General features: G+C 39.8%; 5 protein-coding genes and 3 long non-coding RNA genes across 17 annotated transcripts; 6 read left to right on the forward strand and 2 right to left on the reverse strand.

Moving 5' to 3' along the window:
• Positions 1–6929: 6929 nt before the first annotated feature.
• LOC120551482 (60S ribosomal protein L19-like) lies at positions 6930–10767 on the reverse strand. Of its 2 annotated transcripts, none has more exons than XM_039788947.1 (6): positions 10665–10767; positions 8958–9064; positions 8737–8859; positions 7574–7694; positions 7352–7462; positions 6930–7121 (listed from the first exon to the last, which is right to left on the reverse strand). In XM_039788947.1, the coding sequence occupies exons 1-6, from the start codon at positions 10667–10669 to the stop codon at positions 6995–6997; spliced, it is 594 nt and encodes a 197-aa protein (XP_039644881.1). In that variant the 5' UTR covers positions 10670–10767; the 3' UTR covers positions 6930–6994. The 2 variants fall into 2 exon arrangements, with proteins under 2 accessions (XP_039644881.1, XP_039644882.1); XM_039788948.1 differs by having other exon boundaries at positions 8958–9055; positions 10665–10750.
• A 788-nt stretch (positions 10768–11555) lies between these two features.
• On the forward strand, positions 11556–32728 carry gpam (glycerol-3-phosphate acyltransferase, mitochondrial). 2 transcript variants are annotated; one of them, XM_039788945.1, is made up of 21 exons: positions 11556–12136; positions 15066–15199; positions 15350–15484; positions 16333–16406; positions 17347–17460; positions 17940–18089; positions 18332–18431; positions 18707–18843; positions 19576–19675; positions 22379–22591; positions 22816–22929; positions 23169–23254; positions 24154–24275; positions 25463–25533; positions 25970–26237; positions 26421–26578; positions 28258–28335; positions 28738–28875; positions 29007–29196; positions 29458–29516; positions 29670–32728. In XM_039788945.1, exons 2-21 carry the CDS (start codon positions 15119–15121, stop codon positions 29784–29786), a joined length of 2505 nt encoding a protein of 834 aa, XP_039644879.1. In that variant the 5' UTR covers positions 11556–12136; positions 15066–15118; the 3' UTR covers positions 29787–32728. The 2 variants fall into 2 exon arrangements, with proteins under 2 accessions (XP_039644879.1, XP_039644880.1); XM_039788946.1 differs by having other exon boundaries at positions 11558–12136; positions 15066–15202; positions 15365–15484.
• A 411-nt stretch (positions 32729–33139) lies between these two features.
• Positions 33140–37768, forward strand: LOC120551554 (FERM domain-containing protein 6-like). 5 transcript variants are annotated; one of them, XM_039789043.1, is made up of 12 exons: positions 33140–33455; positions 34228–34318; positions 34516–34595; positions 34868–34926; positions 35074–35314; positions 35397–35552; positions 35714–35779; positions 35912–36275; positions 36562–36720; positions 36949–37068; positions 37171–37193; positions 37275–37768. In XM_039789043.1, exons 1-12 carry the CDS (start codon positions 33384–33386, stop codon positions 37317–37319), a joined length of 1476 nt encoding a protein of 491 aa, XP_039644977.1. In that variant the 5' UTR covers positions 33140–33383; the 3' UTR covers positions 37320–37768. The 5 variants fall into 5 exon arrangements, with proteins under 5 accessions (XP_039644977.1, XP_039644981.1, XP_039644975.1 ...); XM_039789047.1 differs by having other exon boundaries at positions 35915–35980; positions 36101–36275; positions 37171–37768; XM_039789044.1 differs by having other exon boundaries at positions 33141–33455; positions 35912–35980; positions 36101–36275; positions 37171–37768.
• On the reverse strand, positions 36170–39297 carry LOC120551555. Its single transcript, XR_005637893.1, has 3 exons — positions 39194–39297; positions 36638–36725; positions 36170–36259 (listed from the first exon to the last, which is right to left on the reverse strand). It is a non-coding gene; the product is annotated as an uncharacterized LOC120551555 (long non-coding RNA).
• On the forward strand, positions 38811–46059 carry ghdc (GH3 domain containing). Of its 3 annotated transcripts, XM_039789037.1 has the most exons (11): positions 38811–39059; positions 39222–39512; positions 41910–42106; positions 42209–42403; positions 42536–42655; positions 43061–43358; positions 43502–43691; positions 44154–44225; positions 44357–44490; positions 44613–44701; positions 44788–46059. In XM_039789037.1, exons 1-11 carry the CDS (start codon positions 38975–38977, stop codon positions 45007–45009), a joined length of 1893 nt encoding a protein of 630 aa, XP_039644971.1. In that variant the 5' UTR covers positions 38811–38974; the 3' UTR covers positions 45010–46059. The 3 variants fall into 3 exon arrangements, with proteins under 3 accessions (XP_039644971.1, XP_039644974.1, XP_039644972.1); XM_039789040.1 differs by lacking the exon at positions 38811–39059 and having other exon boundaries at positions 39386–39512; positions 41914–42106; XM_039789038.1 differs by lacking the exons at positions 38811–39059; positions 39222–39512 and adding an exon at positions 40161–40213.
• A 2610-nt stretch (positions 46060–48669) lies between these two features.
• Positions 48670–97180, forward strand: kcnh4b (potassium voltage-gated channel, subfamily H (eag-related), member 4b). Of its 2 annotated transcripts, XM_039789277.1 has the most exons (17): positions 48670–48978; positions 49082–49412; positions 63541–63774; positions 65700–65831; positions 66246–66379; positions 78429–78669; positions 80085–80242; positions 80591–80792; positions 81787–81981; positions 82521–82720; positions 83017–83266; positions 83348–83562; positions 89806–89844; positions 91072–91448; positions 92720–92811; positions 93746–93822; positions 94797–97180. In XM_039789277.1, exons 2-17 carry the CDS (start codon positions 49337–49339, stop codon positions 95823–95825), a joined length of 3651 nt encoding a protein of 1216 aa, XP_039645211.1. In that variant the 5' UTR covers positions 48670–48978; positions 49082–49336; the 3' UTR covers positions 95826–97180. The 2 variants fall into 2 exon arrangements, with proteins under 2 accessions (XP_039645211.1, XP_039645213.1); XM_039789279.1 differs by lacking the exons at positions 48670–48978; positions 49082–49412; positions 63541–63774; positions 65700–65831; positions 66246–66379 and adding an exon at positions 70285–70504 and having other exon boundaries at positions 94797–97179.
• Positions 97181–101476: 4296 nt separating this feature from the next.
• Positions 101477–102402, forward strand: LOC120551106. The gene is made up of 4 exons (XR_005637826.1): positions 101477–101617; positions 101722–101796; positions 101933–102040; positions 102191–102402. It is a non-coding gene; the product is annotated as an uncharacterized LOC120551106 (long non-coding RNA).
• A 4707-nt stretch (positions 102403–107109) lies between these two features.
• On the forward strand, positions 107110–108045 carry LOC120551108. The gene is made up of 4 exons (XR_005637828.1): positions 107110–107262; positions 107367–107441; positions 107576–107683; positions 107834–108045. It is a non-coding gene; the product is annotated as an uncharacterized LOC120551108 (long non-coding RNA).
• Positions 108046–109335: the final 1290 nt, after the last annotated feature.

The following is a 109335-nucleotide window of genomic DNA, read 5'->3' on the forward strand; positions in this document are numbered from 1 at the left end:
TGCTAAGAAAAGGATTTGAAATCCACCGAATAGGTTTTCTTTGCGCTCTCTCCCCCCTCGGCTCATATTACGGTGCATTTGTGGATCTGAAGATATAAATTTTTCAGCTAACGTTACTCCGCCTCAGCTCTTTTCTCTGCCAATATATAAATATATGCAGACACACTATACACTACACTATACCAGCGGTCTATTGTTTTCCTTATGATGGGCTCAATTCAGTCGAGCCCTCAATTTAGTCATATTCCCACAAAGGACCCTCTAAAATGTCCTTCCCTGGTATGAAGACGAAAGGCTAAACTAATCTATTCAATTTGAAGTGTGTCACAGACTTTGGGGTTTCTGCCTTCAAGGCGCAGGGATTAGAGGATAATGGCTGTTCTGTTTTGCTAAAGGAGCTTTGCTTGCTATCAGCTGAAGCTACTTTTTTTCTACTCAAGTCAACAACTCTGATATGACAAATGGAAAGATGAAAAAGGCAAGAATATTCAGCATACTGAAGAATCAGCAAGACAGGGAAAGAGTTGGTTATAAGTCTCGCCTTGCTTGGTATGTTTTTAGGAAAGTGCAAGCTTTTGAGAAACAGGGTAGAGGACAGGAAGCAGAAGAGCAGAAAGATGAAAACAATTTTCTTTTCCCTTTTGTTGTGATATTTATATGGAACACAGTGGTGAAACTGTCTGCACTGCATAGTGCAAGTGGAAATACAAAATGTGACCAGATTTCAAGGACACATGCATGTAAATGTAATAGAATCAAACTCTAAAAATGGTTTAATTCCTTCTGCATTGTTCAACCAAACACTATGTATAGTAGTTTTGCACGCTTCTTGCTAAAAGTGAGATAATTAATCATCATCTCATCATGCAGCAGAAAGCAGATTTATTTAGCATTTTAATCTGTTATTGATGAATAAGCATAGATGACTCATTTAATATTAAATGAAGCATTAGTTTCCTGCTGTATCTGCCACTGACTATAGCTGTATTTATTAATTTTGCTTGGTTTGTTGTTAAGGTCTGTCTCCTCTTACTGTAATCTGTGGCAGTACATTTCCAAATCATAACTGACAACTGTATTTGTACCACTTTAACAGTCTTTTAGGAGTGAAATTCCCATGTTAAATGAGACCCCTGAGCAGAGGCAGAGGGTGGAGGGCTACACAGCAAAGCAACAACATGTCATTGTGAATGGGACAGCCAGGTCACATCCAAACTAATATATCGTGCGTTGAAGAAAATCAAAGAATATTGATCCCTCAATCAAATGTGGTTACTAGTGATCTGCTCCTGATTGGATTTTACTTGACTTGGCTTGTAACCATGCAGGAATTCAGAATATTTTACCCATGCATGACCATCATAGCAATTATGTAGTTGTGTTAACATCTATCTTGATTTCCTTCGTTTTAGATGTATTTTCGCACTGAGCAGTGTTTGGGTGTAATAAATGTAAAAGTGTGAGACCTGGTTTGATCTGACAACACTCTCTGTCCGATGTGATCCATATCATTGAGCATTATTAAAGGTCCCATGGCAGGAAAATTTCACTTTGAGGTTTTTTAACATTAACATGCGTTCCCCCAGCCTGCCTATGGTCCCCCAGTGACTAGAAATGGCAATAGGTGTAAACCGAGCTCGGGGTATCTTGCTCTGCCTTTGAGAAAATGAAAGCTCAGATGGGCCGACAGGGGCGTCGGACTGGGGGTAAAACCAATACTGATTACCAGGGCCCAAGGGTAGAGAGGGCCCTTGAAAAGTCTGGAATATATTTTATTTTACCTGCATATTTTCATTTCCTATTTCAATTAAAAATTTAAATAAAAGTTGTATTATTATTATTGGCTGAATAACTTAGTTGATTGACCGACTACATTTTGTATACAAAAAAGACTATCTTAGGTCTCACCCACCCCTTGCTAATGCGCCAAATGGTTTAGTCCATCTGCATGCATTTTGTTTATGTTATAGTGTTCAGTTGAGCCTCTGGTGGAGCGCAAACTTCTGCTGTAGAAATGTCTTTCTCAAAGAAAGCCAAATCAGGCTACCAAAACAGAAAGGAAAGACAGGAGAAGGAGAGAAAACAAAAATGAGGGGAAACAATTGTTAACTGACTTCTTTTCAAAGAGAGGTGAGCACAAACTAAAAAATGAAATCCATGGTGCTAAACTGCTTGAATATCTCCACGACTGTTAGTGCTAAAAACGGACTGAGACAACCCATTGAAAGGGCAGAACATACACTTTAAAATGATAATTTGGTTATACATGTAATCTGAGCTAAAGGCTAAATAAATAAACTACAATAATACTGTTTGCATTCAACACACCATTGTAATAGCCTAATTTAAAACATGTTTAATTTTAAATTAATATGCTATAATGTCTATAATTAGTAATACAAGGCTAATCATTGTCAGGCTTGGTAGCTCATCGGTAGATACATATCATGTCAACATTATAGTTATGTCAGATTTAGTAGAAACATTGTGAAACACGTGGCCCTCAGTTTCAGAAAGTGTCACACCAGGGAGTGGAGTAGCAACAGACCCCTCATCCTCCTCTTTGGATTTGAGACAAGGTGAGCAAATATCAAAATTAAAGCAAACCATGTTTAGCCATTTTGACTGAAAGGTGTTAAGTAACACTAACATATTAGTGTGTTTTATTATATTATGTTACAATTAGGATAAGAGGTTAATATCAAATGTATCCTTCATAGAGAAAGAAGATAGAGAAGATGTGATTGAGGATGATGGGAGCGGGGGGGCCCATCAGGACTGCCTATGCATAGGGCCCAGGGTCTGGTGCTACTTCCCTGTGGGCCAATCTGGAATCTGCTCCTTATGAGGTCATAAGGAGCAAGGTTATCTCCCCTTACTCTGCTTTGCCCACCCAGAGAATTTGGCCTACCCATGAGAGAGACTACTTCCTCCCAACATTCAAACCATGTTTAGAGAAAGAGAAGGGGGTTACGCCCTCAGAGGCGACCTTAATTGGAAACAACCTACCTGTAACACAGTAATGAAAAGCAGGTGCATTTCTGTCTGTGGCGTGAAGTTATGGAACGCATTGCCAAGGGAATTAAAACATATTGGTAATGTTTTTAAATTTAAAAAAGGGTTCAAAGACATGATACTAGATAAGTATAGAAATTGAGTAATATTATTGTGTGCAAAGGTGGATAATCATGTTGATGATGATAAACATCATTACCATTATGGTTGTCATCATTAATAATAGTATTTACCTTAAGGTGGCAATTATATTGTAATGTATATAAGCACTGACCCTTAATAGGTATATGTAGGTGTGTATTTATGTCTGTATGTCTGTGGGTATGTATGTAGGTATGTATGTATGTAGGTAGATGTAGGCATGTTTTGATTTGTTTTAAAAATGTGACAAGGGGGGGCCTTATATAAGCTGAAGCTTCTGATCCTACCCTTTGGTTACGACCAATAAAATTCATTAATTAATTCATTCATTCAGACATCATGGCTTTCAAACGAGCAAAGTGGCAGTTGGTCAAGGCCCCCCCCCTCCCCCTCCCTCTCTCCTCCTCAATAGCTACAGACACAGAAATGGGACATCCTAAGGAAAGCTCACTGTGGGCTCTAGTGGCTGTAATTCTGCACCAAGGCTGAATTTTGGGAAAGAGACTTCAGATACAGTATTAGGGGACCACTAAGGTCTATATAAAAGCATTCAAAGAGCACCATGTCATGGGACCTTTAATCCCTCTTTCAATCATCTCTTGGAAGAGATGAAAATGAGAACGATAAATAAACCTCCTGAATTGTTCCTGTGATTTTATGGTGGTATTAAATATCTCCATATATAAAGCAAAGCAATTAAGTAATAGAGGTGAGAAAAGAGAAAATAAATATTGGCAAATGTGTGGTAGGGATGAGGTTAATGACATTTTATAGGCAGGTGACTGTGTTGACAGGTTAAGATTACGTCTCCCATGCACATTAAACTTGACATTTATCAATCTGTCCTCCAAGATCCCTGTGATTCCACAAAGGTCTCTTAATACTTAATGATGGCCAACGGTTCATTAAACCACCAAGTAGAGAGACAGCCCAACACTCAATGCAAAGGTGGTCATCTAAGTGCCAAGTGCAGGGCAATGCTTTCAGATGATAACTGTTTTAATATTTTAAACATAATCTCCACATCTCGATTGTTATTGAAGATCTCCTGAACTCTTGAGTGTTCTCCATTGGTTTTGCCTGGGTTGAAGGCCAACTGTAATAAAGAGCGCTGCTTCATTTCATCTCATATCCCTCTCCTTATCTAATCCCATTAAGACTCACGCTTCAGGAAATAGGAGCGCCTCCTGGTAATGAAGAAAAACATTAACCAAGCTACAAAATGGCCTCGCTGCACAAAACCTGCTTTCTCCTTCAGCAATCCTCATGACATCTCTCTCAAGATTTCACATTTATTTAAATGGGTGGTTTTGTCTTTCTTTATATAGCAGATTCATTTAGAATTGATGACATACATTTAAATGGCATTTTAGTAAAAGCATGTTAAGCCACTGTGTATCAAAATTAAATCAGGATGTCAAGGTTAGCCCATGCATTATGCTGTGTAAATTCCAGCTCCTCACGGCCTTTGAAACACAGATTTTAAATACGAGGGTTCTTCACTGCCAGCCTCTAAAGCTTGGGTGTCCTATTGTTTATGCATAATGGTGCATGATCCGCAAACAGAAGCTACTACAACCCAGACTTAAACTGGAAAAACACCTGCCAGTGAACCGGAAGTGAACTCTCCAGGGCAAGTTGTGGGAGAAAATTAAGGAGGTTCTGAAACGTCATGTGAGACGTCATCCTGACTATAGTATGGCATTAGTATATGCCTTCACAGCAAACGGTAATTTAAATCCATGCCATTAAAACACCACTGCCACTCACATCAGATCTGAATTGCTGAATATCATCTGCTTTTAATCGCCCTGAGAATCCCCCTAATTGTCTTTCTTATATCCACAGACAGACACACACACACACACACACACACACACACACACACAGCAGCCTGTCTGTCCTGGTTAGCGACGGCTGCATCTGCAGACACTTCAGTCACACCTTCTCTAGGAAGCACGCAAGAAGGATCCTTCGAGGCCTAAGCAAGAAGTGAAAACGACTTGATGACTGGAGCGTCAGCAGCTGAGGTTTAATGTGGCTGACAGTGGTTGTAAGCTGGAGCATGGCCAATGTTTGTATCAAGGTATGAAAGAGTTGTCTGTGGCTTTGTGACTCGCCTCCAGGAAAAGCGAAGCAGAGAAAATAATTCATGAAGAAAATCATTTATTAATTAATAGCTACATCATTTATTAATACAACTTAGGCACATGATTTGGGTGCATCTGTATGTCAGCAATAGACAAGAAGTCAATTGTCCACACTGAGGAATCAAAGTTTGCTGTGTTCTTCACCTCTCTCTGAGGTTTTGCACTAATGTCAACTGCAATTACCACAAGCTGAATTCAAAGTGACCGATACCAAATGAGTGCTCACACAGTTGGTTAGAAATTGATCAGTCATGGATGAAATGCAACACAGACACATACATTAAGACTGGCAACCGAACACACACAGGCAGAGGAAGACCTAGAATGTGTGTTGAGGCATTTGAAGAAAACATTCGGACAATTCCTGTTTGACACACACAATTGTGTAAGACAAAATGCCTAAACAGTGATGGGCAGATGCTGCAGTAGTCTATGTTCAATCAGCTGTATAAATACTGTAAACCAACTAAGAGTATGTAGTGCAAATAGAGAACACATCCAATAAGCAGTACTTTAAGTTTGTACAAAAATAATAGGGGGTGCATCAGTGGCTTTACTGACAATTAAGGTTTTGTTATGGAATTGCACCCCATAATTTAGTGGATCTTTTGTGCAGTGACATTGTCCTAACACTGCTTACACCCATCTACAACACCACCCCTCCCTATTGGCAGAGTGGGCACACCCAGGGCCCCACTACCAGCATTCATAGGCCCCCAACTTGGCTTGACCCTGTCTTTGAAGGGTCCATGCTTAATTAAAATAGTGGTCGATAGGTAGAAAGTGCAGCTCCAAAATAAAATGAGTATAAATAAACCATATTTATAAACTCAAAAGTCCTTGCCTCAGCAAGGCAGTAACCATTATATATATATATATATATATATATATATAGATAAATAGATAGATAGATAGATATAGAGAGAGAGAGAGAGAGAGAAGATAAACACCAAATTAGGTTTTTCTGTGGCTGGACAATGGTCAGAATCATCTTTGGAAATCAATACAACAAATGAGAAATCGCTTTTTGTATTCTATCGTTTCTGTTGCCCAGAAACTGCCTGCCGTGTGGTTATAGAACTAAAATGTGAGCGAATACTGTTCCTAAAACAGATGAAGCCTCTGAAATGAGTGTCAGAATAGATTAGAGCCAATATTAATTTTCAGCTATCTTTTAAGTGTTTTAAACATCTGGATGACTGAAATTAATGTACAGTAGACATCTGATGTTGGAGTACAGTAGTAACTTGATACTGGTGCTCTGCTGTCACCTGCTGGACTGTTAAGAAGAAGGAAATATAGTCTTTTCATAGCCATATGAACGCAATTACTGTACAAACTTTTTTTTCTAAAATAGAAGTGCTGAAATATCCAACAAGAATAGAATATTTTTAAAGACTCGCCATTTCATTCAGGTATAAATTATGACCGATTGCTCCCAAAATAACTGACATTCTGGAATGTTTTATAACAAAAGCCATCTCGCAGAAGTTGCTGCTTCTGAGGTGAGATCACTACATTACAGGATTGACAGCCACAGCAGTGCTCCTGTATTGTACCTTTTGTCCCCTCATGAATCGTTTTTAACACCAAGACAGACAAACAATAATCACCAAACAAGGACTCCTTTATCCAAATTTATTAGCAAGAAAAATGGGAATCTGACAAGAGAAACTTTCAGTTTAGATTCACTTCTTTGTAGTTTCCTCCTCCTTTGACAATGTCTTGATCATCTCTTCTTTCTTGGCCAAGAGACGCTCTTCTCTGCGTTTGCGGGCCTCCTTTGTCTTGGAGCGGCGAGCCTCAGCCTGGTCACTGGGTGGGTAAAGGGAGGTGGAGACAGAAGAAAAATTATTTTGACAGGAACACAGTGAGCTAATGGGAAAACAACGTGTCCTTATAAATGGACACTTCCAGAAAGAACAAAAGCTAAAAAAAAAAAATAAAAATAAAAAGTTATTTAGCCATGGCAGGAAAATCATTCACATCCTCCTCACACATCTCAAACAAGAACAAAATAAAAACGATAAAAAAGAGCAACTTACGATAGAAGCTTCTTGCGAGCCTTATCTGCCTTCAGCTTGTGGATGTGCTCCATCAGGATGCGTTTGTTTTTGAAGACGTTTCCCTTGGCCCTCAGATAGAGACTGTGGTACCTGGAGGACACAGAAACAATACCTTAGTGTCTCAGATGCCTCTTCCTGAAATTGGAATTAAAAACGGCAATGGTTTATTCACCAGCAATGAGCGCTGAAATTCACACTTACATGTGCCTGTCAATTTTCTTGGACTCCCTGTAGCGACGAAGAAGTCGACGCAGGATTCTCATGCGCCGCATCCATGACAACTTCTCTGGCATACGAGCATTGGCTGTACCCTTTCTCTTACCTAAATAATAAAAATGGCAGTGTGTCACATCATGTTCGTATCAAAACTTCTGCCGTTTGCAGGATTCAACACACAGTTGCCAAATGTATGCATTTTTCTGAAAAATTAACAATGACATGCAAAAGTGATTACTTTCAATTTGTCCATTAAGCAACTACTAGGACTCGTAACTAAATAATGCTAGCACAGGATTCAATGTAGAATCTGAAAAGTAGGGATGCACCAAATATTTGGCCAGCCAAAATTTTATCACCGAAACAATACGGCCGAAATGTTGTGATGACGCAAACAGAAACCGCGACCTGCACGTGTGTCAGTACCCGATCCGTTCCACCTGCAAAGCGTCTCCTAAGCAAAGAGGTTGAGACGGACCACGGAGTGAAAACAATGAAAAGTACGCTCTTGGAGTCTGTCAGCACACGTTTCAGTGAGATCTATTCGGATCCTCTGCACTTCATCGCGACTGTACTTGATCCGCGTTATAAAGACCATTACTTGGAGGAGGAAATAAAGCAGGGCGCACGAGAAATGATCCAGGCCGCGACGGATGCGGAGAACCCGCGTGGAGACGGAGATGGAGCAGCGCCCAGCGCAGGAGGAGATCAGAGCGCAGAAAAAAAGACTTGTCTCTCTGCACCAGATGAGGGGCATGCACCCTCGTTGTCTGATATGTTTAGTGAAATCCTGCAAGAAAGTGCCTCAAATAATAACAATAGGTAAGCTATTCTGTTCTTAGGCTACTATATACTGTATGTGACTATCAGATTGTAGCCATATTTCTGCTAAATATTTTTTTAATTAAACTTTAATATTAATTTATACAATTACAATGCCTTGATTTTGGTAAAATAAGTACACAGTCATAGGCATAAATGCAATGGTACTAATAATTGGCATAATTTCTTTCGGTGTTTCGGTTTTCGGTCTTGGTTTCCTCTTTTTCGGTTTCGGACAAGAATTTTCATTTTGGTGCATCCCTACTTAAAAGCAAATTAAAGTGATGTTTCAACAAGACGAGGAAAGGAAAAGGGACATTACTCACCGTAACCCATGTGACGTCCCTTGCGGCGTGCCAATGTGTTCTTGCGGCAGCGAGCACGGGAATGAACCGTCACAGGCTTTCTGATGATCAGTCCATCCTTCACCAGTTTTCGGATCTGCTGGCCTGTGGCACAGACACAATGCAATAAAGATTCTGGCCTTTGGGGCCCACACAACACAGATGTACAGAGAGAGCTCTTCAATGGAAAGTAAACAACTCACGAGAATTTGCGTTGGCAATCTCATTGGTCTCGTTTGGGTCCAGCCACACCTTCTTCTTGCCACAGCGCAACACGCTGGACGCCAAGCGCTTCTGGAGCCTGAGCATGCTGGTATATTAGTTTTGCAAGACATGAGATACATACAGTGCTATGGGGCCTTTAAGATTACCTATGAATTTAAAATTTAAGAAAGGGGGACGTGTATTGTAGTAGTAGTGACATTTTGAACTTCTTGCACAAAAGAACTCTCAGCAATGACATTTCCTTGTCTTGACTGAAATGATAATCCACAGAGAAAGAATACCTTAGTTCAGGTTTCTATTTCAGCTTAAAAGCATGTTCATTTTATAGCTAAATACACTTTGTTACTGCAAGCCAAAGTTAATGGAACGTGAGCTTCTTTAAAAAGGGGCACTATGCAGTTTTGGCAATTTCTTCGCCATTTTCTCGCAGGTTTCTCTATAGAGCTCCTCCTACAGCTTCAGAATAGATAGATCCTCTTTGTCTGTTCCTCCGACACTGCTTTCCTAGCTTTCTGCTTCTTTTTTGGCGGCTCAGCTATGACGATAGTGTGAAAAACTCCATCGCTACCAGCCGGTTCCTCGATGGGGGTGTGTATGTGTGCAGTGCCTAAAGCAATTCGTTACATCGCGACACCTGATATCACGCGATACTTCCTGACGCTGAGGCCGCCGGACAAAAGTTGCAAGGGTGGTTTTTCCACTCACAGGTGCTAGGGGGAAGCGAGACGACCACCATTCAACCCAAAAAAACTCATAACCATTCCAATGACTCCGAAGCTGTTCAGAAATAAATTTAAAAAAAAACAAAAAAAAAACTGCATAGTTCCCCTTTAATTGGCACTTTTCAAGACATGGATTACAAATAACCGCACATACAGAAAAATAATCAAATAAGAAACACAAAAAAGTATTCTCATAATTCACAATTCAAGGTATACTATTCCTGTAAATCTTTGTTGTTGAATGGCCAAGTGCATTAATTAATCACACCCGACTGTCTAAGTCAAATATGTCATTAATGTCCAAGTACTGTTTTTAGGTACCCGTGTATATACATACAGGAACACATACCTGAGCTTATTTTCTAAACCAGTGAGTTTGTTTTTTGTAAGTAACGTTACACATTTGCCAGTCACAACACCGAAATAACGGGCTCACTGGTTTAATAAAAAAGCTGCAAGAACTGATCAGCTGCCAGTTAGTCGCTCATTAGGTTTGATAGGAGGTGGCAGAGACTGATAAGTGTGATTCCCAGTGTGCAGTATTTTTATTTGTGAGAGTCCCCTGGTGCTGAAAGCGCATGACATTAAGAAAAATAACCCAAAAATAGTATAGCTAGCCATTGTATTTTATTTAACGGACATTATTGATCAGCTGGTTCGACAAACATAAAAAAAAAACACGCTAAATAACTATATTATTGCCAGCTGATTCGCCACTAAGGACCTGTGGTGTTTCATGACATGTTATGACATGTCTTGGTTAATTTAGCTCACTTAACGTTAGGTTAGCTCACCAACATAGGCCCCATGCTACATGCATTCTGGTAGAAATAAGCGACTTTACTTAAAGTCGAACAGAGCTCAAGTCGTCCCTCTTGTCTTAAATAGCAAAGCTACAACCCTATAAATTGTTTGCTTAGAATAAAAATACACATTTAAATGTCAAACGTCTAGCTAACTTACCTCATGGCTGCTGCTAGCTTGGTAGAAAGAAACGTAATAGAACGCCTCAGTCCCTACCATTATAAATATCGCCATGGGTTACTCAACTGTGGCAGTATCAAGAAATCGTAAATATAGCTACCGATTGGGTAGTGACAAAGCGTATTCAAATGTAGTTTTAAATGGAAATATTTGATGTTGCATCTATAGTTTACTATTATGCCTTAAACGTAACTCTGAGTATATTGATCTGTTCCCCCCATCATAACACAGTGGTACGCTCCAATAATTTATATAATCGACCACTGGGGGACGCACCACGTCCATGTTTCAAGAACTTTGTTCTTTGTGTAATTTGCTGTTTTATTGTTTTGTTTGAGTAATACAATTTGAAACATTTTAGTTCGTTTTTTTAATCAAACGGGGCCATATATTTTGAGCTTGTGAAATGATGTTCAGCTGTAGAATTATTCTGTGCATGTGTGAAACACTTTTGTGCACACAGATAATTCGCACAGGTAAAATGTTTGTAGCTGCAGAATCATTTTGTGCATGAATAAAATAAGTTAAATGTTGTGGAGGTGTGACGTTTCACAAAATCTGAGCGACGGACACACACATTACCTACGAATTTTGACCCTGTTTTTGAGTCTCTTATCTAGCGCTGGAGTATGATTGAAACCTTTGTTTTTTTTACAGTTCATGATTGAAACACATACTAACATAGCTATATGCCTAATGTCACAAAGGAAAAACAGACAAGCACTATTCAAGCAGTGTCGCAGCTGAAAAACCTATGCATAGTGGTCATATTGGTGCAGTGCTGCTGCCCTCTCCTGGCTACTGGCAGTTAGCCGCTGTATCAAAATAACAGGTCTATCTATAGGTCTATATCGTCCATATAAGAAGAAGGTCTATATATCCTTGACGTTCCACTTCCGGGATTGCTCCGGGCAGGAAATTTCGCCGGATGCATGGCTGTCCGTCTCCTTCTGCTTTCTTTGTGTTGGAATTTTAAACTCCGGTGGATTTATGAGGACAATGGTTGACTGCTCCTCAGATCGCTGCATGCATGGTAAATTGAGACAGCTAGCTAGACTATCTGCTCAATCTGAGTTTTCTCTCGCATGACTATCTTCACAGCGGCTCCGTGCAGAGTTTAGCGCCGCCCATGACCATTGTGATTGGTTTAAAGAAATAAACCAGAGCACGTTTTTCTCCCATCCCGGAATGCTATGTGGAGTAGCCGGGAGTAGCCAGACCCTCCTCCACTCTGCAGTGTGTGTGGATGGCCTGGCTAAGCGAGACTGAAATAGCAGTGCTCCTGTCTCCTGTGACACATTTCTGTCTGTCAGAGCTGTGCCGTCCATTCTTTGGAGGAGAGTGGAGCTCTTGTGGGGAGACACAAGGGCACTAAAGACCCCAACGGCTGGATGCAGTTTTGTCGACGAGTTCATTTTTGAGATATGAGTCAGCGTCACAAAATATTCAAGGTAAGTAGCGAGCTAATGCTAGCTATGTCGCCAACGAGTAACTGTACTAATGGCGCGCGTGTATTGTCATGGAAACAATAACTGCATGCTAAACAAATATAAAATGATAGTAACATTAGCTAGCTAGCTCACGCACGACGTCGTTGAGACATTTGTGAGTGGTGGAGGCTTAATCACATTCGGGCCAATATTTTAGTGGTATAACCTGAAGTCCAGTTAACTTTACATTGACATTGAGTTTAAGAGGACACTTGTGATTACATTTTACATCTAACCTTGGCTTGCTTCAGCGACATAAACGAATGTGATGTTAACTGCTTGCTCATGAACGCATCAGACATTAGGCTAAATGGATTCCATTCTAGATATCGCGAGCCCCTTAAGCCATAACGTCAGGTTAGCCATATGAGACTCGACAGCGTGCCACACAATGTGCCGAGACAAAACCTGCACGGTGTCATAAACTGCACAGGTCATGGTTTCATTTTAAGACGAACCTTCAAATAGCCCAACTAAAGCCATTTACGAGGTATTATGAAGAGATTGCTGTGTAAGCCAAACAAATAGGCGTTACTTTGTAGCCAAACCAGACACCCGGCTGCCTGGTTTGTGCCATTGTTGTCTGCACTATCTTCACACCCCATCTGTGTCACACTGAGACTTCTCCTGTTTGACCTGCATATTGCAGACAGCTTGGAGCGTGTGAAGCGGATTAACCTAGTTGTGTACTGTGTATCTAAACAGGGATTTTTTTTTGTCATCTAAAACCGTGGTTCATAAACCTTTTCACGTCAAGGACCCTTAAACTGACACAAATTAGACCATGGACCTCCATTTGATTAGATTTGGTTCCAGGCCAGGGTCCCCCATCTGATAGTGTTTTTGCTTTTACATGTTTTATTACAAAAAGTGTATGAAACCCATGACCAAAATAGTCATACATTATGTCATTTTGTTACTTATGGATGGAATTATAGTGAAAATAAATGATTCCCCTTTAGCTGGGGAACCCCGGGAATCCTCATCAAGGACCCCTGGGGGTTCCTGGACTCCACAGTTCTATAGAAGAATGTGATCAGGTGGGAGATGGGCTGTCCCTACTGATAACAGATTTTAAAATAAATACTATATATGTATGTATGTATGTGTATGTATGTATGTTTTTGTTGTGTGTTTCATCATTGTAAAATTGGTAATAAAAAGAGACAGTGACACAAGTGACAATATAGCCTTAGTACTCTACATTAGCCAATATATTTACTTGCATCGAAGTGCTAATAATTCATTATGGCTACCTTCACCTGTTACCTAATCCCCGAAGGTCCTCATTATTTAACTTCTTTGTTTTGCTTCCAACAAAGTCACCCTATCAAGTACAGTACTCTCGGTCATTGACCCCTTTGTAAACCCAATTTCGCTCATCAGTGTGCGTATCACCTACTACCACCCCAACAGGACAATGGCTTACAGGGCATTCATTTGCTGCTGGACTGGATAGGCAGGAACATTTCAGCCAAGTGGCCTGCATGTCTGCCGTCCCCCTTAGACTTAATATTCACAGGAAAATGTAGCTAAACTGCCCCTTAACTTACACACATACTATATACTGTTTGGTGTGAAATCATTCATTCATTAAGTGACTAACTCATTAACCTATTTTCATACAAATCAGAGGCACTGGCCATGGTGTTTTCTGTTAATTACCTTTTGTACTCACTCTCTTTGTACTTCGTCCTTGTTTCTCCAGGCTTTTGTACTTTTACATGTACTGTTTTTCAGTTGTTCAAATGTAAAATTGCAGAAACAACAGCAGACTGTGACAATGTCAAAGTTTTTCATTGTCCTTGTAGGTATTTGGGGCCAGACACTGCACACCTCCATTGTACTAAAAGGTTAACCAGACAGTAACCAATATAGTGCGGGACCAGTATGTGTTATGTGGTCATAAAAAGTATTGTAGGGTTTTAATCTTCAACACATCCTCACAAAATATCAATCTATTATACCACATCTGAAACACAAAAGTATAAGAAAACATCTGCAGATAGAATTCAACAAAGCAAAGAAGAATATCAACCCATATTAGAAAAATGTATTCCCGTTTGCTTGAGAAATAGCCTCGACATATGTTATTCCTGATTTTAACATTTCATTTAAGTAGCTGAAGCTGTAGAGTTCAATACTTGATAACTACTTTTATTTGGCAATTGCTATACTCCATATTTTTGCCATGTCTGTATTGCCCAAAACTGTAAAGGTGGCCTCTTACAAATATACAAAAAGTTTCTTTGAACGGGTGAAAGAATCTGTAACCCTCCTTGACATAACTCAGAAAATGTGTCCTAACTGAATCAAACAGGTGTTAAGTTGAGGCAACTCATACTAGCAGGGTGATGCATAATTTGTGTGAGTGGCCCACATTGTTTTAGCTAGATACACCTATGTTCTCTGGCTTTCCTGTTGAAGTGAGGCTGCTAACACCTGGTTTATGCTCAGTGCCCATGCAGAGCAGAGGCAGATGTTGCAGCCTGTGGAGAGATGCATTACAGCGCCATATCTTTGTATTAAATAAATCTGAAGCAATCATGTGGTTTATAATAGATTTTGCATTGAAGGGGTAGGAGGTGTAGTTCATCTTCAAGATAAATATGTAGATTTTAAATAAAAATTTGTAATTCAGTTAATCTGCAATAATCTGCCTTTTGTGTGTCAGTAGTTTGTTGTTTAGATGCTCATGTGGTCCATTTGAAGTGTGATCTTATTGACTTGTGGTGCCACACAAAAAGTAAATTAGGATATTGTTTTATGGAAGGTAAATTTAATAGACAGTACTTTTGCTTATAAAATGAAAAAATACATATTGCCAGGAGTGATTGCTGCATTAAAATCATTTAAAATGTAACCTTATGATATCCCCATGTCTTGACAGCTTGCCAGCTAGTGGTGTGTGATCTGGAGGGAGAGGAAAGGACAGCAGAGAACATGGAGCTGTCAGATGGCTTCTTGCTGCAGGTCAACAACGGAGAGCAGTGGTGTAACCGCTGGAAACATCCCAATGATGACTCGGTAAGCCACAGACACAGACCAACAATCTTCATTATGCCATTGTACAGTAGGATCAGCATTACACATCTTGTCAGATCATAGAATGTTTAATCTTGTCTCAGCATTAGTTGTGTTAGTTTTTCCTTTACCTTCAATGTGTTTTATGTGTCGATGTGTTTCAAGGACCGCAGCACCAGCCCCTCGGTGCTGCGCTGTGTTGCCAGCACGTGGAAGGAGGGCCTGCTGAACAGAAAGAGGCCCTTTGTGGGCCGTTGCTGTCACTCCTGTACACCGCAGAGCTGGGTAATGTTGCACCACAGCTAATTAACTCTAACATGAGTTCATTTGCTAGACTCAAGTCCGGTCCAGGGTATTTTTTTTATCTAATGTAATTGTTTATAACTAAGGAGAAAATGATCAGTATGTAGCGTACATTAGGGCTGGGCGATATGGCCAAAATATTCCATCCTGATAGAGATCATTTCATATCTCAATAACGATGTATATCACAATATAGCAAGTTTTCTTGTAATTCAATAAATAGTCTATATGAAATAACCACATGGTAAAGCCTATTTTTGTATACTTGTGTGAATTAAATACTTGACAAATGGGAAGTACTGAGTGTTTTAATCCTTTTATTAAGAACTTCAGTGCAAAATTAACTTAACGTGCAAGGGCCAGAATGTAAAGCATTGTCCAAATGACATAAATGTTGCCGTAATGCTGTGAGGTCACTGGATTTTTGACATTGCGATAGAAACAAAAAAAAAAGTACATATCGTCATATTACCCAGCCCTAGCGTACATAACCTGCCAAAATCAATTCATTGTGGCTGTTTGACTACACAGCAGTGTTAACAAGAAAATGAGTTTTGCATTAGCAAATTATTAATTATTTTGCATGTAACTGTTAGGCCGGTATGGCACAGTATCTCTAGTTGAGACCTTGATAACTCCAGCTTGGTTAGCTCTGTAAGGATTGCTCATCTGGATTCCAGTCAAAGACAACAAAATAAAATACAATGTACCTTTTTATGTGTTTATTCCTCAAATGTACAAAGTCATCGCTGTCTCTAAAGCTCTTAGTTGAAGTTATGTTGATGCTGTCGTCTTCCTCATAATAATAATCATTTTTGTTTCGGTCCCAGGACAAACTGTTCAACTCCAGTATTCCATCTCTGGGACTGCGCAACGTCATCTACATTAATGAGACACATACCAGGTAAAGAAAGCGAAATCTACTCCATTAAAGTATCACTTTATTCCACAGTATTTTGCTCTGAGCAGTCCTATTAGCCTGGCAAGAGGAACATATTCAACTTTGAAAACTACATGTTGAGCTTTCATTTGCTGATTTGTCCTCTGATTATGCTTTAAATGCCCTTTGCACCTTGCAACAAGAGCAAAAGCTTTATCTCCCTCTGTAGAGTACAATCAATACAGTGCAGGCTGGCGCTGGCCCTCCTAACAACCTGTGTATAATAAATGGCAAGGAAACAGCGGAAAGGGAGACAGATGAATAATTTAAAGTCAGTGAACACCTGACACATGCATCCAGTGACTGACCTGAGCAGGCAAAACTCAGTAAGACACCTTAATACCTCAACCCCAACCAGTATGAACATCAGCTTGGTGTGAATCTTTGCTTTTTCGAAGTCCAAGGCAATCCTTTGGAATAAGGCCACCTTTTATGAAGGCTGTTTGCCATCATGCTCCAAATGCACACAAATAACTGCATTGTATTGGCATGTAGACAGAGACATCTCAGAGCCAAAATGGGCTGAACTCAATATGGACAAGATGGCACTGTGTAGTTTTGACACAATTGGTATTGTGTCATGTATAAGCTCAGCAAAGTGGGGGAAAAATGAATTCAAAACAGCCATTGTTGTAAGAAAACTGTGTGTAAAGGATAAAGTCAGCCAGAGCTGATCTCTCGTTCCAAAAAAATAAATAAAAGATGAACCTTGTATAATGTGAGAGTATGCATGCAGTTTTTGATCACATTTTTTCACAGATATTTATTATCACATATTCTATACAAAATATGTCAATGCATTTGTTAGTTTAGCCATGTATACAGTATATACGAGAATGTGTTCACTTCTTTACATGTTTCTGTGTATAAATTGGTGCACATTTGTGTCTGTGTGCTCATGCAGACAGCGGGGCTGGCTGGCGCGCAGGCTAAGTTATGTGCTGTTTGTCATGGAGAGAGATGTCAACAAGGACATGTTCACCAGGAATGTAGTGGACAACGTGCTCAACAACAGCAGGTAACGCTCGGTGTAACGTGACACATTTGTTGGAACGTATCATCAAAGTGCAACTGAGCATCATGAGAGTATGTAGTAATGGAGTCATAGGAGTGCCATTTAAAAAAAAAAAAAATAAATAAAAAAAAAAATACATCTGTAAAAGAATACTATAAAGAGGAATAAATAAGTAAACAAAACATTTGGAAACACAGAGAAAAAAATCTAAGAATAAATAAGAAAATAAAAATGTGGAAATATAAAGACAAATAACAAATATATAAAAGAATAATTACAAGCATTTTCATTTAATTTTCTCTTGTATTTGTTGATTTATTTATTAGTATATTTTTTAAATGTATTATTTTTCCCTTTTTATTTTGTTCTTATTCTTTTCCCTATTGCGGTTGCTATTCCTTAAAGGGCCAAGATGGAATAAAACTTCATTTAGGTTTGTGTCCACTTACAGTGCGTTTGTGCTGTGCTTTGGTCTATGGCAGAGTGGAGAGTGCTATTGTGACGGTAGCCACAGATTTGGACGCTGCAGCCAGCCAGCCAGGCCAAGAGCACAAAGCCATCAGTAAAGTCAAGCAGAAAGCCAGGGCCTTCCTTCAGGAGATGGTGGCCAACATTTCCCCATCCTTTATCAGGTACAAGGTGTATACTGGAAATCTCACCTAATTTGCTTTTCAGTCAATGATTGATATTGCTGGGCTTACAGTATGAGAATATTAGAACACATTACTAGAATAAGTACACATTATGTGTGTGGCTTTACTGTACGCCTTACATTATGTTCTTTTACACTAAAATTGATTAGATTCTGCCACAGCTAAAGTTTTGGACTCTTTGTTTCTATTGCACATCTTCTCACACTTTTCTTTATGTTTAGGCTGACAGGGTGGGTCCTCCTAAGGCTCTTTAATGGTTTCTTCTGGAGCATCCAGATCCACAAGGGCCAGCTGGAAATGGTCAAGAAAGCTGCTACGGAGGTCTGCAGAAACCACACACAAAGAAAATGAATTCTACTGTCACAACATGATTTCCACAACTTGTGCAAAGGTGTTTTCAGAACATATCATACTCATATTTGTGACAGCTAAACACAGTATCTAACAGGAACCACTCAAATATTTATCATCACAATACTTTTCTGATGGATGCATATACATGACATATCCACTTTCACTGTTTAAACTGGAAGTTCCATCTGCACTGAGAAATTATCTGTGTTTATTTAAAAATCATCTATGTCTCGTCTTTACAGCAAAATGTGCCCATGGTCTTCCTTCCTGTTCACAAATCCCACATTGACTACTTGCTCATCACCTTGATCCTGTTCTGTCACAACATCAAAGCTCCACACATCGCTGCTGGAAACAACCTAAGCATCCCTATCCTCAGGTAAAATCCTACAAAGCCTCATGTCAGGTTTGATCTGGCAATAAGGAGCATTTCTGCTCTCTGTAAGTGAAAACGCAGAGATCAGTTTGATGTCAGAAGAAAGGGAATTCCTTGGAAATAAATCAGAGAGGAATTAAAACTGAACTAAAGAGTGAGACTAAAGATTGAGACTGATTTTACATTTGGAGAATATTAATAGCAGGGAAACCAGCCAGAAAACAGGTGGTGAACCTGTTTTTATCCTGCTTCAAATATTATTTTGAGGTTCTAAAACGGATCTTCTATAGTACATGGGTGCTTGTGATATAGGTCCCAGAAGTACCAACCTGAGCTATGGTTACCGAGAACAGGAACACACCTAGTGACAGGGTACAGAAGAGGAAATATTAAGAAAATGAAGAAGTGAAAGGAAAGCAAAAAGTGTGTTATTGAGATATACACAACTGACGGGTGTAGCACCAAAATGTGTAGAAATCTATGAGTAAAAGCAGGACTTGGATGCAAACTGGCTTATTCTACATTATAGGGAACCACTGATGTTCAGCTGTCCGCAGCATTTTTTTACAGTACAGTGATACGTAATCACAGTACCAACCACATAATCCAAATTATTGGCATGTTGTTTTTACTGACTACCAACCAGCCAACTGAAAATGATGAGGACACAGGTGCTGCCAGTGTATAAAGCTTTGTGCAGAAACCACTTGAAACTTTCTATTTTTCTCATCTCAGCACCCTTATCCGTAAACTTGGAGGATTCTTCATACGACGGAGAATGGAGGAGACCGGGGATGGAAAGAAAGATGTTTTGTACAGATCTCTCTTACATGCAGTAAGTCCCGGGGAGTGTGTGTGTGTGTGTGTGTGTGTGTGTGTGTGTGTGTGTGTGTGTGTGTGTGTGTGTGTGTGTGTGTGTGTGTGTGTGTGTGTGTGTGTGTGTGTGTGTGTGTGTGTGTGTGTGTGTGTGTGTGTGTGTGTGTGTGTGTGTGTGTGTGTAAGTCCCAAGAGTCTATTTATCTTCTGTGTGTGTCCATGCTTTATTATGTAACTGCAGGCTCTCTTGCTTTTCTGCTCTGTTTGCTCTTTTCATTCCTAAGTGATCGACAGGGAGAGTTAAAAGCCTTTGTTACCTGATGTTAGTGCTTTCTTTTTCTTTCATTTTCAGATTTTCAATCAGCCTTTTATCTTTTTTAAATAAGTTACTTAGACACTACTACTATTCTGTAGCAGTGTCTAAACGCCTTCTGTAGCACTTATGCTGCAAAATTAAGATGGTGTTTGGCTCATGCTTTTCTCCTCTTCACTGACCTAGATACAATTAATGTGCTGTCAATTTGTCTCTGTTGGGGACTGTAGGTAGGTTTCTATTAGTTGCTAACTACTTTACAGATGGTCAAAGCTTTGCCTCCTGTGGTTGTTAGAGTTTAGGTCAGGCCTCGGTTAAAGCATAATCATTTTAGTGATCTATTGTTTGGCCTATCAAATGTCCCAAAAATGTCGGTTAAGTGATTGACATATTGTTTTTGAGGACCATTGTCGATGTATTCTAAATCTTTCAAACTATGACGCTAAATGTATTTCCACCCTTGTGTGCATATTTCATCTCAAGAAAGTCACCAGTGCAAACCCCTTTTTTCAATTAGTTTGAATTAGAAATTACAGGCTAATTAAATCTGGAATCTAAACCTTTTGTTAGTATTTGGATAATGTGGCTTAACAAACTTTTGCTAATTTGAAAACCTGAAGTAGAACGAATGTTAATGACTACTAATGTTAATATTAATGCTTTGTCCTCATACGCTACTTGTAGCACAAAGTCTCTAAAAGTGCTTTCTACAAAAAAGCTAGGCCTCTTAGTGGATTTACTTAATTGTACCAGTCTGTCACAGTTAAGAATTGCTGTTAATTTGTGTTTTTGGGTTGAGACAGGGCTCGACCAAGGGGGTAAGCCTCTGTCCATAACCCATACCTCCTATGGCGCCATTTTGATGCTAACAAGCACTCACCCGCCGTTAGCCATCGACTGCCATTCATTTTGACGTCACTTTGACAGCGAATAACTTTACATCTGATGCGTTTAAATACTTTATTTGTCCGTTGTTTATTTCTAAAGAAACACGACAATGTATAAAAGGCTCCATTACCTTGAATCTCACGTTATGGCTCCGTAGCAGACGTTTTTGTAAAAATAGGCTAACGATTGTGTCATAACCACGCGACTTAGTTAGCAATAATTAGCCTGTGCCTATGTTATCTCCTAACATATACCTACGCTCTCCGGCTCTGCAAGATTTGGAATAATTGAGATTTCTCTTGGCACAGCTACCAGAAGACTTACAACTTTCAGACAGGTTGCTCACGTCACATCTACGTCTTCGAGCTCAGTTGGAGATTGTGCAGTAACGCTCAGCAATCACCGGAAAAGTGCTTCTAATAGCCTTCACTGGTCTCCGTCCAGAGCAACGGGCTCTGTTGGTCCGTTTCTTTAACGGTCTATGAGTGACTAAGTGTTGTGTTTACTTAAAACTGGTAAACCTTGTGGTGTGTTCAAAGTTATTGTAAAATACCCTTTTCTCATCTGTTTTTGTCTTTTTAACAGCAATTTACTGGTGAAAGAAGTAATTATTGTTAAAAATGATTGCATTTTTAATAATCATTTCAATTCCCCCCTATTTGAGAGGGATGGGAAATTTATATTGCAAGCCATTATCTCATTGTTTCATAATTAAAATGTGTGGTATAGTTACATAAGAAATCATATGCTACAAATTAAGGCAATTGAAACCTGGTAAACGTATTGTCAATTTCGGCAACCAAAAGCTGATGCCTGGTTGCCAAGCCGGCAACCACTTTAAAAAAATTAGGGTTGAGCCCTGTGAGAGTAATGAAAGCAACAAACTGGCAGGCATTGTGCATAAGATAAGAGGTATCCCTTTTGTATTTCCAATATTCCACCAAACAGACTATTCAAGTGAACCACATAGTACTTAAATTTGGCAGCAGATGTAATTTTAATCTGGCATGCCTGTGTCACTCACAGAAATTTAATCAACCAAACTCCCTCACAGGCATAAAAAAAGCCATGTGCTGCTAATTTTGGTCGCTCCGGTGAAGGCCGACCCTCTCGCTCTCAATGCAACAGCCCAGATTCCATTTCAGGACAAAGCTTCTCTTCTCAGAAGTGTCTACATAGCAAGAGGCAGCTGTACTCATCCATGGCTGGATACTGTTACACAACATGGCTGCCTTGGCACGTACCCAGTCCCCTGCGGTGTGTTTGGCGGTCAAACTGTCTGTGACCACCACCCACTTTGAACTTGTATTCGGGCTGCATACGCAGCAGCTGCTCAGGGTTTACTTTACTTGACCTCTACCTTGTAACGGAGTCAATGTTGTTGTTTTTTAAATGTCAAAGACTTTGCAGCAAATTGCATTTCATCAAAAGTAATTTGCACATTTCTCTAACTTTTGCCATCCTGTGCCACCTTTTATCATTCATCTTCAACATTATTCTGTTTCATCAATCTTCCTTCAGTATACAGAGGAGTTGTTGCGTCAGCAGCAGTTTTTGGAGGTCTACCTAGAGGGTACCCGCTCCCGCAGCGGTAAGCCGTCTACAGCGCGTGCAGGCATGCTGTCCATCGTGGTGGACACAATGTGCACTGGGTCGATTGCAGACGTACTGGTGGTGCCAGTTGGCATCTCTTATGACCGTATTCTTGAGGGCAACTACAATAGCGAGCAGCTGGTAAGTGCTTGGGTGACGTCTGTTTTTTGTTTTGGCAGCAAAGGTGTTTTCTTTCATTCAAAGAAATAGAATAGATATTATACAGTAGCTCTGGCTTTTGAAATTGTAGCTGTAGAAATTAGGTGACAAAATGTTGTTTGTGGTGGGTAGGTTAGATAACTTAAATATGTTGTTATGATTATCAAGTCTACATTGTAACCATCTGAATTTCTCAATCCCACCAGGGCAAACCTAAGAAGAATGAGAGTTTGTGGGGAATAGCATGTGGAGTGTTTAGGATGCTGAGGAAGAACTACGGTTGCGTCCGAGTTGACTTCAACCAGCCCTTCTCCCTAAAGGTGACTGATCACAGGTTTATATCAGCTTTCATACAAATGGAACTGCAGCTGTTGTGACCACATGCAGAGCTTTAGCAGATTTCAGCTATCGCTCTTGATTTTAAAGCACTAAAAAGCGTTTTAGGAATCTTACAATGAAAGATCATGCTTTCTTTTGGTTTCTCAACCTTTTCAGAAAAAAAAAAAAAATCTATGTCTGAGTTTGTATTTGTAATGAAACTTTTGTGTGTCAAATGTAGGAGTACATGGACTCCCAGAGAAGCCGCCATATTCCACCACAAGTGTCCCTAGAGCACACCTTGATGCCCATCATTATTTCTGCACAGTAAGAGCAAATACACACACAACCCACTCTAACAATCAGTTATATCCTCCTCTGTTCACAAACCAGCAGTTCCACATCCCCACCTGTAATATTATGAACTCTCCCGTCCAAAGTTGACTTCTTCCTCCTGCTGCTTGACAGCAGGGTCTGTTATCTGACAACCGAGCACAGCGCTTGAGCAAGCATTGACAGGGGTCATTTCAGTTCAGCGCTTTCCTTTCAGAGATAACTGATACAGTCATATAGTACAACAACAAGGACAGCGGGGCTCCATCCCAGCTGGTCTCGTGTCACAGGTTCAAAGCTCACGCCAGCAGAGCCGACTGAAAAGACAAATTGCAAATACTGTTTCATAAAAAGTGCCCTACATCATGTATAGTAACACTCACATGCTAAATAGTAGCCTGTCTTGAAAATATATATTATGGCTGGCTGAGACATGTAACGACTGTGCCACAAGCCTAGAAATAAAAGGAAATGTTAAGTGAGCTGAAAGAGCCACAGCTTCAGGAGGGCAGTAATTTAATGATCACATTTGGAAACCTATTAAGCTTACTTCAGTTCAGATTAGTGTTTATTTAAAAACACAAGAGGCAGTTTGTTTGCAGCATAAAGCCATCATGCAGAAAAGTAGTGCATAGGGCAGGCTCAAGCCTTTCTGGTGCGCTTCTATTTGCAGTTATGTCATGTTTTTCTAAACGGTTTAAACTATTATCCAATATTATATAAAAACTTATATTGGTGGTTTAAATCATTTTACTCATATAAACACCTGTTAAACAAGAGAGAAGGAAACTAATTTGTAAAATGAACTGGTGTATTATTCATACTGTATCAAGCTGACATAACAAGACAATTATCAATATTTATGTTTACATGTTGAGTTGTTGTTATTCCAGACCTGATGCTCAGCTGTTTGAGGGGCAGGAGGAGGAGGAGGAGCAGCAGCTGAACAGAGAGTTGCCCGATGACATCTCAAGGCGACAACTTATCAACAACCTGGCCAAGCACGTCCTCTTCAGTAAGAAATTCACAAAGCACACAGCCATTGGATTAACTACACCCTATATATAGCCCTGTTGTATATGACATTAAAGGATAATTATCAGCTTCACCAAGAAACTCCAGTTTGTTAACTTAAGCTGTCTGTAGTATAGAAAGACATCAAGTAAGACTGACATGTGACCGAGGTCATGAATCATCACAATGCCATCCTATTCAGAGTCTTCCAAACAGGATGCCACATAAATTTGTTATGTCCCTATCACATCTCATTTATTTTAAATACAACGGCAGGTTTGCTGCTTAATTAGGCATTCCTCTTTTATCTCCTTCTTCTGCACATGGTTCTCCTGTTCATCCTGTTTTAAAAGTGCACCTGCAGCATACATGAAATACTATCCATCATACTGCCTCCATTAATTGAAATTCCACACAGCACAGCATCAGTCCATCCGCTTCACATCCCTCTGGGGTCTCTTTTTATTTTTTTTATTTTTTTTGCCGTGAGGGTAGCACTACAGAAACCGGTTCTTCCCAGCTCATGCAGCTGCATTCTACTAGCTAGGCCCATTTGTTTTTTGCTCTCAGCCAATCACAAAGCCTCCTGCTGGATGGCATGTTGTTTTCAGCCAATAGGATAAGGGGGTGGGGGGATAAAGAAGCACAAGTAGGGAGGAATGCAGTACCACTGCTCAAAGGCTTTACTCCCCTGATCTTGAGCTGTGCTTAAAATGACCACTAGTAACCTCTGTCCTAAGCCATGCGCACACACAAGCGCACACGACAGTATTTTCTCTGTTTGCCTGATCTTATGTAATCAACTCTTTTAGATTTTCTTAATCCTGTCTTATCATACCTAATTGCCAAAGACAAACTTGGTACATTGCACACTTTTATATGATTGGGAACTTTATTTGATGGACAATAAGATGCCAAGTGAATAAATATATAATATAATATAATATAAAATTTAAAATACGTAACATATGGTTAGTCATAGCTTGTCAACTAGTCCCATCTGTACATACACTTTTAGTTGTTGCCATAATCCTCACCAATGACGGACATTCGAGACTTCGGGGCAAGTGCTTAACAGCATAGCACTTTTTTTTTCTGTCTTGTAAATTAAAATAAATATTATTTATGGATGATATTGATAATGTTTTCAGTGTGTTGCTCATTATATTGTCTTTGTTTCTATCACAGCGGCTAATAAGTCATCAGCGATCATGTCTACCCACATCGTAGCCTGTCTGCTGCTGTACAGACACAGACCGGTAAGTCTGGCTGTCCTTCATGTCCTCCTTTTTTCTTCACCCCTGTTCCTCACATTTTATTCCTCTTTTTGTCTGTTGCTCTTTTTTTCGCTGTTCTTGTCCATCATGCTCCCTCCCTTACACCAAGGTGATCCAAATGTCACATACCTCTGCATTATAGTAATGAATGTCCCTCTCTGTTTGAGATCTCGCTCTTCCTGCATCATCTGTACATTAGTGGTGAGCCGCTGCCCTCTGCAGGCACACTGATCTAAGTGGCTGACAGTGAAAAACAATTACTGAAATTGTCTTCCTGGCTCCAGGAATTGGCCGATGCTGCATATAACCAACTCAAGACCTGTCTAGCATTTTGTTGCACTGAATCCTGGCTTTGGTTAGCTTATGGAGTCACACACATTTTTTTGAGCTTTATGTTTTTACCTCCACTTTGCTCCAGGGGGTGGTGCTGTCCAAGCTGGTGGAAGACTTCTTCAACATGAAGGAGGAGATCCTGTCTCGGGACTTTGATCTGGGCTTTTCGGGGAACTCGGAGGATGTGGTCATGCGTGCCCTCCACCTGCTGGGAAACTGCGTCAATGTGACCAGCAGTTCAAATCGCAACGGAGAGTTCACCATCGCACCCAGCCAAACTGTACCAGCTCTTTTCGAGCTCAACTTCTACAGCAATTGCCTTTTCCATGTCTTCATTTCTGATGCAATCATTGGTACGTTGAGCCAAGTTGTTGTTGTGTTCTGTGCTCACTCTGGTGTATCACTGATCTTTGACTTGTTTAGCGGTGTGTTGTGGATGAACTTTGCTGTTGACATTTTAAATTCCATCAGTCAGATGCTAGTTTTCCCAAGCCTAGATTTTTCTTCACAAATTTATTTTGATGCTTTGTCTCCAGCCTGCAGCATCCTGTCACTGCAGCGAGAGCTGGTAGCAGAATCCGAGTCTGACCACCCACCCGATGGTCCGAGTAGCCTCCCTCTCAGTCAGGAGAGACTCATCCGCAAGGCCGCCGGGCTCTCGCACTTCCTTGTGAATGAGGTGACAGTGGCACCAGTAAGTCTTGCACATTGTCACCATCTAAATACTTAATTTTTGAATTTTCTCAACGGTCACAATTAACTGGACAATACAGCAATCAAATAGAGCAGAAACGGACAGAAAAAACAAAAACACACAGGTGGAGAGCTGCCAGAATATCCGAGTGCAAGTTCATACTTTCTCAGATTAGGGTTAGTGTATTTAGGTCTCATCAAGTAATGTCAAAAATGGTTTCCACACCTTCAAGAAGTAACTTTGTGAATTCCTTCTGTCAAAAGGAATCTGTTCCATTCTAGCCACAGAAAGCATTTCATTGAGCCACCTCCTGAAACATGGGGGCAGTAGAGACGTCCAATTAAGTAATATTTTTTTAGCTGCAACCATGCCTGCTCTAATAATTGGCTTCTGATGGGGAGGAAGGGCCTCCGTCCTGTCAGAGCAACCAGAAATAGCCAGATTGAAATCTGGCTTGATATTTATCTGACATTGTTTGGAAAGAAAGTTAAATATGTCACTCCAAAATTGACTTAATACTGGACACTGCCAGAATAAATGTGACAGTGATCCCTCTGAGATACCACATCTGTCACACAGTGGGGAATCTGATTCAAAAATCTTGTTAAGTTTGGTTTTAGAGTAATGCTTTATATGGAATTCATCTGTATCTCAAGCTAATGGACCAGCTCTGCATAGCGGACAAACCTTCCTCCCACAGTTGATCTGACACCGGAGCACCCAAGGCTTCTACTGGTGTCGTAAAAGTGACAAAACAGGAGATCAAATGCTTTGAGTCAGGCTGAGAGAGAAGTAAATCACAGAAAGTGTGACTTTATAGTTTGATTGTGAATTTTGGGGTACGCTCCAGTACAAAATGCCTGACTTGAAGGTAGCGATAAAACTGTTGTTGGTGATACTTAGTTTGGAGCTAAAGAAAGAAGCAAATTTATTATCTATGTAATGGTCACCAATACAACATAGCCCTCTTTCCCTCCAGTCCAGAAACCCTCTATCCATCAGTGCCAGGTTGAACAAGTGATTGTATGTTATAGGGGTGTATACTGAGCTATTCACCAATCCAAGGGATTTTTTTTTATTTGATTCAAAATCCTCAGTGAATTTCTGAGAATGAAGTAGCAGAAGCAGCACTGGGAGAGAAGTTTCTGAAACTAGCAGGGACTCAATTTTTAACCAAAGCGGGGAGACATCAGACCAGTCTTCATAGGGACAGTCCTACTGCCAGAAAGTGAGAGCCCAGTAATAATGCTTAAATATTGGAAGGGGTCACCATCCTACTAAACTTTATACAGAACAATGAGTCCAGTGGCAAAAGGACATTTTTCAAGTGCATCTCTGTATTGTAAGACCAACCCCTTTTTATTTCCCTTTTTTCTTGTTTGCCGTGTCTGAAGTGAAATGTGAAGACAATAACCTATGATCAACCCATATCAACATTTGATCTTCATCAGACCTCATGCCATCATACTTTGCACATAAAAGGCATCCTGTCACTGTGTGATCAATCAATTAATAATGGCTCTAACTGATCACATAGTAGTACTGATCAGTTGTCTAAACTTTGGTTGTTTGTTCCTGATGATGCTGTTGGTGATTGAAACTGATTTTGAATATGACAATCCACATGGTTCGTTTCATGTTTCACAGTGCCTCTCCCTCTCTTCCTGTCTGTCTCACAGCCCTGTCAGACTATTTACCAGGTTTTTCATGATGCAGTGACCCGGCTGATCCAGTATGGCGTTCTCTACGTAGCAGAGGTCAGTTTACAGATACAACCCTCTCTAGTGACGGACAAGAATAAAAGAAACCACTGCGACTAATGCTGGAAGTTGACTCGCGGGGAACATCTCAGGAAGCGCTGTTAACTATAATTGTTGTGCATTTTGGGCTACTATAGGATCCGTAGTTAAAATACACCTGATGGATTGTGGGTAGCTTTGGCTTCCGTTATTGTTGTTGGCCATGCTGCTGTGAACACATGCTGTTGTGCTAATAAATGGTTAATATTCCGTTTTATCCGCCATCCTATCATTTTTATATCTAGTAATGGGAAACAGTGAAGAATATAAGAATAATCGCCTACTGTATGTGTAATATGTGGTAGGTCTTTTCCATAGCCCCGATGGTCTAATTAGTGTGTTTTTGTTTGTGTGTGACAGGAGGACCAAGAGGAACTGAGTCCCAGCCCCACAGAGGAACCTTGGCCCAAAAAGTTCCCTGAGCCCCTTTCCTGGAGAAGCGATGAGGAGGATGAGGACAGTGACTTTGGAGAGGAGCAGAGAGATCGCTACCTAAAGGTCTACTTTTAGTAATAAATATCTAAAAAGACAACAGAACCTCCAGCACAATGGCATCAACTTCTAGGACTGTTTTCAAGTTGTTTGAATGAGCAACATCCAGTCACTGACTTTTCCTCTCCCTGTTTCAGGTGAGCGTTTCCACAGAGCACCAGGAGTTCTTCGTCTTCCTACAGCGACTTGTCAGCCCGGTGCTGGAGGCCTACAGCGGCGCTGCCATCTTTGTCCACAGTCTGAGTCAGCCCATGGCTGAGTCCGACTACACCCAGAGGCTCTTCAGATACCTGCTCACCCGCACAGAGAGAGGAGTGGCTGCTTATGGTAGTACTGCAATATTTCCCCACATACACTTTTGGAAAATTGCAGAATTATAAAATCATCATCCAGGCTTAGTTTCAACTTGGAATAAACAGTCACTGCGTAATTATAACATGTTTTATCCTTCTGTAATACAAAATTCATTATTAAACCTTTTAACAGTTACTCGAACAAATGTGCTAGAACTAGATTTATGCTCTATCTCACAGCAAAAGTGACTTCTGAAGACTATGAATTAACTAGTAAAAACAAATGTTTTTCCAGGTGAAAGTGCAACTCATTACCTGGTTAAGAACACCGTGAGGACATTCAAAGAGCTCGGGGTAAGAGTGTGTTTATATCAAATTTATGAACACATGATGTGTTGCTTACAGTTATTAAAAGAGACTTTAGTGTTAAGAAAGTAGGGTTTGGGTTGTGTTCAGGTTCCTCCAGCTTGAGTTGAGATTTGCTTTCGGTGTTGTAATCTTCTGTAGGTCCTGAAGCAGAGAAGAGAGAATGAGGTGACAACTCTGGAGCTGAGCAGCACCTTTCTACCTCAGGCCAATCGGAACAAACTCCTGCAGTACATCTTAGGTTTCACCCTGCTGTGACCGACAAACCCTTCAGCCCAGCTCAGACCCCAGGCTCCTTCCAATAAAGGGCTTCTACTGGTTACTTCTAAACAATCCCAGGTGCTACTCTGTGGAAAGCTTTACCAGGAAGTGCCTTCATGTAACAGCCGCTAACTGTTAGCTGTTAGCCGGAAGAGACTTGAAGCCAGTCTTCCCTTTTTGTTCCAGTCTATGACTCCCGGTCTTAGAACTGTGCAGCTGATAAAACACGTGTATCATTCTTTGAAGAGGTACCTCTAGGGATCATCTGATCTTTGTGAACTTTGCCAGTGAAGTCATGAGGTTTTAATATGAACAACATTTTAAACTATCAGAAAATGTACTCAAGCAGGTTAGTAAATAAGAATCACTTTTACAGCAATCCGAACAAAGCAAGCTGCCTTTCGTCTATACAAGTTAACAAGCAAAATATGCATTGAAAATAATGGTAAACCTAATCCACAACAAAAGCATTTTTATGTTATAAACTCCACAATCATACAGTAGAAAACATGTCAAAATGTAGTTTGAAATGCTAATTTTGAAAACAAATCCCTGTTCATAGGCCAAAAGACTCTCATTTGTAGTGCATTTAAATACATGCACTCTAGTGTCATGGAATTTAAAAATGTAATACCTTTTCTATCTAATGAACAGTAGATCAAAGAAGATTTGTCACTGCAAAATGCGTACATATCCAAATTTTCATTTGCAAAACTAAATGTCAAAATCTAATCCTTATAAACAGCTTTGATCAGTTATACTTCACACTTATTGGTTTAAGATATCAAAAAATAGAAGCAGCAAATCAGTTCGGCTGTGCAAAAATATCTACGTGGCAAACACAAAATGTACCTGTTGAAAGTCCAGTGCAGTCGAAGCCTAAAATCACAAGCATCTATAGTTAAGTGCATTCAAACCACTAATATCTAAGTGCATTCAGTTACACTTTCGTCATGGGTTTTGATGAAAAGTGACTTTGATCTCTGTGTTTGCGTAACACCTTTTTCACTTCTCAATGAATGTTACACAGCACTTAAAATAGTGAAATACCAGGCATTACATCCACGTATGTTCAAATGCAACAAGCTCAGAAACTCTTTGGTCATGCCTTTCAGGGAAAGCAGAGATTTGGGAACGCCACCATTTTGTCCTGTATTATAAACACACTGTATAATGAAAACCGTTCTCAGCATCACTGCTCTAATGGTTGGGCATACTTAAAACAGGAACTGCATAGTGTGGTAAAAAATAAATGGTACATATCCACTGTGTAGCTGATTTAATGAAAGGTCATGTGTTTACTTTTAAATGTATGATGACTGAAAATGAAATAATATTCCTTAACTGTCAGGTTTAGCTATTCTTTATTGTTGTTGGTTCAATGCTTCATTTCAAAGTTTCAGCACCACTGTCTTAATTCACAAAACACAGTCTGGGAACTTTCCGTAAACACACTTAGACTACTACTAGTAGATCCTGATAATTCCACAATGCATGTCAAAAAAAAAAAAGGTGTCAGGCAGGTTGGGAATAAAAGTTCTGGTAACGGAATGAGTTGATCATGAAAATCAAAAACCGACCAAAACTACCAAAATAATGAAACGAGTGAAATTAAAAGCTGATAGTTGAACCTCACTGCACAGTTCATGTGCATTTATCTGCAGAACATTTTCCAGTTTTTCTTTTTACTGTAAAATAACATGAAGGTCTTGTCGTATGTGTGTAATTCTGAATCTGAATACATTTTGCATTGAACATAAATGTACATCTAAGTTAATGTTTGTGTATGAGTGCACACCAACTGAAAAAGTGTGTGTTTGGAAGGGCAGAGTAAGTTTGATGAATTTTTGGGATTATTAGAAGGAATGCTAACAATATTTTTCTCAGATTGATAATGTGAAGACATTTTGAATGTTAGGAATCAACATTCTTGATCTGTCAGGGCAATAAAATTAAATACAAATCGGGTTACTGGTGGTATACATTTAAATTAATATTTATACTGAAAGACTTGTTGACAGTGATCAACAACACTGCTTGTTACAGTTAATATAAATGCTATGTTTGCTTTATTTAATATTAGAAACCTGCATATTGTCATGCAATTTTTCAAACCTGTATAAGAAATATCCCTGAAATGAAAACTGAACGACAACCACAGCATGTTGAAGAACAGAAAAGTATGTCTTTTAAATGGGAATGTGATCCGTGTGATTTGATTTACATTCAAAGCATTTCTGAGCCCACAAATAAGTCCCCAAGCTGAGGAACCCCTCCGCCAAGATAAAAACCACTCTACATACTGTACTGCATGTTTCCTCTGGTCGCCTTTAATCATCGACATTTTAATGTGAACTCTACTTAACCTGAGAATTGTATTTTACAGTATAGTGTGTGAATTTTGTTGCAGAGAAAGAGTTTGTATAGGAGCTAAAGTTAAACTTGTTACCTCTTGAATGTATCTCATCTGTCCCCAAAAAGGTCAATGTGATATTGTAGAGTACTCGATGGAGTCGGTACGGACATGATACAGTTTTTATGAAATGTGATTTTTTTTTTTTTTTTTTTTTTTTTTTTTGAGACTCATTGCTACTGAAGCTGCATTAACAACATCCCTCTACAACTATGTAACTTTGTAGGATAAAAAAAAAAAAGAAAAAGCCTGTATCTGGGGAGCAGGTGCCTTTTTAATGCACTGTAGTTGTGTTTTTTTGTTCTGTTTTTGTGCATGTTAACAAAAATGATTTTGTGTGGGAATCCAAAAGAACACTGTAGATTGTAACTTCGAAAAAACAACACGAGCAGAGAACTTGTGGTTACTGTAAGAAGAATCACCAGCTACTAAAAACAAGTGTCACCTTTTTTGTTGCTTTCTCAGAGCAAAGCACAATTAGCATTATTAGATTTTGTTTTTAAATAAATTAATGATAGATTAACAATGGTGTCTTATGGTTCTTTAATGATTTTTTTTTTTTTTTCCAGTGGGAGATGGGACATTAAATGTTTGGGTATCAATTATAAATACTCTTGATATTACACTTTTTTTCCCAGTTGATTTAATGTAGTTCACTTCTTTCATCCATTTTTATCATACATCTTAGTTTGTATGTTTCTTTACATATGTTAAATTTGCCCTACCATAATCTTTCAGTTTTGACAGATCATGTTTTTTGCAGGTCCTTCTTAGCATTACATTCCAATGCAGTTAACATTCTTAACAGATAATGTCTGTATCTTTAAAAGTTTTAAAGCAGTATCCAGCATGTCTGCCAACACCCCAACGCCTCAGCTTTTACTTCACACATTCTTGTTTTTGTCCTGTAGCTTCTTTAGAGTATTCTGGGCTTTTATTTTAAATGTGGAACTATACAAGAATGTTGTAGAAATGGATAAAACCCAAACACATCTCTGCATTAAGAATCTGTGATTGTGTGATACGATGTGAAGATTGGATGCTTTTCTCTGTTTTGTATAAACGAGTGAAGAGTCATTACGTGTCAGGTTAGGGAGGAAGGCTGGCTGGCTTTGTCTGGCCCATGGGAGGACTGTAGGAAGATATATGGAGACCTGAGACCAACTGAAGCTTTTGTTACCATGAGGACGAGGCAGAAACGACAAGTGTGCATCCTTCTTCCAAACAAGCAGCACCTGGACTGTACTGTCAGGGTGAGTGGCTTCAATGTCCTATTTTATGTAAAAAATGTCTGTATTTTTTAATTCATCTTTCATTTTAATGCATCTCTTGGAACTGGAGAAATATACAGACCCCAGGTTTAATTTGACATTAACAGCTGCCGTTGATGTGCCAGTATTACACAATATTACACTATGCTGAAATGAATGATTATTTTAACCCTCGGATTGTCCTTGAGTCGAATTTGACCAGTTTTTAAAGATTTTTGTTATATCAGAAAGGTTTTCTTAAAACCAAATTGCCCCAAAATAACTTGGATGCATGCATGTAAGTTGTGTGGAACCCAAACAACATTTTTTGCATGTAAAATGAATGATTACTTCCATTGAATTTTGTGTTTTATTCAATTTCGTAGCATTTGAAAAAAAAGAAAACATTAAGTGTACTTCTTCAAATAGGAAAAACTTCTGAAACGGCTTGTTTCCATTTGCACTATGGGACGTAAAACTCCAAAACAATAAACTCTGGATGAGGTCTACGTCCTTCAAATTTTGACCTCCACCAAAACCAAACTAATAAAATGCTGATACGACAAAGCCCAAATACTGTATAAGTATGAACCCAAAGCTTACATGCTTTGTATATGCACCTGATATGCGAGACTGGAAGATGTCTGTTAAATAGCGGTGTCTTGTAATCCCATGTGGGATGGGCCAAATGTTTGGCATGACACAGAAATTAAAATAAATTAAATGTACTCTTATGTACTAGTTTTGTTGTGTGTGTTATGCTTTTTTTTTTTAGGTGAGAGCCAGAGGCCACGAGGTGTTGAATAGTGTGTTGAAGCACCTTGGCGTCAGTGAACTCCAAGTCTTTGGTCTGGCTGTTCTCAGAGGTCAGTTAGTGTCTGTGTGGGAGTTCAAGAGAAAATGTTTTCAATTAATTAATTGTGGGATGCTGAAATTAAGGGAGGCTGCTGGGAAATGAATGAACAGGAGCCTGTGAAGTTAAAGATAATCATGAGCAAACACACTGTTGCGAACAACCCTGTTTTCTTTATGCTAATTAAATGTCTGCATTTCTTTTTCTCAGATAATGAATACCTCTTTCTTGAATCGGCGCAAAAGCTGAGCAAGTACTTTGGCAAAAGATGGAACCGAGCATCCTCAACGGTGAGTTCACACTCTTTTTAGAGCATTAGTGAACTCACAAACAGTAATAATGTATAGTGTATTGCCATGTATTGAGTCAGATGTTCTGTACAAACCAATCTTTGTCCCGTTATTGTTCAGGGAAATATTTAAGATCTTACAACTCATTGTGATTTTTGTTTTTTCTTCAATATTAACTAGACTGTATACACAGTAGAAGTATATGCAGAATTCAAAGTGAGCAATATTTTTCTTTTACTCTGTTGAAATATTCATTATACATTTATTTCCAGGCCCCATTCATCTTATTTCTGAGAGTGCAGTATTATGTAGAGAGTGGGCTGCTAATTCTGTAAGTTGGTCTCCCATCAGCATACTATTTCTAAAGAATATTCATATATCTTCACACATACAAACTATAATTGTTCTACCCACTGTTTTAACATCATGTGTGTTCTTCTTTTATATGTAAATTTGATGTCCTATTTGGCTGTTTAAGGAGCAGCAAAGTGCAGCAGCTTTACTACACTGAGCTGAGGCAAAAGGTGCTGCATTCACAGAGCTGCCATCAGGAAGCTTTGCTCTTCCAGCTGGCAGCTTCTGCACTTCAAGCTGAAGTCGGAGATCTGGAGCAGAGAGCAGAGCGGAATAATGAAGAGGAGGAAGAGAGGGGAGAAGAGAAAAGACAGGAGAGAAAACACAGACATTACTTTCTTCCGGAAGATTACTTCCCCTCTTGGGTAAAAAAAAAGTGTGACCATTTGGAGCTAACCTTACATTTTTATGTGTGTGTGTGTGTGTAACATGAGTTAATGTCCTCAGCTGATAAAGCGTCGTGGACGGGACTTCCTGCTCCAGCACTGCCCAGTGTTACACGTTGAGCTGAGAGGTGTGACACGTAGCCAAGCCGTCCTGCAGTTTATAAAAGAGGCCAGCAGCCTGCAGGATGGACCAGTCACCTTCTACAGGATGAGACAGGTCGGACTGCACAGAATTAACCAAAGAAAGCCACCAAAATACTACTGTAATGACGTAGACGTATTTAACTGAGGACACATACTCTTTCCTGCAACATCTGCTATATGAGCTCATGTTTTATATTTCAAACTCTGCTTCTTCGTCTGTTGTTTTATGTGCAGGAGAAAAAAGAGCTGAGAAGTTCAATTCTTCTTGGTGTGGCAATGAAAGGAGTCCATATTTATCAGGTGGGTCTGTTTTGGAATTTATTTTTGCATATACACATTCATGCTTGGGCTTGACTAAATACACTTTCTGGAACTTTCTTGATCAATTCACTCATGAGTTTGCATGTATTAAGATTTTAAACTTTTCTTAAGGAGGTGGGAGGGAAGCAGTGCCAGTTGTATGTCTTTTCCTGGACCGATATTGAACGCCTCACTTTCCAGGTTGGTTCCAAAGATTACATACACACCAGAGCATACATGTGTTCACATAAACCTGCATATTGCTGCCACTTCCTCTACCCCTGTTTTTGGATTGTATTGTACCTCTCGCTTGCTCTCCAGGGCAGCAGGTTTGAAATCGCTGCCGTGGGCTCGCTGTGCCTCCCTAAGCTGGTGTATTACACTCCTTCAGCCACCCACTCCAAACACATCCTGAGGCACCTCAGTGACAGTCACCGATTCCACATCATCACCAGAGATGCAGTTGGCTACATACAACAGCTGGAAGACATGCAGGGTCAGCAATCAAAAAAAAAAAAAAAAAGCCATTGTTTTGTCAAAGCTGTTTCATTTTAAACTTATCACTGTCTTGATTGGTTCCTGATTCTTAACAATGATTCAATAAATATATTTTTTATCCAAACTATATCATCAGTAAAACCTCATGAAGTCTATATTTCTCATCCTCTGCCAAAGCATTTTGAAAACAATATCATGAAAACAAATATTCTGGGTCTTTTAGACCAGTTTCTCACATAATCACAATTGAAAAGTGTATTTTTCTTTTCTTGGTCTTTCTGCAGCCAGTCATTTCTACAAAGAGGCCTACATTTGTGACACAACACGCTTGGCACACAGACTCCAGAGCAACAGACTCACATCCTCAATATCTGACTGCAGTGTTGCAGTCGAAACAACCACAGCCTGGTCCAAAGAGGAGGAGGAGGAGGAGGACATCACAGGTTAGCTGGAAGGAAAAAAACATGTTTCAAGACATTGCAGCTCTACGCAGGCAAATAAGTTTGTCAGCTGTCATTTGTTCTTTGTATAGGGAAATATTAGAAAAACTAAACTGGTCCCATAATTTTGTAAAATCCACCAAATGTACAAGCTAATAGGGCAAATAGGGCTTGTTGCTGGAAATCAGGAGGAGTCATTGAGCATCTCTGTGTTTATGTTTCCTGCGGCAGAGTTTGAGCTGTGTGTGGACGAACCAGAGGAGTTATTTGTCGACAGCCCAGCCGAATTGTCGTGGTTGGCTGAGCTGTCTGTCGATGGACCTTTGGTGTTACCCTCTTCTTATTGGGCAGGTTAGTCCAACAAAAAGCACAAAGACATATCTAGAATAAGCTTGATCATGTGTTTACCATTTCATATGCACCGCATCATTTTCTGTGCTCTTTCGTTATCAGCTGTCACCATGGAAATGAAACAGGTGAGCAGATCTCTGACTGAACATTTCCAGATAAGCCCGACATCAAAGGTTTCAGTGTTTTTTTCTCTGATCTTTGTGCAGGTTCTGAAGAGCAGAGCTGATGATGAAGGGGTTTCTATGGACTAATTTACAGGGATTCAATAAAAGCTCACGACAAGAGCCATTATGTTACTGCTCTGATGCTCACATCATAGTTCGGATTATGTACCTAATGTACACATTGTGCTGCTTACAAATATTTCATTTTGTTTATAAATGAAATTACCTTTTTTATCAAAGTTCATATTACAAAGCCCCTAAACTTCCATGATCCACCTCCACAGGTCTTCTCACGCATTGTATCTAATTGGACCTCCTCTCAAGACTGTGTGGGAGTGTACACTGGGCTTGATTGACATCTCCCATATGTCATTTCTAGAACAAATATTCCTTTTTTCCATTTCTTTACTGAACTGTACCAACAGACATGCCGATATTATTAAGCAGCTAGATAGAATGTGCGTTATTGTAAATTATATAAAATATATAAATAAGCAATAAAAAATACATATGGTTTCTTTTGTTTAAGCGTGAAAGTCCAGTGTGACTGTTTTTTTCTTCTTCACAGTAACAGTATATGTGTATATAACAACAACAAAAGAGTAAATATAGCGCCAGGGAATTAGATGATAACATTATAAATATTACCATTAGGTAATGGGGTAATTCAGGGAGATCTTTACATTCAGCAGAAATTAAATAGGAGAAAGAACTAGAGGAAAATGATGTAAATTCAAGTCATGTCAGTCTCTGCTGCTTTTGCAACTTTAAAGAGTTGCAGTTGCAGCTGAATATTATTAAGAAAGTTAGTAAAGTTGGGTATGCTATCTTTCCATTTCATTTTAGGTATCTGGGATAAGCCAAAGATTATAAACAGCTATATGTGAGCCAACTTTTTTTCTTTATCTTTTTAATCAAGCATTATTGAAAGACGTGAATATACAGCAGGAAACATCTTCTGTACATCTTAAGAGTCTACGTTCATAAGCGAGCCAAAGGGTTACTAAAAGAAGAAAAAATCAAAACAAAGCAAAACAAATCATATCAATATTTTGTAAAGCTTACAGAGGTCATATGATCTAACAGCTTTTTTGTTTATACAGTTAGATATGGAAAAAATGTATTACTTAATATTGGCAGCCAGCTCCAAAAAGCTTGGCTTCTTTTTTATTTTTTTTATTTGACTTATGTAAATTAAATTTAGTTAAAATAAAAATAATTAGTAAATGTATCACATAATACTCTGAATTAAACTTTTTGTCATATTGAGTGAATCTAAACAATACATTTTCCCAAAGTAATGTGACTTGAGAGTAAATATGAACAGCAAAATGTGACAATATGCTCCAAAGTTTCTTGGTATATTGGACCAAAATTAATGTACCAGTGTTTCGTTCAGTTCTCCACAAAAAGTACAGCTGATATCAATGTCTTTTTTCATTTTCTGCAGGTAATGGTTAGTTGTGTAAAATCTTTGAAGCATTTTGAAAGAGATCTCTTTAACTGCTAAATGTGAGCCAACTTTAATAGATAGATCAGACAGAAGTACGTCATCCTGTCGTCAGCCAATCAGCGCGACAGGCTGCGACCCAAACACGGAAGCAGCTCAAACTGCTGCGAAAACAAATGTTCAGGCTCATATGTCAATGCTCATCTGTCGTCACGTTATTTCAGCTTATCCGTTATTATTCATGTGAACAGTTTAAAACCACAGAAACGATAAGTCACATTGTTTGCTGGAGATGGCTTTCTCTTGGTTTCGCCTAGCTGTGCCGCTTTGTTTTGCGATTTTATCGGTTATTGTCGTTATCATTGGACAACATCAGGGTAAGTGGCTTCACTATGATGAAGGTAAACGTGTGAAATTATGTGAAGGCTCGCTTTAACTTTAGCCTGATGGTGCAGCAGTGTTAACTGTAGATGAAACAGGAAACTGTAATGTTGGCTAACATCGCCCCCACCTGGCTCACATGGCTCTTGTCCACACAGCGATGCCGCCTCCTCTGCCCGCCGCCCTCGGTGTGTGCACTCTGGCCGGGATGGCCCTCATTTTGAGGGACATTAGCTCGAAAATGAAAGGTGAAAACCGGACATGGAGCGGTCTACTCAGTCAGTATCTGGCGGTGAAGGGAATGGGCTGGCTGGGCAGGCGACAGAGAAAGAAACTTGAAGCCGATACTCTCAACGTGAAGCAAGTCCAGGAGGAGACTCTGCTGAAGCGCCTGCACAAAAACGCAAACACATGCTATGGAAGACAGTATGACTTCAACTCAATACAAGGTAAGGTAATAGTGTTAATAGTTTATAAGTGGTGTTTGCAGGACAACAAACTGCACGCGTTGTTATATCTCTGACACACCGATGTGTCCTCTGACTGGCTGTGATGTAACAAAGGACTTTACTGAGGTCGTCAAAGCACAACCCAACAGCATCAAAAAGTGTTTGACAAGGCACCAAACACAACCTCAGTTATTTTCTTCATATTATTTATATTCATTTAAAGGTCCAATATGTAATATTTGTACTGTAATAAATCCAAAAATGACACCAATGCCTCTTCAGATATTGAGGAAACACGTTAAACTGAAATACTATCTTTTTCTGACAACAATGCTAATTTCAGTATTTTTTCTTTTTGAAATTTAAATTCCGTGACGGAATTTATGTTTATGTTTTGATCTGTGTGTTGTTACCAACTGCCCAGTTTGACAGCCAGGCCGGGTTGCCAGATATACCTGGAAAAACGTAAACCCAGCGCGCTACAGCTGTAACGGTAGTACAGCCATGAAAGCAGCACACAAACAAACAGGATCAACGGAGATAGATTCTACCCGACCTAAAAAAAAGAAAACAACATGTTTCTAACAGTTGCGTGACCAGAGACGTAACAACCCCCTGGTAAATATTGGAGATTTATTTGAAAGATGGAGACAGCTTAGAGCCCAAAAGGACGCAGAGTTGGCTTATTTCCTCCTGAACAGGTAAGCATTAGCTTCACGCTAATTTATCACAGCTACTATGGATGGGCATTTTTTGTCATTTCAACATTTGTGTACTCACATTGAATTATATAACTAGAGTACCCGAGTTGGTTACTCGCAAAAACAATTGAGACACAGCCAGTAAAGTGATCCCGACTGGTCCTGGCTAACGCCGCCATGCTAACCCTGCTACCTGTTAACGTTAGGACCAGGCAAGCGGGCCACGGCTGTTTACAGCGTATAGCCTCTTCAGCGGCTGGAGCCGACAACGGTGAGTTATTTTAAACCACGAGAGGGGGGCTGTAAATCGGAAAGAGGGGACTGTGAGTTTGCAGTGTGTTTAGCGATTGTTGCCGTAATTCTAAGCCAATGAAGTGTGTTCCGTCGGCATGGTGGTGGTATTTTTAGCGGTTCGTATTGTAATTCTAAGCCGAGGAAGTGTGCCTGACTGGCGTGTGGAGAGGACAGTGAGGTTGTTGTGTTTTTAGCGGTTCATACTGTAATTTTAAGCCGAAAAGGTGTGTCTGTCAGTTGGTTACAGAGCTCCGTGTAAGCACGGGCTTTTATGCCAGCATCTACCGTTAGCTACTCCGCTGTGCTGTGGAGTAATGTCTGGCTATGTGAGACAAGAGTCTAGCAACATTGTTGTGAATGCTGCGGTCTCAGCCTGGCAACCCCCGTGAACTTCGAGTCTGAGCAGGAGGGGGCGGGGGAGACGACTCTCCAGTATTTTGAATTGGCAGTGCAGTAACTATTTTAACCGCTAGCTGCCAGTATTACACACAATATTACATATTGCACCTTTAAAGGTTACATTTCGCTATTTTCTGTAAAAAAAAAAAATGGTGAAAAATGTCCCATCAAAATATGCTGAAGCCAGAATTAATGCCTTCACATAACTTGTTTTGTTTGCCCAAATGTCCAAAACCCAAACAGATCAATTTACTGTCTTACAAGACAAAGAAATGCAGCAAATTATAACAACCGCAAAGCTGAAACTAGGAATGTTTAATACTTTTGCTTGAAAATATAATAATAAATACTTAGTTAAATTTTCCAGAGATCCAAGTGCCTCTCCACAATGCCAGGATATAATTCAGGTGGATATATATATAGTCTGTCTATTTTAATGTACTTTGTTGGCTAAAAATAGTGAAATTTAAGATTATTGACCCAACAATACCAGCTCTAAAACACTCACCATGTGTATTGTAAAATGTAAACTTTCAGGTTGTTAAAGCTCCCAGATTCCCTGAGACAAAACCAAGGCAATAACTCAGTGTCATTAATGTCGCTATGGTTATTAATGAAAGTATAACTGCAGAAAGGAAAGAATCATCACTAAAATACTTTTATTAAATAAAATGTTAAAATTGCCTAATACCCTGTATAGTATTGTTATGGTATCAGCTGGAAAAACACCTAAAATTACAGTATGTGCAGAAGAGGATGTATTAATGAACTGTAAATGGTCATATTCAAAACTGTGTGTTGCCTCTCAGATAACACAGATAACCAGTGGGAACAGCATGTGTGATGATAAATAATTTCAACTCAGAGCTCCACTTGCTGGCTCTTCTGAGCTACTAACCACATCTCATTGTCTTCATCAGTGAAATAATTAAAGGGAAATTGTTTATAAAGACCGTTTTCTAACATAAACATAAACATAAACCTTAAACCTGTTATTTTCAAGACAGTGATGGCTTCCGGGCGTGTCACCCCATCACCACATACGAGCACTATCGTGAGCTCATCAGACGCATCGCGGCAGGAGAGGAGAAGGTGATCATTGCTGAGAAGCCGCTGATCTTGGCCATGACCTCTGGGACGTCGGGAGCCAGCGCCATGCTGCTCAGCACCAAAGACACCAACTCTGAGTTTTTCCTGCAGGTGAATCTCGATGATGACGATGTGTTGGCCTGGCTGTGAGCTTATGCTGTGTTGTTGTGCATGTGAAACTGGTTGCAATATTCATGCATGTGTTTCCACCAGGGAGTGACTGTGTGTTTGGATGCTATGGGAGGAGCATTTCCTGCAACCGACAGTCTACAGCGCACCACCAAGTTCTTCTATTCACCTACTTTTCGCCAGTCTGAGGCCGGTATTCCCATCGGACCAAACTCCTCCACACCAGCCTCCTCACGTCACATGCTCAACCTCTACACCACCCCAGCACCTGCCTTTGAGGTACAATTCACAAGATAATCAGGATGACTTTTTACGTCTTTATCTTCTTCTTTTTTTGCAATTTCAATGCAGAATTTGTTGCCATTTGAAATGTTTGTAAGGAATTGTGCTGTCCTCTGTCCCCTCTTCCAGGTTCCCAGTGAGAAGGACACCCTCTACCTGCATCTCCTGTTTGGTCTCAAAGATCCTAGTGTGGGAACACTGGAGTCCAACTTTGCTTCCACAGTCTTCTATGCTTTCAGTGCTTTACAGGTACAGCATAGCTCATGTCATGATTTATTATACAGATTGTACATATCATGTAATAACACCTTCTGTGTTACTTTTACTCTTTTTTTTTTTTTTTTTTTTTGCATAATGTAATTCTCTATTTTATGAAAAGCTAGAAAAATGTTACTGAAAATAAAAAGGAATCAAGAGACAACATTCTCATCAAACAGCCACACTCTGTTTTTGATTTGGTGGAAAAGTCCTTGAGTGCTGTTTCCTTCATGCTTGCCGGGTTTGAGTCCCACCGGGACATTTTCTAGTTAAGTGGGATGAAATCTTGAGTCAGGTGTGAGGCTCCCACTGGCCGAAAGAAAAGCTCAGGTAATTTGTTTGATGGAGAAAGGATTAGAAAAGTCATTTCTATCCCATCTCCTCTCCGTCCCAAAGGATCGCTGGCAGGAGCTTGTTGAGGACATTGAACGAGGGAAGGTCAGCAGCGCTTTGGCTCTGGAGCCCAAAGTGAGGTCCAGGCTCGAGGCTCTGATTAAGCCAGACCCAGAGAGAGCCGCTCAGCTCCGGGCCCACTTCCAGGACGGCTTCCGTGGGATCGCCAGGCGGCTGTGGCCTCACCTCCACCTGGTGCTGGCAGTGGACTCAGGCTCCAATCAGATCTATGGGGAAATGCTGAGGGAGAACTACTGCCAGGGAGTGCCTTTCTATTCGCCTTTCTACGCTGCTACTGAAGGTGGGAACCTAATCCCAGACACCACTGTGAAAGCAACTGCTCTAAAAGTTCTGGTGTGGCCAAAAGTCCTGTAAAGTTTCCAAGTAAGAAACTCATCTATGGTTAGTAGTATTAGCTCTAATTGTATGTATGGGCCTCTGCAGGTCTAATAGGGGTGAACCTGTGGCCCCAGGATCCAAACAGACGCTACATGCTGTGTCCTCGTTCAATGTTCTGCGAGTTCCTGCCAGAGAGCAGCCTGGAGGAGGAGATGCCTCGCACTCTGCTGATGGAGGAGGTGAAGAAGGGACACAACTATGAGCTCATCATCACAAACGCTTCAGGACTGTTCAGGTCTGATTTCATTTATAACCAAGAAGAATCTAATGATTAATTAAATGATTAGGACAGTGAGTGCTCCTGCAGGATTTGGCGTTAGAATGTCAACAGTTTTATATTTTTTAGGGAGTAAATACCTACAATTTGGACAAATTTTAGGTACGCTTTTGGGGGTTCAATTAATTGCCCATTTGTAAAATTTAAAGGCTACAAAAAGTGAGAAATAACATTTCGGAATTGCTTTGTGTTATTGTTTGATTTCACTTGACTGCACTCTATCTCAAGATAGAATGAGGGGCTGATGCTTTATAATATCAAGCTCCGTGCCCAGGCTCCATAAGACAATTTTAATGCAATTAAAATGTAAAGATGCTCAGAAGAACTGCAATCTGCACAAGGCAATCGCAAGTATTTTTGCAAACATTAGTTGGCATTGGACAGTTGCATAAATTAAGCTGTGTTTTTGCTGTGTTACAGATATCGCATTGGAGACATTGTGAAAGTAGTTGGATTCCACAACAAGTGTCCCATAGTTGAGTTTCAGTACAGGTACATTTTGTTCCCATCCATATTTATTCATCATATCATCTCATGCTGCATGTATTTTCTGCCTGTTTTATCATATTCTCATGTAGACATAGCAAAACATTTTCTCCTTGCTTCCCTCCGTCTTCTGTCAGACGGGGTCAGATGTTGAGTGTTCGAGGGGAGAAAGTGTCTGAGGCATTGTTCCTTAACGCTTTGAAGAAAGCTGTTGCTCAGTGGCCGGGAGCTCAGCTGGTGGACTACTGTTGCGCTGAGAGCGGCATCATGGGTAAGAAGATATGCTTATACCCCTCACTCACAGCCGGATTTGGGATCTGACATCTGTGAATCCTTCTGAGTGGTTAGTCAGGTTTGCGTTATAATGAATCTGACTTTACTGTGGTGATGTAGGAGATTCGATAGGCGGCTCAGATCCTCATTACCAGGTCTTTATCGAGATGAAAGGTGTGAGAAACCTCACAGAGAAACAACGATACAAGGTGAGACACTTGGCAAACAGCATGCTTTTTCTTTATCATGAAATGGATCTTTATTCTGTTTGCCGTATTCTTTCCTTCCCTTTCAGTTGGACATCTGTCTCCAGGAGGACTCGGCGGTCTACAAGTCTTTCCGTACCAAAGGCAGCATTGGACCAATGAGGGTGCAGCTGGTGGCGGAGGGTGCCTTCAAGGAACTTCGCAAGCACATGATGGCCTTCTCAAACACCTCACCCAACACCTTCAAAATGCAACGAGTGCTGCGCAGGAAAGAGTTTGCTGACTTCCTCCTGGGAAAAACCGTCTCCTGAAACCTTGTGTTGTTGTGGAGAACAAGACAAAGCTTGTGGACTCTGACTGTGGTGAGCGCTTACTGAATGAAATGTTTTTTTTAATCATGAATGAGGTGAATAATTGTGCCTTTGGGAACTCCAAAACACAATTGTTTTTAATTTTTGACAATTAAAAATGATCATCTGACTGTTTTATTTTCTCTAACATATTTATAATTTTATTAAAGTGAACTACAACTCAACTGTTACTGTAATATTGTTTAATTCCATAAAAACTGCTATTTAAATTGATCTTTTTATCTTATTGTGTTGCCTTAATATTACTGGGGTGATAATGTTGAGGAAAAAGGGTTTTACTTATTTAATGGAGAAATGATTTTTAGGACAGCTGAAGAAAAACCAAAATAACAACTAGAAAATTCTCCTTAATAACAGTACTGATGCTTGTAAAATGTTTGCATTGAAACACATTTTTAACAATATGATCCTTTCAATTGATACCATCTGGTGTTATTGAATGTTGTGGCACAACCACATCCACATTGTCCCATAAGTGCAGTGACCTGTGAAGATTAAAGCAACATTTGCAGGAGTTGTATCTAAAAAAGAAATGCCTCTTGTATACCTAAATCATGGAGTGGGGCTGAAATGCAACAGACAAAAGCATACTAAACCCCTTTTCTGATGAACTGTACATTTGTTCTATTTGCACAGGTAAAAGTATGTGTAGGTTGTGATATGTAAGTGACAAATCAGATGAGCAGATTAATGGTAAGATTCATTATAGACTGAACCTAATGATTCCCATGACAGCAGGTAGCACAAGGTTAGCTTGCAGTGTCTTCCTTGAATTATTCGACTTTCTTCAGTCAGACGGTACCTACCAGTGCCAGGACTTTATAGCCACCACTAGGGGGGGATAGTCATATAGGAAAGACTTGTACTGTAGTATGAAATGTTTGATTTTACAAAAGCCTTCAAACACATGGCATTCTGCTTTTGTGATTTATTTTTATTGTATCTGTGGTTCCAGAGTACAACATAAAGACAGCATGCTAGGTAAATAAAGCACGGTTCCAGTTTTTTTAATCCATGCTTTCACCATATTTGTGTTTATTCGTGACAGATTGTCATCTTTTTCTGGTTGGTGTTTAGTGAAATGGTGTCTCTCATCCTCACGTGCATTGAGGATTTACACACAAAAACACACAGAGCTTCTGAGCACATTTGCTCAGTTATTCAACGTAAACCATTGAGATTTGACAATGACGGGCCTGATTTCTCAATGGGTTTGCCGAGGAAATGAGGATGTGTTTCATTGAGAAGGGATTTTGCATGTTGAGTAAATTAAGCTGTCTTATCTATTTTAAAGTTTGAGTCAGGAGTAAGGCTGTGGATTCTCATTGAAGTCTAAAATGGTGAATAAGAGTATTTTTTTGTAAATATTAGCAAAGATGTCATTAATTCGTTTTCAATCAAGTAAAATCCCTCACGCTTCACCTTCAACAACAAAATCTGGGTAAATGCCCACGGAGCTAAGAATTATGGGAAATGTAGTTGGAATAATATTTCACATGGCCGTCTGTGCGCCACTCATGTCGTATTAGACTAGTAGATAGTGAGCATGTTTAATGGATTAGCCTCTTTATTAACAACGAGAGATGGATGAACTACAAGAAGAAAGGGCAATGAGAAGCCATTAAAAATAGATAGCAGTGATGAGCTGCCAGGGCTTTAATAGGATCCGAGAGAGGGAACAATAGTTTCTTAGTTTAAGAGCCAGTCTTTTACTTTCACTGGTTGTGTTTCCCCCCCCCCTTTTTTTTTTTTTTTCCTTTTTCCCAAAAGCAGCTTACTTGTGCTCCCAACTGGATGGGTTAATTGTGCATTTTTATTCACATTTTCTCTTGAGCATTTTCTGATTGACAGTATATCAATGATGAGCTCAGAAAATGGTCTTCTCCCCCTCAGAGACAGAATTGATCAGAATTGACACATGTACCATGTTGTTCTTGCTGCATTTAACAATGGGCATTATCATTCAACCGCTCCCTTGACCTGGCCCTCTCAGAGATCTGCAGTTGCTGCCAGGGCTGTCAAATACAGATCAAAACCAAACTTATTTTCACCCCTAAAGATTACAAACTTCATTTCTGGCTTGTGGCAATGCCCACACAGCTGCTGAATCTGCTCAACTTTTCTCAGATTACCGACACCCCCTCAAGACACTTGTGTATATTTCTATTTCTTCTCTTCCATCTATGTTTACTTGACTCCCAATTTTCCTAAAGCTACACTTGTATGTGAAGATTTATTTTTTTTATTTTTTTTTGTTTGTTTAACAGGCATAGAAACACTTAAAAATATCCAAAATTCAAACCCATGATGTTATAGGTAGGTTACTTTATATCTTCCTAAAACCCCACTCAAACAGTTAGAGTTGACCGTCATGCTAATGTGGAGTTGAGGTAGCTGAAAGGTATAAGAAAAAAGGTTCAAAATGATATATTGTTGTTGGTAGCGATTCTAGCTTCTGGGTAAATCTATACAAGCTAAGTGCCATTTTTGGATCCATCCTAAAGCTCCACATAAATCAGTGACAAAAAATAAACTGTTCCACCTCATAATTCAGTAAAACTGAGATGCTTCCTCCTACTAAAAATTGTCCACTTTAAAATAACTAACAAAATCAACTCCATCTTCTGCTTGCTTGCAGACATTTTAAATTGGAAAAATGATGTTGATGCATTGCATCTAAACTTGTGCTAGCCTCTGTCAATCAACATATGGCCCATAGTTACTGATTCAAAGAAAAGGACATCTCAAAAATCACCCTCTAATTATCAGGTTTCTCTTACAATAATTAATATTTAATGACGGATACATTAATTAAATTAATAGTAGGATCATATTTCCCCTGATTACTGTACAATTTAATGAGATTACTGTTGACAGAACTCATTAAAAATGGACAAGATATGGTAAACAATTGCTCCTGTTACTTCACTATACAGAGGTATTTCCCTCGTTGGCTAAGCGCTGTTGTTTGCTTGGGTTAAAGTGACTTAAACAACTTCCCTTTGGTGTGTTTAGCATCAAGTCATCATGAAAAATATCTCCAGGCTTATTCTTTTAATCCGCTCTTAGCTTCTTTTATCCTAGAGCCTTAATTCTCTCATGAGGATACTGTAGGGGCTGGGAGCGCGACAGTGACTAGCTTCATCCAGAAGAGACAAATGTTAAACAACAATACTCTAGGAATGATATTTATAGGACTACAGTCCTTAAAGCTTCTGCTGCTCCTTCACTTTGCAAATAAATATGTAAGGGAAAAATGAATCTGACTATTCACACACACACTTTCACAAATGTCCCTTTAGCCAGACTCCCATGACAAAACAGCACAATAGCACACAGTGTAACTGAATACAATAGCCTGCATTGACCGACATGCAGGTAATCCATCTTTCTTTGATTTGCAGACATGCACACAAAAGCCATGTGCTGATAGTAGCACCATTGGGTGTAATGGTGCTGTCAGCTGCTCCAAAAGCATTCCCCTCCCTCCCTCATTCCGCCACCTTCTCTCTCTCTCTCTCTCTCTCTCTCTCTCTCTCTCTCTCTCTCTCTCATTCACATTCACTCTCTCTCACTCTCTCTACCCCCACCACAGATGAAAACAGGACCCCAAAGAGGATACTAGCATCTCATTGGCTGGAATATCACAAGAGTGGAAGGGAGCAGGAGCGAGAGACAAAGAGAGAGAGAGGAAGCTCAAGAAGATGCAACTAGTCTGCCACAGCATCCTGACAGAGCACTGAGCTGAGCGATGCAAGAGCTGTAGACACATGCACTCATATCATTTTTATCTTGCAGTTTCTTGGTCCTCCTGTAAATGGGAAGCACAGGGGACTTAAAGGATAACTTGCTCCATGTTGCTGCAGGAATGAGCTCTCTGGTGAAAGGTGCAGTCAAGCAACAGCTGGGGTGAGTGATCTGAAGCTCTTTGGATCTCAGAATCACCTGGACTTTATCTCTCCTTGCTGACCGAGCAGCTGCTGGTGATCACTACTCTTAATTTCTACTTTAGGCTACACACACCTGAACCTCTGCATTGTTGGAGTGAGCTATTTTAGTCTTCCCGGACTGCTCTATTGTCTTTGGGAGAGGCGTTGCTTGGAGAAGCGTGGCTGCTTTTACTGTAAATGTGTGTGCCCGCAACCGGCGCTGGACTGCCACCCTTAAAGTCTCCTGCACCCGCTGAGAGCCCCTGGAAGCCACCTGCCGTGCCTCTGGGATGGTGTGACGTCCAGCCAGCTGTTGGCCGTCCCACGTCTGGGTCAAGATGCCAGTGATGAAGGGCCTCCGTGCCCCTCAGAACACCTTTCTGGACACCATCGCTACACGGTTCGATGGCACCCGTGAGTACAATGGAAACACTCTGGGGCTGAGTTGTTTTGGTACATGTAGTTTTTAAGAAGACTTACTGTTCTTTCAAAATGAGTCAAAATTGGAGTGGCCTAGTAGTTTAATTTGCTCATTGCAATGTGGCTAGTTCAAGTCCAGCTATGGACGTTTGTTGTCTCCCCTAATTTCCTGTCAGCTCTTCACTATATCCTTTTTAATAAAGGCAAAACGAATACTATAAAAATAAGTAATAACAGAATAATCAAAGCTCTTTGTGCAGTTAAAGGATGGCTGTCATCACAGAAATAAAACTTGCTACTGCAGCACGCTTAGTGTTTTCTTAGCGAGAGAGCAACTGGCAAAAAAGAATGAATTTCCTGCTCAAGGCCTGAATATGAGCAAGATACACCTATTCTGAGGTCAGTCTCTGGTGCACTGTATCTGAACACCGAACACCACCACACTGCCTGGCAGCACCTGCGGGCGGTTGCAGTGGGATGTAGAGTAAAGTTTGTTTTCACTGGGCGCCTGGGTAGCTCACCTGGTAGAGCAGGTGCCCATAAATAGAGGTTTGCTCCTTGACCCAGTGGTCGCAGGTTTGACTCTGCCCTGCAGCCCTTTGCTGCATGTCTGTCTCTCTCTCCTTTCATGTCTTCAGCTGTCCTAAATGAATAAAGGCCTAAAATGCCCCAAAAATAATCTTTAAAAATAAAAAGTTTGTTTTCACTTTTACAGTAAGACACAAGCAGAAAATTGACCTTCAGTAATCATGTTGTCTTTTCACATTTGTTTTGCACAGTTAGCTCCAAACTAGCCAATACAGCCATTAGGCAGCACTGCCATTTCTGCTTGACTTGTCTCTTGTTTGTTACCTTGTGCCACCTCAGGGGAGGCTGTTGCTCGTTGTAAACAAATACCGTGGGGATGCCTGTGTTTTGTTGGCTTGTCGATTCAGCCGGCCCTCTTTCTGCAAGTCGTAGCTGCCTGAACAAACGGCTCATTCTCAGAGCTGGGTCTCGACCGATTTGGGGAAATAAACACAGTGAAATGGGTGACATTACTGTGTAATTGATGTGTTGGGTATGCAATTATAGCTTTGACTAGTGAGTCAGGCATTCTAATGAGGTGTTAGAGGATCTCTCAAGAGCTTAAAACACACATAGCTAATCAGGAACCCTGGCTGTAGTTTAAAATACAAATGAAGAGGCTTGTGAGATGAGAAGATACACACATTGAAAATAGAGATAGATGACAGTTCAGCTGGAGGATCAGGGGTCGTGCCCCCATGCCGACTCCACAGGGCTACCCCCTGGTTGAACCTCATCTCTGACCTCCCACTGACCTAACACTTCCCTTCAGGCATAAAGTCTTTTCCAATGTGTAACATTAACAAACAACAGAACTTATTTGCTCTTAGAATAATTAATAATATGAATTCATCAATGCCCATAAACACACAAGAAAAACCTTCCTGATCTGCCATTTTCTCTACTGTTGTTTTGTTTGTTCCTTATTGATAGTAATGTCTAGGAACGTGTAGATTGCTGAAGTGTCACAGGACTCTTCCTCTATCACATGTTGTGGTATTTCAGCCCACAACATCAACAGTCCTGCAGCACTATTGTAGCTCTGGACAGGACCGCTGAGCCCACATCCACCACTTTACCACAGCAAATTAACACTCCTACAAACTATTTCATATTTTTTTTAATTAACTTTTTTATTGATTCCATTCAGCATTGTTCCATTAGCATTTTACTTCATATTTTCATAACCTTAATGGCGGCCACTTTATATATCTGCTTTAGGGTTAGGGTCCAGAGTAGCAGAGTGTTTTATTCTTTCTCATGCATGCTTGTGGATGAATAACCAAAAAATGTCTGGGATGGGAATGTGTTGGTAGCAGCAGGATACACCTCCTTGCAGCTACTGTACATGCCAGTTTATGCCATTTCCAAGCCATTCTATCAGTAGGGCTGTGGCTACTAGAGGAGTGGCAGAGTGCCCAAGGCTCAAAATAGCTTCCGTCCTGTTGCCGGGGCGACAGGGTCCCGCGACTTGACATGGATGATGCTTGAACGCATTGGTCTTTGAGTAAAAGATGGTCCGCTAAAGAGAAAACACTTGAACTTGCTTTCCAATCAAGGGCCTTTAGAATCCAGCTGGTCTCTTGTTTCAAAAAGGCGCATCTTAAAACAAGTGGCATTGTGGGTTGTGCAGCTGCAGTCACTTTTCAGTATCACCTCAAGCTGCCTTTAACCTGCTGTAGCTAAAGGTGGTTTTCCACTTTGGCTATATATACAGTGCTAAAACCTTTCTAAGATATAGTATTTGTTAAAGTCCCTTAAGTTCTTCTGGTTACTTTGCTTGGATGTTTGAGCTTCACTGTGCAGAATGATGGATGTGACTGTTTTCACGTTTATCTGTTGGAGGGAAGTTTCTCTGTGAAGTTCAGGCATGCAAGCGTAATTTGTGACATCACAACTAGATTGGAAGCCAATCATGGTCCAGAGTATAACTTACACAAACCTAATTTACTTTTTTGTGTGGAAAAACGATATCATAATTTCTATGTCTTTAAACATGTCTGGAGGATATCTCTAAATGCTTAGTTAAATTTTCTTTTAAACAAAGAAAAACACATGTATTTAAAGTGCTACCAGTCAAATGACACACTGCAAAACCAAGAAGGTAAAGCACTATCAAGAATTAATTAAACCATATAAATATACTGACATGATTTACCTTGTTCATGGAAAAAAAATTGTTTCAGTACAATATTTAGGTATATTTACATACAAAAACCTTTTGTAGCCTTAAAGTATGCATGCATTGTCACCTATTTTGTGTAATTGTACAAATTCAATATGGAGTCTAGACTCCTATTACAATAAATACAATTTATAGCAGCAAATTATTCATGTAAGCACCATTAGATTGCTGTATAAAAGTACCATCATTCATTTTAAGAGGCTGATAAATACAAGTTTCTACAATATTCAATATAGTATTGTTTGTTTGTTTGTTTATTTAGGATCCTCATTAGCTCCTGCATTGCAGGTGCTATTCTTCCTGAGGTCCTTACAACTCACTTGTAACTGTGACAATGCAATAATACATACACATAACATCATAAACAAATTAAAAAAAAAAAAAAAACGAAAACTAAACATACACTATAATTTCTTGACAAAATACACAGACATAAGACAAGGACAGACACATAGCTCCAGCAGTGCGGTTATCGAACATTCCTTACTTTTAGTTTTTTATATATATATATATATATATATATATATATATATATAAACAGGTACATCCACATACTATCGCACTATAAGATGGCTTTCATCCTCTCTGGACACATCTCACAATTTCACAAACATATATATATATTTTATTAAACCTCAACCAATGTTTCTTTTTCTACTCAACTTCTTTAAACAATAAATAGGTTCTAACCAAACTTTTAAATCTCCTTTTACTGCTTTCCTGTGTTATTTGTTCAGGTAACAAATTCCATTCTTGCATCGCTCTATACATGACCATACGCTTAACAATATTAGTCTTTGCTTTTGGTAAAGTAAAGTTACCTCTTGTAGCATGTCTAGTCGCATAGTCATGTATATCTAAACTAAAAGGTAATTTATTATACAAAATAGATGGTTTCTTTGTAACAAGAATATTTCTAAAAAAAACACATAATGAATAAAATAATCTATTTCTTACAAATAACCAACCTAAACATTTGTGCATTGTAACAACATTTGTCCGATATCCACACCTAAGCGCTATACGCGCGACTCTATTTTGAACCATTTGCAATTTAGTTAGTTTTTCTTGAGTTGCATTAGACCATACCACAGAACAATAGTCAAGATTAGACAATATTAACGCTTTAGCTACTACTTTGATTGAGCTTTGTGACAAATATGGTGCACATCTTTTAACAACAGAAACACCACTTCCCATCTTAACAACCATGTTAGTTATATGTGTAGTCCATGATAATTTACTATCTAAAATAACTCCTAAAAGTTTGGTCTCATGGACCTGTTCAACAGATACCTCATTTATACAAAGCTTCAACTCAGGTTGATTATGAAGAGTATAATGTGAACCGAACATCATACTTTTTGTCTTTGAAATATTAAGAACTAGCTTATTTTTCTTTATCCATTCAACCACTGATTGCAACTCTTGTGATAGGATAGTATTTAACTCAAGAAATGTAGATGAAGACATATAAATAGTTGAATCATCTGCATACATTGATATACTGACCTTATTTAAAACAAGTGATAGATCATTTGTAAAGATAGTGTATAACAATGGCCCAAGACAACTCCCCTGGGGAACTCCACAGCTAACCGCTCCAACATCAGAGTAGGTACCATTAAAAAAGACGAGTTGTTGTCTATTTGTTAAATAACTCTCCATCCACAATATTGCTGACTGAGTGAAACCATAACATTCAAGTTTTTTCAATAATAAATTATGATCTAGGATATCAAATGCTGCTGTAAAATCAAGCATAATAGCACCTACTAATTTCTTTTGTTCAATATCTCTCAGCCAGTCATCAGTCATATGAGTTAGAGCAGTAGCTGTTGAGTGTCCCTTTCTATAAGCATGTTGACAATCAGTTGTTAAGTCATTCAAAGAAAAATATTCTATAATCTGCTCACATACTATACTCTCCATAATTTTACTCAACACAGGCAATATACTTATCGGACGACTATTTGACCCAGAGAATGGTAACCTTACATTTTTAGGCAATGGAATTATTTTAGCAATTTTCCATTCCTGAGGACATAGACATTCACTTAAACTTTGGTTTATAATATGACAGATAACAGGGGCAATTAAGTCTGCAACCAATTTAAGAAGTTTACCATCAAGACCGTCCACACCTGGTTTTTTTTCAACATTTTTTCTACTTTATTAATATTTACTCCAACAAATTTAAAATTACAATCTTTGCCGCTCATGATTTTCTCTTTTATTAATGAATAAGAGATCTCATTCTCTATTTCTGTCATATTATTTCTTAAATCATTTATTTTATATATAAAATAATTATTAAGGTGGTTTGCGATCTCCACTGGTTTTGTGAGGAAATTTCCATGATTCTCCAAAAAAGATGGAGTTTGTTTAGTGCTCTTTCCCATTAAGCTATTCAACGTATTCCATAATCTTTTACTATCATTTTTAATATCATTAATCCTAGCTTTATAATACATTTTCTTTTTCTTTCTATTTAAATTAGTTAAGAAGTTTCTTAGTTTATGGTAGATTTGCCAATCTGATTGATAACCAGATCTTATTGCTGTTAATTTTGCTAGATCGCGTTCCACCATATGTTCCTTTAACTCCTTATCTAACCATGGTGTACTGACGCTTCTGACCGTAAACTTCTTCACCGGAGCATGCTTTTCAACAATAGGCATGAAAATACCAACAAAGTTTTTCAATGCTTCCTCAGGATTTGTTTTTAGTAATACATCTGACCAACATACCTCTTTTACATCATTTCTAAATCTGTCCTGATCAAACCATTTATATGATCTCTTTTGTATTATTTTCGGTCCAGGCTTCGGCACTTTTGCTCTTCTAACAACAGCAACTAAATTATGATCACTACAGCCAATAGGTATAGATAATGCTTTTGAGCATAGCTCAACTGCATTAGTAAAAATATGATCAATACACGTTGAAGTAATTGTGCCATCACTCTTAGTAAATATTCTAGTTGGTTTATTAATTACTTGTGACAAGCCACATAAATCTGTAACATTTTGAAGACTTTTTTTCATTGAACAATCTAATGCATTCCAGTCTATATTCAGATCTCCCATAAAATAGATTTCATAACTGCCCTCACACCCATGTTCTAACATTTCACATATTTTCTTTAGATATTCACTATTTGCACTTGGTGGTCTATAACAACAACCAATCAACATGGGCTTCAAATGTGGCAGTTGTATTTGTAGCCATAGTGCCTCTACATCCATTGGCATTAAATAATTTCTAATTTTAATTGGTATGTGATCCTGAATAAAAAATGCAACTCCTCCACCAAATGCATTTCTATCCCTCCTTACAATACTATATCCCTGTATATTCAAAGAAGCATCATCAAATGTAGAATCCAAATGCGTTTCTGACACAGCTAAAATATGCAATTGATTAAACACTAATATTTCAGAAATTTCAGTTAATTTATTTCTGATGCTACAGATATTAATATGAGCTATCTTCAAACCTTTTCTTGGCATTTTAGAGTGCTTCATCATTGTTTCAAGCAGTAATTGTTATCTTCCCGTTTATCTAATACCAACTGCATCGGAGCTCTCCCTAACCTACACTTAAACATATACATAACTATTGGTGTAGGGTTAGGTTAATTACACTATATATATAGTTAATTACACTATATCACATGTGTGTATACTGACATCATTTAACTAAAAGAAAATAAGCTTTTCTCATACTAAGTCTCCTAACAAAACAAAATGTACGGATGCATAAATGCATTTACAGACAATACATGCAGCCTTAAAATATGTAAAACATGATGCCTGCCACATCAGATTAAATAATTTTTTATAATTTTTTTTTAAATCAGCAAAACCGAAAGCAGCACTGCTTAATGAGCAGCCAAACAGTTTATCTAATTTGTCATATCCATTACCCTTGCCTAGTCTGCTAGTACAATTTATATCAGAATATTATTTATGTAAACATCATTATCCTGTTGCAATTATTTTGCAGCATGTCCATATAATTACTCAGATTTCTTCCTTGTACAAAACAAGTCCACCCTCTGCCTTTATGCAAAGCTTTACTACTATCTCGGACAAATAATAGAGCATTTTGGTTTTAAAAGCCCTCCCAGCCATTATTTATTGTGCATCTTATATTCCACATGTTCATGCCATCAAGGGCTCTGAGTGAAAGTTGTTCATGCTCACAATTATTGATTGGACCATGCTCAAACTTAGGAATAACAATTATAAGGAACAGATCCTAGACTGGGAAAATGACTGGTGTATAGCATATACTAGACTCCCCCCCACTATCAAGTGTGAGTCAAATGTCAGAACAGGGTTAAGTCACTAACCTTTGGCACTACACAGCACAGTATTTGGTTCGAAGCAATGTCAGCCTTCCTGTTACCCAAGGAACTGTTGTGCATGTGTGTGTGTTTGAGTGCCTGGGCTCAGGGCTTTGTGTATGTAATATGGTGATTCTACATGATGTGTCCGTATGTTTTTGATTGTATATTGTTCCCTGTGGGAAAATTATCTGATGTCAAAAGTCAGGGCCACGTTACAGGGCAGCAACCTCTGCCTTCAGCAGGGCAGATGTTTGTTGTCACACAGACGAAAACCTTGATCTTCCAGTTTCCTACTTGCACATCTACTGTGCTGTGCATGTCGTTTGTGTGTGTGTGTTAACAGTATACACGTCTGTCCTTTACACCCATCCCCACCTCCCTCCAGCTCCTTTACACAACCTCCCCGGCGGCATTTTCACATTGACAGCAGCGCTCGCCCTGTGTGGCAGCGTAACCACAGGGCAGGTGCAGGCAGAGCTAAGAACCGGGGTTTATTTCCCCCCTAAACACTTTTCTGTTAAATGGCGACTGTAACACCAAAGAAGAGACGGGGAGGACTGTCGGAATGAACCTTATTGAGCTCATTGTTGCACTGCTGATGAACAGGTCTTATTAGGCGGCTGGAAAGGCCAGAACACTGCAGACAGAAGCCAGTGGATAGGTGATGCTATTGTGTGGCTTCATTCTTTGCTGCTTCTTTTGAAGATCCTCATATTTATAGTTTTACAGGTGCTAAACTTGATTTACGCATTGATTTGGCATTGGATAAAGATTATTGAGTAATCGCAGGACTGGTGGTTTGGTAACTACTGATTTGAATTTTTTGGTAAGACACTGAAATCCAAATCTGCTCTTGATGTGCAGGTCTGCACCTTATGTGAGAACTCTGCCTCTATCAGTTTGTGACTGTAGGTGTGAGTGGGTGTGAGGCTTTGTAAAGAACTTTGCACCATTCTCAGAATAAAGTCACCACATAAATGCAGTCCTTTTGGCTTTTTTAGGACTCAGAGAGCACAGATTCGGTTTGGTCCTGATCCTGTTGAAAAATAGTCTTAATCAAAATATACATCAAGTGATTGATGATTTCCTCATGGCTCTTTACCAGGCCAGTGACCTTTTCACCTGCAAATCCACCTTTTCTTGCACTCTCACTCATCTTTTTTTGTAGGCCTCCATTTATATAGGACAGCTGAAGACATGAATGGGGAGAGAGAGGGGGAACAACATGCAGCAAAGGGCCGCAGGGCGGAGTCGAACCTGCGGCCGCTGCGTCGAGGAGCAAACCTCCACACATGGGCGCCCTCTCCACCAGGCGAGCTACCCAGGCGCCCGCACTCTCACCCATCTGCTCCAATAAGTAATTACATGATGCTGGGTGGTAATTAGCTGGTGGGGCAGTGGCCACATCTCATGGGCTTCATCTGTCTTTTATACACCGAGGAACGTGTGCGACATGGACATGATTCAGGCAGCTCGCTGTCAGCAATAGCATGTAGCGTCGTCAAGTCAGATTACAGTTGTAGCGAGTCAGCACAGATGTGTAATTAAGGAAGCTGGCGCAGCGGAGCGGCCACTCAAAGCAATATCCCCAAGAGGATTACGGCCTAAGAATTGAGGCATTGTCACAAACACACACACACACACACACACACACACACACACACACACACACACACACACACACACACACACACACACACACACACACACACACACACACACAGAGAAACTGTTTATCAAATAGGGTTCATGTGGGCGTTGGATTGCTTGCTTATAAAGTTACCAGAGAAGAAATAAGTATGCGTTTTGTAAAAGCTAAAGTCGAAGCCTTGAGTGGGCCATTTTTTTCTTCCAAAGACCGCTGTCGAGTTAAGACTTCCAGGATATAAAATGATCCACTCAGCACCAGCATATGCGTCAATATCTTAAAGGAACAGTTCTACATTCTGGGAACGTTTGATACCATTGTTATATTTTTGCGGTAAATATGTAGCTGGAGCCAGCAGCTAGTTAGCTTAGCTTAGCATAAAGACTGAAAACCAGTTGAAACAGCTAGCCTGGCTCAAGGTTAAGGCTAAGGTAACAACATCTGTCTACCAGCACATCTAAAGCTCCTCACTGATTAACATGATATTTAATTTTTGTTTAATCCATCCTAAAAACCAAAGCATAAAAACATAGATTCACTGTTTTGTGCCAAACTGTTTCTTGGTGGTAAGCAGTGACTTCCTGGGTTCTGAGCTCGTTATCAGCAAGTAACGCTCCATAAAACTGCAACTGGTCGTTATGTACAGATAATCAAACAAGATATAACGTGTTATTTAGTGAGCTTTAGAGGTGCTGGTTTTTTGGTTTGGTTTTTTGGTTTGGTTTATTTATGGATATAGAAAGACAACAAGGGGATCCAAGGGACAACATGTAAAAGCGAGAAACACTTTTTTCCAACATGGTCCCTGATGTAAGAGAACAGGACATACAACACATGCCAACACAAAAAAAAATAAAACTACACATCAAAAAACCAGCTAAAACACCATGAACTACAAAACAATAAATTACCCTGTCCCCAGTCTAGATTTTATTTCCCCCTAATTACCTATTTTATTCCATAAGTAGGCCCTAACTTTATGTCTAAAATCCCTTTTCGTTACTGCCATTTTGATATGAAGTGGAAGACTATTCCATAAAATAATTCCTGTATAAAAAAAGGATTTTCTGGCTTCACTATTCACACATGGCACCTTACATGAACGGACACTAGCCCTAGTCTCATGGGCATGTTGAGTATGTACCATTAAAATCTGAAATCCCAAATACTTTGGGGCTACACCATTGATAATACTGTACATATGATTGAGTTTAAGTTGTTCAACCCTAAGCTTAACAGGCAGGAACTCAACCCTCTCAAACTCATTTCTTCCCACATGATACCTAGAAGGTTTAGACAGTATAAAACGGATCATATTATTTTGCATAATCTGCATCTTGTTTTTCATTTTCATCGTTAGGCCACTGTACCATGCTGAACATGCATAGTCAAAATGGCATTGAATGAGTGCTGAGACGAGGAGTTTTTTTATTTTGGAGTCAAACTGTCTTGTATTACGGTATTAAAAAAAAAAGGTGGTTACCTTCACCAGGCTAGCTGTTTTCCTCCCGTTTCCAGTCTGTATAAGCTAATCAGCTGCTTGCTTCAGCTTACCATGCAAACATGAGAGTGGTATCAATCTTCTTGTCTAACTCTTGGCAAGAAAGTGAATAAATGTTAAACTATTGCTTTAAATGTGTTCTACTCTAACTAAAAACTGACCCTACTTCATTTAAATAATTTGAACAAAACCTCGTTTCCCCAACTTGAATGAATGGGCTCTGAATAATGCAGATAACTTCAATAACTACTCCACAGTATAAAGCAGCACAGTTTGCATTCCTCCAAACGCAGCATAAAAGTCTTTTTCCCATTGTGGCTTGCTGGTTTTAATCCATCCTTACAAAGTGATTTACAACTACACCTGCCCTTGACCTATTTGAAGGACTGATTTAGGGATGCTGAGTAGAGATGTACCTATTCTTAGGCAAACATTACATAAACCAGAGATGAATGAGTTGCTCTCTGACACTTGCTGGCTCACCGAGCTGGGGTGGTAGAAATTTATAGAACATGAAAAGGAGGGCATGCTTTTCAGCCATTGTTTCTAGGGCAATCTTTAAGAGGCAGAGTTCCAGAGCAGTTAGTCTTCAGAGTTTGGCTGTATTTGCATAAAAGCTTATACGTGATAAAAAGCAAATTATCAGTCTCTCTACATGACATGAAGAAAGATCTGCAGCAGACATATAGAATAGAAATACAATGTTTAAGTCTAGGGGAACAGCAACAATAGCAAGGTATAGCATAGACATAAAATCTCCTGCCTGTTGATGGATCCGACTAATGCCTGTCTCGTTCTATAATTCCACAGTGACAGTTTAGTTGCTGCTCACTGCACCCACCCAAGAAAGGCTGTCACCGCTCAGAAAAGACATCCCCTATGGACTTCTTTCTACTCAGTCTGGCCAATTAAAATGCTAGATTGTGGAAAGTGCTGTAGCAGCTGCTTAATACTCCTCCTTTTTAGGCACGCTCCCTGTCGGGAGAATTCAGACTGTGTGTGCGCTGCGTCTCTGCTTGGCATTCAGAAAATCTGGAGTCTGATGTTTTTAGTTAAGCAGAAGAAAGAAGACAGTTGCTGTGGAGCAAAGTTTGATGCCTCAGTGCTGACCTTTGCAAAAAATTAGCAAAAAAATATACATGAATATTTCCTTAGTTACACCTAATCAGTAGATATGCAAGTGTGTTGGGGCTTTAATCCACCTTTTAAGCAGTGATTCCCAACCAGGGGTACTTGTACTCCGAGAGCAGAAGCCAGCAGGCAAGTGTTATTTACATAAACTTCTGGTGTACTTACAAACATTCCAATCCATCGTTTTATGAGTACATAACCTATATGTACTAGTGTAGATGTTTGGTATCATTTCGGGCATTATTAGTGGGGTCATTTACGAGATACAAACGTGGGTCCATTAGCCCCTGCGCTAAGCTATTCAGCTGATAACGCTACTCTACGCTAACACTCCCAATGTTAGACCCAGGTGAACAAAGCTTCTGGGGGGGTGTTTGGCTCGAGGTCATGGTGCAAAGGACCCTAGGGTGAAATTACTCTGAACCATCACTTTAAATAAATAAATGACATGCTGCTGGCTGGTAATTAGCTGGCTTAAGGTTTTTGTGTTTTTTATTATTATTAGTTTATTTATCAGGGACAATGCAGCGCATATTATTACATACATAGTTATCAAAGCCATAACAACATGTGTTGATGTGTTGCATAAAAGGTTTCTAGCCAATTGGCTAATTTGCAACCCCAGTTCCTGGTCAAGCCTTTCTAAAAACTAATACAAATATAATTTGTTTTTCTTTTTAAAAATAACTACATAGTGTGAGTTACACAATCATGCAGCAAATATATTGTATACTAATATATCTGTGTCTGCTCTGTTCATCAAATACTGCAAAATTATTTAAGTGGAAATCCTGTAGTTATTTGTATCTTGTTTTTAGCACCACAGAGTATGCTGCTGCTGTGTATTCTGTTTTGAAATGTGTTGTATTTAAAAGCTCCGTCCACTGGTAGCTCTGGCGTCTAGTCTAACAAAAAACATACCCACACTGCAGCAAGAACTTGCTTTAGCTTATCAAAGTCACATGTGTCCAGCAACCGGAAAGTGTGACATCAAACTATACCTATTACAGGGATTAATATACATGTAGGTAGACAGAACAAATGTACTGCAGCCTGACATTATTGGGACGAGATCCCAGAACAGAGCAAGAAAACAGGGAACAGGCCTGCTGCTGCTGCTTCTGCTGCTGCTGCTGCTGCTGCTGCTGCTGCTGCTGCTGCTGCTGCTGCTGCTGGGGAACTGTCCGTGGTGCTGAAAGCATGGCAAGAAAACAATGAAGAGGCAAAGCAAAGATGTGTTGGTGCTGAATGAACAGCACATGTGGAGTGCAATATCCATTAATATATATATATATATATTAATTAATTAATTAATTAAAAAGACATCTGTGTTGCACCGGCGATTTCTTGTCCTGCCCTGGTTGCACCGGATTGTTGTGGTTTGCAGAAGTGCATAGAATGACATTGATAAGGCATGGTCACAAGCATGATGGCTCAGTGGTTAGCACTCACAGCAAGAAGGTTCTGGGTTCCAACCCAGGTCATCTCAGTCCATTCTGTGTGGAGTTTGCATCTTCTCCGCGTGCTTGCGTGGGTTTCCTCTGGGTGCTCCGGTTTCTTCCACCATAAAGACATGCATGCTAGGCAACTAGGCAACCAGTCGGCTAACTGAAAATTAGCCGACTGGGTAACACTGGCGCATTTACAGAAATGTTCATTAATGTGCTTTGTCCTAATCAGATAAATAAAACAGGACATGATGTCATTCAGCTTGAAATAAACATTTTTTTGTAGTTATATAAAAGTCATTCATGGAAGCAATAGTGAATTCTGAAGGAAAATTATTGAAAGTTGAGTTTAGTTGCTTGCACATAATGTACTTTAATGTTGTAATCTATATATGCTTTCTTACATGGATCCAAAGATAATTCAAGCCATTTACTTTACAAACAATCAATTCAACATTACACACTTATATTTCCTATATGACAGTTGGAGTAATGAATAAGAAAATAAAATCCACCCATTTGTCCATACTAAGAGCTGCAAAGGACTCAAATGTTCTTACAAGAACGTGGTGGAATATTAAGTTTAGTGTTGGTTGTGTTTTGTGTTTGGTTAGTTCCTCTACAATATTAACATCCAAATACATGAATAATTAAAACAAAATGTATTTGAATACATCATGAAGTCACTTATTCACCTTTTTATGTGAAAGGTGAAGGGATGTAAAGTTAAGTCATTCTTAAATTCCCTCTCTTTTTATAATATATACTGTATTCACATTTCTATTTTTATTCCTCTGGTTCTTTTGTGCTTACATCTTTCCTCTAGTATGCAATATATTTTTTTTTATTCTACGGTCTGTTCCTTTCCTTTCAAGTTAGCTAATCACTAACCTTTGTGCTCTTTTTAAACTCCAGTCAGCTGTTTCTATATATTGCAGCCCAGGATGCCATTTCCTTCAACCATCCACATCAGTAGTCCTGAAATCACACGATGACGGCTCTGGGGAAATTAATTTAGCTAACACCAAAGTCTGACTCATGCTTGCTTTGAACTTGTTAACTAGTGTTGAACTACAGTAAGTAGACCTGCAAGGCTTTGACCTATGTTCAAAGAACTAAACCGATTTTGTGTCTGCTGCAAAGAGCAGATTTCCACCCAACTTCGGACTGAAACATGATGATGTCCCTTATTTGTTACAGATCTGAAAAGAAATCCAGTTACATACAGTTTTTTTCTGCCTCCATGATGCTTCACTTCTTCCAACACCTTTTCATGTCCTTCTCACAGACAGTAATTTCTTGTTGGGAAATGCCCAGGGCCACCGGGGCTACCCCATCGTCTACTGCTCTGACGGCTTTTGCGAACTAACGGGCTTCACAAGAAGTGAGGTGATGCAGAAGAACTGCAGCTGCCGCTTCCTGTACGGGGCTGACACCAGTGAGCATGTTGCCCAGCAGATGGAGAAGGCTCTGGAGAGCCGAGAGGAGTACCAGGCCGAGGTCCACTTCTGCAAGAAGAATGGTGGGTGCATGGCAAAGAGGATAGAGTATCTGGCAATTAGCATTTCTTTCATCTTGTGTTCAGTTGATTAAACTCTTCTATAAACTGGGGAAATAACAAGACTTTTTCCTGGATCCTGTTGTGGTTTGATCAGGCTGTGAATGTCTTTTCAATACATTGTGAGATTTCTTTTTTGTTCTCAACATCACGAAGAGCACATTTATTTTTAGATAAGAGCTGGACAGTTTGGTTGGATTGTGAATCTGCACACTAATCCCAAACTTGAAATACAACAGGTCAACAGTGCAATATGTGCTCTTTTGCAGAGTTAGTGCTCATTATTAGTAATACAAAACCATCAAATCGAGTGAAAATCTGTAGTCAGTTTATTTTAGTTATCTGTTCAACATGAGTGCAAATGGTGCTAGAAGGAGTGAACTTGTGTGCTGGAATAACAGTCGGTCTCAAATACGTATTTCCAATCATACTTTCTAATGTAGAAAATGCTGAACAGAGTAATGTACATACTGTCTATGTGTGTGTTTATTACTGTAGCTCAAATCCATTCCTTCTAGCTCATCCTTCTGACAAAGTATTGGGCTCAAAATAAGATGTCATGCATGAAAAGAGAACACTGTTCAAGCCTCTTTGATGGGCACACAGGATTATGTTCCCGAACCTGCAGCCTCAAAGTGTGTGAACTGTTAACTACGCTGATGGATTAACAAATCTGCTATGTAGTGTAGTATTTTTTACAGTAAGTAACAGTATATGACAGTGCCGATACAACTGAGTATAAAGACATGATCATTTGTAACATGCCCAAAAGTAAGATAATGCAGTCTCACACACATGAGCAATAGAAAAGAAAAAGAGAACAAAAACTGTGAAAATGAAAGAAAAGCAATTAAATTTAAAAGCTATAAAATGGCAGATATTCATGATAGTTACGGTATTAGCAGGCTTTTAATGATAAAGTCAGACACTATAGAAATTCAGGAGACACACACACACACACACACACACACAGTCTGAAAGAAAATAGTGAGAAATGCCTGTCACAATCAGCCAGAGCCCAAAGTGTCATTTTCACAATGCTTGTTTTTCCAAACAATAGTAGAACATTCAAAATTATAAAAAGAAAGAAATATTGTTGAAATTATTAAAAAGAAAAAGCATCAAATACTCACATTTGTGAAGCTGGTACCATGAAATGACTTAAACGATTATCAAAATGTTTCCAATTAATTTTCTGTCAATTAAGTTATTGTTTCAGCTGTTCTTGCACAGGTACATACTGTTGGGTAGTTTAATTTATAACACAGAATCATATTTTTCAAGCTCTTTGTAAGTTTTGTATGCAAAAATCTTAATTTGTAAAGTAACCTCAAATTTGTAAGTAAAGTACCTAGTGAGTAAATGCACTTAGTTACATTCCACCATTAGCTGTTTGCAAACACAAATAGCTTATCTCATGTTGAATATTAACACCCACAGCCTTGTGCTAAAACACCACCATCTACACTGTTTTCTTCCAATGCCTAACACACACACACACACACACACTGGGGACATATATAAAAGATGTGAAACATCTGTTTGGTGGCAGAGCACAGTATCTGCAGAGTTGCTAATGAGCATGCTGGGTTATGGTAAGGTCTTGGATCTTTGGTGCTTTTCCCCTGCCTGACTTGTTATAACCAATCCTCTGACTTCCTCTTTCTCTTTGTGCACAATCCACCCGAACATGATCCATATCTAATTGGAGGTATATTTTTAGAAAGGCTATGCCATACTTGTCAAGTATCAACAGCTCAGAAATGGTGAGAACTGATATGATGTGGAAAACCACAGGCCTTGGTATGAAGAACTGATGTCATTAAGGAGATGCATAATATTTACATTGTCTGTTGCCTTTATTCACTAAATGAAGATTTCTGTTCCAGGTGTGGCCTTCTGGTGTCTGCTCGACATTGTGCCCATAAAGAATGAGAAGGGCGAAATGGTTCTCTTCCTCTTCTCATTCAAGGACATCACCGACACCTATGGAAGGGCCCACCACAACAGCAAGAAGGATGGTAGGCTACAAGCCTTGATTACAAAAACACCCTTTATTTGCTTACTCTGAATGAGCATGAATTACGAAGGGTCATTGTCTGGCACCCAGCTGTCATTTTCTCCAAGCACTCTTCTTCATCACTGTCACTTTATGCCCCTCAGTTTTTGTTCTGGCTGGCATTCGTGCACTGAACTCAGAGAATGTTTTTCCAATGGGGAGTTTGATTTGGGCAGCAGAGTGGAACCTGGACTTCACAAATATCAAGCAATATGCCAGGGGAAATCATTTTGATATAATGAAATCAAATGAAAGTCAAGTCAGTTGTGTTTTTGTGTCACTTGTGTAACTATTACAGGAATGATTGTTTGGCATAAAAACCTGACAGAGTTTGGCCATTAAATGACACAATGTTCCTCACGGTTCTGTGTGACAGTTTCAGAGGACAAGAGGCACAGGAGGAAGAGCAGCTCTCACTTCAGCGAGGCCAGGAAGAGGGGACGCACCATGTTGTACCAGCTGACCAGCCAGTTCTCGAGGGGAGGCAAAAGAGAGGCCAACCTGGGTGGCGTGAGTAATTTTATACAACTCTGACATACTTCCTAAATTGGCTGTGATGGCATTTGTATGTGTGCCCTGAAATACCCTCTAAGAAAATAAACAGGAGTTACTCAGAAGTGAAGCGCCCTCAATCTTTATCTTGAATTATTAATGTTAATTTCTAAAAGATGAGTTTTTAAGAAGACAATATGAGGGACGTCTTGACCCAGATTCCCAAGAGTGTGGCTTATCTCTGGAAATTTCATCAAATTATGGGTTTACTATTTTAAGTCTCCTGAATGATTTTAATCTTGCTTCTCTTGCATTTATTTGCATGGAAGCTGTTGTTTGGTTACTTCAGATGGACACATAGCGAGGTCACTGTGGCAGCAGTGACTGCTGGGTGGCACAATGTAGTTGTCAGTGACAGTGAGGTTTTATGGGTCTTTTTTTGGGACTGTAAGGACATGGCAACATTTCGCCATAGGGGCTCCATGATGTAGGTCATTATATCACCAGCATCATCCATACAGGCCAAAATGCTGTGTCTAGTACTTTTATATATTATCATATATATGTACAACCTGTTGGATAATGTGAAGGATAAAATAGTCTCATTGCATATAGATTGCAACCCTTTTTTTTTTTGCAATCTATTGTATATTATTTCTTTTTTGTGTGTTTCAAGTACATTAAGAGGCCTTTTGTTATTGTGAAATAGACCTGAGCTATGGTCTGCTTCATCGCCTCTTGTTTTATTTCCACAGATCAAAGGCCTTCGTAGGCTTTGAATAATAAAGTCGTGCTACACTCCAAGCAAATGTTATTCATTAGATCAAGCTCCTGTTTTGCTCTCAGATACCAAAGAGGAGCAGTTTTTCTAGCAGAGCACCATTTTGAGATAATCCCGCTCCCTCCCTGCAGAGGCTCAGTTACCAACTGGGTATGTACTCAGACATGTCATTCACAATGTGGCGGTGCATCCCAGGGGGCTAAAAGCAATTCAGAAGGTTTCAGGGGCAATTTAAAATGTAAAAGAAATTGCTGGAAACATGTGAGAGATGTGTGATTCAAGTGGCTAATATTAGAGTTTGAAAATGAAAAATAATAAGAAAAAAAGTCTGTTGTGTATTTTTGGTTCCTGAAAGCACTTTAACTTTTACTGGTAATGGTACACCCCTTACTTATTACCGACATTTTGAGCTTCATTTCTTAATGCTAGTACACATATTGCTAGAACTTGCAATAACAGAATGAGAATCTGACATGAATTCTTTTCTTTTGCACACTTTTATCATTCAAACACACTATCATTTTCCAGTGACCAGTCAAACATGTTTGCCAACACCAGCTATTCATAACACAAAGAAAAAGAGGTGGAGGAATGAAAGAAAAGAAGGAATGGAAAAAAAAATTCTGTCGACTGACAGAAAATGTATTAATTATTTAAATAATTTATCAAGCAATGTCAAACATTGTCTTATCTTATTCTCAAATGTAAGAATATGTTTTATATCATTGTAACACAAGGAACCTTGTTTTTTTTTGTTAAATGTTGGTCAGACAAATCAAGCAATTTGAAAAGGTCACCTTGGCCTCTGGTAAACTGTGATTTCCATTTATAAAAAAAAAAAAAAGCACCTTAATTGCAGTTAGAACGTTTCTGAAAAGACAATAAAGTGATAAATACCCTCACATGAACCTGACCTGCATCCTGTTAACACCTCCAGTAACAAAAGCTCTGCTGCTGCTTTCAGACCCGACCTGCAAGTGTCTTCATGAGTTCATGTGCTACACCTCCCCTCTGTTTGCCAAACCTCCTGCTGCCCTGCTTCCAAACCCACCTACTTACAGATGGCACTGTTCAATGACACCATACCCTTCCTTATAGCACACACACACACACACACACACACACACACACACACACACTTCACACATACATACACAGACAGACAGTAAATGATTGCTTGAGACAAACATATGGTAAACCATCAACACATTGAGAATCATATGCACAACATTTATTCAAATTTTATTCCAGCACCCTCAGTGAGAATGAATGAATGAATGAATGAATTTATTTGGTCATTAGTTATAACCAAAGGGTAGGGTTAGAAGCTTCAGCTTATATAACGCCCCCCCCATTGTCACATTTTTAAAACAAGTTAAAAACATACCTACATCTACCTACATACATATATACATACATACCTACATACATACCCACAAACATACATACACACATACATACACCCATTAAGGGTCAGTGCTTTATATATATATATATTACAACTGCCATCTTAAGGTAAATAATATCATAATTAATGAGGACAACTATAATGGTAATGGTTTTTTTGTCATCATCAACATGATTATCCACCTTCACACACAATAATACTCAATGTCTATACTTATCTAGTATCATGTCTTTAAAACCTTTTTTAAATTTAAAAAAGGTTTTAAAGACATGATACTAGAGGGTGTACGAAGGTGTACGAGACTGTATTTTCACACCAACACAGTGTCTCTTTCTCTCTCACACATCAAGATAAATAAAATGGAATGTGCGCTGTGTTTACAGCCTGCTCCCTGTCTCTCATTCCCTCTCCTTTTCGTACGCACACGCCCACCACTGCTCCCCCATGCTACCTCTACCACCAGCCGAATTACCAATTTAAAGTGTTTTTTAATTCCCACTGAGATTTTATTTGTGCATCCTCACAAAAAGATTGCAGAAGAATAACCTATAACTCAAGATTTGACATAAAAATCAAAGTGTAGGTAAGAGAAAATTCAATGTAGCGTGGTAAACACAGCATAATAAAGATCTTATTTTAACTAACTTTTTCAACTTTTGAGACACTTTTCAGTAAGTTCCATGCAGATGTGCAGCTAATGTTGCATCAAACATATCAGTAATTAAAATTCCTCCAGTTGTTTCATGATTATATGTTTGCACATACATACACCAGTCAGCTATCCTCAAACAGCCATTTTCCAAAAGTGTAGGCATCAGTTTTTATTAGATCCAATTTCATTGGACTTTTTCTTCATGCACTCCTCGGCTGACACATTTCATAAAATTGCCTCCTCATAAAACATAATATCAATTCTAAATGAAGCTACTGCTAGGAGCGCATCTATGTTCCCTAGCCAATATATTTTTAATATGACACATTAAAGACACATTTTAAAGGGTTTTATGTTGTGTTTTTCCCGATATCAAATGTTCAATGTGTTTCCCTGGGTCAGTATGTTGAAATCACCCACATACAGCTTATAGTCTACTGATGTTATACTCCTTGAAGCCTGCGCCCTTAGATTTGCAGGCAAGACAATGTTCTTGATATCTGCATATTGGCTGAACAGATTTTTACCATCTCCCTTTGTTGCAATTTTAACTGCAAAGATAACCCTTATTTACCAATCTCTTATAATGATAGTTTAGATCAATAACCGCCCTGGGAACATAGGGATGACCCTCCTGCTGCTGATAGTAAAATTATAATAAAGAAGAAAATATTCTGTTTTATCCTTTTTTGTTTGGGACCAGTTACTTTATCTCCATATTAAAAACATCATCACACAGTTACACATAGTAGACAACATGTAGAAGCATATCTGGAAGAAAAAAAAAATAGTATATATCCAATGACAGCCATATGAAAAAGTAAATTACGTATACAAATAATGTAACGTTATCTAAACATAATAAACAATGCCATCAATAAGTCAATATTACGTTATTCAGGGGTTACAGAAAATTAAAATATAACTTAGCAGCATGCGTTTATTTTTTTGTTTGTCATATCATAAGAGTTAACGTATCATGTACAAATTGAATTCAACCAGAAAAATGTAAAGATTTGGGAAGGACTTAGAGAATCTTGCCTTTTATTAGCTAGCTATATTTTCAACCGCTTGAGCACATTCTAGATCAGTGCTGACGTTATTTTAAACTGCAGGTAACCATAGCATCAGCACTTGATCCCTTATGCCAGTTGGCTAGTTTAGCTAAGATTCGGATGTAACAAAAAACAAAAACAAACTAAAAACCTAGCTAGCTAGCTTAACAATAACGCTAACGTAAATTAAACTCACTACATAGAAAAAATGGGGGAAGAAAAGACACGTTTGACAATGTGGATTCAGGTAAGCAAAACGATGGACTGTAACTTTTAACTTTACTAACGTTAAATAAAATAATTGAGTGAGCCACTCAAGCCAGACACTTCCACCAGCCAGCTAGCTATCGCTATATCGTTCACTCCCAAGCCTATGGCGAGTGGATTGTGTCATTCAAAGGATAACCAGGAGAAGGAGAAGGAGCAGGCAAAAAAAAGAAAAAGAAAAGAGGAGCAGGCTACCCTCCCCGTCGTCGCCAAACCGTGTGGAATTTTGAATTGATTTAATAGGGATTGCAGACGAGCGACCAGCGGCGACTAGGCGGCGAGTGCATGAACAAACATTTTCCGGCGGCGATGTGGCGACGGCGTATGTTTAGAATTCCCATCAAATTTACACCTACTAAAGACGTCTAAACTAGCTAAGTACGTCGCCTTACAAACGTGTGAAACACACGCCTTCACTATCTAAAGACGTCTGAACTATGTACATCGTCAGGGTGACTTGTCCCCTAATATTGATAACTAGAGTACAGTACAGTATATTGTCATTGTTTAGATTCACATTTTGTTAGTGTTCTTTTGCTTACTTTCTGGTTCTTATGTGTTACTCATAATGTGTGGCTAATAATATCCTCATGCTTATAAAAAAAGTATTAAACTGCTGAATGAACACTTAAAATGTCTCCATGGCAACAAGAGACAGATGCCGTTTGAACAACAATCATAAATAAAATTAGCCTGACGTGGTCATACTCAGATTCTAGTCAGAATGTGAGTCTGAAACCGCTCCATTGGGCTGCGATTATGGGGCGTGTTCCAACCGAACCAGGAAAAAAAATGCCTCTGCATTCATTGGATAGACCTACAACCAATCAGAGCAACGGAACTCAACTCAGCTGTCAACAGAACTCAACACTGTGTATCGTCTCCATAGCAACCACTCTTTGCACAATGCATTCGTTCTAACTTCCGACTTTTAGACCTTTTTGAAGCTGGATATATCATTTGTTGCGTGTAAATATAAATGTGGATAACGTTAGTGATAGTGACATGCTCGCTACAGTCGCATTTCTAGAGATGAATCGGCGAAAACACGTTTTATTTCTCTGATTCACGGCTTTGTTCTAGCGCCGCTGGGCGCTCCCTCTCTTCAGTCTCTCTCTATGTCTCTCCACCATATAACGCTCTCTCTCTTCAGTCTCTCTCTATCTCTCTCCACCATATAACGCTCTCTCTCTTCAGTCTCTCTCTATCTCTCTCCACCATATAACGCTCTCTCTCTTCAGTCTCTCTCTATCTCGCTCCACCATATAACGCTAGCATGCTTTCGGGCAGTTGTTGAGGCTCCTCCGCTGAGGATTTTAAAATGAATGCGCTGTCGATATCTTCTGTAACAGACGCGATGGTGGAATCTACACATCTCAACAAATTCAACCCAAGCGTTCTTTGGTGACGTGGTTGATTCTGTTACTGTTGATCATCTGTCCGACAATCTGATTGGTCCGAACAGATCGTGTTCGGGCAATAATTTCTTCTCAACGGAGCGACTCCAGACCGAACTTCCTGACCTCGAATTTTGTGGGCGGGGCTAAGTTCGGCTGGCATCCAGGCTAAAATAAAATAGCAATTTGGCATTTAACAAAAATCAACAACAATCATCAACTGTCTTACACCTTAGGACCGTAACGAAGGTATAGTCACAAGATATATGATCAAAATCATAAAAATAACAGCTTATATAGCAGGGGAGCTTGCAGCCTTAGTGATAGTTGCGTCCACTTGTTACCCAAAATGAACGTCAATTCACTCAAAAAATACAAACAAATGAACTATTAAGGGTATTCAACGTTAAAACAAATATGAAGGTTCTTGATTGACATTTACCCATTACATAATAAATAAGTCAGTGATTTGGCTGGTCTTAGCTAGGCCAAATAGCTAGATAAAGAACACAAAGAACATAAAGAAGAGAGCCAGCCCACACAGCGAGACGTGGTGCCTTTGACTCAAATCGATTTTTTTTTTAATTGGGGGTCTCTGCAAAGATACTAAATAAAGAACTTACAGTATATTTCGGATTTTTATCAGAAACTGCTTTATTGGCCAAGTAAGTGTAAACACAAGGGAATTTGAGTCTGGCTAGGTGTTGCTTTCAACAAAGAAACAGACATAACGTTATGGCTAAAAACAAAGAAACAAGGTAACGTTAAACATGAACGTTTCACTACTGTGTAGGCTACAGATATAAGTTGTATATAATAAAGTGTATACATGCATACATATACACATACGTACATAAAGTTACATGTAAATAGATCTATGAAGCTTATAAACAGTAAGGCAATTAGTGCCGAATGATACAGTAGATGGAAGGTTATCCATGTTTAATATGGTTAGAATTCATCCATCAACATGTGCGCAGGTCACATAAGCTGATGAGATACTACAATTTAATTCATCGTATTATTTTTATACTGTCAGTAGGCTACTTTTAGAGCAACTTGTATAATGGCTAAAGGGCCTGGAACATGTATTGAATGAATTGAAATACATTTAAACTTATAGGCCATATAGTCTTACTGTATATTGAACTTGAATTCACTCAATACATTTTTTTTTGGGGGAACGTCTGGCGATGTACACTGGCGACGGTGTAGTCAATCCACACGTTAGAGTCACACGACAGTCTCCTTTGGTAGGTTATCCGTGGCACTATCCACTCGCCATACCAAGCCTATTTGTAACTCTTATAAGGTTACCGACAACGTTATCTTGACGTTGGATAACGTTAACGCACTCCACTGTCCTGTTACAGACGTGAACTAATTCCACAGACCGTTGCAGTGCGTCACTGAAGAATGAATGAAGCTAGGGGAAACTCAATGGTATTTTTGCTATTTAAAAAAAAGAAAAGAAAAAAGTTTCTGTTCTGGCGGGGTACTGTATAATTATAGGTGGAAACACTGTTATGATTGGAAATCTAGAGAGTTGGGCTCTGTCTTATTACCATCCTCTTCAGTGTACTCAGTACCCCTCTGTTATAGCTTCAACGCTATTCTCTTTCTCTAACTAGCTACTGCTTTCACACGTTTTCTCTCCCTCTCCATCTGTTACTCTAACCCAGGGGTCACCAACCTTTTCTAAACTGAGAGCTACTTCATGGGTATTGAGTCATACGAAGGGCTACCAGTTTGATACACTCTTCTGAAATAACAAATGTGCTCAGTTTGCCTTTAGTTCTAAATGATTATTAATGATTAATGATAGTTATATATGATTATTAATAGTTATATATGGTTATTAATGATTAATGCTACTCATCTACGTGAAGACACTGATCATGTTAATGATTTCTCGCAATAATTATCAACAATGACTTAACAAGGTGGGAAACAGATAATCTCAATATTCAATTTTCATTTTTAGAACAGGACTGAGGGCTACTCATGTGGTCCTTGGGGGCTACCTGGTGCCCGCGAGCACCGTGTTGGTGACCCCTCCTCTAACCTCTTCTCCTTTTGGCTCATCCCTCTGGATCCTGCTGTCTCTCCCCTTATTGTCTATCTGTCACTTGCTTTTGAATTCCTTCTACCGCTTCCTCTTTCTTTCCAGCTGAAAAATTAAAGCCCTACATCAACTCCAACCTCCAATAATTGTGCAATAAAAGTGCAATTAGTAACGTTAGGCCTACTTGTACTGAAATCGAGAACTTCTATTTCTAAAAGTTAATACATTGCCACAATCCAAAGGGAAATATTCTTCATTTTACATATAAAATATCCATGATTCGTTTTTTTAATATACTTAAATACAGAAGTTCAAATTAGCTCCAGCTACAACATTAAGATGCTAAACACAAGAATGCATCAGTAATATTAACACTGACAAGGGCCATTTTTCTGTATAATGAGTACTTTTGATACTTAGGTATGTTTTACTGATTATACTTTTGATATGGTAAATGCAGGACTTTAACTTGCAATACCATATTTTTACATTGTGGTTTTGCTGCTTTAATTTAGAAAAAAATACTTCTTCCACCATTGACGTCCTCTCACTCTGAATATGAATACATTTTCCCATTCTGTTTTCCATCTTTTCTGTCCGTCTGCCCCTCCATCTTTCTCATACTTCTCTCTCTCTCTCTCTCTCTCTCTCTCCCTCCCTCCCTCTCCCTCCTTGTCTCAATGTCTTCCTCTGCCTCCACACCTACCAGCCACATCTACTCTGACTACAGTAGATCGCTATTTGTAGCCCATCACCCTGCCAGGCAAGGAAGAAAAGGGGGGAGCTATACTCTTGCTGGAAAACACATTGATATGTATCTTTAGATGAGAGTACATCCCTATGGTGCAGTCATAAAACATAGATAGAGGTGGCAAGTAACTACTTTAAAGCAGTAATCTCAGATGTTCAATTAAATAAATGTCTGTTTAGTCACTATCGTTGAAGAAGGTAACAGAATGATGATTGGGCCTATAGCCCACTGATGAAAGTTTTGCAATATTTATATATTGTCAGTATTATTTTTGGTGGGACATTTTCCAGAAAACTGCAGAGAATTTTTTAAATCATGGTCCCATTGATTTATTTTTTTTTAAAGCAGGGGGTGCTTTAGGGGCACGGCAACACGCCGACCTGTCAATTAGGACAGAGGCTTAGCAATGTTAGTCAATGGCACTGTGTACACTAAAATAGCTGAACTGAACTTGTTTTTGGGCGTTGCCCATGTTTTCATCTTAAACATTTACCCTCTAACTGTGTATTTTCAGAACATTTTGGTCACCAAAAAATGTCTTGTTCAGCGTTCTGCCAACCAGAACGCTTTGTCAAAATATGGTCACTTCTGGCTCCAAAATACCAAAAAAACGCAAGGTAGGGCACGGAGCAGAGAGGCGCAGAGTAGCGAGGCGAACCGCAGCGCTGGTAAATGTCATCATTGCTTTGGGAATTGGTTGCGCCTTGAAAGGTCAGTGGCAACAAGGTCAAAGTTGAAATAATTAAAATTTGAATTCTCGGTGGCAATTCTGAGCTGTGTGCGACACCAAGGGTAGCGCTCCACCTAATTGGCCAGCACAGAGCAGTTTCACCGCAGATCATGTATAAGGTTTCCCACTTTAAGTATCAGTAATTTAAAGATATCTCATTCAAAAATGGAAATCTGTTAACTAATTTAAAAATAATTAATTTTTTATTTTAAGACCGCAGAGGTTTAAATGGTCTACCACACACTAAATTGCCTCCTCAAAAACATGTTCAGCTTGGGTTTTTCCTTTGCCTGAAGGCTTTGATTTGCTGTTTTGTCTGTTCTGGCAGTTTTGATGCTGACAACCCATGATTGTATCAGCTACTCCACAGCGCTGTAAGATAGGTCTGGCATTGCGAGACTACAGCTACTGTAACCACGCACACTGACAAGTAGCTCAGGCTTGATTTTAAGCACTTCCCAGGGGAGAGCCACAATTGCCTCTTTTCACTTGTCAAAGGGCTATGAATCTGGAGGCATTTTTTAAGTTATGATTTAAATACGTCTGACTGTGAAATACATGGCCTGTGCGCTCACATCTTTCCCTCAGTTATCTTTTTGTTTTTCTTATTATTTTTGCCTCTGCAAACTCGCGCACAAACACTTTCAGACAGCGAATTTTTTGTCTCTCGTAACACAATTTATTGAAGGAGAAAACTGGATTGTTGAAAATAAGTGGACTGATCCTACAATCACATAATAAGTACTAAGCAAAGCAGAGTCAATTGAGGCTTGCAGGCTTGTGGTCATATTGCAGTTTGTATTGTTTTGTACTCCCACTGCATTGTTGGAAAAGAAAATAGTATTTTGTGGTATACATTAGAGGCTGAGGATCCTCTAATCTAAATGTGTGAGCCTTCTGAGGGAAATTTTCTTTGATCATGCTGTAATGAAATCACACTTGACCATAAGTATGTAATTACCATAAGAAAGTAACTTATCTTGTATTTGATCATGCTGAATCATTTATCAATGTTACCTGAGTGAATCTTGACCTGATTGAACATACAAAGGCATTTCCCATCTGAATGTCATCAGAAGATTCTTACCTCTGGTTGGTTGGACCCTTTGTCTTGAGAACAATGTCATGCAATACACAAACTGAAAGAAACCACCCTGACCAGAGGGGGTGGACCAAGCCAAGGTATAAACAGAGAGAGCACCTTTCCATCGGTGTGCATATTACAAACTAACCTTTGTCTTGTGTACCATGCTCTGAGCATTAAAAGTTTGACAATACTGTAAGAGATTTTTGTCTCGTTCCTCATTGTCAGAGTGGGATTACAAAATTGCCACGACAGCCTCTTCCCCATCAAGGACAGGCTTTTATCAGTGCTGCAGCCCAAAGCATGTTGGGAGATGTAGTTGTAACAGTAAGCTCTCGGCTAAAGCGTGAGTTAATGAAGTGCGAAGACCAGCTGTAGCTGTGTAACATGCAGTCCCATGTGTCCCTGTAGTGCTGGGCTTTTCTTTTCTAATCATCGGGATGTGCTTGGATGACCGCCTCGAGTGCCAAAGGTCAGGTGGACGCACTGACCTCTATGTTGTAAGGCAAATTAAAAAAAACAGTCCAGCTTTTGCTGACATTGCTTGAACTATCTTTAAAGTGGCTACAGCTGTTGGTGACAGTCAGCATAGTTTTTCTGCTAGATTTTCCACTGTGGTTACAAGTGACTGAGGGATACTGTGAGGAATCACTCATCTCTTGACGGGAAATTGTCCAGTGTCAAGCAGCCATTATCAATTCAGTTTTGAAAGTGTTTTTCTCTAGAAACAATTTGAACCTTTTTTGCTTCCAATATTATGACTGAATGAGATATTTCACTCGCGACAGTTTGAAGATTCCTTGCCTTTATTCGTACAGTAGAGTGTGTCATTGTTCTCCGGTTTTTCTCCTCTTTTTGAAGTACAAGAAAAGGTTGTCCATTGTCTCGCAATTACTTAATTGCTCAAATAGTCAGTCTATTCCCTCCAAGTCAGCTTCAGAGAGCCCTTACAAAAAAAATTCAAGTTAAGACTTGACCAGCCTCCTTGTTTGCTTGCCCACACCTGTTTGTGAAGTGGCCACATTGTTCTCTGATGGATTACTACTCATTTATCTCTTCTTTCTGTTTCCCTCTCACCACTGTTGAAGGTAATAGCTTCTCCTCCTGTCTCCTAAACATGGTTAAGGCTATTATGTGCCAAGTGCATGGCCCTATTTGAGAACTGCACTCTTATTATGTGCCAAATGGATCCCCCTCCCCCCCATCTCATCAGCAATAGCAATTTATGCTTTCTGCAATTTATGCTTTTCCCAATGAAAAAATTAAATGAGTGGAATGAATAAGAATCACTTTAAAAAAATGAAAAGCAGCTGATGACCATTGTACTGTACCACCTGAGACTTAAAACACTAATGGCATTTGGAAGGATGAAGTTAAACCAAGGCCAAGAAATATATGAGATTATCAGGCGTCGTCGTTGGTAATAAGTTTCCCCCTCACTGACCACAGTCTTATCTTTCATTTTGTATTATTACTGCATGGCCATTTAACAGGCGTATCACTGTCTTTTTCAGGAGGCTGTCAAGAATAGATAACCAGCAGCATTACCATATCTGTTTCACTTGAGTTGCCTACCGTACTAAATCATCAGCAGTCAGAGCACAAGAGAGGGTGTTGACATTTATATTGTCTGTTACTGCAAATCTTGGCATGACAATGTCCATTTGATTACCATTTATTTTCACAACACTCCACCTCATGACCATCTGGTTATGAAGTTCATTATTTCTCTAATGTGTTTTGAGTGTTTTGTAAATGTATTAAGCTTGAAAATCAAGAGGTTTAGAGGATTAGTCTGTGATTGTGTTATACATGTATATGACTGTGTGTATGTATTCTTACCAAGATATTTTTGCACTTCTACACTTCTCTTACAGAACATGAATGACAGGCCTTCGGTACCAGAGTACAAGGTGGAAGCAGTGCAAAAGTCGCGCTTCATTGTGCTCCACTACAGCGTGTCCAAAGCCCTGTGGGACTGGCTTATTCTACTGGCCACCTTCTATGTGGCTGTCACTGTACCCTACGACGTCAGCTTCATGGAATACAATAGCAATGAGGCACTTGAGCGCTCCTCCAGCATCAGCGACATTTCAGTGGAATTTCTCTTTATTATAGGTGAGTGTTGGAAAAGAAGACACGACTTCCTAATTTTACCTGAATTTCTTGTGCTGTGGCCCAACTTATTACTAAGTTAAAAGTTGTTGTTTAACCACCATCAAGCCAATTCTGTCCACTTATTTTGAGGATCAAATCAACTCTAAAACTCTAAATCATAATATTTTATTGCTTTCAAATATTATTTTTATGTGGTGACATGAGATTTTCATCCACCATCTGTCCATTTTCTTGTCACTCTTGCCACCGGTGAGCCACTGAGGCATCCTTTCCCCCTGAAAGTACCCATAGTTCCAGGCAACCTGGGTTTTGTAGTCCCTTGGGGATGACCTGGTTCTTACCCAGGGACTCCTCACAGTTGGTAATGCCGGGTTAACCTCCAAAGGGAAGCACCCAAGGGAAGAATTGAGGTGGCAGAACCTCACTGTGCTCCACTAAGTGTAGATGAACAGTGGTCTAATTAGGAGTTTATGTCCAAGTCCCTCAACTTGGCACACAGAGGGAGACCACCAGCCATGCTAGGGAGAAACTTTTTTCTGCATGTTTATTCAAGCTCATTTACTGTACTAATACCCAGACGTTGTTTGTTTTCATTTGTAAGTCATGTAATTGATAGATTGCATATCAAATATTCGTCATCCATAATTCAAAATAAGGCATGCCAGCTCAAAACATTCAGGGAATATGTGATATTGGACAGTAGGTGTCCACTGTTTTAACTTTGATGATTTTTGTAGTTACCACCGGTCTGCACATTGCTGTGTGTGCTTTCTAAAATTAGACAATCATTATTTGATTTTGCAAAAAATCATTATCTTTATCTAACTTTCTTTTAGCTTCTATCTATAACTGAAATTTGCATTGAATGATGAACATCTCTGCAAATATCAACAGCTTGGATGACAGATGAGGTTTTCTACATCAGACCACACACCCAGAGGTCTGCTTGTTATGTGCTTGCCACATTCTGACACTAGGATGAAGATGATCTGTCTGGCAAACTCGCTGATCCATATGGACGCCTTAAGACAGTCACATATTTCAGCTGCTTCGTATTTGCATATATATTCCATTTCTTTTCATTTATATTGTTATAATTTTAGATATACAGTACATGTCTAAAATTGGTACACTATCCATTATCTACTTTCTCTACTATACACTCAAAAGTGTGAATTGCAAACATCATAGTGTGGTCTGAAGTATATATCACATACAAGTGAACCACTGAGATTGAACCTATGCTTGTGACCTTTCACACTTTCAGTTTTCCTCACTGTATACAATTTGTTTATCATTGTATCAGTCATTCACACACAAATGTACCTCTTCCAGTTTAATGAATATGAATATGACTACAACATCCTTTAGTCACTGGGGGGAAAAAAAATCACCTTCAACCTTTGTGTTTGCAGACATTATCCTGACCTTCCGCACTACCTATGTGAGCCAGTCAGGGCAGGTGGTGTATGATGGGCGCTCCATTTGCCTTCATTACGCCACCAGCTGGTTCTTTGTGGACCTGTTGGCTGCCTTGCCCTTTGACCTGCTGTATGCCTTCAACATCACAGTGGTGAGTGCAACTGAAATAATATGTTCAGCCTTCTCTTATTTTTCCTCCCCTCTGTGACTGCTAACATAAGCAGCAAATGGATTACTTACAAGAAATTTCCCCCGAACTGTTTAGCCTTTGGAAATACACTACCTTGCTTTCCTCAAGGCTGCTACTGTTGCTGCCTGCCTGCCTTTGTGACTCGTTCTTCGTGAATAGTGAATGTTATATAAACACATTTGTTTGAGCAAAGCTTGTCCAAGCTGTGATATTCAGCTGTGTAAATGCAATATATGTACAGTCAAAGTGTGTTACCAGATATAACAAGGCAGAAGGATTCACTTTCTCTCTCTTTTTCTCTGTCACTAGTCCTCCCTTGTCCACCTGCTTAAAACGGTACGCCTGCTGCGCCTCTTTCGTCTGCTTCAGAAGCTGGATCGCTACTCCCAGTACAGCTCCTTGGTGCTGACCATACTAATGTCTGTGTTTGCTGTGCTGGGACACTGGATGGCCTGCATCTGGTACATAATTGGACGCCAGGATATGATGGTCAATACAAACTTTGAAGTTGGTGAGTCTGATTGAGGCCTTGCTGAAGAGGAAGCTGTTGAAGTGTGAAAGTTAGGTTGGGTGTTTCATTCAGCAAGGGTGGCAGACAAATGTAGTACAATAATAGTTCAAGCTGATTTTTTACCATGTGCCATAATTTTTTCTTTGGCCTCGCTGTGCTCAAAGTGTTCATTTCATAACTTAAGCGCAGTGCTGGCTATCCAGACTTGTTCAGTTAGGTGCTCTTTAAGTCAGTTGTTTTCTTGTTCATAATTCCAAAAAATAACACCAAAGACTAGATTTTACTTTTGTTGTGTCCCCACTCAGCTATAAATAGTCATGACTCACCTATTGGGATATCTAGCTCTGCTCAGTGGTGAGATGTTGGCAAACACTGTACTCTGACGCTCTAATGAGGACTGTCTGTAACCAGACCAAAAGCTGATTAAAAAAAAAACTGGTAGGAAGCAGCGCAGTAATGTTTTGTTGGTATCACTGTTTAAAAATGATTCAAAATTGAGACCCATATCTTCCCCATTATCTGTGTGTGTGTGTGTGTGTGTGTGTGTGTGTGTGTGTGTGTGTGTGTGTGTGTGTGTGTGTGTGTGTGTGTGTGTGTGTGTGTGTGTGTGTGTGTGTGTGTGTGTGTGTGTGGGTGTGTGTGTTTGTTTGTGTGTTTGTATTCGTATTTGTGTCTGTTTATGTGATTGTGCATACATTTGTGGCAGTATATTCTGTCTATAGGGAGGTTAGGTCATACCTGCTAATTAACACTTGGCCTTACCCCTGGAGGAGCCAATCTAATTCTGCCCTTGTCCCGCACCAACATGCCAGCCTCCTGACATCTTTTTCTGAAACACACAAAGACTTAAACATACACTTCTGTCTCTCTTAGATCAGGTATTGCAGTATAATCCGGCCTCTACCATCTGTATCAGAGCCGTTACAGACGTAACAATTACATGAACCCTAACCCTTTGGACATTGTTTGCTCATGCTCTACCTCCTCTTTCAAGGCTGGCTATATGAGCTGGGCAGACGTCTGGAGACGCCCTACATCAACAAGACAGCGGGCGGCCCGACAACGCGCAGCGCCTACCTTGCTTCCCTTTACTTTACCCTCAGCAGCCTGACCAGTGTGGGCTTCGGCAATGTCTGTGCCAACACCGATGCTGAGAAGATCTTCTCCATCTGCACCATGCTTGTCGGCGGTATGTCTGACACCAGGTTACATTCTCCCTCTGGCGTCCTGGCATAACAGTGCGCCAGTTTGGCATGCCAGTGCAAGAGATTTAGCAGGAAGTGGGTTGGGTTGGCTGGTGTTTTAAACGCAGATTGTTGCCATCTTTATATACCAATAAGCTGTTTATTTAAGCTGAGGTGGCAATTATTGGTGCAACAATACAGAAGATAATTATTGTGTGGTTATTTTTTTTCAGACTGCTTGTCATAACAGTGATATAAACAAACTAGTACATTACTGTGGATCAGTTGGCAAATACACAGTAACAAATGTAGACGATTGGCTAGTGATCAATATAAAATTTTAAATTTTATTTTAAAGAAGCAAAAGTGTTTTGAAGAAGTGAAAAGTAATCCACCCTAAAAAGTAAGTTAACTTTTGTTCTGATTTAACACATTCAAATTGTAAAAGGCTAAAAGAAACAATCTTAAGAATAAAATTTCACATTATATTATTTTTACCTAGCAATACAAATATTCAGCCTTTATATTTGTTTCCATCACACAGCGCTGATGCACGCCCTAGTCTTCGGTAACGTGACGGCCATCATTCAGCGTATGTATTCACGGCGTTCTCTCTACCACACACGCATGAAGGATCTGAAGGAATTCATTCGTGTCCACCATCTGCCCAAGCAGATCAAACAGCGCATGCTGGAGTACTTCCAGACCACATGGTCTGTCAACAATGGAATAGATACCAATGAGGTAGGGGTCCCTTTCATTGTTGTTGTCATGTAATACTTTTGTACATGGTGTTGTCTGCCCTCAGGAAACTTCAGAGCAATGTTTAGATGGCTTTTGAGCACTGAAATCTTTTCTACAATCCATTTACAACCCTTTGCAGCTGTAATTGTTTATGATCTTTCACAACACATGCCCGCCTGAACACCAGCAATTGACATCCTAATGAAATTCGTAAGAGGGGTAACTGGTAGCAACAGTGCCCATTCCCTAATTACCAATGAGTGTCACACCTCATTACATCTATCACACATCCCCAGCTCCTGCATGACTTCCCTGATGAGCTACAGGCCGACATTGCCATGCATCTGAATAAGGACATCCTCCAACTGCCGGTCTTTAAGGGGGCTAGTCGTGGCTGCCTGCGCTCGCTCTCCCTCCATATAAAAACCTCCTTCTGCGTCCCTGGGGAGTACCTCATCCGTCAAGGTGACGCTCTGCACGCCAACTACTTTGTCTGCTCTGGGTCCCTGGAAGTGCTGAAAGACAGCATGGTGTTGGCAATATTAGGTTTGTATTGTGATGTGGACCTTTTAAAGCGTCCTTCATGTAGTGGAGCAAGACAGTGAATATTTATTGTTTTGATTTTAGGAAAGGGGGACCTGATTGGGTCGGACCTGCCTGGAACAGACCAGGTGATCAAGACCAATGCTGATGTGAAGGCGCTGACCTACTGTGACCTCCAGTATATCAGTGTGCGTGGTCTGAGAGAGGTGCTGGATCTCTACCCCGAGTATGCCAGCGTGTTTGCCTCTGACATCCACAATAACCTCACCTACAACTTGCGTGAGGGCAGCCAGGACGAGGTACTACAGTAAAGACACACTCGCACACAGAAAACCGGTGTTGAATCGATAGGGTCGAGTCGTTAGGGTTTTCTAAATTGTGAGCCTGTCTATTCCCTAATTCCTAACTCTCAAAACCTTAGTTCAATATGCTTAAACCTGCACAAACCTTCACCCAATGTCTTGTAGATAAGGCAAGTATTGGGGATACATAAGTGAGAGTTTTCAAACCTAAAGAAATGAGTCTAGTTTCATTGCATTCTAGTCAACTGAGGAATGAGGACTGAGGAAATTAAAAAATGTCTCTTATTACACATTGATCTGCTGATGCTGTTTTCCTGCTTAAAGAAAACCAGCACACACACAGACACACGTACGCACACAGAATAAAACAGAATAGACCATACAACATGCCAGACAACACATTTGTTCCCCCCTGAGGTGCCTTTGTCACTCTCCTTGACACTTGTTCTACCACAACGACCAAAGGATTGTTGGGGGTTGATTGTCACACCAATTACCATGCGTGGGTGCCACTGTCAGGCAGCCGTATCGCTTCTTCGTTGTCACCACAAAGCACAGCAGGATGACATTACACCTAGACACTGACCCCCTCTCAGTGTAGCCCGTTCCACCTCACAGTTATTGAAGAAAGCATTACTTAAGGCTAGATTATCCAAAATCCGGCGAGAAAATGCTCCTGTTGTTGTTTTCAGGCATTGTTATATAATGTGTGTAAAGATGCATCGCGAAACCCAGAAATTGAATATTGTAATAGCGTGTAACCAAGTTCAGTGGCTGTTTTGCATGGCATTTTGTTGAACCGTATGATCAAAACAATTAACGCCAACATATCTTTCATGTGTGACTGACAAAACTGACAAAGCTCCCCAAGGGCTTTCCCAATCTCATCCTTATTGACAGTCTCAAGCATTTTTTACTTGCTTCTAGCATTCCTTTTTGCTCCCACAGGCCTTTCCCAGTGCTGAAGGTTTTGTTGCTCATTAGTTTATTCATTTTATTTTTGTTTGTTTTCTTTGGTTTGAAACATGAAGAACAGGACATCTGTGCTGGCCGTGTTAATTACTTGATGCATTTTTGTCAGTCAGGCTGAGTGAATCAGCTTTAACTGTATTAATGAGTTCCATTCCTAAAGAGACATTTGGCACCTTAAAGAATCCATGCGACCGAATAGCTCATATTGGAGAAAGGTTATCGTAAGACAAAGGATTTATGTGTGTACAGAGGCCATATACGTACACATTATTAGTGTTATTACAGTCTTTAATTGTGATTCAAGCAGTCTTTTCTGTGGCGTGGCTGAGCTACTTCTGTATCAGACCATCTGCACAGAGTTTATGCTCAAGCACAAAGCCAGGGCACCGCCGCCCCCTGACAGGATGAAGGAGTGCTCAACTACCTGGTCCAACTACCTGCTTCCAGGCCCCATAGACTCCTCCTGACACATGCACACGCACACATGCACGCATGCACGCACACAAATACAGTAGTACTGATCTCATCCACATCCTCACAGTGGGTGGTTTAAGGTGGGAGTTGCTGTAGTATAGGAGGTCCTTTTACACTCAAGCGACACTTGAGAATTGTATGCCGACTGTACAGCAATCAGTCAATTGTAGTGAAATACTGCCAAAGACACAGATTGTAGGAATGCCTATTAAAGTATAAGGTATCCAAAAGGGACTACTTTATCTTGTCAAAAAGGAAAGAATGCAGACTGCCAGATGGAAAATTAGTTTTTTGTCAACTCTATAATTTAATTTCAACTTTTACTGCAGTGGTGTCAATTAAAGTTTTTTCAATAAGTTTTGGTAGAACATACATGTTTTACACCTTTATTTACTTAGCAAACTGCAAACAGAGACAAAGTGCCCTATCTTGCACTCAGCGCAATTGACTTTGTACACCGACGCATGTATCATTCCTATTTTGCACCCCATGCACAGCGGACTTTTCCGTCCACAGACGCACGTCGGTAAATTAGGGAATGTATTTGCGCTCCCGGGGGCGGTTCAGCGAAAAGAGGAGGCGTGTTCAGGACACAAACGTTCCCTGGTGCTATTTTGCAGTTTCAGAAAACAAGTCCGCCACTGACCAGGAAAAACCTGGTCTAAAGTCAGTGGTGCTAGTCTAAAGTCAGTGGCGCGTTATTCAGATGCTATTTTAGGGGCGCATGTTTGGCCATAATGTAGTGTGCGCACAAAAGTCGCTGCATTCTTTGTGGCTTGTTGTGTTTTACACAACATTTCCATCAATCATGGATGTGTTGATGACATAAATGAGGAAATATTAGAGGACTTAAGGAGACGTGATGTTGAACTACGGTGGGACTGGACACTTGAGAGTCCGGGAGTGGCAATGCGCGATGTGCTCCTGGCGGAGCAGGTGGACGGTAATGGAGTTGGGGGAGGAGGAAGGGGCACAACAGGTGCAGGTGGTGCGTTTGGAGGCCCACGCTCCATGGCTGCAGCAATCCTCTCCAGACTTGAGGAGATGCGCTCGAGAGGCCACAGCAACATCGTCACCTGGACAAGACGGGCATTTATTACTTTGCCACATCCCGGACAGCTACTGCTGGTGGGCGCCAGGCAAATCCGCCGTCATAATAGCAATCCGCCATGGAACAAGCGCGCCTGCTCTTAAAGGGAATGTGAGATGACGCTCTGATTGGTTATTTTCACGTTACGCCCAAACCACACCTAGCTACTTCAGACCAACCCATTTTAGATTTGCGTCGGGCGCAAGACTCATTTATCCCGCCGGTATAATAGCAACAGCGCCAGAGATCCGCCCACAAAGCTACTTGCGTTTTGCGTTTCATACTTGCGTTTCAGATGGTTAAAATAGGGCCCAAAAAGTTTTTAGTTTTTTTACATTGTAGTTTCGGACAAACCCTTCATGCTGCTTTCAAGTTGACTTTTAGGCTTGTATTTTATGAGTGTAGTAGAGTGTCTTATCTGGAGCAACTCAAAACTGCATGAGCCAAATAAATTGAAATTGATCACCAACTTTCTAATTATGCATAAAAAACACTGTACATTTGTATTATTTTTCAAAGCCGCTATAATTGCTATTTTACTACAGCCATGTAAGACAATACAAAGGGCTCATAGTGATGAAGCTACAGAGAATTATCACCTGAATCTGCTGTACACCTCCCCGTACAGCGCTTCATAGTGCATTTCAGCTCATTGTTTAGCTGTCTGGCCGCAACTTTACTGTTTTGCTTCACTGTCGCTGCTCTTATAGTGTTGTTTTGGGCTGCAGCAGGCAGTGAAAAAGTGCAAAAAAATCTTGTTTTCGTTTTCCCAAATTGGCAAGAGAAAGCAGTTATTGCAGGTTTAAGGTCAGATTAAATAATTTGGTATGCACTTGGTCAAATACCTAGGAGCATGGCTTATTCCTTAAGGGAGGTGAGTTTTGAGAGATAAGGGGTGACTGTGCTGTCCTGGACAGAGTGGGAAGGTCATTCCACCACCAGGGAGTCCAAATGTGTTATAATGACCATGTTGCCACAGGGAGAGTTAAGTAGTCAGTAGTCATGGAGTGTGAAGAACAAGCTGACCGGTCAGGAGTTACAGGGATGTAACCCCCTTTGGAGCCTTATATGACAACAACAGTTTAACAAAGTTGATAAAGGCAGCCACTGGTAACCAGTTTTTTTAAATGCTAGAGACGTTTATGACATGTTGGATGGGATAAAAAATACCAACCATGAGTGAGCTGAAAAAGTACAGAGAGGAGATGACATAAGTGTCACAACAACTATCGCAGGTGACAGTGTCATTTCAAAAACACCCCTTCAGTACAATAGATCATAGACAGCTGTCTCTCTGAGATATATCTTGATGTACTCCTCCTACCCTTAATTGGATGAATTTACACTCACTCAGCTGTCAGTGATCTGTACTTCTGTTTCAAAATACATGTGTAAAGATTTGCTCAATCATGTTTCATTTTCTAGCCATAACACCTGGTGTTAGCTGGCTGTTCACATGGTTTAGGAGTTTTGTGAGGCCACAAGTCACACCTCTTGTGTCTTGGGTTTTACTGATTCTCAGTTAGTTTTTTCTAGACTCTGGTAGCAAAACCAGATCCTGCTAAATGTATTTTGGATTTGAAAGAGAAGTGACACATCATACAAAACCCTGACATACTCTTGTGTGCACATGCATGCCAATCTGTAAGTAGGTCTGGTCTTTGCATGTGCAAACACAAGAAAGCACACTTGTGAGTGATAGCAAAAAATGTCCCTCAGTTAGGTCCCTGCAAATATGTTGGACACATGTGGCATCCGTGCTCCATGTCATTTGGCACCAATATTCCTAGTTGGCTAGTTAATCATTCCATGTTGCTCCGGGGTTAGTTTTTGTTATGACAGAATTTGTTGCTGCCTTGAATAGACTCAGATTTGTCCCCTCTGCCTCTCACATACCACCGAAGAGATGCAAAGTCTCACAGCGAGTTATATTTTTGCTTATACCGCCTTTTAGTGGTGACGATTTTTAAACTCTGTATTGTGCTTCAATGAAGGATTAAATTGAATATGTTTCCACGGTGGATTGGCTTCCTGCATCAAAGAGCATTACCGGCACTATACTGGTGGAGCGATAGACTGTGGCTGTTGTCACATTAAGCCATGTTGTCAGAAGCACATTTTTTCACACGAGGGAAGACTTTACACACAGTTTCATTTGCCATCCAGCTGGTGATTATGCTAAATTTCTCCCAATGTCTCCACATGCCAGCAGAAAGACAAACCTTCGCTGGAATCCCTCTGCAATCTAGTGTAGAGAATGGATCCGTTATGTGTTTCAGCTTGTGTAGCTAAAGGCCGGTTACACACTGGAACCGTCGCACGAGCGTGTCAGCTGCGTCGTGTCCGTTTATATTTCGGCTCCCATGTTAACAGGTTAGAGCTTACACACTGCCGGCGTGAGAAGCGCGTCTCAGGCGCGGCTCGAGACGCGCCTGAGACGCGTGCCCGCTAGAAATAGAACCGACGCCTATTTTTCACGCGAGACGCGAGCGTGTTGGAAGCGTTTCCAGGCAAAATAGAATAGGAAAATATGTTTATATGTCATTTAGACACAAATGCATATTAATAAATGACATATTGTTGTTTGAAAGTCTAGGTTTTGACATCAATGTAGATATAAATGTAATACAAAATTTCAGAGAAAAGATTTTCAAATATTGCACCTGTCATACAGAACAAAATATTCTGTAACATATTTTGCAGTCAATACTGCCGACGTTGTCTTGCTTTAATCAAATCAGTAGGCTATATATAAATGGTAGGATAGGCTTCGATAACAACGTAGTGTGTGTTCTGAGTGACGGTCCAACATCAGATAGGCTATATAGGCTCTTTACAGCTACACAAAGTTGTTCAGACAGCCCACTTACCCATTTATTAGAGTTTGAATCTGTCGGCACTATGTCCCGAGATCAGCCCTCCCTGTACCTAGCAGCAGGAGCAGCGCCGCGTCAGACACGCTTCTGGTATGTAGGACACAGAAAAATCCACGCAGCTGAGACGCAACAGAAACGGCACGCTCGCGAGACGCGTGCAGTGTGTAACCGGCCTAATGCTCTGTCACTGGCCACGGTCATTTAGAGTTCCAGTGGATTAAACAGTAGATATCAAATTTAAATTTTGCGTATTTTTTTAAATGCAAAGCCATTGCTCAAATAATAAATAAGAAAAAAAGCTCCCTTTGAAGTTTTTGACCTCTAGTTCCCAATGGTGTTACACTGTTTTACTGATCAACAGGTGGTGTTATCACAAGCAAGATATGCTGCAATGCACCAACAAAGAAAATTCTGGATTTAAAATACTTTATATAAATACAAAAAATCAGCTTTTCAAATGTTTTATGAGGAAGAAAATGCACTGGACACGTTTGTTAGACATCAAAGATAGACACGATGCATTTTGGTGAGTAACACTGATAGTAAATATAACTTTTGTTTGCTTATAAGAATACTCCACAGGGCACCTTTTAATTTCCAAACGTTTCATTCTGAGGGCCCATTTTAATTTTTGAAGGTTTAATAAAGAAATTATGAAGTTGAAAAAATAAATACTTTTTGTCTGAGGCTGTGTCTTATTAGCCTTGTCCTACCAGACTTTCGTACATTTCATTTGTACAGGAAAATGAAAATTGAGCGGAAGTACGTAGGAGGGCGGAGCCAGGCTAGTGTCTTATAATCCCTGTTGTTTTCTTTTTGTTTCTGCAGGGCCTCAGCAGGTTTTCACGTTCACCCAAGCCTCATCACGTGAGTTCAAATGAAGGCTTCTTCTTCTTCTCTCATTATTCCTTTTTCCACCAGACACGACTTCCTAAAAATACTTCTAAGTAGGGCTGGGCGATATGGAGAAAATCAAATATCACAATATTTTTCACCAAATACCTCGATATCGATACCGCAACGATGTTGTAGTTTTGACTATTGGTGCTTTCACAAAATATTTACACAATGAGATTTTTGATGAATAATCATCAGTAATATGGATCTAATAACTAAGTGGGCAAAGGCAAATAATAGAACAGCTAGAACAGTCTGGTAAGTTCATAATATGACATCACTTTACTGTAATGCAGCCTTTAAAACCAGGAAAAGACAACACTTATGCCATATTACGATATCCAAAATCTAAGAAGATATCTAGTCTTATATCACGATATCGACATAATATTGATATATTGCCCAGCTCTACTTCTAAGTTATAATAAATTCACAAAGTCTGTTCCTGAATTCTATCGGAGTAGGCAGGACCACAACACAATTGTTGTCAAAAGTGCATTTGTTTTTAAGGTAAAACCCCTGTGTTTTTATGGTGCATACTATAATGCAAGTGAGTGCTGTGGGAGGGTTTGTGCAAGGACTTCCCCCTTCAGGTTGAAACTCATTTGGAACAGAGAGAACAGTTCTGTCCCTGGAGTTAGCCCGCTAACTGGGTCAGTAGCTCTCCTAATAGGAAACCTTGTGAGCTACTTTCCTCACTATGTACTGTATGCTTGTCTCCCCGCCTTATTTATCTATTATTAAAATACTGTTTACAGTGCTTGCTTTGTCTGCTGTTAAAAGTTCCATTTTATGTAAAACCAGTTGTTTTTACTCACAAGCACTCAGGCAGCCGTGGTAGCTTTGTAGCAGGATTATAATAAGTAATATAAGTAATGTGATTAAAATATCATCAGCTGTATCTCATTAAAATCTAAATGACACAATAATTGCTCTTTATCGGCAGATTTTAAAATAAAAAGGTTATTATGTGCCAGATTACTCATGAAATGATTTGTGTATTGTGAGTGGCATTTTAGATGAATCAAGTTTTCTAACATCATTTTTTTAATATTTCAGTATTCATGTAGTTAATATTGCAGTATTTACGAATCTGTTTTCACATCCTCAAACACAAATCAGGCAGTTTAAGGACCAGTGCACCCCTTAGTGAACATGTAAGTGTACAGTTATTAATGCTTCATGTTGTATTTGCAGGAATCCAGGCTCTCCTCTATCATGGAAACAAAGGGGGATGACTCTGAGGACTCCTTCCACCTCTCTCCGGTTACCCGCTCCCGTCGCAACCTCCTGCTGCCCAACTTCACCAGCCCTGTTCGCCGTACCTCCCTGGGGAACCTCCTGGGGGATGAGTTGCGGCAGTTCAATGCCCTGCGACACTGCCGTTCACCAATCATCAGCCGCGTCCACGAACAGAGATCATCGCCTCAGCCACCGTCGAAAAAAGAGCACGGCTTCCATAATGCCACCCCTGCCTCAACTTCAGCTCAGGGAGTGTCGGGGGCCGCGCAAAAGCCTTCAAAGCTGCTTATCCCAACTGTCACCTGCTCTGGACCCCCAGATCTCAGTCCCAGGTATTGATAAAAAATGTTCTTAACACAAGCAGCAAACACGCAAAAAGGTATCAAAGCCTAAATTAAATTACTTCTTGGATGTTGGTAGCTGGTTGGCCACAATAGAAATATTAGAAACACCAGCTACCGTAACTAAAATGTCTTGTTTATGTTTACGCCACACTGTGTTTTGATTCAGTTTGATGATGCAGTATCTGAGTACAGAGTCCGTACATTATTTGGGTGCCATGTTGCATTAAATAATGTTGGATTCATTCATTATATTTCTAATAATTATCCCCCTCAATACCATACTGTATAGTATGTGATAGAGGAAACGGAACACTTTGCTAATGCAGTCCAACACCACAACTCTTCAAACTATAGTCTCAAGATTACCATACGGTAGATTGAAAACCTGGCACAGTGTCAACAGCAAAAGAAAAAAAGTAATAAGCTTCACAAAAGCAAAAGAAAAATTAAAAAAAGGTTGTATTGGATTGCATTACTATGTAAAGGTTTTTTTTTCAATATTGATTTTTCTTTGTATCTCATTACATGAAAAGAGTTTATTTTTTAGTGGTTCTCATTATTTTATCTCCATCTTTAGAGTAGCAACATTGTAGTGTCTTTCCTTCTTCTAAAACAGTGGTTTCCCCCCCAGAGACTGAAATTCATTAATTTTGAAGCATTCAAAAATTGTGTCCCCTTTAAAACTATTTCACAGTGGTTTGCCTCATTAATAGCACCACTTTACCATGGGCCTTGATGCCTCTCTTTCTGTGTGTTTGTTGTGTCCTAATCTGCCTGTGTCATAGACAGAATTATGATGTTATGTCTATATATTCACCCTAGCTATGATTGCCTTAGAACGTCTGAGATGATCTACAATAAGTAAGGTGTGTTACAGTAACAGATGCCTAAAGTCATGCCACATAAACCTACATCATCCACTCAATGTAAATGGAGTGTTTTTGCATTGCATATTTCAACAGATGTCACTGCATTTCATTACCAGAGCACCTTATCCTCTTGCCCCAACCATCTGTATTCATAATGTATCCCTAAGTCATCAAGTAAGTCCTAGATATGGGTAAGTGCTGGTTCAGAGAGCTCAGGTGTCCGCCCCTCCAGACTGGGCTCTTCTCCTCATGTTTAAACCCGCACGGGCCTCTGCCAGCCACAGCTCTCATGGCACATTCTTGGGTCGTCTACTGGCTCCAATGATAATTGAAAAAGCTCTACTGTTACATTAACTCCAGCTTCCCTCCTCTTCACCCCTCCCCTGCCAGGGTTGTAGACGGCATCGAAGACAATGGACACGCGTTCCACTTCAACGTGGAGCACAGCGGGCCTAAAGCCAACACGGGAGGCAGCACCCAAGGTAAGCCAAACCACCCCCAGCTGGGAGGGTCACCTGGGTGCCAGATGGCTGGAGGTAAACTCCAGAGTTCAAACAGTGGATACAACAATGCTGCCCTGCCTCCTTCTGGGGGAAATATGAGAGCGCAGCATAATGAAATGACAGCCAGGTGTCCAAAGAGTCAGAGAACATGTTAAAGGACAACACAGGTCAGAGCAGTGTACAGACCATCTGACGTGAGCTTTATACTGTGATGATCGATGAATATCACATTCAGTTCACTTGAAGTCCAACTAATGTACTTTAGTTTAATAAGTTCTTTGACAATCAACGTACACAACAGTACACAGTAACAACCTATGTACAATACAGCTTTCTAAATACTAAAAGTGTTTTTAAAAACTGTGGTGTAGGATGAAGCTCCTGATTTGTTTTTGGTTGTTGTGCCCATCCTACAGCGCCTCCCAGAGGATTGCTTGTAATTTAATTTATTTTTTATCCAGTGTTTTGCCTCACAGATTCCACATAATTGCTGCCGTGGTCTGTCTACTGTCATACTGGTCATTTTTCATGTCTTCTTCAAGATTCCCTCTTGTAGAGCCTAACACTGCAGCAACAACATATAGTCAAGAATCTTTTTACGAAGCTTCTTTAAACCATTTCTTAAGATAATAGACATAATAACATAGACACTATCCAATGCAATAGCTCTGTAACATTATGTTTTGGCAGTAATTTGCAGTGTTGTTGTATTAGATTGTATAATATTCATTTGTGCATACAGTACATGCATTCATGTATGGATATATGCAATACTTTGACATACTGTATATGTAAATTGGCGTCCTCTGGAGTCACACATCATGTTTGTTTTTTCATGTTAATATTGATGAATCCTCTTTGTTATGTTGTACTAAGTCAGCCACTTATTGTTTTCTCCTGCTCATTTCTCCAGTCTCCACACAGGCGAATGTAACTCTGCTGCTGGAGACGGAAGACGTCAAACAGAGCATCAGTCAACTCAACCAAAAGGTAAGGTACAGCCCCTTATCCTAAATTAAAATTGATTGGACCAAAAATAATGTAGCCTCACAGATCCAAATCAACATTGCTGTGTATCCCTCTCATCTTCTTCTGTCTGTTAAGTATTTTGGAGACACTGAATATGAAATACAGGAAGCATTAATGATTTATTGATTAGAAAATACAACCTGCGTGCTATTTCAACATTAAAATATGTTTTCCTCTTTCAGTCTGTAGAAATTAATTCACTGCAATTCATCTTCAGTGCAGACCAGACAAAATAAGCAGAAACTCATAAGCTTTTCTCATAGCAGCATTTCTGGCTTCTTATCCTGTATCAGCCATAGTTGCACATTTACAGGGGGAAACATATAGTGAGATCAAGTAGATTTCATGTCTGCCTTGTATCTCGGTCTGCCCCTGCACTCTTCATTTTAATGTAAAAAAATGCGAAAGCAGGTGCAGCGAGAGGATCCAGATGGGCCCATGTAGGTGCTGTCTGAAGTCAGTATTAATTAATCAGCAGGGTACTTCTGCAATGCAGGGGATTGTGAGGAGTGCTGACTCGACGGTCTGAAGAAAAAAAACATTAGATGACAACCTGGCTCTACTTGTGGCCTTTCTCTGGCCTCCTTTCCTTTTTGTTTCGCTCCCTTGTTCCCAGTTTTCTGTCTACTTTCTTCCCTATTTGCGTCAGTGACCTCAGTCTGTGCCCCTCTGGATTTCACTTCTGCGTAAGAAGCCATTTCTAAGAGTCATGGAGGGGATTAAAAAAGGTCCTCTTTTGGGAGGCCATCAGAAAATTATATTGGGACATGAATCCAATACTAAACCTCAAAATAGAAGCTGATTAATTTGTTACTCTGTGCTGGACATTATTGGGCAGATTTATTTGAAGCTACACACATTTGCTCAGTGTAATAATAGAATATGCTCCAAGTCTTTTGAATGTCACGACTAAACTGTGTGCACTCTCTACCCAGATGGGCACATTAAACCAGGAAGTATCTGAGCTCACCAAAAGCCTGCACCACATGATGCATCTCCTCCAGGCCCACTTGTCTGTGCATCACTACAAAGCCTCCCTCCCCTCGTGCCCGTGTGGCTTCCAAATGGTGTCCGGCCCTCCCACAGCCGCCAACACCGACGTGCCCTTCAACCCAGCTTCAGCCTACCACCTCCATAACGATCTGGGGAGCCACGAAGGCCCCAGCTACCAAAGTGACCCACCCGCTGGCTACTGGAGCTACAGTGGAGCTCCTGAAACCCAAACAGAGAGCCACCACCGGTCTCAATCCTGTGGTCCACCTGTCAACTCCTGTCCGCCCCTCTCTGCTAACTCTGCATCCAGTTTAGACCTGTTGTGTCACAGCTCTAGGAGAATGACCACAAATCTGTGGATCAGCCCGTCTCTTCTTAGCATCAGTGCAGGCTTCCAGGGTGGGAGTCCGGGCCTTGCACCTCATGCTGAGCATGAGGACTGTGACAACAGGCCTCTCAGTGCTAGCGCGAGCACCATCAGCCAGTCCCAGCCCACTTTGTGCCTGCAGCCTCCCAGTGATAGTGATGAATATTCGTCCTACTCGTCATCACACAGCCTGCTAGACTTGCCACCCAATTCTTACCCCCCATCTCTGCCTGCCCTATCACAAGCCTCCCATTGTGTTCTGATGTCTGCTCCAACATCTCATAATGTGATCCAGGACACATCTATCTTCCAAATCGAGGACTCAAACCCCTCAATCTATCCTGCGTCTGCCTCTCCTCCTACATTGCCAGGCATCCCTCTTGGATCCTCGCTGGATTCAGGATTACTGCAATCAGATGGTATTGAGCCCCACCTTCCACTGGGCGACCCATCTGCCATAGAACACACCGGTCTGGAGTGCCTACTGGGGAACGGGGGGTCTATGGAGAGCAGGGACAGTGAGAGTGAGTCATCACAAAGGTCCAGCATTGGCGCCCAGACTCAGAGCACAGAGCAGTCGTGGTGCCTGGACCTCATAGATTAAACAGTTTCAGGGACACACTCAATGACTTCACTGCAACTGGAAAATAAGTTATAGACATGCAACTTCTTACAGTGTTTAAAGAGACCCTGCTGGAGATTGTCAGTGTGTGCTGTAGTCCTCCTCCTTAATTCCTGGGCTCTCATATTCATCACCCCACACAATTTACTCAATTTCTATGCAAAAGCATGTATTTTGTGCATTATCTTGGATTTACTAAAGTGTGTCTTTAAAAAAGAAGAGTTCCAGTATAAACTGTATATTTTTTCCAACATCCTCAGAGCAATTTGTTGTTGATAATATCTGTTACCTCCTTGCATGGTAAAATTGTTAATTCTTTTTCCTAAGGAAAAGGTTTCCAAATTAATGTGTAAGCATTCTACATGACAACCTGTTGATTGTGTACACGGAAACTGTATTTGTAAGGCAGACCGGTCAGAGTGGTTGGATGTTTTAATATGCGGAGGAACAAAAATGTTTTACCTAAAAGGGGAATAGATTATTTGAATCACACAGCGTAGATTGATAATTGTTTTTAAATATTTTTCTCATTTCAGCCTTTTTTATTTGTGAGTTCTTGGACTATATGAATATCTAATATCCAAACTCCACTAAGCAGTGCATCATTTATGATTTCAATTATAATTCCATTGAACATCTCCAGTTTGATGCTCTCCTTAAGACCCTTCATGAGATTTAAATACATTTTTTGAAGGCATTAAATATAGCGCTGTGAAGTAGGTTTAATCGCTCTCTCCACAAAATAAAGGTATGAAAGCTTGAAAATTCCTTTGTCAAGGATCTATAATTATATAAACATGACATAGCTGCGTATAAATTAAACGTAAATAAATACATATATAGCTGAAAAGAGGTTCCCATGAAAAATTCAGTCATTTATTTACACAATATGAATGGATCCTGGTAAAAAAACAACATGAACTCATGATACTATATTCATTCAATTGTTCTTTTTGGCTGACACAATAAAGTATGCAAAAATTTATGAAAGTGTAATTTACTATGTTGTCACATTTAATCACACCTGATATATGATCAGAATAAGAAACAACTGTTCTTTTTTGGAATAAAAGATCTCAGGTCACTCAGAAATCCAGCATATCTATCTCAACTCTGGACCAACTCTGATTTAAGCTCAGGAACAAATGCAAATGTTCAGATATTTGTGTCAAAGCTTTGGAAAAACTTGACAGGAGTTGGAATAGTTTTTCGCTGAGGCAATGCTCTAAACTTTCTTGAGTTGTAATTCAGGCACTTCACTGTTATTTGACAGAGAGATCAAGGTTATGTTTTCATTTCCATTCAGGTTGTTGCATCGTTGCATACATTCGGTCATGTCATAAGACTATGTTTATTAAGCACTTGGATGACCCCAAGGCCTATGCAGGCCTGCTATTTGTTGAATTTAACTCTGTTTTTAATACACTTCAGCCCCATCTGCTAATCCCAAAACTGAAACAGATGAGTGTCAATCCTTTTATAATTAAAGGTCCAGCGTGTAACATGTTTAGTTGTTCATTATCAAAATCTGTGTTGCCCGTTCACAAACTTGTCCTTCATGAATATTTGCCACCACCATCAATTCCAAGTATTCCTTTTGGCTTGAAATTTTACATTTGCATTTGCATGACCTGGGGTGGACGCTCCATATTCATGCACCATCTTGAAATACGTTAGCCGGTAAGGGACATACAGGACATACTGCTCCGCCTTTCGCGTTTTCGCTGTCACATGATAAACTCACAGGAGCTGCTAATGCTGCTAATGGGTATCATAGCTTCCCGGCCCCGGCAAGTTTGAAGAAGGAAACATGGAGGACCACACGTATTCAAAATCCAAATTTCAGGAACAGGAGTCTTCTTCTTCACCCAGAAAAAGAAAAAGGATATTGAAAAGAGCAAGAGATAGGCTTTTTGAAGCGTGAAGGCTACCGTAGCTGTAGTACGTACTTTGAACTGCGTGGTGCGAGAGAGTTGATTGCAATATATGATCTAAACGCTAGATGGGAGAAATTCCTACACATTGGACCTTTAAGTTGTATTTCTCCTTTGTGACCATTCAAATCCAGCATGTCAGGATTAACAGTGCCCTTTCAGAATAGATCAATCAGCACAGGTTTCCCACAGGATTATGTCAGTTTACCAGTTCTTTGCACATTATACACAAATGAGTGTACAAACAGCCACCCTAGGCTAGGAGCCACATTTAAACATTTTTAAAGACTGGTGTGATGCCAGCCATCTCATTTTAAATAAGAAAAAACTAAGGAGATGGTACTAGACCTATCTCAGTGGGGGATCATAGTCCATTGGTCATGCATGATGAACCAATCAATCGGGTCTGCTCCTACAAGTATTTTGGCATTCACTTGGACAACCCCTTTTGCTGGAATGCCCATGTTGAAAGTTTGTGTTCTCGTTAACAGCACAGGTTATACTTTTTACGCAGACTCGGGATGGATCAGAGTTGTTTTTTAACTCTACCAGGCTGTGTTAGAGAGCATAGTCAGGTATGGGATATTAGCATGGTACTGTATGGCAATCTGTAGAGTTAAAATCTAAGATTCTTTGTCTGGTACAGACAGCCATGGAGGTTATGGGGAGGAATGGACACTAGTACCTCCAGTCAATATAGGAGCAGTCTGTTCTCAGGCAAGCACAGGAAATATTGTCTGATCCATCTCATATTCTCCACGCGGAGTATGAGCGCTTATCCTCTGGCTGACAATATAGAGTACCCCAATGTAAACTTGACCGTTTTTAAAAACTAATTTGTGCCTACCTAACTTTAAATATTGTTGCTTGAGGCTCCAGGGATTGTGCAATAGCTCCATGGCATGATGCAAGGGGTTGCGCAATATCTGTAGTTTGTGTTTGTGTGATGTGTTTCAGTACATGTTGCTTTTTACCTGCCGTGACAGCTACGCTGCTATTCCTGGAGACACCTACTGTAGAGGGAACAACCACAGAGGCGGTTTTGAGCACTTTGACAGGTGTTAATAGGTCTACAGGTTTACAGGTCTATCTGTGGCCAGATTTTGTCACAACAATAGCGTAGCAACCGTGTAAGATAAAGTCACGAAAATGTACAGGTGTGTAGTTGAGATCAGAATGAAGGCCGAGTTTGAAAATGTGTGTGGTCTGAGCAAGGGCGCCGGTAGTAAAAGGGTAGAAAGTAGGGAAGGGGCCTTGGCCCCCCAATTCTACGCCTCTGGCCCTATTTGACGTCGCATCACAAGATGGTTTCTAGTTGTATTTGTTGGTTGTTTTTTATCATTGCTACTATGGAGGCTGCTATATGATAAGAGGATATTTCATGTGCGGAGCATTTGAGGCAAGACAAATTTCCCTACTATTAAAGGGATGATTGGTGTTATGTTCATTCAACAGAAGAAATTGTCCACAAATGAAATAAAATCTCTGGTGAGAACTGTGCAACACAGAACGTCATCAGTTGGCTTTCTCCAAGAAAGAGGATTTGCAGATGTTGTTTCTCTCATTAGTGAATTCAATGAGGTTTTGGTAAAACGCTTTTGGTTCATCCGTTTTTTTTCTTTGGGCTGATCTGTCCTGACTCTCAATCCTATTATATAAGTGAATGTACAGTATCTTTCATCAGCAGTTCAGCACAATCATTCCTGCTAAAAACTGAGGGATGTTTAAGCTTTATATCCATATTTTAATGTATTCATTTTTTCATTCAGGGTTTTTCACACATACACACACAAACACACACACACACACACACACACACACACACACATTCACGAGTAGAAGTTTGTTTATGTCCATTGGCTCAGTTGCAACAGGTTATGTCAACAAAACAGCTTTCTGTCAGACAACAGGAACAGCAAGTAACAAAAAGTGCCATGATGATTGTTACAACATGATTTTACAAGAAACAAGTGAAAGAGCTGATATTGTGAAAATCTGTGGGGACACATGTCAACATTACATCATACTGTGCTTTCAAATCACACAGTGTTTGAGCAGCTGCATTACTCAGAGTAACATTACAGGTGAGTCATTTACTTATTTCAAAAGTTAACAATATTGAAAAAAGATTTCATTAGTTGTCTTACAGTAATATTTCTCGTCTGTGTGGTTATGGTGTTACTATCTATTAGTTAAATGATCTACCGTATAATGCATTTCCTGTAAGTCAGTGGTGTAAGAGGTTTTCCTGACACAAGTCACTGGGAGAAAGAACCCCATGACAGTTGATGTGTAGGTAATGCAAATTACTTAACAATAGTGGATAAAAACAAAGTCAGGGTATCAACACTGCAAAAGGACAATTATAATATTTAAGGTTTTTTCATAGGGGCATAATTAAAGGGCTCCCAGCTGAATATGGCATTTGATTTCTCACACTTTTACACCTTTGCTTTATTCAAACAGAGATCGGTTTACAGACACGTGAAAACATGACGACTGTGATTCTTGCTCTCCTGATTATTTTACAGAGAATTAATGAATTAGTCAAATGAAGCTCTGAATCTTTTGATGATATTATGGACTGTAGAAGATAAAAATCCCTAAATTCCTTGCAATTGTACGTTGAGAAACGTTCTTAAACTGTTGGACTATTTCACACAGTTGTTTACAAAGTGGTGAACCTCGCCCCATCCTTGCTTGTGAATGACTGAGCCTTTTGGGGATGCTCCTTTTATACCCAATCATGACGCTCCCCTGTTTCCAATTAACCTGTTCACATGTTGAATGTTCCAAACAGGTGTTTTTTGAGAATTCCTCAACTTTCCCAGCTTTTTTGGAACATGTTGCAGGCATCAAATTCAAAATGAGTGTATATTTGCAAAAAAATAATTTTTATTATATTATATATAAGTTTACCATTTTGAACATGAAATATATTGTCTTTGTAATGTATTCAATTTAATATAGGTTGAAAATTATTTGCAAATCCATGTATTCTGTTTTCATTTAGGTTTTACACAACGTCCCAACTTCATTGGAATTGTGGTTTGTATTGTTTGTAGTCCGGCCAAGGGTCCATTGCTGCATGTCGTCACTTCTCTCTCCCCACCCTTCCTATCTCACTCTAACTCCCAAAATGAATGCCAATTTGCAAAAATGCATTTAAAAAAAAATCTTAAAGGTCCACTTACTGGAAATGTGCAGGAGCTTTTGGCCACACCTCTCAGAAAATGTTCAGGAATCTGTTGTCAAACATTTTCAACAGTCAATAATGAACCTTCAAGCTAAACTTTTATTATATCTGAATATCTTTTCTCACTTTTGTTGTATCAGTTGTTATTATAAGAAAAATGATGGTGCTATTTTAACATTGCACACAGCCCTCTACATGGCAGTGTTTCACCTGTTAGGATAGTATTTCTAGTGGCTTTACAGGTGTCTTCATAAAGTTAAAATATGTTTAAGGGTTAATGAAGCTAAGCTCAAACTTGATTAATCCCGGGGGAAATTGCTGTGCAGCAGTTGCAATACAGAGTGGGAAGAGTGCAAATATAAGTATAACATTACAATAACAATATTTCTTTTTTTACAAATATGACATATATTAAGAATATTTGTGGTTTCTCCTGGTGAATCAGTGGAGTCATATTGGCTTTCCCAGCATCCACGTCTGGCCTTGATAAGTCACTCTGTTTGTGAGTAAAACCCAGCTGACAGTTTTAGGGTTAACGATACACTGGATTTCCACTGATTGCGCAACAAGTCCATATAAAAGGAAGCTTGCAGCCTGGCAGAAACCATCTGAGGTATCAACACTCAACAGGGACAATTTACCAGGTAAGATATCTTTAAGGTTTTTCATATGTACATGATTAAAGTGCTCCCAGCTGAATGTGACATTTGATTTCTCACACTTTTCCACCTTTGCTTTATTCAAACAGAGATCGGTGTACAGACACGTGAAAACATGAAGACTGTGATTCTTGCTCTTCTGGTGTTGCTGGTTGTCAGCCACGGTGAGTTCATGTACAGAAAACACAAGAAACCTCAAAACCAGCCACAAGAATCTGCAGCTCATTAATAATACCTGCTGTAAATTAATATTATTGTTTGTATACAATGGCTCAACATGTTTTTTCTGTCTTTTTCCAGGTGAAGCCTTGACGTGTTGGTGTGGAGGCTCGAGGAAATGTGCAGGCCGTACAGAGGACTGCTCTGGCTCCAATGACGTCTGTGCCAGTGTCAGATTTGCTCAATACCGTAAGTATAGGCCGCTCCTTCAGTGTACTGTTCAGATAAAAACAATAAGGACAGAAATACATAGGCCTACCAGTTCAGAGTGATAACTTTCTTTGAAAACTTGTAGAAGTAGTCTAGTAATACATCCTGTGTTTTTCCATGTTTTCACAGCTGCGAACAAAAGCAACTTCTGGGGTTGCTACACTGAAAGTAACTGCAGGAAGCTGAATTATCCTGGTGTAGCATCTTGCACGTTCTGCAGGACTGACCTGTGTCAGTGATTACGCATCACATCTTCCAGTGACTGAATAATCTGAATAAATGTGCATGTGTTGTGTACTTTTGCATTATCATAATAAAGATCAGTTGCAGCTTTTGTCCTATTTCACTTTTCATGTCAGTTTTTCAATGTTGTTCTAAGGTTTACCAAAACCACATTGTACTTTTACTTACTGGTGTCTTGTTAATTGCAATCGTGTTATAAAGGAGACTTTTGTTCTGGGAAAAAAAACATTTGAGATACTTTTGCTGGTAAAAGTTAAGTTTTAGCAGCAACTACATAGTTCTAATTTCCATAGTCACAACTTCATATTCATATTTTAATAGGCCTTTTGTATGTCTTTTTAAATACATTACAATTCAATCTTTTACTATGATGTTTTTGCATACAAGTAGCTTATATTTTTAAGAGTGTCACGAAAAAAACAAACAAAAAGAAAACATTTGAGGCTGCACATCCATAGTACACCCACACAGGTGATTGTAATCATGTGGCTGATTCGACCTTGTTCTCCAGTCTGTGTGGCTGTGTGACTGTACGCAATGACATCTCCCTGACTCTCCTGTTAGCTCTGTTGCAACTGTTAGGGCGGGACACATGACACCTTTGTCATCCTTTTTTGTTATGTTTATGTGGCATTTTTACCTTCATTAGACAGTTTCACAGAGCAGATTTAGACAGGAATACATCCACCTGCTCTTGAAAAGATTGTGAGGCCCATAGTTATTCTTTCTCTATCACATTGCACCACCTTGTGGTGGAAGAGATACAACAAAGAGTGAAAAAGGAAAAAAGAAACCCATACTGTGTATTTAACTGTGTGTTGGTGCAGTAGATTTCACTTCATCGTGTAGTGATAATGTGTTCATGATGAATGAATGAATGAAGAAATGTATTTCAGACATATCAAAAATAAACCAAACAAAGTATCAAGGAAATATACTAATAAGTTAAATAAGCAAAACATTCAATAAACAATAAGCAAACATTGGCCAACTTAGACATGTCTGAAAAGGAGTAGGAAGAAGTATACACTTATTTAATCATACCCCTTTTCCATAACTCAGTAAATTATTATTATTATTATTATTTCATTTACCACATGAAAATCAATAAAAAGGGGTTTCCCTTTCTTCTTTTACAATTAACAGTTTACAAACATTGGCATTGCATCTGTGTAAAATATGACGTGAATAGTCAGAGCAGCAAATAAATATAGTGATTTAATGATAAAAAACGATAAATTTATAACAGTATAAAAAATAAACTATGCACAAAAAGTAAAGGAATTTGTGTTTAGTAGATTGTTTCTTTGTTGTAACAATGCTTATTGGCAATAAATTGTATACCTTTGGAAAGCCTGATTATTTCCCTTTTAAATGGTACCACATTTGTAAGGAACATGCCTTTGTGGGATGAGCAGCAGAGCTGAGTATGTGGGTTGCGCCCATGAAAAATTTGCCAAATCTTCTCTGACAATGCCAAACACAATTTTCTTTGTTGACTCTTGTTTGGTGTTGTTTGGTGGATTGGGTGATTGAAGTCTGAAGTAACAAGACATATTGGCAATTTCACAATTTATTCATTTAACAAACAGGAGCATCAGTAGGGTGTGGGAGAACCATAAACAGCCACAACAGCCTGGCACCTCCTCCTCATGCTGGTCACCAGCCTGGTCACACACTGCTGTGGGTCACAAGTCAGCCAACGTGGTTGTGTTTGTCACTCTGTCACGAACAGCACGCCCAAGCTGATCCCACAAGTGTTCAATGGGGTTGAGGTCAGGACTGCTGGCAGGCCATTCCATCCTCTCCTCTCCCAAATTCTGGAGGTAGTCTCTGATTAAACCCGCTCTATGGGGACGAGCATTGTCATAATAGAGGATAGAGTTTGGTCCCAAACAGTGGAGATATGGGATTTCCACTGGTTGCAGAATTTCATCTTGATATCGCTTTGCATTGAGATTGCCTCCAATGTTGTCAGCACCTGGGGGTACCAGAAGCTCAAAACAAGAGAAAACTCAGATTGGAAAGATAGTCTAGCTAGCTGTCTGAATTTACCCTGCAGAGATCTGAGGAGCAGTTAACCATAGTCCTCATAAATCCACCGGAGTTTAAAATTCCAACACAAAGAAGGCGGAAGGAAATGGACAAAATACCTGCATCCGGCGGAATTTCCTGCCACCGAAGAAATCACGGAGTTGAACATCAAGGATATAGACTAATAGCAACAGCAAAGAAAAGCTGTTTGGCATTGTCAGAGACAATTTGGCAATTTTTTCATGGGCGCAACCCACATACTCAGCTCTGCTGCTCATCCCACAAATGCATGTTCCTTACTTAACAACAGTTTTCATCCCTTCCAGTAGGGTTTTCGACCACACCACAGCTCTGAGACGGCTCTTGTTAAAGTCTTTAATGACATCCACTTAAACACAGATAGTGGCAAAACTTCGGTCTTAGTATTACTTGATCTTAGTTCTGCATTTGACACGGTCGACCATGACATACTGTATTACTAGATCGATTGGAAAACTGGGTTGAACTTTCTGGCACAGTACTAAACTGGTTTGAATCCTACTTAAAGAATAGGGACTACTTTGTGTCTATAGGTAATTATGCATCTGCGCATACAAATATGACGTGCCACAAGGCTCCATTTTGGGGCCTCATCTGCTTAACATCTAGATGCTTCCACTGGCTCAGATTATGGAAAATAAGTTACCATAGTTATGCGGACGACACACAAATTTACATAACCTTATCGCCAGGGGACTATAGTCCAATACAAAAACTGAGTAAGTGCATTGAACAAATTAATGACTGGATGTGCCAGAACTTTCTTAAATGAAATGAAGAAAAAACTGAGGTGTTTGTTTTTGGAGCAAAAGAGGAACAATTTAAAGTGAGCGCTCAGTTTCGAACGACAATGTTGCTGTTTGAGTCCTCACTAAGACCAAGAAAGTGGATCACATCACCTCATGAATGCTCATCAGTATGTTAATGACCCTGGCAGTTCTTTCATTATGTCAAATTATGATGACTGGCGGGGAAAAAGCAAAAAACTTCTCAGACGCTCGGGAATTGCTGCAAATTGAATTATAATTTTGGCCTGTTCTCGCACAGTGTAGGGAAACCTGATCTAATAGACTACCTATATTAATAATACTGTCCAAAACGGCAGGCATTTCAGCACTCAATGACATCTTTGATATACCAGACCTAGATTTAACAGAACTATATATTATATCCAAACAAGCCTTAGTGATAAAGGTGAAGATTATATATAATATTTATAAAAAACTTAGCTGTCTGCCATTTCCCTCTGGAAACAGCCGGTGGACCCCAGAGTGGTGAGGACCTGTATTTGGACCGGGATGGCACAGTTCCGGCACGTTGCCCTCTCTACTGGACCCAATTCAGTACATAGATCCAAGAGCGGAGCTTTAGGGAATCTAAATCGGTATATTAGCATATTAGTCATTGTTATGGTCCCTGAAGCCTCTTTCTCTCCTGATTCTTCCATTGCTGTAGTCCTCTTGCAGTGCCAGCAGTGCCATCATGCAGCATTACGCACGGGGGTCACCGCAGTATTTATATGTTTACAACAATTTGTGATTGTTAACACCTTGCCAAAATCACAGTATCAACTAGTGGTATCCCCCACCCCGAGATACAAGTTGAAGACGAAAGTCTAATAGGCAAACACACTTTTCTTCATGCAGGTTTTGTCACGAACAGTATTAAAGTTCGGACCGATAACGAGGACATTAAGTGTAACGATTGCGGCTGTATTTCCAGACTTTGACATTTGATGATATATGCACAGCATTAAAGACAGATATTTAGTTATTTACACTGTGTTCTGCCGTTATCTAATGTTAGGGTATTTGATGCTATCCTGTATTCCATGGAGTCAGGCCATCTCCTCCTAATGCGCTTAGCGGACAATGTATGATGAGCAAGGACCGATTAAACATTAAGAACTAATTTTTATTAAAGATTTGAGTTGGATTTTACAAGGTGTTTATGGAACAATTCTAACTCAGCTACAAGCGCAAATAACACTGCTGGATTTAATCCTCATGATAACGTGGATGATATGGAGTGAAAAATGTGCGGAGGCATACGTGAACATATTACGAGTAATCGTTATTACCCCATGTACTTTCTGCAGTCTGACATCAGTTCACCACCTCGCCATCTGGCCGCCAATTCCCACTGTCTCCAAAATGTGCGTAGGGCTCACGCATGGGTCAGAATTTGACACATTCTGCCGTCAAGTTTGTTTTTATAAATCACAACCTTTGTGATGTAGCGTGCACGCACATTTCCAGCCCCGTTTTGTGCGTATGCCACGTTTATAAATGAGACCCCTGGTGCTTTCAGCCACACCTCATGGACAAATTCCAGTATTTGAACTTTGTACTAAAAATCTGTTGTCAAACTAAATTTTCCAAGGTGAATAATGAAAATTCAAGCTTAACTTTAATTATATTTCAAGCTCTTTATTCATTTTTGTGTGATCTGTTGTTGATTTTATTATAAAATAATACTACTATTTCAACATTGCACACTGCCCTCCAAATGGTAGTGTTCCAAATGTCACTTATTGGGAAGTTTTGTCTAGGTGTAAGTGCAACTTGTGCTCCACAGGTGTCGTCATGGAGGAGAGGAGACCTTACACAGACCATTTAAAGCTAATATTAACATTGAGTCAGCTGTTTTCTTTTACAAATATGAGTCATAATGGGTCTGACCTTGCTTGAAATGTGACTCTGTTTGTGAATTAAACCCAGCTGACACTTTCAGAGTTAGTGACACACTGGATTTCCATAGATTGTGCAACAAGTCTAAATAAAAAGGACAGTCCGTCCTCAGCCTGACAACGACAGTATAAAGGAAGCTTGCAGCCTGGCAGAAACCATCTGAGGTATCAACACTCCACAGGGACAATTTACCAGGTAAGATATCTTTAAGGTTTTTCAGATGTACATGATTAAAGTGCTCCCAGCTGAATGTGACATTTGATTTCTCACACTTTTCCACCTTTGCTTTATTCAAACAGAGATCGGTGTACAGACACGTGAAAACATGAAGACTGTGATTCTTGCTCTGCTGGTGTTGCTGGTTGTCAGCCACGGTGAGTTCATGTACAGGAAACAACAAACCTCAAAACCAGCCACAAGAATCTGCAGCTCATTAATAATACCTGCTGTAAATTAATATTATTGTTTGTATACAATGGCTCAACATGTTTTTTCTGTCTTTTTCCAGGTGAAGCCTTGACATGATGGTGTGGAGGCTCGAGGAAATGTGCAGGCCGTACAGAGGTCTGCTCTGGCTCCAACGACGTCTGTGCCAGTGTCAGATTTGCTCAATACCGTAAGTATAGGCCGCTCCTTCAGTGTACTGTTCAGATAAAAACAATAGGGACAGAAATACATAAGCCTACCAGTTCAGAGTGATAACTTTCTTTGAAAACTTGTAGAAGTAGTCTAGTAATACATCCTGTGTTTTTCCATGTTTCCACAGCTGCGAACAACAACAATTTCTGGGGTTGCTACACTGAAAGTAACTGCAGGAAGCTGAATTATCCTGGTGTAGCATCTTGCACGTTCTGCAGGACTGACCTGTGTCAGTAATTACGTATCACATCTTCCAGTGACTGAATAATCTGAATAAATGTGCATGTGTTGTGTACTTTTGCATTATCATAATAAAGCTCAGTTGCAGCTTTTGTCCTATTTCACTTTTCATGTCAGTTTTTCAATGTTGTTCTAAGGTTTACCAAAACCACATTGTACTTTTACTTACTGGTGTCTTGTTAATTACAATCGTGTTATAAAGGAGACTTTTGTTCTGGGAAAAAAAAACATTTGAGATACTTTTGCTGGTAAAAGTTAAGTTTTAGCAGCAACTACATAGTTCTAATTTCCATAGTCACAACTTCATATTCATATTTTAATAGGCCTTTTGTATGTCTTTTTAACTACATTACAATTCAATAGGTAGATCTTTTACTATGATGTTTTTGCATACAAGTAGCTTATATTTTTAAGAGTGTCACGAAAAAAACAAACAAAAAAGAAAACATTTGAGGCTGCACATCCATAGTACACCCACACAGGTGATTGTAATCATGTGGCTGATTCGACCTTGTTCTCCAGTCTGTGTGGCTGTGTGACTGTACGTGATGACATCTCCCTGACTCTCCTGTTAGCTCTGTTGCAACTGTTAGGGCGGGACACATGACACCTTTGTCATCCTTTTTTGTTATGTTTATGTGGCATTTTTACCTTCATTAGACAGTTTCACAGAGCAGATTTAGACAGGAATACATCCACCTGCTCTTGAAAAGATTGTGAGGCCCATAGTTATTCTTTCTCTATCACATTGCACCACCTTGTGGTGGAAGAGATACAACAAAGAGTGAAAAAGGAAAAAAGAAACCCATACTGTGTATTTAAAGTGATGGTTCGGAGCAATTCACCCTAGGGTCCTCTGCACCATGACCTCGAGCCAAACACCCCTCAGAAGCTTAATTCGGTCTAACATTGGGAGTAGCGGAGTAGCGTATCAGCTGAATAGCTTAAGCGACGGGGGACCCCACCGTTTGTATCTCGTAATTTCACTTCCCACTAATATCGCACGAATGATACCAAACGTCTACAAGTAGTACAAATAGGTTATGCTCTCATAAAACGATGGATTCGAAAGTTTGTGGTACACCAGAGTAATATAACACTTGCCCGCTGGCTTCTGCTCTCTGCTGTTGTTGCTGCTGTAAGACGAGTGCTTAGGGCAGTCTACAAATTACATCACCGAAAAAAGATGCAACAAAAATATTTATTAATTTAACTTTTTTTTTTAAAGTAAGTGCTGTAGTATAACTAGCAGGAGACAAGTAATAATTGAGGTAAGTTTGGAGACATTACCTTATTTAATCATTGAATTAATAAATATTTTTGTTGTAACTCTTTTCGGTGTAGTAATTTGTAGACGGCCCTAAGCACTTGTCTAACTGCAGGTAGCAG

Source organism: Perca fluviatilis, chromosome 21 (genome assembly GCF_010015445.1).
Source record: "Perca fluviatilis chromosome 21, GENO_Pfluv_1.0, whole genome shotgun sequence".
Classification (NCBI taxonomy): Eukaryota; Metazoa; Chordata; class Actinopteri; order Perciformes; family Percidae; genus Perca; species Perca fluviatilis.

Bases quoted from the DNA above. Each gene is read 5' to 3' on its own strand.
- LOC120551482 (XM_039788947.1), bottom strand. The intron at 8,860-8,957 runs GTGAGTTGTTTA...TCTGTGCCACAG, and splicing joins GATTGCCAACGCAAATTCTC to GCCAGCAGATCCGAAAACTG. The intron at 7,122-7,351 runs GTAAGTTGCTCT...TTACCCACCCAG, and splicing joins GCTCGCAAGAAGCTTCTATC to TGACCAGGCTGAGGCTCGCC.
- gpam (XM_039788945.1), top strand. From the start codon at position 15,119: ATGGAGCTGTCAGATGGCTTCTTGCTGCAGGTCAACAACGGAGAGCAG. The intron at 15,200-15,349 runs TCGGTAAGCCAC...GTGTTTTATGTG, and splicing joins GGAAACATCCCAATGATGAC to TCGATGTGTTTCAAGGACCG. The intron at 18,844-19,575 runs GTAAAATCCTAC...TTCTCATCTCAG, and splicing joins CTAAGCATCCCTATCCTCAG to CACCCTTATCCGTAAACTTG.
- LOC120551554 (XM_039789041.1), top strand. From the start codon at position 33,384: ATGAGGACGAGGCAGAAACGACAAGTGTGCATCCTTCTTCCAAACAAG. The intron at 34,927-35,073 runs GTAAGTTGGTCT...TGGCTGTTTAAG, and splicing joins GAGAGTGGGCTGCTAATTCT to GAGCAGCAAAGTGCAGCAGC. The intron at 36,721-36,948 runs GTTAGCTGGAAG...TTCCTGCGGCAG, and splicing joins GGAGGAGGAGGACATCACAG to AGTTTGAGCTGTGTGTGGAC.
- ghdc (XM_039789037.1), top strand. From the start codon at position 38,975: ATGGCTTTCTCTTGGTTTCGCCTAGCTGTGCCGCTTTGTTTTGCGATT. The intron at 42,107-42,208 runs GTGAATCTCGAT...TGTTTCCACCAG, and splicing joins ACTCTGAGTTTTTCCTGCAG to GGAGTGACTGTGTGTTTGGA. The intron at 44,491-44,612 runs GTAAGAAGATAT...GTGGTGATGTAG, and splicing joins CGCTGAGAGCGGCATCATGG to GAGATTCGATAGGCGGCTCA.
- kcnh4b (XM_039789277.1), top strand. From the start codon at position 49,337: ATGCCAGTGATGAAGGGCCTCCGTGCCCCTCAGAACACCTTTCTGGAC. The intron at 49,413-63,540 runs GTGAGTACAATG...TCCTTCTCACAG, and splicing joins TACACGGTTCGATGGCACCC to ACAGTAATTTCTTGTTGGGA. The intron at 63,775-65,699 runs GTGGGTGCATGG...TTTCTGTTCCAG, and splicing joins CCACTTCTGCAAGAAGAATG to GTGTGGCCTTCTGGTGTCTG.